This window comes from Hypomesus transpacificus, chromosome 16, assembly GCF_021917145.1.
Source record: "Hypomesus transpacificus isolate Combined female chromosome 16, fHypTra1, whole genome shotgun sequence".
Taxonomy (NCBI): domain Eukaryota; kingdom Metazoa; phylum Chordata; class Actinopteri; order Osmeriformes; family Osmeridae; genus Hypomesus; species Hypomesus transpacificus.
The window spans coordinates 2,988,745-3,127,651 of NC_061075.1; the positions used below are offsets into that span (position 1 = coordinate 2,988,745).

Genomic DNA, 138,907 nt, shown 5'->3' on the forward strand with positions numbered 1-138,907 from the left:
ATTTAGCTATGCTGCACTGTCCATACTCTGTTAGCTAGCTAGTTATGCTGTACTGTACAAGGTTAGCTAGTTGCAACTTTACACACAATGCCAAAGAATCAATGGCCATGAGGTCAAGGGGTAGACTGTTTTTAATTACTCCTGGTTCAGTATTGAATACTGTGCTGATTGAATGACTACAGGTCTTCAAGGGCGTGCTGAACTGCAGATGGGGTAGCATCTGCTGACAGCAGTGTTTTAACTCTTGAGTTAAGTCTATTGTTACACCTCACAGTCTGTGACAATGACAAAACTGGTGGGACTGGCAATACCTCTTTCTTTTATCTCTCTCCTCTCCTCTCTCTCTCTCTTTCTCTCTTACTCACACCTCCCTGTTCCACTCTCAACCTCTACACAGATAAGACCCCTCCCCACTCACTCACACACACACTCACCCCTGCACCATTCCTACTCCCTTCACAAGGTTAGGACCCCAGACACACACTCCACCTGGGCCAACCCCACCTCACCCAGACACATTCTGGTGTAAAGCCAGCCTCTCCTCCTTGCCTCTCCCTGGTTCAAGCCCTTAATCCTTGCCATAGATCACCCTGGTGCGTCCCACTGCTGGCACTGCTGTTTCATCAAGGGCTTTAACGCCCTGACAAGATGATTTAGGAACGTTGATTGTGTTGTTTTAAGTGGGCTTAAGTCTTGTTCGTTCGTACCCTTTAGTTTATCTGCCAGGAGTTCATGTGAATCTGCCAGGACTGTTCTGTTGCCAGCTCTAAGTAGAGCAATGAGCTTTGCCTCATCTGACTTCTTTGGATGACTTGGCTGGCTGGCTGGCTGACTGGTGTGCTGGCTAACTGGCATGCTGGCTGACTCGCTGTTGTACTTGACGGATTGCTTGGTTCATTGGCTGACTGACTGATTAATTTACTGACTTACTGATTGATTGAAGATTGATTGATTGGCTGACTGAATGTCTCTTCCACATATCTCGTCAGTCCTCTGGACAGGGGACCAGCCCCCAGCCCCCAGTCCCCAGTCCCCTTGTACCCTTATACCCTTTAATTCACAACCAGAACTAGGAATCTGTGCGCACATATCTTAGAGACATTGTTTTTTGGGTGTAAAATGTCCTTTTGTCCTTGCTTTTGCAACTTTCACTTAAATGTTTTCTTTTTTCAACTTAACTTCCTTTGTAGTCAGTCACCTTATTTTTTTTGTTTTTCGTCCAAGTTTTCCTACGGACGCTGCTGACTTGAGTTATGGTTCTGGATTCTTTATCGGCAACATCCTTCATGTGAATCCCACCCTGCATGAAAACTATTCTGACCACCCGGGCACTTCCTGTTCTGGTCCACTGTCTGGGCTATGATTGGCTTGAGGACAGGGACTGACAGACCAATAGGAGACATGCCTCTACCACTGTTTGTACTAGACTTCTTAATTGCTGACTAGTGGCAGACAAAGGGCTATTTTCAGGTGTTGTGGTCTGGGCGCCTTTGCTTAACCATGACAGAAGAGCAGTTGGTGTTTGTTATTGTGAAAGAGAAGACACTGCTGGTTGGTGCCTCCATTTTAGTGTCTGGTATGATTAGTGGGCACCCTAGTTTCCTGACTGACTGTCTGGTGTCTTTTGTCTATAAAGCCAAGTCCAAGGGGAACTGGCGAGGGGTGAGACAGGGTGGGGGACTGGTCGGAGGAGGGAGGAGGGAGGGGGGGTTTCATGGGGCCGTTGGGGGTTCCCTAGACGTGGTTGTCTGGGGGCTGTCTGGACCCAGATCTATCCCGAGCCTATCTACTCCTGCTGATGTTCTGCTGGAGTCTCTGGGACGAGGTGACACACAAAGGCGCTGTTGTCGACGGACACAAAGAGCACTCTCTCTCGCTTCCTCTGGCAACACTCCGGGTGATAGCGAACGATAACACACTGTACAAACATGCCGCACTGCAGAGCCAAGGAGGAGGAGGAGGAGGAGGAAGAGGAGGGGGAGGAGGAGGAGGGGAGAAGGTGTCTTCAGTTGCAGGTTCTGTTTGCACAACCCCCCTGCTTGCTCCAGCTCCCCAATCCTGGCAGCGCCACGTCTGTTTACCTTTGAAGTCGTTGTTGCAGTTAGATTTTATTAGGGGTGCCGTAAACTTACATGTGTAATGAGTTACTTGCGGGTGTATTTCCTTTGAAAGCAACTGTACAGCCCACAGCCTTTTTTATGGTTGTTGGGGTAGGCCATAAAGCAAGCCTGGTAGTCATGGGGACGTGTGTGAATGGACGCCATTGTTGCGGCGACCTGCTCACCTGATCTCTGAGGAGGGAACACAATGCAGGGCCCTGTTCAGGGCCTCCACAGGGAAGACCGGAGGACAGGAAATATCAGGTGTGGCACAGCCCTTCACTGGGCCAGTAGCACAGGAGGACAGAGAGGGGACATGGATCTAGGAGGAATTTTGCTTCTGACTCACTCGTGGGTGTGTGTGTGTGTGTGTGCACAAGGTTTGCATTTATCACTCGAAAGGTGAGCAGTCAGTGGAGCTGGTTGGTCCAGTTTCCGACACAAACACACACACATACATTCGGATCAGTCACTGGACGCTATTGTGTGACCAGCTTTCTCCTGAGAAGAGCAAACATGGTTTGTTGACTCACACAGAGAAGTTTCCCTGCACATACCTCAGCTGCTCTGCCTGGGTTCTGCAGGTCATTCACACACTCAGCTCTCGCACTCACCGCCTGTGTCATAAGAACAGTATATGTAGTATGCGTCAAAGTGTTAAGTAGCGTTATCGAAAGTGTAGAAAGTATATTTGTTCACGTGATACTTTTACTATAGGCCTTTTCAGTTCACAGCAGTCTCCTCATTCTCCTCATTCACCCTGGGAATTCACTCTCTTCAAGGTTGCTTGTGTGGGAGGCCTTTGTGGCCGTTGAAGCAGATAAAATTCCCCCCCTGGTAGGCCTTTCCAGAAGACAAGGCTGTACCTTGAGCCAAACACAGAGACTGCCAAAACAAACCTCCTCCTGGAAGTCAAGATGGAAAACACTTTGTTCCAAAGAATCTGTAATGTTTTCCCCCCTCCTGAGATAAAAATGAGTTGCTGTTGTGTCTTCTCTCTGGCCGTGCGTTTCTGTTAACGCTGCTCAGATCACTGGGCCTCCTGTAGGATCCCTCTCCTCGAACAGGGTCAGCTGGTCACGGCTCAGCACAACCCACCAACCACCACCAACAAAACCTGCGAGCAAACCGTCGACAATGTGACTTAACGCCTGTCTCGGGGGCGTGCCTGTCTCTTTAAGGAAACCACACTGGCTTCTTTGCCTCAGAAGAAGCCAAACAATAACGGTGACTTAGTCCCCGAGGACTGCAGCGTGTGAGTCTGTCCGCAGAGGAGTCGGGTCTTTCCAGGGGGGTCCGGACGGCTGAGCCGAGCTTCCAAAAGGCAAAGTGGGGCGTGAGTAACGGTCCCCCCCCCCCCCCATCCCCCTCCCAGTCCCGCTGGCTGGAGCTCCTTTCATCAGCAGAGACGACGGTGGCTCCCGGAGGCCGAGTCGCTCCCCAGGGGGGCCCTCTTGTTCAGGAGAGGTGCAGGGGGGCGGCGGGCGGGGTGGGGGTCCTGGCGTGGGGACTGAAACAGACCAGTCCCCTTCCAGCCTCACACAGCGGCCCGGCTAACATCCCCTCTGACAGACTCAGCCAAGACCACAGCCTGCCAAAACAACAGCACAACAGCAGGGGCGTGTGTCTGTGCGTGTCTTCAGTGGGTGAGGGATTCCCGCGTGTGTGTAGTATGTGTGCGTGTGTACTGTGTGTACACACGACCGGTATGTGTGTGTGAACAGCAGGTGTGTCTGTAGAGTGTTTGTGTGTGTGTGTGTGGGGGTTTCAGATGAAAGCCCCCCAGTCTCCTAACCCAAACTGGAACAGTCTGATGACATCATGGCTGCCTGCCAGCTCTCAGATCTCCAACAGCAGCAGCAGACACATAGCCTCTGGAGAGTCTCGCCTCTCGCTCTCCAGATTGTCTCCGAGCCGGGACACTCAGCACCTCCCAGGTGTGGCTGTCCGACGATCGGCCCCGTGATGTAAGGGATGGATCGGGTTCCCTGGAGCAGCGCTGTCCGCCACCCTCCTACGAACACTTACGGCTCATCCCCCTTTTCCTCTCTTCCCACCCTCCTTTCTCTTTCTCCCTCCCTCCTCTCTCTCTCTCTCTCTCTCTCTCTCTCTCTCTCTCTTTCTCTCTCTCTCTTTCTCTCTCTCTCTCTCTCTCTCTCTCTCTCTCTCTCTCTCTCTCTCTCTCTCTCTCTCTCTCTCTCTGTCACTCTCCCGCTTTGCCAAACTCCACCAAGGCTTGCCTCTGTTCCTCTGTGGGGTGTCTTCATTATTTTACACTTCCCTCTCTCCTCCCCGCCCTCTCCCCTCCCTGCCTTTCAATCATCCCGCTCGGCCCCCTGGGAGTCTCCGTAGGCAACCAATGAGAACAGGGGATTCTGCTGTCTCTCCTGCATCCGAGGAAGTATCAAAATGACCAGGAGTTTCTTGTGTGTGTGTGTGTGTGTGCGAGGCCTTCTCATCCACACCACACACCTCGTTAGTGTGTCTGCCCTGTTCTGCGTCTGAGCTGAGGAAGTCTGAGGCGGGCAGGATGACGCTCCCACCACGGAGACACGCAGCACACACACACTCCTCTGCTGCACACACACACACACTCTCCTCTGGAGCACACACACACACAGCTCTAATACAAACACACTCTCTGCTGCACACGCACACTCATCTTTGGTTCAGCCTGCTGTATTATTCATCTGGGTGTCAGTTCAGATCACAGTGTTTTAGCAGAGAAGATGTGCCTAGTGGCCCTGTCACTGTGCCTGGTAGCAGGTCTGCACTCTGATCATCATCCTCCTCCAAAATCTGGGGGGGCAGGGGGGAGGTGCATCTGCCGTGCTGCTGCTAGTCTTTGAACCTTTTTATGGGGGGGGGGGGGGGGAGGAAGATACGTGTGTGTGTGTGTGTGTGTGAGAGAGAAAGAGAGAGTGTGTGTAGGTGTGTGTGTGTGTGACAGAGAGAGAGAGAGAGAGAGAGAGAGAGAGAGAGAGAGAGAGAGAGAGAGAGAGAGAGAGAGAGTGAAAGAGAGAGTGAAAGAGAGAGTGAAAGAGAGAGATAGAGAGAGAGAGAGAGTGTGGGTGTGGGTGTGAGTGTGGTTGTGTGTGTGCGCTTGAGAGAGTGTGCGTCTGTATGGGAGTGTGTGTGTGCTTAGCTGTGTTCTCAGGCAAGACTGTAAAGCCTTCCCTCTGTGCCCTCGCCCCCTCCCCCCCCCCCCCCCCTCCAGTGGGAATATATTTCTGTTTTATTAATGAATCTGTGAGACTGGAAGGAAATGTCAATTCCAGAGCCTTCCCCATCCCGGAACAAAGGCCTTTGCAGCGGCGTTGCGACGGCCAATGGGAAGAGAGACATTCCATGCCACGCGAGTCCAAGTATGCCCGGCGTGTGAGGAATGTCCGCCAGGCGGGGTCTGCCTGCCGCGGCCCGACCTCCGTCTGACCTCAGGAGCCTTTGTCCCCATGGTCCTATGGCCCCAGGATGACTCTCCCCGACACGCCGCTGTCCCTCTCCAAACAGACCTGGCTGGACCCTCCTCAGGACCCTCTATAGAGGAGACGCCCAGCGCCAGGGAAGAGGGGGGGGGTCGCAAGATAAACACACGGACAGTGTGTGTGTGTGAAGATGTGTGTGTGTTGACAAATACAGACAGACTCTGGCCAAGGCCTGTGGTAACAATGAGGCTGTAGGAATGTGGGACTGGAGGCCAATAGCAGTAAAACAGCAAAGTGTGTGTGTGTGTGTGTGGAGAGCGCGTGTTGTGACAGTGATTAAGGTGAGAACGTTGCTTAGACAAGGTGTGGTGGGTGTGGGAAGAGGTTCACCCCGACTAAAGACTGTTTGTCTCTGGGACCACGCAAGCCTGTCACAACGTCCATCTGTCAGTACAGCTTTGCCTCACTATCAGCCTCCCAACCCTGTCCTCTGCCTCACTGCTGCCTCAAACCTCATCACAATGTCCATCGGTCAGCACAGCTCTGCCTCACTATCAGCCTCCCAACCCTGTCCTCTGCCTCACTGCTGCCTCAAACCTCATCACAACGTCCTTTGGTCAGCACAGCTCTGCCTCACTACTGCCTTTCAACCCTGTCCTTTGCCTCACTGCTGCCTCAAACCTCATCACAACGTCCATCGGTCAGCACAGCTCTGCCTCACTACTGCCTTTCAACCCTGTCCTCTGCCCCACTGCTGCCTCAGCCCCGTCACATCTGTCAGCAGACCAAGACACTGTAGCTGTTTGGGTGTGGATCCACAGACAGACAAATGAAGGTCTTCAATCCAACACCACCACAGCTGAAACCTTAACTACCACGTCTGGAGTCCACACATCCAGACACCTCAGCACCACCTGGGACACCAGCCCCAGGCCTCGGAGCAGGCCAGCAGCATGAGGTGGCTGTGGGCTAACCCATGTCATCCCCATCCTCGTCGCCATTGCCATCCATCATCTTCATCACCACCATCACCACTGTCAGCTTCTTCCAGACGGATTCGACTCCACACGACACTCTGCCCTCTCCAGCTTGGAGGGAGTTGAGCGTCCATCGATCCGCCTCCCTCCCCTCTCCTCCCCCCGTGGGGCTTCCAGGTCAGGCGTGCAGGGCCTTGACTCCCAGGGGACCTGAGGGCCAGTCTGGACTCTCCTGGAGCCTTTGTGTGGAGGGAGGCTTCACAGCTGGGGGGCGCAGGCCAGAGACACGCGCCAGCGTTTGGGAGAAGAGGTGGAAGACCCACCCCCCCCAGTTCCACCTCACTGGGCCTGTCCTCCTGGGTTAACAAGGGGCAGTTACTCCCTCCTGATGCACACGTACGTTCGAGCACGCACCCTGACTCGCTAACACACACACACACACACATACCAACTCACTAACATACACACTCACGGTTACTAACAGATACTAACACAGGCACATTTACTCACAAACACACACACACACACTCAATAACACACACGCTCACTCCTTGGTCCAGATTGGGTGACGGTTAGAGTAATCCTCACCCCCCCCCCCCCCCCCCCCCCCCCCTCTTTCTCTGCAACCAGTGAGTGAGTCTCTTTTGTCTCTGGGCCGACTCTCTCATGTCTAACTTTGTGCGGCGGTTTAATTGTGTCGTCAGCAGAATCTGTTTGAAACGTTCCTGTTTTGCATGACAATGGGCCATTGACCAAGCCTATCCGCTCGGCCAGCCCACACCAACACCGCCCTGGAGAGAGAGCGAGAGAGAGAGAGAGAGACGCTTCCTGTCTTTGATGTGTGGGTGCGTTGTGTCTGACCAGGTCCAGAGAGGAACACAGGCCCGTCTGGGTCCATGCACGACGAGACAGGAGATTATGTCATTTCCCCCTCTTTTTTTTTTATTTGCCCGTCCGTTGTTGACATGGAATAACAAAAGCTCCTTTGAAGTTTTTCCGTCGGCTTTGAAAAGAATTAATGATGATTCGATTATGTCGGCACGGTTCATGAGTGTTCGTTCTGTCTCAGTGCTCTGCTGTTGATGTCGACAACATTCGGGAGACAAAGTGTGCTTCAGAGCGTGTCTGTGTGTTTCAATGAGACATTAATAATACTGTGATTAATCCAGATATGGGTAAACAAGTTTGTTTTCCATAAATGTCCATGTATTATTTTCACATTTTCGTGTGAACATTTAAAAATCCCTCTCTCTCCCTCTCTTGCTGTCTGCCTTTCCTCCAGGGCCAAGGGCCCAGCTATTTTTTTTTTTTTTTTTTGGGGGGGAGGTCCCTATCTGGCAGCTCCTCCATGGGCCTCACCTCCCTGGTCACCCTCTCCTCCATCCCCATCACCAGGGAAGGAACGGAGGCCCACACCCCACCTCAGCCCACACTCCGGGGACCGGCCTCGCTGCCTGGGCAGAGTAGCCACTGTCTGCCCTGACCCAGAGCAGCCCCCTGGGGCTCCAGCCTCACTCCACCACAGTCAGTGGGAGAGGAAGGGAGAACGGAGAAAAACAAGAGAGGGGGAGACGAGGCTGAAATACAACAGATGTTGTTTTGGATGGGATCCTCCAGTTTAATCTATCCCGCCACAGAAGAATTCAGCTGGACAGACTTTCCAGTCTGACTTATGGTGCCCGGCTCCAGACTACGCGGGGGCGTTGAATCCTTCCCACAGGGTCACCCTGTCTTGCCGGGGCTTATCCTCCTCTCCTCCCGTCTGCCCTGGCTGTCAGCAGCGCCAACCGCAGTGCACCCACACTTCAGCCCCCGCCTCAAACACAAATCAAGATCTCACTCCCTCCAGTGGCATCACACGGAAAACCGCCTCCAAACCACCTTTCTCCTCTCTCCTCCTTTTCCCTGTGTTCATGCTCCTCTCTCTCTCTTTCACCTAAACCCTCATAGAAGACAAAAGGAAAAACTCCCAGGAAAACTGAAAACACCTTCAGGAGAAGCAGATCAGCCAGATTTCCCCTCCTCCAGAGACAGTGGGTGACGGAGAGGTGTAGACTCGAGCCTGAACACAGTCAGGCATCTAGAGGAGAGATTAAAAAGATAAGACAGACGGATGTTTAAACGCACATCCGGACTTCCAAACCAGTGCTCTTAGATGACTCCCCAGTCAGCGCTTTATAGACACAGCGGAAGGTCCCCAACGACAACAGAGGACGCATATCTGAACTTAAGTTTTGCACCCAGATGAGATTTATTGAAAAATGTACAATGTAATACGTTTCGTAACAAATGGCACATCAAAGTAGAAAAGCATCGTTTAGACATGTAACAGTTGGCAAGATAGGTCTAGTGGTCTGTATGACCGGTTCTAAATGGTTCTGTTTATTACTTACATCAAAAGAAATATAACTAAATTGTATAACTATAAAATAGGCAGAATTTAAATGTGTGCTACAAAAAGGCTATGCTTATCCACACAGCCTAGAACATTAGGACAGCAATACAAAATTAAGACAATCACTTTGTACAAATGTGCAAATCAAAGGCTTCTACAAAACAAACAAAATGTTATAATTACACTTAATGGCTGGACTTATTAGATGAAACAATAGACAGAGACCGAAGAGTAAAAAAATGTGACTGTACGTCTAAAATGACATATCTAAGATGTTTAGAGATGCGTACGTGTTATCATCAGTTAGGATCCAGGAACATTCCAGTCCTGGGAACAGTAATTTTTTGTATCCATTTTTGGCAACACTGATATGTTTCAGTGTACAGGTGCTGTGTGGTAATGGGCAACCTAATGGTTGGTGCGCTGTCATTTGGCAAAGCATCAGTTGGTTATGTAGAGATTGTGGTTGTGTCAGTAACACGTTTCAACGTCACCCTCCGCATGAATGAGCCATCAGAAACACTGGCCCAGCACATTTAGAAGATCAAGCTTAACATTTCAAAACATCTCTGAGGCCACAGGAGAGATGAACAGCGCAGACACCAAACGATCAACAGGAATTTCAGAACTCTACATAACTTAAATCCTGAGACACACATAAAAATAAACACACGGTACAAAAACAGACACAAACATATTTCGAGAAAGAGAAGAAAAAAAAATAGTCAAAATATGCATCTTCAAATCATGGTTCAGATTCTAAGCCGACCAAGTTAAGTTGAGGAAGAAGATACAAATTTAGTTGACCAAAATTGAAGGAAGTTGGAGTCCAAGTCTAAAAATACCAGGAAGATTGTTCTGTGCACTAAAATCATGCACTTCCCAGAATGAACTCTCCAGACTCCAAACCAGAGAAGACATTTCGAAGTTCCTCTCCAGCACCTGAGCAGCACAGCAATGACCCCACACAGGCAGGGCGTAGAACCATCCAACCACAGCCACGAGTCAGCCAACCAGACATAAACCAGCCAGCCAGGCACATGAACCAGCCTGTCAGGGGGCGGGCTCAATGACGGGTCCTTCCGGGGGTTGATAAAAGGAGTCATCTGCTGACTGGCTTCCTGGTTCTGGTGGCGGGGGTGGACAGGGCCGGAGAAGAACTTCCTGTGCTTGGGACAGTTGGACAAGAGACTGAGAGAAGGTTCCTCCGAGATAGCTGTCCAAGGCTGGCCAGACATTCCAGCCCCTCTCTCTCTCTCTCTCTGAGCAGTTAAGCCAGGCACGGTGGTGCGGCTCAGACCAGTCACTACATGGGGAAGTTACACAGGACACACCAGGAAGTGGTCAGACCAGGGCCAGCCCAAGGTGAGTCCACAGTCTTCCTCCTCCACCGTGAGTTATTGTTCAGGCACTCAGCTCCAGGACTCCTGTCCGTCCGTGAGGCCAGTTGGCGGAGACGACATATCTCTGCCCCCCTCCCCCCAACATTCTGCAGACTCAGAAGAGAGACGCGCGCCTGCATTCCAGACACCACCGCCGATCTGAGGAAGAGAGACAGAGGGAGAAGGAGAGAAACAAATAATGTTAGTTAGGCATGTCAAGAACTCTGAGCTGAACTCACTGCACTCTTCTCAGATCTGTGAAGAAGGGACCACATGACCAGAGATTTCTGTCGAAGAATGCAGTCATGAGCAGCTTATCTATGCCCATATTACCAGGCTTACGGACATACCATTAACAATGAATAATGACAGGGAACTATTCACATCAAATCCTCCCAACAATTTAGGATTAAGCCTGCTGGTTTATGAGCTTGAGACATTTCTACATTGAGAAATACATACATTGAAATGTATCAGTTACCATTCTTATATTGTTACATTATTAAGATCACATTTTCACATTGTTTTTTTTATATCTGCCTGACTGCCTCCATATGTTTTTTTGTACTGCAGTATATTTAAATTGTGAGATACTGGAGAGATTTTTGCTGCACGTATTCCTGTGTTTTGTGCCCTCAGGAGATATTCAAGATCTTTATTCAGATGGAATGTTCTGGAAGCTGTCAAGGGAGGGGGAACGTGAAATATGCCGAATTAGCATTTTGGAGATAATGCCACTGTGATTTAAGAGCTCTTCCTGCCAAAATTGTGTGTTTTCTGAGAGAGCGAGAGCGCGCGCGCATGTGTGAGTGCGTCTGGATGTGTGTGTGGCCTCTCTTTATAAAGCCCCTCAGAAATGTCAGTTAGACTCTGCTGGAGGCTGTTTGGGAAGCTTGGGGAAGAGTTCATTAGCATAGCTGCCTGCAGCAGATTATAGAAGAGTCTCTTCAGATCCACCTGCCACACACACCCACCAATAACTTAGGCTTCCCAAACAATACACTACACTATACAGTACGCTTGGGCAAGACACAGACAAAAGGATCTCCAAACACAGTCCGTTAGTTTACAATAGAACAACAACAATAGGCTCCAGACACAGTAACCTACAGCAGGGCCACTCAGGGGGGAACAGTAGGCCCAGAACATGAATTGGGCTCCACACACACACACACACACACACTAAGTATGTACTGTATGTGTGTGTCATGAGGCATGTTTGCTGCTGTTTTGAATCTCTCCCATGTCCCCAGCTGAAGTAGCTGACTACCATCGCTGCTGCTGGCTCCTGTCACAGTAACACTCCTGTTACTGCTCTCCATTACAGGAGCCTTCACGTTGCACAACACCAGACCTCACAGCCTGGCCTTACTGGGACAGACACACACACACACACACCAACTGTCCCATTTCAGATAGCAGTCACACCTTCAACCAGAATTGCTCATTAGAGACATGAAGGAAAAAATTATACCCACAACGCACCACACCTAGGCTAAGCTCCAGTCCCTTGTGTCCAACAAAACCCTACTAACTAGCACCCAGGGTTAATGACTGTACTGGCATTAATCACAGCACAGACAGGCCCTTTTCTCCAGCTTCTGAATGGACTTAAGAGGAAGCCATCTCTGACAGACCAACAGTCCACAGCCAATTATTGGGCGTCTCTCCGTCAGCTGTGGCCCCTTCCAACTCCTACAACAACAAGGTTCTTCAGAGCCCGATTGCGACACGCCGCGACACAAAGGCCGCTGCTGTGCCCGAACAAGTCCCCCCCTTCACTCCTCAGGGGCGCAAACTGACGCCATTCAGATGAATCGGCTGCGCGCCCGCGCCTGCTGAAAAGACCCCCGTCACGGTGGCTGATGTGCTTTTAAAAACAGTTAATCGAGTTATATTTTCCCGGTGATTATTCAACGGTTCATAAGAACTTTTTTCCGTTTTGCTCTTTTGTGTTGGCAACGCGAAGAAAAGAGCAATAAAAACTCTATTAGGTTTATGCTAATGCGGCTGCACTGAGGCCCAGAACAGGACAGATTGATTACTCTGGAGACTCGCGATGCACGTGCTCACCCCCTGTGTGTGTGTGTGTGCGTGTGTGCGTGGAGAGTACCCAGATGCTACTATAAAAGGCTCATTGAGTGTGTGTTCCTGGTGGTCTCGGAAGGAGGGCATTAATAAAACATTAGTATTGAGTGGCGAGCCTCTTTCGCCCGGTTCTCCTCCCCTCCCCCCCCCCCCCCCCCCCCCCACCCTTCACACAACCTGCCCCCTCCCTCCTCCGCCCTCGACGACCTCTACGTCTGACAGCAGTTGTCTGTGGAGACACACTGCCCAGGTGGGGCCCATCACAGAGGAAAGGTCAGGACAAGGTGGCGACAACAAGCCTGGCTCTTAAGACTAAAGACTCACCCTCTCTTTCTCTCACACCACGAAAGTCAGGTCGACCACAAATCACACATTTACAAATCATTACTAATGGAGGTCTATGACACACCCTCATTCCTCCTTAAATTAGAATGAGGATGGCTGGCTTTTTAAAGGAGTCATTCCAGCTATGCAACGCCTGGGTGTGCATGTTTGTGTGAGAGAGTGCGTGCGTGAGCCGAGCGTGTTTGAGGAAATGCTGCAAGAGAAAAACTGGGTGGTTTCACACCCAATACAAAACCTATAAAACAACACCACCAGCGGCTGACAGGGTTTCAGACGCGCTACCCCACGAGATAAGACACCCACCCACACAAGCTTTCCAGAGCGCTTGTTTCTCTGTGACCCAAGTTGAACGTTGACAGCCTTGGGAGCAGCAGAAATATTTTTAGTTGGCGCTCCTACGCTGCACCATACAGCCTGTACCTCTCTACTGCTCTCTCGCCCCCTCCCCCTCCCTCCCTCTTTCTGTCTCATTATAGGCCAACTTCGCGCGCGCGCTCTCTCTCTCTCTCTCTCTCTCTCTCTCTCTCTCTCTCTCTCTCTCTCTCTCTCCTGTTCTTGTATCCATCTCTCGCTTAATTTCTCTTTGTGTCTCTCGTTCTCACATCCCTCTCTCGACAGCCCTCCTCCTCCTCCTGTTCCCTGGCATGACCCAGGGACCCACAGAAAGGTCTGAGTGCTCCAGCGCCAAGCTGAGATCCACGCTGGTAGAGCAAGCTGCCAGTAACCCGAGTCTTTTTCCAGGATCCAGACTGTCATTAAAACGTAAAGGCCAGAAGAGAGAGTAGTAGCAAACTGAAGTCTGTGGGCTTTGGAAAGGCTTGGGTGACTAGAGGCATCAGCTCAGCCAGCCTCTCTGTCTCTCTCTGTCCGTCTCTCTCTGTCCGTCTTTCTCTGTCCGTCTCTCTCTGTCCGTCTCTCTCTGTCCGTCTCTCTCTGTCCGTCTCTCTCTGTCCGTCTCTCTCTGTCCGTCTCTCTCTGTCCGTCTCTCTCTGTCCGTCTCTCTCTGTCCGTCTCTCTCTAGCTCTCTCTCTGGCTCTCAACCAGCTGTTTTCTGCAGCCCAGACAGGCCTCACACAGTCTCTCCTACTCCCACAACAAACCAAGTTAGACAAAATGCTCTAAATGGTAAAGAGCTTCTCTTAAATCGGAACCTCCATTTCCCTGAGGGAGAGGCTGCGTGTCGAGGTGTATTAATCGAGCATGGTTGCGCTCCGGTGACAGGACAGGAGATGGATGCTGGTCCCAGATTGGAGGTTTGTTTGCACAGAGGAACGACTTGGCAGGTTGGGCACTTAAAACTCAAGCTTGACAACATCCATTTCCCCGGGAGGACACAGGGCCTTCTGTGAACACACAATCCATCTCCTCCTCCTCCGGGACTTGTTTAGTTATGTACGTTCCCATGTATGGGAATACAGAGAATTAGCAAAAACAGCGTCTCCCCAAAGGAAACGGAATGATCCGGCAGCAGATGCAGTTGACTCATCGTGAGAGTTCAGGGCTGTCAGCTGACAACACGCGCCGCAAATCATGTTTCTCAATCCAGCTCTCTGACAGTACAGACCCCCCACCCCAGAGAACCAAACAGGCCAACAGTCATGAAATATGAACTAGCTTCATGCTCAAGCCTGTGCAACATCCCCCTCTCTGCCCCCCCCCCCCTCCCCTCCCTCCAGCCCTGTCCTGGAGGAGACTGTGTCTCAGCACTTCTCAGCGTGAGGGTGACAGAGGTGTGAGATTAGACACCTGCTGATTCCTGGAGGTTTCCACCCCGAGGCCTGACAGCACAACTGGATCTGCTGCAGAAAAACCAGCCAGTCAGGCAGCCAGCCAGCAAGACCACCAGTCCAGCAAACTTGCCAGCCAGCTAACCCAGCCAAGCCAACTAAACAAGCTAGCCTGCCTTCCAACAAACCAGCCAGCCAGGTAATCAGCCGGCCAGCTGAGCTAAACTGCCCGCCTGTCCTGCAAGTACAGACCTGATCCCTGTCTTCCTGTTCGGGGGCAGCTCTGTAATTACCCCTCCGACATTCCTCAAGCTACGCTAGTCGGCCCGGAGCGCTCGCTCTGTTTATCCAACACCCGGCAGACGCCATAAGATCATGTGTAACCGTAACCGCTGGCAACCGTGACAACAGACAGGGGATTTTAGTGTCCAGGTCCAGCGAAGCATAACGGACCTCGGCGATTAAGGAGAGACAACCGAAACACTGACTTTGTACATAATATATTCATTTAGCTGATTATTTTATTCAAAGAGACATACAGTACCGGGAGAGATTTGAACCTCGAACCCGCGACTTCTTGATCTGCATTCAAATGCTCTAACCACTGAGCAATACCCTCTCTGTGAGCTGAGCTGTACCCTCCCCAAACAGCAGATGTAGACTCATTACAGTGTTTCTGTGTGGGTGGGTACTTAGAGAACATGAATCAGAGGAGAGATCTCAGTTGCCTGTCAACGGGTCTGCAGAACTCCCCTACGGTCTGCAGGGACGGACAGGGCTTTTGGCCAATAGTAGCTCCTACACTTTAATAGCCATACTCTGAGCTGGGCCTTTGTAGGGAATACAATGGAGCCAAAGCTGGACACCGGCTGCGTCTCCTGTCCGTGATTAATAACACTGCTGGGAGGATTCAGAAGAGACACATATGGTTCTCATTCTCCACTCGCCTTTCCGTTTCACTGCCTCCATGGCTCATGAGATATACATAAGGGTTGAGCTTCCGACTCAAATCAATAGAGGAATATATTAAACCCCACCTCAACAGACCCGATAGGACCAGAGGAGTCTTGACGGTACTCACCAGTGACCGCTACCAGCCCTCGTGACTCGCTAAGCCGAGAGGTACTTCCAGGTGCTGACGAAGGCGGTGGGGATGAGGGAGTAGGGGACGCTGGTCACGCTGTCCCAGGTGTCCGTCGAGGGGTCGTAACAGTCCAGGGTCTTACACCTCTGCGCCCCGAAGTAGCCCCCGACAACGTAGAGGCGGTTTCCAGAAGCTACCGCGTGGCAGCTGATCCTCTTGGCCGTCACGTCGCCGAACTTGGACCACTGGTACGTCTCGCTGTTGAAGCGGTAGGCCGAGCTGGCCGAGAACTCCGTGTCGCCGCCGATCACGACCACATGGTTCCCGACGACCGCCGCCGCCGTGTAGCGCCACAGCTGCGGGCACGACGCCGGCACAGTCCACCGGTTCTCGCCCGGGTCGTAGCACTGCACCTTGGGGAGCTTGTCTCTGTTGACGCTGGTGCCCCCGAAGGCAAACAGCTTGTTCTTGGCGCCGACCACCGCCGCGTTGCTAACGCCTTCTCGGAGAGGAGCGACCAGCGTCCACTTGTTGGTCTGCGGGTCGTACTGCTCCACCTGTTTGAGGGACACAGACGGCGACGCTGGGAAGGAGCCCGCCAGAGAGGTGTGGCCCCCCACCACGTACAGGACGTGGTCGAGTTCGGCGGCCCCGTGGCCGAAGCGGGCGACCAGCATGGGCGCGGCTTTGGACCACTCGTCGTGCAGCGTGTCGTACACCCACACGTCCTTGGAGGCGCCGTTCTCGGAGCCCCGCCCCCCCGTCACGTAGACCTTGCAGCCGATGGCGCAGGCGCTGCACTCCTTGCGCGGGCTGGGAATGTCCGTCTTGGGCGTGATCTCCTTGGTCTTGTGGTCGATCATGTACACCTTGTCGCACATGAAGGTCTGGCCGCCCAGGAGGAGCAGGGCCTGGTTCACCTTGCGAGGCCGGGCGCAGAAGCCCGTGACGATGCCGTCGTTCTGCAGGAGCCTCATCTTGCAGCGCACCGCGTCCTCCACGATCTCCCGGCCCACCTTGTGGCCCATGACCAGCTCCTCCGACGCCACGTTCTTCAGCAGGTAGCTCTCGGGCAACAGCGCCAGGCGCACGCAGCGCAGGAGCTCCGGGAGGTCGGCGCTCCGCCGCTCGCCGTCCGCCTTCACCCAGTCGATGACGGCCTCGTACGCCAGGCTCTCGTCCTCCACCTCCAGCTCCTCGCTGAAGATCAGCTCCTGGAGCTTGTCCTTGGGCAGGCTGAGGAAGTCCTCCGTGCCGTGGAGGGCGGCGAAGTTGGCCAGGCACATCCGCCAGGAGAGCTCGTAGAGCCGCTGGCACTGGTGGGCGTCCGACAGCAGCATCATGCCCAGGCAGTTGGACGGGTGCAGGTTCTTCTCCAGGAAGTCAGCCGAGGCGTCGCGGATGTCGTGGAACTGGAGCATGTCGCCGGCTTCCAGCAGCGACTCGGCGTTCTCCTCGTTGATGAGGACGCGGGCCGAGTAGGCGTAGTCCAGCAGGAGCTCCAGCACCTCCGGGTGGAGGGAGTCGTGGAAGTTGACCTCGGCGTCGCGGCTCTCCCTCAGGCCTCCGTTGAACATGGCCTCGAAGTAGCGGCTGCAGGAGGCCAGCACGGCGCGGTGGCAGGGGAAGGAGCGGTTGCCGGCGCGCAGCACCACGTCGGTGAAGACGCGGCGCTTGCGGAGCAGGTTGAGCTGCGTCAGCAGGCTGTCGGCGTGGGACGTCTTGTGGAAGAGGTGGATGTTCATGGAGCCAGAGCTGGAGCGGGACTTGCGGTTCTCGTGGTTGCTCACAGACATCCTGGGACCTTCGCAAAATACAAAAAACAACAATGAATAATTCATAGGAGCCGGGTAGATTTTAGCGGTTGGTACAATGGGTGGCTTGTGTGATGTAATGGGAATGGAAAAGCTGCAACAGTAGTTTGCTGCAGCTATTAAAGTCTAAGAAACACTCCACATAATAGGCTGTACTTCCGGTCAAAAGCCGTAAAATATGAACGTTAGTATTGGGTGAGATTTAAATTGTTGAGTCATGTGCCTGTGATCTGGAATTGGTTGAACATAGGCAACACAGCAGCTATAAACCCTGAATCTTATCAGAAGGCTCGGCGAAACAGGAAATGGACTTTGGACTCGGGCAGAGATGAAAGAAGTCCTGATAAGCGCTGTTCAGTAACAAGCGCTGATGGTATGTACACAGTCGCTTTGGCAGGTAATTTCTCAAATAAGATAGCACCTTAAAATCGAGTGCTGATTTCAAAACTCATAAGAGGTTCATTTGAGTGATTGATGGTGATGAGTAAAAGCACCTGGGTATGTACAGAACACCCCCTTCCTTGACCTTTATCCGCATTTCCAATTTATGAATCACACTGTCAAACTTTTGCTTGGCTAGCACTCGTTTGACGGTGCCTAAAGCAAAGCTTTGATGATCCTGTGTAAAATCTGACACCTCCCCGAACAAGTGCTTAAAGGCCAAATAATGTGCTGTAGGAATTGTGCAATATAGAAGAAAGTATGATATGCATTTGATTAACTTCACCCTGTGTAATCGAATTACAAATCTCACTCTGCTACATAACTTCAAACATATCGCTTTCTATAAAACCACTTTCTATAAAACCATTTTTAAGTACGTTTGAAAATGTGACTTGTACAAAAATAATGGACAAAATAAACTGAGACTACTAAAACATTTATGTATTTTTTAAGTATGATGCATTTATCAATTATAATTTACGGGTTTGGACAAGAAGACTGAAAGGTGAGACTTCCGAGAGGGGATCGGAATACTAAAAGGCGTGAAATCTAATTCGTTCGGTGCAGTAAATGTACACCGTGTCAAGCATGCTTGAGCTCAGTTTTCTTCCGAACTTAGCCAGGCAAACATCCACGACAACAATTGCAAGGGCTGGATCAAAGGATCGGATGTAAGCTTCAACTAGTAACATTTCGGAAGCATCAAAGAACGTATCTGAGCGATCGATAGCCTTCTAAATCATCATCTTCCTTACCTTAATCGTCTTCAACTAGCGTAGCAAAGCAGAAACCCAATAAGTCACCGATGGATGGAATTCAAACTTCTGCAGCAGTTGTTTTGTTCACACTGTCGCTAAAATGACTTTCATCTGAAGAAAACAAAATTCAAGCTGTTTTTTAAATCTTACCAAGTTTGAAAATTGGTGACCCATCTGTTTCGTTCGTGTTTGCGATCTGACAGTAAACGCGAATATTCGCTAAGCTCTTCGTAGACATTCAATTGCCAAGCACGTTCTTGGAGCGTGGTGGAACCGTGAATGTTGTGCGCGCTACTCCGTGCAGTCTTGCTCCAGCTCGCTCCTCCTACTCAGCTGTGTTCCCGTGCAGTTGTGTCCAATAGTGTCTTGGACAATTACCGAGGGGGGAAAACGGTTTATTTGAGCAATTAGTGTGATTCAGCTTGGGTCCATAGATCTTTTTTTTTTGTTTATGTATCGGGCATAGACAAAGACAAATCCCAGTGGGAATTTGAGTCTAAGTCAGCGCAGTATGTGTAGGCCTATCCTCTCTGAATCCTCCTACACCCACTATCCTATTGTTATATCGATACAATTCCCCGTAGGCTTCTAGCAGGTGGGCTAATTATGTTGTCGGAGATGGGTGGGTTTCGTTCAACGGTGTTGCTATAATGTACCAAACCCTATCAAACCCTTAACCCTAAGGCCTGTGGTCACACAGTAAGTCACAATAACCCAGCTGATGCAGAACAAGAAAAGAGCAACAGTTAAGGCGTCAACTCCCATACAAAATGATTGAGACCGTAAAAAAACGGATAATTTTGGAATGTGCGATGCTAGAGTCTCATGTACTCAAAATCGTGACGAAATAGATTGAACTCTCTTATTCCAGTCCCTCTTCATAAACGCACACAGACATAGTGCCATCTAGTGGTAAGAAGGGGACGTACATACGAAACTTTTCCAACACCAAGAACGGCGCATGAATTTGTTCTGAGACTTTTACTTTGAAAAAAACATGGAGACGGAAGTGCATTTTGTCATGGATGCCTGAGACCTGTGCAAAGGTGGCTGGACCATAAAATATCTGGACTTTAGACTTCTTTAAAAGACCTGTGCTGCGCATTGGGCGTTGCCCTTGCGGGAGTAGGGTTATATTCCAACAAGTTGCTTATTCAGTCGGCCAGTGACCATGGCGTTTCATCTTAAATCGGTCAGTGGTGGACCACTTGTTTTGGATGGAGGCCTGGCAACTGAGCTGGAAGCAACAGGTTTGAAATTGCAGGTAAGGTGTCTCAAAAAAAGATGATCTATATCTGACGTGATAATTTCGGATGTATTCGTTCTACCTTGGTTCAACTGGGAGTTAATGCAAGCAGGGCAATTTACATAATTCTGAATGTTGTTTTTGCACAGGGGGATCCTTTGTGGAGTGCAAGAATATTGCATACTAACCCACAGGCTGTAAAAGATGCTCATTCTAGGTAAGTTTAAGACAAAACCTTCGTCTTTACAGTTTGATTTTGCTTTGTTTCAAAGCATCTGCTCAATGAGATCTGCTGAACACGACATTACATATTTGACCTGAAGTGATACGCATGAACCACACATTCTTCTCATTCGTCTCGCATTCAGATTCCTCTGCAGTGGAGCAGACGTTATCACCACGGCCACTTACCAAGCTAGCATACAGGGATTTATCACTCACCTGGGCATGAACTCTGAACAGGCGGGGGAACTGCTCATGTCAGGAGTACGTCTGGCCAGAGAGGCGGTGCAACAGTTCACAACAGACAACCCTTCACCTGGTGAGGTTCACGGCACAGTTAATTCCTCACCATTGAAGAAGCCTAGCACTGTGCACTGCCAAAGTGGTCTGGGTTAGCCAGGCTGTAAAAACAGCAATTACTACAGTAGGCCACATGACGCAAGGGTGTCGGTTTGGTTTGAATATTGGTAGGGACAAGCATGTTCTATAGTCATATGCTAACTACCCATGCGCTGCGTTTAATTATTGGTAGGGGCATTTCTATGGCATGCTATGACTCTGCAGCTGCTAGTGCAGGAGAACAGCTGAAGGTCAAGGAGAGAATCTGGGTCGATGTCAGCCGAACGTTCTGGTTTGTCTTCCTCAGAGCGGCAGGTTCCTCTGGTGGCGGGCTCAGTCGGGCCGTACGGCGCTTATCTCCATGACGGTTCCGAGTACACAGGAGTTTACGCGGAGGAGATGAGTGTTGAGGTGAGCGGCTGGGAGACCGACAGTAACATATTGACGTAACGATAAGACGTTAATAACAAGACAGGAGAGAAGGAGAGTGAGAGTGAGAGTGAGAGAGAGAGAGGGAGGGAGGGGGAGAGGAGAGAGAAAGGGGGAGAGAGAGAGAGAGAGAGAGAGAGAGGGGGAGAGGGGAGAGAGGAGAGAGAGGGGGAGAGGGGGAGAGAGGGTGAAGAAAACACTTACCCAAAGGTGATGAAGGGGTAATTACACCTGAAAGCACATACCCTCTCCTGCCCTTACCTCCCCTCACCCCTAGGAGCTGAAAGCTTGGCATCGGCCTCAGATTCAGTGCCTGGTTACGGCGGGGGCCGACCTGGTCGCCATGGAAACCATCCCAAGCGTCAAAGAGGCCGAGGCTCTGGTGGAGCTTCTCCGAGAGTTTCCGAGCGCCGCGGCCTGGCTCTCGTTCTCCTGTAAGGTACTCGCCGCCGCTGTGGATAACGAGCTACAAGTTGCCATGACGAGGGACATGGCTGATTTGTATATCACAATCACATGTGTAACCGCTTCCCCTCAGGACGAGAGGTGTGTGTCCGACGGCAGACGGTTCACAGAGGCCGTCCAGGTGGCCAGCAGGTCCAAGCAGGTGGTGGGCGTGGGGGTGAACTGCTGCCCTCCTGGCCTGGTCACACCCCTGCTAGCCTCGGCTGTGACCCAGAAGACCCCAGACTTTGGCTGGGTGGCCTACCCCAACAGTGGGGAGGGGTGGGATGTGGAGTCTGGGTGAGGCTGACAGAAATAAAAGAATCTCCCATCACACCCAACCCACGTCTGGCAAGACTGGATATCAGCCCTTCTCAACCCTGGTCCTCGGGACCCCCTGGCCTACATGGTTTAGATGTTTCCCTCTTCCGACATACCTGGGTCCAATGAAAGCTCATGTTCAAGCTTAGCCGAAGCCTGATGAAGGCCCAATCATTTGAATCAACCATCTAAAACATGCAGGGCAGGGGGTCCCGAGGACCAGGATTGAGAAAGGCTACTGTAGATAGAACATTCATGTTCATCAGACCTTTTAACTGATTCTCATGTCAAGGTGGAGGCCTTCGGAAAACATTGTGCCCATAGCAGAGCTGTGTGTTGAGTGGATGACCCAGGGAGCGTCACTCATAGGTGAGCCATGCAGGGAGGGAACCACAGATCCATCGATGGATACACGCATCTTCTCTGGCAGAACTGAGCCGTGAGCGGGGGTGACAGGAGAAAGAAACACTATAGCCTTAGGAATCCGATAGTACATTTCCTTGTTCACTGACCGTGTCCTGTGATTGGTTCTTCCACAGGAGGGTGTTGTCGTATTCGCCCGGCCCAAATAGCAGAGCTGCGTCAACAGCTTTACAGAGGACTGGACACTCACAGGACAGCGCTGTGTGATTAAAATGATGTGGAATATAACAGGCTGTAAACTCCATGCAGACATGCACCAGCTATATTTGACAATATTAATACAAACTTCCAACAGGCTTTTAAGGAAATTATAGTAATATAAATGCATTTATATATTTTTTTGTCAATTTGTTGTCAATAAAGAATAACAATGATTCACAAATGTATAGAAATCTTAATTTATTTATAAAACAAAAAAGGAGGCTTGACTATGGTAGATTTACTGGAAAGACACATTTACAGCAAAGATTGGGCCAGTCAGCCCACCAGAGAGGTTTACAGTGGGGAGAGAAACCAACTACACACCAACTACAGAAGCAAGCATGCAATCCTCTCCTCCTGCATCCCGACAAGGTCGAATATACCAATACATAGAAATACATCATAATTGATCCTATCATCCTGACCTCTTACTTGACGTCCGTATACAAACGTAGCATTCTGGTTCTCTCTTTCAGTGTTCTAGAACAGATTGTCTTGGTATTGCACACCCCGGGGTTCACAAAGGGCCAACACTGAATGTCGGCCGCTCAGTCATTAGTTTAAAAGACCTTTATAAAAAAGTCACTGTACTGTATATTCGTCCCGTTTAAAAACACACGCCTTTGACTTATGTTTCCTAAACAGTAATGAATTAGGATAGTTCTTCCTTCGTTGTATATGCAACAATGTCAGACATTGAGATTAATAGTGGTTTTCTAAACACTACTAAACGATTAAAAGCAATACACTATAAGGACTTATGAAGTGCATGGCACTTTATCAGTATCATTCTATCCTGCCCCTATGTAGCGACCCACAAAATCCATGTGCAGATAAGTAAAGTCTTGAAGGCCCTAGGAATGTAACCCATGGTTACGATAAGACCTTCCCCTCTATTTTGGTTTACATCATGATGTGGTAGCGCGTTCAAAACCTCTTGATCTAGAAAGCGACTCAGCAGCGTGGAGAACTCGGCATCCATCCATGCCGGCCGTGACGCCCAGCCGGCATCAGTCAGTGACGTCTTCTTCCAGGTCGCTCTCTGGAGAGCTCCGGTGCCGGTACTCGGTAGTGTTGGACAGGCGTTTCCACGCCACCCCCTTCTGGTTCCCCGTGCTGTGGGAGCGACCCAGGCAAGACAGGTGCCTGGCCGAGGCCTTGTCCTCCGAGCCCTCTGCAGTGCTTCCCTGCGCCCTGTCGCCGCCCTGGTGGTGGAGGTCGTGACGCAGGTTCTCCAGGTTCAGAGCCCAGGGTCCTAGCTTCTGCCAGTTCACCCTCTGAAAGGCCATGAGGCAGTGCAGGTTCCCTCCAATCTGCCAGAAAGGGGCATGGTTCTATTGGCATGACAACACTCAACAACAAATGACAACCTCCAAGCCTGAGTTAATTTTCTGTTTTTAAACAACATGCAGTCCCTGAGTGTTTTTAGTGAACTTATACCTTCTTGGTTTTGCGACACTGTATGCCCCTCTCTGTGTGTCGGATGTCCAGGTAATCTGGGTTTTGTGTGTTGAGATCTGTGACAATATCAGCCCATCTAAAACAGGAAGAAGGTCAATGACACGGCAGTTAAATAAATCCCCTGGTGTCTAAAATGTTGAATTCAAGTGTCCGTTTGGTATCAAACCTACTTTTTACAGTGAATAGCTGGGTGCTTCCGGCTCGGTTCTCCAATCAGAATCCAGTGCTCCATTTCATTCATTGGCAGAGGCCCCCTGTGAAAAGACAATACATATTTAGCATTTTAAAACAATAAATATACTAGTATGTCTTCATTAGCAGGCCAAGAAACAACAAGAACTTGCTTGTACGCCTTGGCGGCTTTGAGTGGTGTAGCTTCAAAGCCGACTGGACAGAAGTAGTGGTTCTGGCAGTGGTAAATGTAAGCCATGGATTCATCCTTGAGCCCCTGGGTCAACTTTGACAGCGCTCCCTCGGCTTCAACAACAACACAGGGGTTAGTCACCTTTTCCCATCTCAGACAGAGCGAGCAAGGCTAGTTTGTGTGGCCCGCTCACCCGTTTCTCCAGCCGTCTTGTGCTTCCCGTGGGGTTTGTACAGAATGTAAGAACATCCACGGACTCGGAAGTTTTCATTGATCTGCCTGAACCATCTGTTTACAAAAATAAATAAATAAACATTCGGCTAATTGGGATCCAGTTTCCTGATCGGGAGTACATTTACATTTACATTTATTCATTTAGCAGACGCTTTTGTCCAAAGCGACTTCCAAGAGAGAGCTTCACAAAGTGCATAGTTCACTGATAATAACAACAAGATAGCCCCACAGCATTGCGGGTAGTCAAAGACAAGAAGTACATATTGTGAACAACCAAAAAATAGTGCTAAAGGGAAGAGACCATAAGAGCATGTAGTTAAACAAGTTAAAATTACACAACATTGATCTCTAAGTGCAGGTGTACCTGTAGGAAAGCAATAAAAATAGGATTAACTAAAAAAGAAGAATACAACAGTTTAAATCAGCTACCACTAACCAACAAGAGCAACAGTCTAAGCAAGAGTCATTGTGAACCTTGAGGAAACTAGCGTTGGATTCAGCAAACCATTCCTAAGTACCATTGTACTCCCGGAACAAGTGCGTCTTGAGCCTTCTCTTGAAGGTGGAGAGACAGTCCGTGTCTCTGATGGAGGTGGGGAGTTGATTCCACCACTGGGGTGCCAGGCAGGAGAAGAGCTTGTGCTGGGACCGGGCGGTCTTGAGAGGTGGGACCACCAGGCGGTTGTCTGAAGAAGACCGTAGGTGGCGGGTGGGGGTGTAAGGCTGCAGGAGAGACTTGATGTAGTCGGGCGCAGTTCCATTCACTGCTCGGAAGGTCAGTACCAGGGTCTTGAATCTGATGCGGGCCGTTATGGGTAGCCAGTGGAGGGAGATGAGGAGCGGGGTAACGTGGGAGCGTCTGGGTAGATTGTAGACCAGACGGGCCGCTGCGTTCTGAATTCTCTGAAGAGGGCGGGTTGCGCATGATGGGAGACCGGCGAGCAGCGAGTTGCAGTAGTCCAACTTGGAGAGGACAAGTGCTTGGACAAGCAGCTGGGTGGAGTGCTCAGACAGGTATCTCCTGATCTTCCGGATGTTGTAGAGGGTGAATCTACACGACCGGGAGACCGCAGCAATGTGGGCCGTGAGGGAGAGCTCGTCGTCCATGGTCACCCCAAGGTTCCTGGCAGAGGATGAGGGGGTCACCGTCGCAGATCCCAGGGTGATTGAGAAGTCATGGGAGATGGAGGGTTTGGCCGGGATGATGAGAAGTTCTGTTTTGGCAAGGTTCAGCTGGAGATGGTGCTCAGTCATCCAGGCGGAGATGTCTGCGAGGCAGGCCTCAATCCTAGCTGAGATCCCCGGATCGGTCGGAGGGAATGACAGATACAGCTGCGTGTCGTCAGCGTAGCAGTGGTAGGAGAAGCCATGGGAGGTGATGATTGGTCCAAGTGAGGTGGTGTACAGAGAGAAGAGGAGGGGACCAAGGACGGAGCCCTGTGGGACACCAGTGGAGAGCTGGCGTGGGCCTGACAGTTTGCCTCCCCAGGAGACCTGGTAGGATCTTCCCGACAGGTAGGATGAGATCCACTGGAGTGCAGTGCCAGTGACGCCCATCTCAGAAAGTGTGGAGAGCAGGATCTGGTGGTTAACCGGAGTAGATGACCTGGATAGAGTTTGAGAACATCTGGGTACCTCATCAGAGTGGCGTTTCCTGTGAAAGGGCCAAACTTGATCTCCTCAAAAGGTGGCTGGAATCCCAGAATCTCCAAGGCCTCATCTTGTGAGATGGGTGGCAAGCTGCAAAAGACAAAACAGGAACGATAATAGTCTGAAGCATTTCATACATTATTAAAGCCAAACAAAACAATGACGCAAGCAATTTATACACTGGGGAACAATAAAGGGGCTACTCTCTTTTATACCTCCTTGAGTGCTTTTGATACAGACACCAAAGGTTACTGACAGTATATCACTTGCTACAATCACAGTAGTGCTACCAACTCAGACACTACAGGTTACCCGACAGTATTACTACAATCACAGGCCATACCTCCCTGCTCCTAGAGTGCTGTACAGGAAGTTCCAACAGGATACCAGAGAAGAGATTCCACATGAGGTCTTGTACTGGGGGCGGCTGATGCAATACCTGGAGGAGAGACGGAGCGAAAAGCTCTGATTGCATTTCTATGATGACGCCAATGATTTGAGATTATTAATATTGGGGTACAATTCTTTAACAGTTACAGTGTTGTGTATTACCATTACATACCAGTTCCTTGACTCAGACAACTGTCTGAACAGATCCTTCTGCTGCACTTTCTACATACTATTTGTACATTGCTTTCTATAAAAGTGTCTGCCAAAGGACTAAACTGTTAAATGGAAAGGAACCGTTGTAACAAGCTCAGACTTACCATCTCCTGAGGTCGAGAACCTTCCTCTGCTTGATGTCGTCTGGGGAGGCGTGTGAAGGAACATCCTGCAGGTTTCGGCTGGGTCTGTCTTGCGACTTCATCTTCTTAGAACCGGACTTCTTTATGTTGCCTAGAAACAACATGTGACATGAGAGATGTTTCTTTTGTCGTCGTTTTATTTACATACCATCTCAGAATGTACCATCTCAGGTTTCAAAATAACGGCCAACATTAACATGTGTGTTTGTGTAGTCTGTTGTATTTGGATCTGTTCTGCCAAACCACTGTTTTGAATCTGACTGGGCCATTTCCTGATCTCTCCCTGCTTTCCTGTCTCTCAAACTGTCTTATCGATTAATAAAAAGCTGTAAAAAGGCCACAAAATGAAAAGGCAAAGTGCTGCTGGGTAACTGAACAGACAGTATCGTCCTGCATTGTTGCTCCACGTCTCTGTGCTCTGAACAGCTCTGCTGTCACTGGCAGAGTTAGAGTTACATCATCAATGACAGAGGTTCACAGGTCACCAGCTCTCATGTACCTGGCAGCTTTCGCTTTGCACAAGAGCAGGAAAGACAACAACAATACTGTTCATAATGGGCGTTCCTGCATTCAGTCAGGCTGTGTTATAAATTCAGCTCGAGCCACAGGGAATTGAAAAGCGAGTGCTGCTTAAAGACCTTGCTTACTTGTCCCGATTTTCCGGGTGAGCACCGCATCAAAGTCTGTCGTGTCGATTTCCCACGCCAAAATTCTTTTCACGTTGCCGTCTGAAGACACCTCTTCCATGTCACAGTCCCCATCCACACCCCCATCCTCACCACCAGCCTGGCCTTTGGAGTAGTCGTCCCCAGAGTTGGACATCCCAAAGGGGGCTCGGCCGTCCGGCTGACTGGGTGGCAGCGCTTCCCTGGAGCTCCCGGAGGGCCGGTACACGGAGGCTGCCTGGTTGAGGAGGGCGTAGTCGGAGCAGACGGTGTAGAACTTCTCCCGGGAGTGAGTGACGGGGCAGGTCCAGGGCAGCTGCAGCTCAGCACTGGAGGCCCGGCGGCCCCTCAGGGCCTCCTTGCCCAGGGGGCCCAACAGGCTGCGCTCATCCTCTCTGCTCGCGGAGTGCTGGGGCATTGTGCCCGTGTTGTCGGGCCCTGACTGGTTTGTTTTCTGGTCTTCTGCAGCGTTAGGCATTGAACGGAAAGCTAGGATGTTGAAAGAGAGAATTGCAGCCGAACATTTTAGGAACGTGTGTTTACTGGCCGTCAACTCTGCAGAAGAGATTTGTTGATCAAAACAACAAATTGTGGAATCAAAACCCTCCATCCTGTTATGGTATCAATAGGTGACTACACATCAACACGTTTAAAGGATGCAATTATTCAAGACAGCCTTGGTGGCAAACAACTTATAATAACGTAATCATTATTGTTATTAAAGTGCACAGTAGTTGTCTATTAATAGGAATGTAACGTAAAGCAATTTAAACCTCACATCAAGAAACGGTTTATGGGCGGTGCACCTTTGCGTCTTTTGAGGAAGGGACGATTCTAAAGCGTTGTCTAGACCACCACTCATTATTCTAAAGCTAACAGGCATGTAAACAAAAACCGGCTAGCTAAAAATTGTTACACAATTGGACTGTAATCATTTTTGCGACAACCATTACAAAATCTGACCTGTCAGCTCGATGAACACTGCTGGACTGTGGACAGCGATGGCTTGAGGTGTAATAATAACCATCAAACATTAATGCATGTCAAAAATCGAAGGTTTTGGTATGCATGTTACACATACCTTGCAACGGCCGCTGATATCACATCGATAAAAATGTATATGAAATCCTACACATTCAACAAATGTGTATCCAGAGCTCTTAATGGAGATGATGAGTTGAGTTCCTGACCGCTTGGATCTTCTTCCGCTGCACGGCATTGACTGGGCTGTACCATTCCGTAAAACAGGGGTGTACAAAAATGTTTTCTCAAATACTCGCTTCACGTAAAAGAGGAAAACGTAAAATAAATAACAAATGTAAATTGTATTCCAATTTTGAATATGCTACTGGATTTATCGTTTCATTCTATCTGATGTTATACAAATCTTAAACATGACTGTTGTGCCAGCTTAGTCAATCATTATAATGTCTAAACCAATCAGAGCGTGCCATTGTAGTTATGTACAGAGATATATATATATATATATATATATATATATATATATATAAAAAAACATTATTTATATATATCTATGGTTATGTAGAACAAGTTATGTGATCGCCGTCGTGTGCTCTCGATCTGGAGCAAAGCCACGGTCAAGTTCAGAAGCACAGTAGAATTTCTTCTGCTAGGTGAGAAAACAAACGTAAACTCATATTAAACACAATATTTTTCAGTTTATGAAAACATAACTGCTATTAAATCACAGTCACGTAAGAAGCCTAGGTTATTTATAAACGTTTCCGATTGAAGTGCAAAGTTTATCTTGATTTCCTGTCAGTGGTCAATGATTGATGTATGTGCACGATTTAACTTTTTCAAGTAACTTCGTAATCAACTGTAACTGGGCCACAACAGATCAGACACACGTCTACTGTCAAAGAGCTCCCTATCTTCGACCTCTTGGAGAGAAAAAAACTGAAGATGACGAAGAAATTGGTGGTGATTGACACAGATTGTGGCATAGATGACGCCCAGGCGATAATGATGGCTCTGGCTGCGCCCGACGTTCATGTTCTCGGCATCACCTGCTGCTTCGGGAATACAGATGTGGAGAACGTCTGCCAGAACGTGCTACGCGTGCTTTCTGTCTGTGAACGCTCTCAGGTAAATCCGTGTAAACTGTATATTAACGATTACATTTATTCTGCCAAAGGCACCCCATGGGTTGAAAATGTAACGTAACGTAATTTGATTTGCATTGTTTCATGTTATTACACTCGTTTTATTTGACCAAGTTCTGGTGCTGGACGTGTAATGGTATTCCCCCAGATTCCGGTGTACAAAGGTTCAACAGGTCCCTTGGTTGGGGCCACCAACGCCATAACGGACCACTTTGGTACAGATGGGCTTGGGGATGTGTTAGAAGTTAGAGATCCACTGTGGAAAGAGAAGATCCAGACTGAGAGCGCTGTCAACGCCTTGATCCGTCTTGTGTCTGATAACCAGAAGCAGGTAACATGAATGCCCTTCTGTGCCATTTACTCCTTCTAACCAGTTACTTAGTGTGTAGGCGCCCTCTTGTGGTCAAAATGATAATTGCACTACTTTCTTTGACTTGCCGTGTTTTAGGTCTCTCTGGTGGCCCTGGGACCACTCACAAATCTAGCTCTTGCAGTCAGACTGGATCCTACATTTCCTGCAAAGCTGAAGGATCTGTTTATAATGGGAGGGAACATGGAAGGTAATCATAAACTAAAATATGTTTTATCTGTTGGGGTATGGTTCTTGAACTTTAAAATACTTTGGAATGAAAGTGTTTGAAACCTGACCTACCAGAGTGTCCTTGAATCTAGTGATCACAAGTCATGTTGTCTACCTCCATCTCCTACGGAACATGCCTTTTGACAGTTTCATCTCGCAGGGAAAGGAAACGCGAGTCTGTGTGGAGAGTTTAACTTTGTGATGGACCCAGAATCTGCCTACGTAGTGCTGGAAGAGTATCTCTGCCCAACACACATTGCATCATGGGAATATTGCTTCAGAAATAAACTCACTTGGGTAAGATAAACTGACCAGCAAGGCAATACGTCAAATGATAACAGATTGTTCTTCTCGCTCTTCACTAACGAATGACCCAACAACGAAGCATGAAAAATGCCTAAAAAGACAATCTGTTCATGTTTGTTTGGAATCGAGCAGGAGTTTTTCGAGGAGCTGGTTGACCAGGACGCCCCTGCCACACGCTTCATGAAGAAGATCACGTCCAGCTGCCGGGCCTACTCCAGGGAGGCCCTGAGGATCAAGAGGGACGTCTTCTTCGGCTCCGGCTTCGTGTCTTACGACGCCTACGCCGTCGCGGCGTGCGTCGACAGCAGCGTGGTCACGGAGAGCGTCGAGTGCGCTGTCCGTGTGGAGCTGCAGGGGGCGCTGTGTCGGGGGATGATGGCGCTGGATCAGACCGACACGCTGAAGAAAAGCCATCGCGTGTCAGTGATGAAGACGTGCGATCTAGACAAGTTCAGAAAGCTACTCACGGCTTCCCTTAGACTGCCCTGTAGGAAGTAGTGATGGTTTTATAAGTGTTTCTATCCTCTAGGAAGTAGTGATGGTTATATAATTAGTACTACCCTGTAGGAAGCAGTGATGGTTATATAAATTGTTCTGGTCATATAAACTACAAATTGTTGTTGAAAGCATACAACTGTTTTTGTCTTTCTTTGGCATTACATTTAATTCTCTCCCTGTTCCAGTCAGATACCTTTTTATTTCAACAGGGTGACAAATGCAAGTGATGAACAGTACAAACATGAGTAACACTTGACCTGGAGTTGACATTGATTAGAACACACTAACTCCAGTGTCACAACATGATCCTCACACACGAGTCGCATGGTCTAACAGTTGAGCTGCATAGGTTATGATCCGAAACGAAACAAGTCTTTGTGGGGTGGACACTCAAAGGGGGTAAATGGTTGTTGGCATTGATCTTGTTTTAGAATAGAAAGGGTGGATGTTACACAACTTCCACCTCATTCTGCAGGGACCTGCCCTCCCCCTTATATAACTCATTATACTTGTAACTTAAAGACCATATCAAGATATGGATGTAACTTAACAATAACAAGGTATTTACTACTGATATTACTATGCAAAAACATACAATGTCAAGTCACAGTCAAGTGTTACCCCAAACGTAATCAAGTTCATTAATCCCTTTAACATGACCAACTTAATATCAATTCCAACAAAAAGCTTTTTTTATCTTTTTCTCTCACTTTCAGCGGAACCTAATTTAAAAATAAGTAACATCAACACAATGTCTTCCAGATTCGCGGCCAATCGGTGATCTTGACAAAAAAAACATCTGGGCTTTAAGCTCTCAGCTGTTAAACGATATCCTGATCATAAAATGGTATTTCTGGCGTAATGATCGCTGAAAAAAAGTTCCTGAATGTTCTTCTTTAACTTGCAAAATATACTGATGCCAGGACTATGTAAAAACTGGAACCAACCTATAAAACAGAGTGCGTGTGGATTTCCACCTGGGGGCCTTTTCAAACAGAGGCCTACAGAACCATGACATAAACCTCTCAAACATAAGTGCAGCATCATGGGGTACATGGAACAGCTTCGCATTGTCACCTTCCAACCTTCAAGAAGCTTCATACATATAAAAGGTTATTGCTAAAACAAATCCAAATATATATATATTTTTAAATTTATTTCCCGGCTTTGAATGCAAAGCACCTTTACTGAGGGGGAACGGAACGTGGATGTCGCCATCTTTAATCCGCCGTTTCCGACCGATGGCGATTCAAAAGAGGGCCCTACGTCCGAGTGAACGGAAGTACCGATTAACAAAGTAACCATGACAACAACATGTCCGTGTTCGTTGGGGTGGACGTTCCGACTGCTCTCTCATTGGTCAGAGTTGCTGGGCCAGGGCTCGGAGCCCCGCCTCCCCGGCGTGGGGCCCCACATGCTCCAGGGGTTAAAGGTGCGGCTGATCTCGGGGGGGCCGGGGGGGACCGGCGGGGCCGGGACGCTGCCCAGGTCGGGCAGGGCGGAGGGGGGGCCGGAGGGCGCGGAGAAGGAGTGCAGGGCTGGGTCTCGGCTGGTGGACCAGATGGAGCTGCTGTAGGGAGTGGTGGCGGACCAGGGGTTCCTCGTGTGGCCCAGGATGGACTAAACAAAACACACAACAGAGAGGAGTCTTTAAAGGGCGTCCATCATCATCATCATCATCCATTTATTTATATTTGAATGCATGTGGACTGTGGGAAGTGGCTGTCCAGGTGTGTGTGTGTGTGTGTGTGTGTGAGGGGGGGGTCCTACCGCGGTTGGCACCGTAGGGGAGCTGCTTGGCCAGGTGTGCATGGGTTCGCTGCTCGGGACGTCCCAGATGGAGGAGGAGACGGGGCTGAACTCTGACCAGCTCTGCTGAGTCTCAGGCGGCTTGGGGAACGACATGCCGCTGAAGACTAAACCAAGCGCACACAAGAGAGAACAGGCAGCGAGTAAACACACAGACCAGGTCAACGAGGACGTCAAATAAAGAGCGCTGTGGTGACTTTTCCTATTTGGAGTTAGGAGTCGCTGTGAGTTTGGGTTTGTTTATGTACAGGCCGGATTTGTGCACTGACAGTATTTGTTTGGGTATTTCAGACCCACACCCAGCCATGACAACACAGCAAGCGATTATATAATACAGGCTCCCTCCCAAGACTCCAGTTCCTCACCCCCTGTCAGGTTGAAGGAGTTGTTGGGTCCAAACGCCGAAAAGGAGTGGACAGAATTATAGCTTGGGCTGTTGGCACTCTCAATGGGGCTCCACAATCCAGAGCTGTGAAGAAAAAAAAAGATTTGTTGTAAACTTAAAACAGGCACGACACCATATTTGAATGATTATTCTGATGAGATGAAGCACAGGATGGTAGGTTACCTGTCAGAGCTGTCACTCTCCACGGACGTCATGTGACCCAGAGTCTTCACCTGGGGCTCAGGCTTACCAGGGCCAGAGCCACCTGACGAGCACACAAACAATAACACAAACGGGTCTCATACTCCAGTCTGTGTGCCACAGTTGCAGAGGCTATTCGACAGTGCTGCAGTCAAGGTGAGGTAAGAAATGGGATAGGTATGGCTCAGCGTTTGGAGCATTTCACTACAGATCAGGTGGTCACCAGTTCTAATCACCCCCTGCGTGTCCGCTTTGACTAAAAGCGTCTGCTAAATAAATACGTTGCTATTATTTGACATCTTATCGAGTGCCACGTAAGGCATGGTGAGGTCAGAGGTGATATCTGTAGATCACCTGGACTTCTGTCGTATCCAGCGGCAACGGCTGCAAACGTTGGGTTGCCGTCCTTCCCTGGGAGAGACGCAGGGTTAGTCATCTTGTTCCCGGGAGCCTTCTTCAAGTTGCTCTCACTGGAACAGAAACGCAGAGGGGACTTTGGTGAGGTGGGGATTGTGGCTGAAGCAAGGTGGGTATCCAAGATGACAACCACTCAGAAATCCATCTGGCCAAGCTCCTACATATCCGTTTGATGGGTCCAAACCAATGTGGTTCGGACCTAGTGTCCTATGACAACTATTGGTCAGCTAGTCCGTGATAGACGGATGGTTCATCCAATCACCTCCGAAGCATTTTTTTGTGTGACAAGACCGTCTGGCAAGCCAGGCCAGGGCGTGTGCGGAGGCCGGGCCTGATAGAGGATGGGAAGGAAGGAGGGTGGGGGCGGGGGGTCAGTACCTGTTGGCGTTGAGCACGCTGCTGTACGTTCCTCTGGGGACCAGGCTGGGGGAGGAGGGCGGGGGCGGGGAGCCCGTCCTGGCTGAGAGGGGTCTCTTGAGGAAGGAGTCTGCGTTCATGGTGCGGATGGAGATCTGCTGCAGACTGTCGGCCTCTGCTGAGCGAGAGAAGAGCAGCGCTGTGACTCATTCATACAGCCTGGGAAGTTCTGCATTCGACACACACAAACACTTGTTAAAGAGAGGCTCATAGGTTTATGGTTGTTTGACAGGCTGGTGGGTCTACAAATCTAGGTGGGCTGGTGGCCTACAAGCCGGGGGAACATTCATGTTTACCCTAAAGCCTGACCATGGAAGTATGGGACTAACCCTTCCTTTGCCTGCGGGGATATGGGGAGGGGATATGGGACTCACGATTGCAGGATTTGGGGAGTGGGACGTCCCATTCCGGAGCAGCAAACTCCTTCTCGCCCTCGGAGCTGCTGCTGTGGTGCAGCTCTGGGACGGAACCGGCAGACGGTAGCTTCACCAGCGGAGCCGGACGCCCGTCCTCCGCCTTCCCACAATGCACTGCGGCGCAGAGAACACCACAGCTTCAAAAGATGAAAAAGTAAACTTTTTTTTTTTGAGGAGTAGGGGAGATAGTAGGGGACTCACGGCGTTGTTTCTGCAGGGTCCTTGTTTTGGGCCCACTGGGTGGACCAGGGTGGACCAGGGCTTTGGAAGTGAAGGTCTTGCGTTGTTTGTTCTCCAGCGGCGTGACGTACGGTAGCTCCAGGGAACTAACAACAGCAAGAGGGTCACGGTGAGCAGAGGGCCATACGCAGCCACAAGAGCAAAATAAAAGACATTGAGGTTTTCAGAGGTAACAGGGAGGCTTGGCTCTCACTACAAGGGCAAACAAACCTGGACTTCTCGACTTGGGGCTCCTTCTTTGCATTCGCTTGTTTCTTGATTTGGGGTTTGGCGAGGAAGGACGAAATGTCCTCCTTTTGTTTCTCTGAGGTGACTGTTCGCCCTTTCTTTTTCACTGGTTCCTGAAAAAAGGGGAGGGAGGAGGGCAAGACCTCGTAACGCCAGTAAGACCAATTTGTGTGTGTGTTTACGTTGTGCCTGTGTGTGTGTCCCCAACCTCTTTGGTGCTGGTCTCTGTGTCGGGGTTGGAGGTCTCCGTGGTGGTGGAGGAGCTGTCGTCGTTGTCGGCCAGCGGGTCTTTGAGCTCGTCTCCCTGAGTCTTTCCCTTGGCCTTCCTCTCCTTCTCCTCCTTCTTCTTCTGGGCTTTAGTTTTACCCCGCAGTTTCCCTTTAAACTCTGGCACTGCGGGAAAACAAACACACACAAAGAACCATTGGTATCATTTACCTGGGATCTCTGCCTCAGACACAGAATCATTTCTTGATCAATTATGAATGGGAATTTCAACGGGAATTTATTTGAAGTTATTTTAGTCACACACACTCCCTCTCTCACCTCCTTCCTTCCAGCCCCATCTTTCCAGAGCCCACCTAGGCCACAGTTTCTGTGATCGAGGAGGAGGAGGTAGCAGCTCGATTGTAAGCTCACCTTTGTTCTGTGTTGGCTGAGAGGCCAATTCCTGCGAGGCCTCGGGCAGCGGAGTCTCTGGCCGCTCCATGTCGTTGTCCATGGCCCCCAGCAGGCTGGCGTAGTCGGGGTCGTCCGTGCAGAGAGCCCTGTGCTGGGGCAGCGGCGACCCCGTCGAGCCCTGAGCCTGGAGCTCCGTGACCCCCACAACCGGATGCTTGGAGCTGCGGGCCTTCCGGGCGGGTAGCTGGCTGGCCGCCGCCCCCCCGGCCCCCTCCTGGCCCGGGGGGTTCCCTCCTCTGGCAGGCTGGGAGGAGGAGGAGGAGGCTTGCATAGTGGAGCGGCCGAAGCCCATTCTGGTTCTCTGGCTGTCGGGGTCGGGGGGCCCCCGGTTGGTTCCCTGCCGGCCCCCTCCCCGCGAGGCCCCCCCTGCCCCATAGACGCCCCGCGAGGGGTTCTGCTGTGAGTCGTTGAAGTCATTCAAGCTGAAACACACGAGACACAGAGGGGGGTTCCTGTTTACACAACCACAAAACGGAAAAAAGCAGGTTTTTGTGTTGTCATCCTATTCCATTGATGCTCAGTACCACCACCAACTCAACTGACGGTTTCCTCTCAATTGCCGTTTCCCTCCTCTGCAATCTATATAGGGTGACGTTGTAAAATCACTCACTTTGTGTCGCTCTGAATGCGTGCGATTTCCCTGAGGTCGAAGGGGCGGCCTGTCTCCGAGGGAGGGTTGGACTCCAGAGACAGGCGTCTCCTGAAGGGCTCCCAGATGCCCTGGGCCTCCAGGTAGGCTGTGGCTATCACCAGCAGGAACATGGAACTGGGGAGACACAGGCCTGGGGTTACAAACAACCCACATACAGGACAGAGGATTATTCAATCAAAAGGCAGCGGTGGCCATTAACTCCTGTAGATGGTGTCAATTAATCCTGCTTGATGCCATTGACAGAAGTTAATGACAGCTGTGGTCTTGGATTAAATAATCAACCATGATCAACAACAAGGATTTCACATCTCGAGTTGCAAGCCTCTAGACCTGCTATGTAGCCTCTATGTAGCTGTTTAGCTAGGCGTGCTACGTAGCCTCTATATAGCCGCCAGGCAGACCGAACATGTGGCCGCCAGACCGACCATGTGGCCGCCAGGCAGACCATGTGGCCGCCAGGCAGACCATGTGGCCGCCAGGCTGAGCATGTGGCCGCCAGGCTGAGCATGTGGCCGCCAGGCTAGCTATGTGGCCGCCTGGCTAGCTATGTGGCTGCCGCGCTGACCTCATGACGAGGGACACGATGACGTAGAGCTCCAGCTCCCAGCTGGGCCTGGGGAGGCTCTCGGAGCACGCGGCCAGGATGTGGTACGGCAGCGAGGCGTTGAGCACAAACACAAACTCCGAGCCGCCCGCCGTCACCAGCTTCAGCTCCCGGATCACCCGGGAGGACGTGAAGTCAGGTGTAAACCTGGGACGGAGAGACGGGGGAGGAGGGAGAGAGAGGAGGAGAGAGAAGGGCGGGGGAATGAGAAGGAGGGGGGACAGACAGGACGAGAGAGAGAGAAGAGGTAGGGAGAGAGAGAGAAGGAAGGGGGAAGAGAGAAGGGCGAGGAGAGGGAGAGAATTTGACCAGGTTATTTAGTGGTGGCATGACCGGGTCTGTACACTCCGTTAGTGAATGTGAAAAAGAGACATGAGGAAGGGCTCGGACATCCTGCTTACACACTGAAACACTCATATCTCTGCAACACTGTCACGGAAATCACTTGTTACACGACACTTGTATGACCCGTGACCCTTAGCCCGACGGTAGCAGGAAATGGTGAGAACACGCGGGTGTTAATCACGGATGTCGCAAGCGGTCTTATCTCCTTCAGGGGTTTGAGAGCCAGGTCAGGACTATTTCAGGCAGATGCACCCTCGTTTATGAAATCACTGAAAACCCTGCCGACCGCCCCTTAAAGGGAAGTGCAGACATTAGCGGCTTTGCGCAAGGACACAGAGCCCGTTTTCTTCCTCCGTCTCAATCGCAGTTATTCATCCCCCCCCCCCTGGTCCACAGAGACCCAGGGCCCGGAGCAGCAGCAGCAGCAGGCTCCAGGCCTTCCAAGGTGCGTGTTTGGTGTTTAAAAAGGTTGAAGTGAAACGAGAGCTGAGAGCGTGTGGGGAGGGAGGAGGGGGGGGGAAACAGAGAGGCCATCTATCCTCTTGCTGCTGCTAAGGCCTCACACACGCAATTGTTGCGATACTTCCTTCCCTGCGCTGGCCTACTTCTGCAGTCCCAGCCAGCTGTGGGCATCACATTTACCCAGCATCCCCCCCCCTCCTCCCCCCAAAAAATGCCATTCTGCATTCACGCCCCACTTACAATATGACAAGGTCTTTCGAAGCGTTTGGCTTAAGTGCAAATTCTTGACAGTTGAGAACTTTGAATCCATAGCCTTCGCAGGCTTTCCCGTTGATCTGGGCGGACTGGATGTGGATGGGCAGCAGGCCGGTGTTCTCCACCCTGAAGGTCCTCCGCAGGGTGAAGTTGGGCTCCTTGGTCCTCGACTCTGAACGAGACCAAAGAGGAGACGTCAGCTCGGATGACAGCACAGGCACATCCTGAGGATCTCCCCCCCCCTGTCTGCGGACGGCCTGAGCAGGCCCCGTCCATGCAGTGGAAAGACTGAGAAAGGCACATGCAGTGGAAACAGTAGAACTCAGTAGAACGGTAAAACAATCGAGAATAAATACAAATAGTTAGTTTGGGTTCCTTCTAGTAGAGCAGAGGTCTTCAACCCTGGTCCTCAGGGACCACCGTGTCCTGCACGTTTTAGACGTTTCCTTGCTCCAGCACACCTGATTCTAATTAATGGGTCGTTATCTGCTTATGGAGAAGCCTGTTAACGACCATTCATTTGAATCAGGTGTGTTGGAGCAGGGAAACGTCTAAAACGTGCAGGACAGGGGGTCCCTGAGGACCATGGTTGAAGACCTCTGTAGTAGAGCTTATGTACAGTGTGTGATATACGATATATACTGTATCCATAGCTACATCTACAGTACCAGTAACAGCTGCTCCTTGTACTGCCCTATGCCTACAGCATTGGCGTGGAGCCCCACGCCTGTATTCTCCAAACTCCACAACCCGCCCCCAACCACCTTGCCCCCCCCCCCCCCCCCCCCCCCCCCCCCCCGGGTCTGGAACTAGGGGTCCTCAGTCGGGCTGAGGGAAAACTCACTGAGCAGAACATTTTTGTTTACATTAGGAGCTGGGGGGGGGGGGGGGGGGGGGGACACACTGTGTGCAGTCTGTGAGGAAGCTTCTGGTGCAGACTGAGGAAGCTGCTTTGGAGGAACCTACTCTGTGCAGTCTGTGAGGGAGCTGCTCTGGAGGAACCTACTCTCTGTGCAGTCTGAGGAAGCTGCTCTGGAGGAACCTACTCTGTGCAGTCTGTGAGGGAGCTGCTCTGGAGGAACCTACTCTCTGTGCAGTCTTTGAGGGAGCTGCTCTGGAGGAACCTACTCTCTGTGCAGTCTGTGAGGGAGCTGCTCTGGAGGAACCTACTCTCTGTGCAGTCTGAGGAAGCTGCTCTGGAGGAACCTACTCTCTGTGCAGTCTTTGAGGGAGCTGCTCTGGAGGAACCTACTCTGTGTGCAGTCTGTGAGGGAGCTGCTTTGGAGGAACCTACTCTGTGTGCAGTCTGTGAGGGAGCTGCTCGGGAGGAACATACTCTCTGTGCAGTCTGTGAGGGAGCTGCTCTGGAGGAACCTACTCTGTGTGCAGTCTGTGAGGGAGCTGCTCTAGAGGAACCTACTCTGTGCAGTCTGTGAGGGAGCTTCTCTGGAGGAACCTACTCTCTGTGCAGTCTGTGAGGGAGCTGCTCTGGAGGAACCTACTCTCTGTGCAGTCTGTGAGAGCGCTGCTCTGGAGGAACCTACTCTCTGTGCAGTCTGTAAGGCAACTGCTCTGGAGGAACCTACTCTCTGTGCAGTCTTTGAGGAGGCCCTCGGTCATCTTGAACCTCAGGGAGCTGCCTGGTCCTGGGGCCTTCCCTGCCACCTTCAGGGTCTCTGTGGCCCCCTGGCCCTGGACCATGATCATATCGATCACCGTCAAGTTGTTCCTGAAAGACAAATGCATTTGGATTGTTTTTGTTGTTGTTGCAAACTTACATTCTGAATGTGTGTGTGTGTGTGTCCCGTGGAGTTTTGCTACAGGTGCAAATTCACCACAAACGAACAGAACAGAGTTTAACACTGAGGTTAACTATCAGTACAGGTCAGGAGGTGTTTTTAGAAGAGATGGAGGTTGCACTGTGGATGGATGTTAAACTGTGTGTGTGTGTGTGAGAGAGAGAGACATACCTGACTATGAGCAGCGAGGAGACTGAGTGGTTGCTGACAGGCGTGAACCTCAGGTTGAAGGATCTGACCTCGCCGGGCAGCAGGACGAGGTTGTAGACGAAGGGTTTGGAGGACCCTTCCACGAAACCTGCGCTGCTCTTTAACACCGAGTTCTGACACACGCACACAGTAAAAATGGTGTTACCTGCAGAATCACTTTTAAAGAAGATATGACTTATGAGTTTTGTCAATGAACTACAGCTGAAACAGTGAGCCAGTAAGATGTTGAGGATCATTCCTACCATGTTCCTGTTGACCTGAAACTCCAGCGTGTTCGTGTCTATGTTGATATTGGACAGCTTCCCTAGTGGGAACCTAGCGGGGGGCACATGAGAGAGGTGTTACCAGGGGAGAGGGTGTGTCACCAGGTGGAACCAGGTTTGAGTGTGGACCAGTCCAGAGAAGAACTCAGGTGTTCTGTTGTTCCTACCTGTCAGCCAGCTTCCCTGTGAACACAGACGGGTTGGGGAACAGGGCGAGCGGCAGAACCTGGACGTAGACAGGAACATCTGCGGGGTTCTCCAGAACCACCTCCTCCTCCTGCACCACACACACACAAACACAAACACACATTACAGCTTGCATGCATGCAGGACAAATACACCCGTGCGCTTTATTCATCTCCAAACTCACAGAGGAACTGTTGGTGTTGGTCAGGGGGAAGGTGATCCGCTGGGAGGAGTTGACCAGCGACGGCCAGGTCAGCTGGGCGGTGACCCGGGCCTGGATGCTCTTCTGCAGGTCCGTGTTCACCTCAAACACGGCCTCGATCCTGCGTACAAAAAAACCCCCAAACCATCCCCCTGATGTGTGAGCGGAACAGCAGGCACTGTGTGAGCGGAACAGCAGGCACTGTGTGACGTGACGGTGTCATGTGACTCACTCGTGGCTGGAGCGCTCCTTCAGCTCCTTCCAGCGCCTCAGCAGCTTCTGGTGCAGGTCCACGTCGGCGTCCCAGATGTCCTCCTGCAGGGCCAGGCCGTGAGGACGGGCCTCCGCTGGGAACACACACACACCAACGACACCCTCCACGTCACCTCAAAAGGGTCGCCGACATCTTGGCCTTAGCGTTACCTAAATCCTAACCCTGACCCTCCGCAGCAGGCCAGCATGAACTCTCCTACATCCTCTTACTGCTAGCTGCACACTACACAGGTACAGGGGGCAGGCGAACGCCTGGCCCAAACCCAGGACAGACAAGCATCTCCAGGGTACTCACACTTCAAGACGAAGGGGAGACCCACGTAGCAGTGGTCGCCACACTGCAAGCTGGCATCAAAATAAATATTTGCTACCTGTGTGTGGAGGGAAGGGAAAGAGCCAATGCACACACACGATTAGACACGAAATGTAACCCGTCGACATTCTTAGTGAATATCAGGGCAGCAGGGCGCCGTTTGAGGATACACACACACACACACACACACACCTTGGACTTTCTCCTGGGCTCCAGCTCGTCCTTGTTGCTACGGAGACGTTTGTAGTAGAACCGGACGTCCTCTGTCAGAGAGCGGATCTGCTGTAAACGAACCCTCTGGGAGAAGGAGCTCTGGATGCCCAGACTCTGGTGGACTATCTTTCCCTGGAGGCAGAGGGGACACACACACACAGGTGCATTCACAATTAGGCCACGCCCACACAGGCAGGGAAACACAGGCGTTAGCAGCCCTCAGGTGGCTGCCATGCGGAACAATGAGCTGGTTGATTCAGTGAATATTTGTTTTCTTCCCGCCATGTCTGACATTGGAGCAGTCGCACACTGTTAGAGCTGGCTCAGTGGAACTGGACCCTCACAACTACACCTCCCTCCTCCTCCTCCTCCTCCTCATCCTCATCTCCCTCCCTCCACCACCTCTCCCTCACTCCTCCACATGTAATCCAGTCCGACAGGCCTCCAAAATCCTGAGGCGTCCTCATCGACTCAGCCACGCACGCAGTCAAGAGAACTCTCCACCAGCAAAACAAACCAAAACACAGGGGGCTGTTTGTTTGCCATGACAGGCCAGCGCCACCATCAGACCAGGCAGTTCCGACTCACTGGGAAGGAGGGCGGCAGGACCATGTGTTTGGGCGAGCTGTTCAGCGTTCCCACGGCGATGAGAGCCTTCACGGGGATGGTTAATATCTGGGACAGAAACAGGGAGACTTTGTCAAAAGGTGAACGGTAATGAGACTGCATTTATACAGAGCTTTAGTACCTTAGCGCTACTCAAAAGGGCTTTAAATTGTTGCCTCACACACACACGCTCTCTTCTCTCCCACATGGGCACACACATACTATAATAAGGAACAACTAGGGGCTCAGAGTCCTTGCTAAAGGACACTTCGTCCACAAGGACAGGAGTCGGGGATTCAACCCTGCAGCCGAGGTGGCCCGGGGTTAGGGCTGCAGAGAAGGGTGGCAGAGCAGGGCTGCAGGGCTGCAGAGCAGGGTTGCAGGGCCCAAGGGGGCCGGGAGGTGTGTGTACCTGGTAGTCTGTGGTGATGTGGACGGCCCCGTCGTAGACCCCCTCCAGGGCCCTGGCCACCAGGGTCACCCTAAACGCAGCGTAGTAGCCCGACGCCAGGATCGCCTGGACCGGAAGACAGCAGGAGGCTTTACAAAACGCTGCGCATCCATGCAGCCAGGATGGCAGACCCGACCCCCCCCCCCCCCGTTTGCATGCGTGCCCGTGCCCTCACCGTTTTGTGGTGCGCCGCGGAGCTGTTGTGCAGCTCTCGGAGGCGCCCCAGCGCCGCGGTCCGATTCCCCCTGTCCGTCTTGAGCAGCTCCATGGACAGGCTGTCCCCCGTCACCAGCCAGGACTTGATCTCCAGCTGGAGGGGGCAGGCGAGGAGAGGAGAGGGGAAACGGGAACAGATATTTCAGGAAAAAGAAGAAAAGAGGAAGGAAAGGACCCAGAGAAGGAGAGAGAGAAAGTTTCGAAAAGGGAGGCTGCTCTTCTTGAGGTGGATGGTCAGAATGAGTCCTCACCTCTATAGGGTTGCTGTTGATCACCACAAACACGATGCTGCTGGTGTCTGTGACGCTGCGGATGCCAAAGTCCAGCTGGTGTTCCTTCAGGCTGGGGGACAAGACCAGGGGCTGCTCACACACACAAACACACACACACACACACACACACACACACACACGCGCGAGGGGACAGAGAACCAGTCAGATACCACGGCCTTGGACGCACAGAACGAAGCCTTTTAACCCCCCAAATAGGCAAACATTTCAAAAGATCTCATTTGAATGGTTTCCAGTTCAAGGGAAAAAACAGCCCATTTGACCAGGAATGATGCTTTCAGTGCGTATGAAAGATGCCAGTGTACTTAGACCTCGAGTGTGTATTTAGTTTGTGAAATACGGAGTCAGAAGGCTAGTTTGCCAGATAGTTTGCCAAAGTCCGTGCGCCGCCCCCCCCCCCCCCAGCCCTCCTGTGTGGTCGGTAGGCGGAGCCTACCTCCAGGAAGCCGGTGTAGGCACGGACGGGCAGGTGGAACTTGGAGGCGTTGGTGACGAGCAGGATGTTGCTGTCGATGTGGACGGAGGGCCGCACGGGCCGGAAGAGGAGGGAGAAGATGTAGCGCGACTCCTGGGGGGGGATGAGGATGGGGGCGCTGAAGTTGTGCACCTGGAGGGGGGTGAGGGGGAGGGGGAGGAGAACATAGGGGAGGAGGAGGAGGAGAGCGGAGGGAGGAGAGACAGGTCACCAGAAGGTCTTCCAGGAAGGACTGTGTGGGTGTGGCCCCAGCAGAGCTGCTGCAGGGCTGCTGCAGTGCTCACCCTGAACATGGTCCTGGCCAGCTCCGGCAGGGACACGTTGTGGATGCGGATGGCGAAGTTGAAGGTGTTGGTGAGGAAGATGGGCCGGTCCACCGGGTCCACGGGGCTGTCCCTGATGTGGAACAGGGTGGCCGTGTGGTCGAAGCCCAGGTACCTACCCCAGACCCAGGAGCCACCATCAACCCTGGGCTTGCTTTTGAAATTCAATCATTCCCCCCCCCCGAAGGGCATTTAAATCATTGCCAAGACAGGACCAGTGCCTACCGTGACCCCAGCACTAGAGCTGTCCCCCTCCTTAAACGATGACATGACCCCCTGGTTCACAGCCCAGCCCAAACACTCACCCCTCCAGGACCTCTGCTTGATAGGGGATCTCTAGTTTAGAGTAGCTTTTCTCCTTCGCCTTCACTGTAATTTTACCAGTGAACTGATATGGTTTTCGTGCCCTGGAAGCTGGAACAGAAATTCAGTTCATCAGGGAAAGACTGCCACAGTGTTGACTCCAGAGCCGTGCAAAACGCAAGTCTCTCTCTCTCCTTAACGACCTTAGGACAATGTGTTTCGGACCCGTGACAACAGTTTAAAGATGCATATCTGATCATTTAATGTGATTTTCATACAGGGGTGCTCATGGAGGTTAGCAATTTGTAAATTAAATAACTTAATCTTTTCCTCTGGAGCCGGGCCAGGGTACAGGAAATGACTCTCTCTTCCTCAGCATGCCACGGTCAACATTCTGGTTTGGAGTATTCAAGTCCAGGACTTACCATCAAAACTGATACTTGCAACTTTGGTATATTTGTTCTCTCCCGCTTTCAGCGTGATGGCTTTAAAGTCTATCGAGACTGCTTCGTTTGACGGTGTGCTCCTGACACTCTGAGGAAGAAAACACAAGAGTCACCTTCCGGAAGGCACCGAGCCGCGTCATCGCTGCCTCGCCGACCGGAGCAGGAAGTGAACGACTTACTGTGATCGGGACGTCTTTTGTTCCCGAATTCAGCAGGTGTAAATTTAGCTGCTTTGGACGATCTGTAACCAAACGAGAGGAATAACAGAGAGTCGAGGAGAGAGAGAGACAGAGAAACAGAGAGTCGAGGACAGAGCGAGAAACAGAGTCGAGGAGAGAGAGACAGAAACAGGGTTGAGGAGAGAGGGAGACGGAGAGAAACAGAGAGTCAAGGAGAGAGAGAGACAGAGAGTCGAGGAGAGAGAAGAAAGGTAATAGAAGCGCATGGTCAGTGACATACGGCAAGGCGGTCCTGGATGAGGCGGTGTTTCGGGGCGTTTGTACGACCACGTACCTTGCGACCGTAGCGAACCAAAGTCCAGCATCTCTGTGGACGAGTATATACCAGGTGCTGGAAACACCAGGCGACGGAGGAGTTCAGGGAAGAGACACAACCAGGAAGAAAAGCAGCACAACAGTCTTTAGGTGTAACGTTGAAAGGTGCCAGTCAAGTGGATAAGCAAATACCAAATTCAAACTAATATGAAAATGGGGTATGTCTCCGTAACATACAAATTGGATGAAAAGAGATCGAAATACGAATGAAATTGAATCTTTATAAATGAATTGTCAATGTGTTGGTCAACTACACGGTCAAACTACCTCTTCACCACGGGTCCCCGGTCACACACAAAAAGATCAAAGGTCAGGGTTCAGGGGGGACCTCACCTGAGGTGACCTCCACCTCCACGGGGAGGATGATGAACTGCTCCTGGTTGGGCGCGTTCGTTTTGATCCGGATGAAGGCCGTGTGGTTGTCTGCGTCCCTCGACGAGAAGCTGGCCCGCATCACCCCCTTCGTCTCAAACGGGGGGATCTCCTGAAACGAGCGGGCGGCGCACGCAGGCGTGCACGGAGCGCGGGTTAGCCACCGGAACACGCCTCAGCAACGACCTCAACCTCTCGATACAAATGTTTCAAACGGCCGCATCCTCAGAAAAAAAAGCCGTCCCACCCACATTTGAAAACCAAGCCAGGCCCCTGATACATGACACACGGTTGGGCGGAGGGAACATGACTTGGTTCACAGGGTGGGGGGTCTCATGAGGGGCGCAGGAGAGCTGAAACTCACCCAGAGTTTTCTGGTGCCTCCCTGTTGGCCCGTTGGCAACTCTAGATGCAGGTCGCCACCACTGGAGTACATCTCCACCACCTGGAGGGGAGTCGAAACAAATGCACCCTCAGTAAACTCCATCCCACCGATGTTGAAGTCAGTCGGGTACTGAACCTCCATTGAACCGACAGAATACAGCACAGAGACAGGGTGCTCTGAGGGGGTCACCTGCAGCGGTTCACTGTGGGGGTTGTGGATGTTTATCAGCGGTGAGAAGCTGCTGTTCACTGGGACTCTGGCTCCTATGAAGGGCCTGAGTCTGTAGGGGTTGGGGATTCCAACACCGAAAACCTGCACGAGAGGGGATACCAAACCACCCAGTCCAATTAGCATCCCCTTCCAGAGGAAAAATGGGACACTGTTTGTGTTTACTGACTTCCGGTAGCTTACCTGGTATGTAAACACCCCGTGGTGTGATGTATTAATAAATAAAGTATTTTCTACGTTCCCTACGACCCGGGCGAGAAACACCACGTCGAAGGATGTGTTTCCCCCCGGAGGAATCACCTGAAACCGACACAGAAACACTCATCAGGGAGCTGGCCGAAACACCCCACGAAAGGAGACAGAAACAGCACGCTGTCGTCAGAGCAGTCATCTTGTTCCCAGACACGAGTCCTGTCCAGAACAGAGCCCAAACACACCACAACTTCCCAACGTTTCAGCTTGATTTACGATGTACACGGTCATCTTAAGGAAGACCTGTCTGATGACATTCTGGTGCATCTGTTGGCCAGCCTAACCCCTCCACACACACGAGCACCCTGAGGCTGCAATTTACGAGTGTGTCAGGAACAGGTGTGACACTAATAAATTACACCCATCACAAGCCCGGCTCTGGACTCCTTTAATTAGCTGTTCCTCAGGAGGTGACCACCCAGCCTCACCACTGAATAGGACACAACCTCTTCTTCTTCTTCTTCTGTTCCTAAACTGAAGGGGAGGAACACTTGTTTTTTTTAAAGGCCCTAATTAACTCTGAGATGACAAGTAAGTTTCACGCCCCATAACAACACTGTTCACACCCCAACACACAACACAACACAACCCAGGGGCTGTAAGAGTGCACTCTGCCAGCAGAGGAACCTTCCCTGCTTCCGACGACCAGGGAAAGGAAATGTATACGTGCAAATAAATAAAAAATAAAAAATGCTTACCCTATTTTGAAAAAAGGATGCGTGAAAATGTGCAGTTGTTGCTGATATTGATATCAAAATTATTTCTTCGGAGCTCGGATTATGTAAATAAACCTTTTCCATTTTTGGCATCCCCACAGGCCTAGAGGGAGAAAGGAGAGAGAGAGGATCAGGGTCCACAGGACTTTACACAATATGAGCAACATCAGTGAATGAAAGGGGCCGGGTAAATATCTTTAAAGATCGACAGACAAAACACAGAAGTCAAATCTGAGGTACAAAATTTAATAAAAATAAAAAAGGGCATCCAAATTGAACAAATTACATGTGAGGAATACAGCCCACTATCGGGGGGGGGGGGGGGGGGGGGGGGTTGCGCAGGGCTGGGATGGGGGGAGCCTGCCAAGGGGCCAGCCTGGGGCCTGCTAACCCTGACACATCACCAGAGAGCTGGTGCTAACAGACACCAGAGGGTCCTGTTGTTGTTGTTGTTGTTCGGACGTCAAGGGCTTGCTTTCATCATCCAACCAAAAGGTAACACCCCCTTAAAAAACACCCTAAAAAGCATCGAGATGAACTTCTGTAGACTCGGGGGGTCTTTCTCTGACCCGTCACAAGCGGTCAGGGGGGAGTTAGGTTTCGGATCAGGTGCAGACACCTAATCAGGGGATGGTCGGGGTCAGCGCTGGGCTCAGACGACCCCCTCCCCCCCCCCTCCCCCTCCCCCTCAAGCTGTTCAAAACACCAAACACCACCCCTCCTTGCTCCCTGCAGGAAGCAGGCCCTATCTGAGGGGAGATTAGCACCGTCATACTGATTCATGGTGGGGGAATCATTTACCCTGGTTTTTTTATTATTCACTTTATTACCGTGCTGCTGGTTGGAACTTGAGATATTCTCAAGGTTACACGCTGATTCCCTTACAAACAAGCACAGCTGATAAGGGGGTTGTTTATTGAGAAAGTCAGGGGGAAGGGAGGTGGGGGGCAAAGACAGCTGTGTGTGTGTGTGTGTGTGTGCGTGTGTGTGGAGGGAAGGGCTAAAAGTCCCCAACTTTGCGATCCCAGCTCGTTGCCCCCGACAGCGCAGGCTACAAGACTGACAGAGGCACCGCTTCCTCTGTTAACATCGGTGTGTGTGTGTTTGTGGAGGGGGGGGGGTTAATCTAGTCATGAACTTTTGATGTTGTCTAGACGTATGAATCGGTGTGCTCCAGTTGGGTCCCCTAGCAGCCACACCATGGGGCACGGCACAACCACATTCCACAGACGCGACTCACAAAAGAGAACACAGATGAAGGAACGCGTGGCGCAGGAGATGAGTCAGACCGTCCTGACAACAGATATGCTAACTGGGAAAGCACCAAACGCCAATTCCTTGTTCCTACTTGGCTATGAAACCACATCCTGATCACAAAAGAGAGGCGGAGGAGGAGGAGGGGGTGGTACTCACTGTTCGTGGAGGTCGAGCATGGGGGGCTCGAAGCGGATGGGCCGGCAGTTCCCTCTGTGTGGGGCCGAGCTGTGACAGAGAGCACAGAGGTTAGCCAGCAGCAGCAGCACCAACAGCAGCAGGCCGCCCAGCCTGGGGGCCATGCTGAGACCACCACCCTAGACACACACACACACACAGTGCCGGGGCAGCTCCGAGGATTCCCACCACAGTCTGTGGACCACAGCTAGTACATGGAGGAGTCATGAGGGTTCATAAACACGAGGCCATCGGCCAGACAAAGGATGGCTCTTGCAAAACCCCCCTTCTATAGTGTCTCTCTCACACACACACACACACACACACACACACACACACACACACACACACACACACACACACACACACACACACACACACACACACACACACACACACACACACACACACACACACACACACACACACACACACACACACACACACACACACACACAGGCCGGGAGACCCTAGCGTGTAGTGTTTCTCTCTCACATGGCAGAAACAACAGCAAGCATCAAGTTCACAGGTGTGGGCCTGGGACACTGACAGACAGAAACAGGTGAAGGGAGGGAGGGAGGGAGGAGGAGAGGGGAGGGAGATGATAGGGAGGGAGGGAGGAGGAGGAGAGGGGAGGGAGATGATAGGGAGGGAGGGAGGAGGAGAGGGGAGGGAGATGATAGGGAGGGAGGGAGGGAGGAGGAGAGGGGAGGGAGATGATAGGGAGGGAGGGAGGAGGAGAGGGGAGGGAGATGGGGAGATGATAGAGAGGGAGGGAGATGATAGAGAGGGAGGGAGATAGGGAGGGGGCGAAGAAAGGAAGAAGCTACCAAACACGCCTAACAGTGTTTGGTAGGTTGGCTCAGTGTGAATCGGCTGGAGGGCCTGGCTGAATGGGGAGGCGGAACGCACACCGTGAAGGTGTCTGGTGTCCCATTATGGAAATACGACATGCAAATAGAGCAGGGTAAGTGATGTGGGCTGGGAAACATGACTACGCCTCAGGCCACCGCATGGCAAACAGTGTTGGGAGATTTTACTCAGACGCTCGTTGTAGTCCGAGCAAATACAATCAGATCAGTGGACAGAAATCCGAAAATCTGCCAACAGAGAAAACCTGATTATCTACCTGTCACTAGTCCTCTCATCCCATTCCCCTCCACCCCCCTCATAACAGTAATCATGCGTCATATTTCAGGTGATAATGCGCTGGCGGCTCAGGTTAGCAGTCAAAACTAATGACTCCAACTTTACCCTGGGGTGTTATGACTTAGGTAGCTCAGATTCAGCGTTCCCAGTTTAGGGGGAAAAGTCTTGATGTAGCGGCGGGGCAAGTGATGATGGAGCCAGGCTGGTATGGGTTAGCGTCTCCTGGGTATGGTAGCCTGACTCACACAGCCACCCTCCACACCTGCCTGCCCTTCAGCACACGCTGGGCGTGCCGGCAACGGGCTCCTCATCGTGGATCAACAAACAGTTTCGGTTGCAAGCCTACTCCCCCCTTATAACATAAAAAAAAAAAAAACGAGTGTCCATCAAGTCTTAGTCTGGCCCAATTAAATTGCTTCGATGACGGGCCCTCGCGCCACAGAGCTGAATCTAAGAAGGCGCTAACTGCAGGGACGAGGCGGCTGCTGTCGTCAAATGGGCATCAGAGTCCAGACGGGCACGAGCGATGCGTCACCGCTCGGCAGCGGGGGCTCGTCTCGCCGGGAGACGGTGCCAGACGGCCACACAGGAGGACGACGGCCGGACAGGCAGAGGTGCTTCATTACAAAAGGAAGTGACCCGGAGCCGTTTCCTCCCTCTCCCCCTCCCCCCCTCCATGCTGTGGTTGAGTGACCAGCTCCAGTAGGAAGCCCAGGCCAGTGACCTACGGCAGCCACACCTGAACACGCCTCGCTCCTCGAGACACTGGGAGCCAACACCCAGTGACAGTGCTGGGGGAAAACGCTGTCACATCCACGACAATAGATTATGACGCGATATGACATAGGGTGAATGTATCGGGCCACACAACAAGCACTGTTGTTCACACACAGATAATCACCCCAAGCAAGGAAGCACCCCAACGGACTTTCCCCACGATAGCAGTGCAGACAAGAGAAAAGTAGGAAAGATCAAAAGACCTATTCCTCAACTGGGTAGGGGCTAAAGATAGTGACAGAGGCTGTGTTGAGTTTGAAAGACTTTCTGCTGACATGACAGCGGAAGTCTCTTCTTGAGGAGCGCTGCCTCGTTCGGGTGGGCGTGTCGTAAACACACAGCCAATCACAGCGAGGCAACTGGCAGGTGTGAAATGACAGCACACGCTCCAACGTGGTGGGAGGTTGTGATTGGTTGATGAATTTGAATGGGAAGCCTTTATATACGGTGGTTGTTAAAATAGCTTTAGGGAAATAAGGAGGAAGTTGAATCTCCACAGGCATGACACAGGAAAAGAACATTTAGTCCCATCTGTCTTTTTGTAAACTACACTAAAGGTGTTCTTAAAGGATTACATGGAGAGAGACAAGGAAAACCACATACATTATTTACATTTGAACATAAGTCTTTGAGATTATTGGTATTAGTATGACAAATAAACACATACCTTTTTTGATGATATAAACTAAGATCAATGTCGGACTCTGTCTGTGAAAGCAAAAAGGAAACAATGAACATCCTCAAATTGATACTGTCTATTCTGAATGTTCAGGATTAGGTGGGCTTGGTGGAAAATAGATATGGGTCCTTTTGGATCTAGCCATCACATTAGGCAGCAGAAATAGAGACTTTTAGAGAGATCTGTTAGAGGCAACTTTCTGGCATGTGACAGTATGGGTACAGTGTGTGTGTGTGTGTGTGTGTGTCGTATCATCTTGTGCAGAGAAATCCCTGTACTATCTACACCAGTGCCAAGTAAGCCACCCTCACCACAGACAAGCGTACAAGACATTCCCCTACCCCCCCCCCCTCCCCCCCCACTTCTACAGGGCTAAAATTAGCCAGGGTGGTGGTGCAGCACCGTACTGCTGGTGTATTTATAAGCATTCAACACTACACTACTACAATAACAAAATACACCCACCGTTTGCTCAACAGTTTGGTGTGGCAGTTGAAACCAGTAAAAAAAATAAAAAAAAATAAAAAAAAATAAAGAAAATGTGACCTCTCAATTGTCGCTCTTACCTGCAAGAGTTCTCCTTCACCGAAATGAAGCACTTCTAGAATTGTGTCCGACTGAATAAATGCTGTGAAGAAAAAGTATAAAGCAATTTTTTCAGGTTAGATTTGAACCAGACTACCCTGTTGGGCAGACAGAGATCTCGGGGCCATTTGGATATCAATAATTAGCTTCATGGACATGGATCTGAAAGAGTCATGATCGATTAGCCACTAAATCGATTGACTGCATGGTAATTGATCACCCACGGATCAAACCCACTGCAGAGAGGAGTATTGATGAGAATCGACTGTGTTTTTCCACATGGCTACGATCTGCTTGTTATTAATACTAGCCGTTTGCCTTTGATAAAGAGAAACAAGAAACTCAATATTGCCTGAGGGTGGTTTGCGAGTCATCTGGTTTGGAACTACCCCAGTAGGCAGCAAGATTACTGCTGCTTTGCATAGACAAACACAGTGCTTGTACTGTACCCTGCAGTCAGAAAAATATGTTATTAATATAAAATCAGACCCTACAGAGACATTAGGTACTTCAATCGAATTACTAAATTGTTGTTGAACTCAAATGTGCCCACGTGAGATGAATGATTATTTTGTTCAAAGTTAAATATAGACAATATTCAATTGTCAGCCTGATGACGATCCTGCTATGTGCTCCAACACCTGATTCTAAAGATGGGCCTTGTGCTGTTGAACTTCTGATCCTTGATCTTCTGCTATACTTTTTCCATGCACCACTTGGTACGCTACTTTGGATGAAAGCACCTGCGAATCAAACGCAACGTCAACATCAAATGTAAACGGTGTCCCTGCCCCCTGACCTTTGAGATTCCATTCTTTTCAAGAGTCTGGGAACTCGTTGCCCCTCCCAATATGCCTTCCAACAGTCCAACACTAATAATCACCTCCACATGCTGCTAATGGTTATCACATTTACACATTAACACTACAGCCAGACACACACTCTCACTCACACTTTCCAGCCTACAGAATTCAGCATGTTTAAAGTAAAACGCGAGTGAGAATGAACTTTGAATGTACTTTCTTTTGAATGTATGCTGTACAGGACAATCTTCTAATGAGTACGCTGTGTGACAGGGCTGCGTTGGTCAATACCATGGCAACGCTCCCACAACTTTCACCCCCTCACAACTAGGTGCAAACCTAAGTGAAACATCATTGCACCTTAAGGATTTAAAAAATAAAAAACACACATTTTTTTATGAACATATAATAAACAGATTGTGTGAAGGACATGCAACTCAAATCGTGTACGTTGTATTTGAACACACCACAGTTACATCAGGAAGTTGTGGCCTTGTCCGTCAGACATGGGTGTGAATCTAAACTCACTTGGGTTTTAGTGTGGCTGACTGTAGACCCACAACCTAAAGAACTAACAAAGGACTACAAATCTATAGGAATAGCATATCACAAGGTCATAATCATGATGTATGGTTGCCATATCGGACTACTCAATCTTTTAGATTCTTAAAATCTTACATGGCAGTAGAATAATGCTCTGGTCAGGCACTATCCTAATCCTGAAGTGGACCAAGATAGGCCTGCACTTCCACACAGGCTATGCTTAGAGGTAGCTACCTCTCCAGGAGGACATGAGTCACAGTCAGCCTAATCCTGCCCAGATTAAGCCATTCAGTGACAGTGGTGAGGGCAAGGATCACACCCAATTCTTGGTCCAAGATACAGTGCAGAGCACACAATGGATACGCCTGTAACTGTTTTACAAGACCAGCCACAGTTTTGAATAAAAAAATATATAGGTTGGAGAGAGAGAGAAAGAAGGGGGGTGGGGTGGGGTATAGTATATTCAAATGGTAGGTGTTAAGATTCACAGGATATGTAGCATTTAAATCCTACGCGTTGTAGTAGGCCAAATTACCATATCGCCATAAAGTTTCCCCTGGTGATAATGAACGTCAAAATCCCACTGCAACCTAGTACTATACACTCCATACAACAGGCGAAAGGAAGGTTCGGGGAGAAGAGCACAGAATACTAAAAAATTACAGTTGTAAACGAATATAACCAACACTTTTCTATACAACCGAAGATGCTTTAGCAGTTTTAGTCCATTTTTTTCCACTAGCTAGAGGGAGCTGCAATTCATTAGTTAACACGACACGACCACCGTTATCAACACTGATAGGCAGGCTGGTCCAACCTCACAAGCTACAATTGACTTCGCAATGGAGCTGGTTATCTAATTACTAAAGCACTGGTTTAGCTTTCTGTTATTTCGGCCTTTTTAGATCATTAAAGACAAGCTGTCAATTGAATGGCTGCGTCGGTATTCGGGTGATCCTGACGGTCAATCAAGATGTTAGCATGACTTTGAATGGTCCTGACAGCTAGTTAACTAGGCAACAACCAATGCCAGATTAACAGATTTGGAAATGTCCCTAACCAGCATAGCCTGTTTAATTATTAGAAACGTACATTTAACGAACTATCTAAAAAGGTTATGTACCCACTAGCTCAAGACAAAAACATCCACTGAACTACGAGCTAGCTAGTTAGCAGGCTAGTCATGTTGCTGAATACATTTCAGAACTAATTAACGCGTGTAATTGATTTGAAACACATGTTACCCTGAACCAGGTGTCATATTTTAGCCCGAGCTCTAACAACCCATAGAACAAAAATGTATAAAAGATATGTTATCGTTATACGCATAGTTTTGTCCGCGTTGGCAATGCAGTTCTTTAAAGACTACTAGCTCGCTAACTAGGGAGCTAGCTCAGCTGCCCATTGAAAGGCCGTACTCTGCTTAATGGCAGGCGAAATAGGTGATTTGCTGTCAAATATTAGAAGTCGGTTTTAAGTTAGAAGTTAACTAAACTGTCTGTTTAATTAAACAACTTGCTCGGCAGATAGGCAATTAGACATATCACACAGTGCAGCCTGAAACAGAAGACTAGTCATTGCACAGCTCGCTAGCAAGCCAGTTCGGTTGAGACTTTATTGCTATATAGCTAACTGTCTACACACGCCAGTACAGTGAAAATTATGCCAATTGAAAACGTACGAACCTTGTTTGTTAGCCTGCGCCGCGTGAACGAAGGCAATAAATAAAATCCGCACGATTCCAATACATACTGTTTTTGATCTTATTGATGACTGAAGTAAACTCTGTACTCCTTTCTGGCTATCCATACTCATGCTTCTGTTCGGTCGCTGGCTATCAGAATGCTGCTGCGGCTGATTGCATGCCGATATTATAAACACTGCTCAGTCCGATGACACGACAACTAGAGCTGTGGAAAGTCGCTTGTCGGTCGGATGTGCTGGCACTTCAGTACGCGATATTAATCCTCCTATCCTGTTTTGTCTCAAAATTGATGCAACTAGTTTTGCAAGTATAAAACAGGATTAGGCTACATCATTTATACCCCAAATCAGTATACAAACAAAAATGTTTGTGAAAGTTTCTTATTGACCTCTATTATAGCTCCTCAATGGGAATGCCATCTGAAATACTTAAGGCAAAAATAATAAATGTTTATTACTTTGAACATATTGCCTAAAGTTAATGTTGCTTTTGTGTGAGAATGTGTGTGTGTGTGTTTGTGTGTGAATGTGTGCGCGCGCGCGCGTGTGTGGGGCGGGGGGTGGGGGGTGCAGGGGGTGGTCAGAAGTAGAGTGAAAGGTGATTGGACAAAGCCTAGCAACTCCACTGTTTCTAGCGTCAACAACAGCCGGCTGCTTGCTTCTCTAGGAACTTTTGAGAAGCTTTCGTAGAAAATGGGCGAGTTTATGGAGGACGTGGAACAGATGAGTTCCTCGCCTGTGTGGTTGAAGACACACGGACTAAAGGAATGCAAACTCTGTCTTTCGCAGATCATCAAACAAATCAGCTTTAGACACAGCGAAGGTAGCAAACTACTTGTAGTCGTTACTCACATTAATCAAACTAAACATCATATGTCATATCATACATTAAACAAAAGGTTTATTGACATATCCCTCATTGTAATTCGTGTTGTTTCCCACCAGATTATGTCCAGTCTCTGAGGAAATCTGTGGCTTCTCAGTATGGCGAAGGTTTATTTCCCCAGTTCAACAAAGATGGAAGCTGTTACAACGTAAATTCATTTATAGCCTACTGTATCCTGAGTTGTAACTGATGTCCTCAGGACATGCTTAGTATCTTTTTTTCTTCTTCTGCTTAAGCTGACAGCCACTCCAGAGCGACTGCAGGAACTGTGCTTCTTGTTGGAGGAGAAAGCCCAGTTGTACCACTGCAGGAGGGCCTGGCTCACCACAGGCAGCAGACAGGTGTTTGGGGTGATCCAGGAAGAAGCTGTCAGCCTGGTTGTGGACCTTGGTGGTGGGATCGGGTCTCAGGACCAGCTGGGGAAGGATGCTGTGTGCAGGGTCCTCAAAGAGCAGGTGTCACGGGTCGCCAAGTTCAACCTGATCTGGTGAGGAACCTCTTCACCATGTCTGAGTTAGTGTGTCCCTACACCTGTTATCAACAGGGCCACTAAAAGGATTGTTGCATGAATCTGTAGACCTATAGAAAAACCTCACATCAAATAGGCTCGTTTTATTTTCTCTTTTCTTTTTTGTGTGTGTGTGTGATGTACTGGTAACTGAATCCTAGCCTAGCTGTCACACTGTTCGGGGGCTGTCCCACCCACATTTGAAAACAAACCTACGCCCCTGACGTTGTTTGTCGGCAGCTCTGGCATCTCTGTGAGGTCGTGGATGAGGAGAGCTGTGGCCGCCTCCGAGTACCACCTCCGGGCTGCCGAGAGGTGGCTGCGTGGCCTAGCCCCGGAGCCGTCCTGCCCGGCCTCCACCACTGCTGCCCTGCAGAGGGCCATGGAGGAGCCGACGGTGGGTGTGCGACCTGGGTCCCAGGGTGTCCCTGATGGTGGATGGGTTGATGGGAATAACAATAGCATGGTACCCCCCCTTTTGGAATGGTATAGTATAGCTTATGGCGGTTAAAGTATCTCCCTAGCCTTTCAACACCACCCCCTTAATTTGAGCACTGCTTTCAATTTGTTGCCACTTGTGTACCAGAGTTGAAAAACGTAACATAACATATAGCTATCCATTATTGTGTTTATTTTTTACGTTTCTTCAAACAGATTCAAGCAGTCTACTTGTTTGTTGTTGGAGATTTCAAAGGCAGTGTCACAGACGTGCTGCGGTACAGACCTCCAGGGAACATGAAACCAGTTCACACAGTGTTGTTCCGGTCCAAAGACGAAGAAACCGTTGCTGCTTTGAGAGAGTTATCACAGCTCACTGCTGGGAGGTAAAGACCTGAACCTCCACTCGAGGTGAAATCATCCATAATAACCCTTTTTATTTATGCAATGTCATGATTCATGCAACATAGTTTTCGGTTATGTATTTGTACCCAGTTTGTACTGTCCTGTTCTTGAGTCTTGTCTAATGCATTCGGTCGAAGTGCATTGCTAATAACCCGGCAACTCAATAAAGTAAGTTCCTCAAGTTTCCACCAATCAATACTGAAGAAAAGGTTAGCCAATCAGATTACTGGACATGTCATGTCCTGTTGTTTATGCTGAGTGGTCCAGCTATGAGGACAAGAGCACCAAACTCATTAATCAAACCTGAAAGGATCTTTACCGTTGTCTTTGAATGTTGACGGAAGGTCACTCAGCTGAATCCCTACGGGGGATCCTCACCATCGACCTTGCCTCTGTCCTTTCCTGGAGGTTTCATGCTTACACAGGGATGAGAGGGGGCGAAGGCGAGCCATTAGTCTCTGCAGAGAGGCGGAGAAGCAGTGAGCCAGCACCCCAGCCTGCAGGCCATCCCCCAGGTACGGTACCTCTGCCGCTGAATGACCCTCTTCGTTAAGGTCGTTATCAATCAAGTTCAAATACATTTAGTTTCATATTATGGAATGCCATGAGTGTGTTGAAAACACGTGTGTGTGTGTGTGTGTGTGTGAGGAGGTGGGATCAGAGAGGATGTTTATCTGGTGTGGTGGGAGAGACAGGAGGCTATAAGAGCCAGGGACGTTGTTCTGGACATCCAGAGACAAGCCTTCGCAGATCAGACACACCCTGGTGAGATCTCTGCCTAGCTTCACGAGTGGTCTAGCAAGCAAATGGAACTGGCCCACATACAATACATTGCAAAAGTCTTAGGCACGGACAAAATGTCTCTTTGTTCCACTTTTATACTGCCGCACAGATACGAAAGACCCCCCAACAACGTCAACAATATTCATGTGAATAAATCTTGGGAGCCTTACTTTTACACAGTACTGAACCTAACCTCAATATGAACAGACTCCATGTGTCCAGATGTGTGTTCACCAGTTGAGAGCCTCAGCTCCAGGGAGTGGCTGTCGAGGTTTGGATTGATCCCTCAGAAACTAGACGTCTTTGGGGCTCTGGGGGACTGTGCCTTCCGCCACTCTGACGGTGTCGTTGACGTCAAATGCCAACTGACAAATGAGACCACCCAATCAGATGCTGTGAGTGAACTGATGGTTTGTTATACATAAATAAAGTTTTCTTTCTGTCAAATGAAATAGCTTGTCATTATTATAGTTCGATCACCCGTCATCCTTTCCTCCACTCTGATACATTTTCTCAAAAAGGGAAGGAGAAAGATGCTGGTGAACGCTAAATACTGTGAAGGTTTCGCTCACATGAAGTGGCGTGACGACTCTCTCGTTCACGTCTACGTCCCGGCGGAGAAGCTCCGGTGGTATGAAGAGAGGATGGCCGCGTTCCTTCAAAACGTCGGGAGGAGGTAGAGTATGAAGCATCACGAGGTCCCATCTGCCGTTGGTCAACAAGGGGTTTTCTGAAGGAAAGATGTTTGGTCTCTGTTCAGATTAACGTGGCTAAGAAATGGAAGCAGAGACTTGTTTGGGACTGTTCTGGAAGATCACCTCTACCTCCTCATCGATACCTCCGAGTCAATGAGAGACCAACTGCCTCTGCTTAAAGACAAGATCCAGCAACTAATAAAAGTTACTCTCCAATTTTTTTTTTAATGGTACAGTTACACCCACATTGTTTCAGAGTTCATAACGATGTGGATTTCATCCTTGCAGGAACAACTTTGTCATAAATCAAAGATTAACGTTGTGGCCTTCGGGTCACGGGTAGCGTGTTGGAGGAGCAGGCTGACAGACGTGAACTCTCACAGCCTGGACAGTGTTTGTTGGTGGGTCAAAGGGCTGCAGGTGAGCTGGGTCCGACTCTAAAAACAGCTGCTGTAGACCTGCTAAAGCTTGGTGCTCATCCACAAAGATAACAGGAAGTTAACAGTTGCTTTGGATTTCCCAGTGTGGAGGATGAGAAGAGGTAGCCTATTTCTAACCGACACCAGTAAAACAGGCTTTACATCGACACAAATACAGACTTTATCAGATGAGTGAGCATTTTCCAATGAGCCTGTGTTTACTTCCATTTCGGTATTGTATGGAAATATGCAAACTGAGTTATCTCCTCAGGGTGGATTCCATTACAAAGGGGAAATTCAGTTAGATAATGATATAACTGTAAAGCATTCAACTACATTACATTAGCTAATTTTATTCATTGATCTTACGTGTTTACTATTATGGCTTAAAGAAAATCTTGTTTTTAGGCTGCAGGTTCAACCAATACTTTGGAAGCGTTAGGTCAGGCCTTCACTGACCGGGACCTGCAAGCTGTTTACCTGCTGACGGATGGAAGGCCTGACCAGGTATGGCCTTACCATCTCAGTGGCAGGAGATCACAGTTTGTCAGGCTTATCTTACTGCAAGGTCAAAGGTCAAAACAACCCCTTGTCACTGTTAGCCTGTGATTCTTTTCATGGAGCAGATCACTGCCCCGACACAAAGAGCCGACAGCCTTTCCAAGTTAGTTTGACCTCAGCCCGTTGAGCATAACGTTTTTTTACGAACACCTCTCAGCCAATCGGGAGCATCTTGGAGCAGGTTCGTCGCTGGGGCCCTACCAGTATACCAGTCCACACCATCTCCTTTAACTGTGATGACCAGGAGGCCAACGACTTCCTGCTTCATCTGGCCAGGGAGACACAGGGCAGGTTCCACTGTTATCACCCTGCCACTCAGGGCTCCCCCCTCCCCCAGCACAATGAGGTGAGCCAGCACAGAGACACGTCGTTCTGATGTCACATCCTTATCTAAACCTCTGAGCGGCGTATGCTTTGTGTTTACCACGCTGTACAACAAGCAAGCTGAAGTTGTCAGTGTTTAAAATCATCACCAGACAGTGACACTCTGATATACAGCTTATTCGAGCAACGACATGGTCCCATAGCCCCCTAGATCAGTTTGAGGGCAAACAAACGTTGAAAAAATGTTCAAAATGGTCAACAAATAGTCTGTTGTCATATGTTTCCCATGAAGAGTGAGGACATCCACCTTTTGAAGCGGGAGATGAAGAGAGGGGAAGCAGGCCTCCGTCGGGTCCGGAGTCTCCGTGCAGAATGCGTGATGTTGGACGCCTTCCACCATGAGAGCAGGAGAGAAATCAATCGGTGAGATCGTTATTTGTCGACATCATTGTTTGACCCCAGACACTGATTTTAGGGAACAGCTTAGACCAGGGGTGTCGAACTCCGGTCCTCGAGGGCCGCTGTCCTGCATGTTTTAGATTTTTCCCTGCTCCAACACACCTGATTCAATTAAATGGTTTGTTATAACGACCCTTCATTCAAATCAGGTGAGCTGGATCAGGGAAACATCTAAAACATGCAGGACAGCGGCCCTCGAGGACCGGAGTTCGACACCCCTGGCTTAGACAATCTCCCAGCTGTTTCTACAGTGGAAGATCACGTCAGAAGGGTAACAGCGCCCCCACCTGGCAGAAGAGCACACAGCACCAGAAAGAGGAACCTCTCAGAAGTGCCGTCGAACGACCACATTCGGAGAGGTGCCAGCCCAAACCAGAGGAACATGAAGGTTATTATAAAACCAACCATCACTCACCCCAACAAAGTGCAACAAAACAAATGTACCTAACAAGCAGATCTCAGAATTCCATAAATAGTGTTTATTTAACCTGCCAAGGACAAACTGGCGCGGGCATGCTGGGGCTTGTGAGCAGTGGTCTGGGTAGGAGTGACCAGGACCCCACCCTCACCGACAGGCCCCCCAGCCCCACGCAGGACTGGATGCTGTCCGAGACCCAGCTCCTCCTCCAGAGGAACGCTGAAAAGCAGGAGCAAGTGCTCCAGAGTGAGTCAGCACGCCGCTACAATAACAAGGCTTACCTGGGGATGGACTCCCCCCCCCACCCCCCAATTAAATGACTTTCCTGGAAGCCATTTTTGTGTTTCCATTTTCGAGCAAAGCTAGACAGTGAGGAGGAGAGGCACAGAGAGGAGTCTAATCAGACTCATGAGCAGGGTCGTTTATAACTGCCAATCATGTACTGCGGTTTCCAGGAGACCCACGATTGGCTGTAATTCCTCCAACATCATTTGGACTGTAATAGTCGATAATTCAAAATAAAAGTTTCCCCCCGAGGCTCCTTTGAAATGTAATGAGCAGTAATTTCAGGTGAGTGCAGCGTTGGAGAGCAGTTTTGTTGATTAGCTGAACTGTTCCTTCCTGACAGAACTGAGGTTGGGGTCCTCGGATGGGGAAACAACCAATCAGGAAAGGATCAAACCTAGGCAGTGAGTATTATGGTGTCAAGCTGATTCATTTGGGGTTTTGGATTGCCCTTTTGACTGGTCTAGTCTGGTGCCTTTTGGTCTGTTATATTCTACATTCTCTCTGCATCCTAGTTACTTATTCTAAAACCAAAAGCGATAGGACTTATAAAGGGTCAAGCGAGGGGCTTGATTTTGCATGAAGCGTCATGGTCGGTTCACAAGTTGGCTGGAGGGCGGAGGGATGGGTAACACCAAAAAGAAAGGAACCCCTTTGGTTCAACATCTTTTTCGAGGGGTTTCTCCAAACGGTAATGGGGGGGGGGGGGGGGGGGGTCCGCTCACATCAAACCTGCACGTGTGTCCCAGGTCCCTGGATGTGCCGTCTGCTGAGTGGCTGAAGAGCAACAGTCTGGAGGCCAGGAGACTCACCTTTACAGAGGCCGTGACTCCGTACTCCATCCTCCACACCCCCAAACACCTCCCCCTGCTGGACAAACAGGTCTACTCCAAAGTTTTCGATGAGGTATGCACGTCATTGGCCAGTGTGCCACCTACCACCAAGTCAGTGGATCTTAACAGCCTGGTCATGATTGGTTCACTGTCGGTAACCTGGCCAACAGCTATTCCGTTTCTATGTCTGTGTTTCCTTTGAGATCCTGTAGGGGGCAGAGTTGTGATTGAAATAGGTCCGGTTGCCACAGATGATTCAGTGTTTCAGAGTGGGAGGATGAGTAGAAGTTGGAACAAATCAAGGCAAACACTCATCAAGGCCGTAATCAGCCATTATATAAATATGTATGTTTTATTCGACCAAGAAATCCATGCAATAAACCACAAAGGCCTCACCACAGGGTCCCGGGTTTGATTCCAGCCCGGGCAATTACATGTCCTCCCCTCTCTCACCCTTACATTTCCTGTCATTCTACACGGTTTCTATCCCAATAAAACAGAAACGCTACAAGATACATCTTTACATAAATACAAACAACTAAGTTAGCTCTTAACACTCAGTGTTTGCTGTTTCCTGACGTCTATGCCGAGCCTAATTGTGTGTCCAGCCCTAAGCACACGTGTTCAGTGTGGATGCAGCCCGTGTGTGCTACTCATCACTCTGGTGTTTTTTTTGTGCAGCTGCGCGGCTCCCATTGTCCACGCTCGGCTATTGTCCTCCACTGGGAGAGTAGAAGGAGCACCTGAAGTACGCAGCATTCCTCGCGTTTGTTTTTTTTCCATTTCTATTCAAATGAGCCCCAATAACTGTCGAAAGCCTCCTATTCATTCCGAGCAGAAACAATTGGCTGCAAACAAGCGCCTGTGTCTGCCTGCCCTCTGGAAGCAGCGCACAAGTATGTAGCGAGATGATGATGATGGCGGTGTGGGGTTCACGTGGATGACACTCTTAAGGCTCAATGGCCTAGAAGGACGACAAACCACGCTGCCATGGCAACGGCGCCGCGATGAGCAGACTGGAGACAATGTGTAGTGTAGTGTTGATGGACTCGGAATTGTACAATCATTTCTCGTCTTAGTGAGACACACACACACACACACCATTCCGTTTGCATGTTCACCACTGCCTGGGATGGTGTGTGTGTGTGTGAGCTGTTTCTTTTCTCTCCACTTCAGGCTTGTCCTCTCCTGCACATCAGCCTTGGCAGCGAGCAGCACCTGGCTGTGATCAACCCTCTGGCCCTGAACCTGGAGGGCTACAAGATCAAGCTCCAGAAGGTTCTGAGTGCATATGAAAGGTCCTGAGAGCCCAGCCCTTCTGTGTGGACCTCACACAAACACCACGTCCTGTATTGTGACTGACGACAGCGTCGTTGGTTTGTTCATCCTCAAAGAATAAACGTCTGCTGTTCTTCATTCCTTTATCAGGCGTTTGAACAGGACAGTGTGGAGATGTTTGACTCAAGAGGAGAAAGATCAGTGAGTACACTATTTATGAGTGGATTAACCTAATCTTGACTTTCCTACGGGATCAATAAAGTGAATTGACTGTATGAAGACAGTATTTACACTGGGGTTTTTGTATTGGTGGTTGATGAACAGCTAGAATAAGAACTAGCTAATCAGAGTCTCATTCCAACCTGGCCGGGTGACGTGACCCGAAAGGTTTGGTGGCGTCGAGCCGGTCTCCTTCAGGGTCCACCGGTCCCCCCTGCTGGAGGCCCTGGAGCGGCTGGGCTGGCCCCTGGCCCTAGAGGACGTCACTCTCCTGGAGGAGGAGATCCACATGGGCGTCTCCTTCCTCCAGCAGGCCTCAGACCTGCAGCGGGCCGCCCAGGAGAGGAGGAGCCATCACGCCGTGAGTCACGCCCTTCTAGAACTCTCAAGACGGACTCTAGGGTCACTTCCCGTTTTCCATCTGTGGAATCTGAAACCTTCCCGTGAGATTCGAGTTGTTTCCGCTCGACTCTTCCTCTGTGGTTCTGAGGCCGGGTGACGACGACAAGGTGACAGCTGTCAGAGACTGAGGATTACTCTGCTCACCTTGTCTGACATTGAAGTCACACAAGCAGTTCAAGAGGGGGGGTTATAAATCCAATCATTCTTCAGCTGTGCAATCAAAAGCAAACAGTGCATCAGTTAAGCCTCTGGTATAGGTTTGCACACAAACATCTACACGCGCACACAAGCACACACTTGCGCACGGACAAGACACAATCTCTCTTGTAATCAACTGGTGATTGAAGTGCAATGGGAAATTAGACCTGCTTCAGGATGCTTTAAACCTCACAGTAATTTAGTCATTTCTGTTTGTTCCAAATGTCCTGACATCAGTCTAGTTGCATGTTGTTTTATTTATTTGTTTACAAATCCTGCGAGGAGGAAGTAGCATGGTTTGTTCTCCAGAAAGTTCTCTCACGGTTCCTCTGTTTACATAGAACGCAAGACGCGACACTAACAGTTCATCGAACACCCCAGTCAGGAAGGCATCCCAGAGACCACCGGACCCTCTCAGAGGTCAAAGGGTAATCGCCAGGTCAGAGATCGATGGGTACTACTACTCTGGTAAGCGCCCCCGACCAACATGTTCCTCGAAACAATCCGGGACACACCCTGAATACTCCTTGACTGTGCTTCCTCTCTGGCTCCTGTGATGTCCCTCCGTGCTTGCCGTAGGTATGGTGAAAGCGTGCGTGAGGAGGCGGGCGGTGGTGCAGTTCACCAGCGGAGGTTCTGAGATCGTACCTCTCGAGTTCCTCTTCCTGGTTGGGGGGGCCCAGCCGTGTCCTCGTCTTACAGTGAGACAGACACAGATGCTTTTTATAAATACCTGAAAAATGTGTGTTTATATATAAATATAATTTTAAAAGAATGAGAATGAAATACATATAGAAAACAAAATCCCGACATCCAGAACTTCCTGTCCACCCCCGTGTCTCCTCAGATGGGGGACTTTGTCCTGGTGGCGGACAAACACTCAGGCGGACGCTTCCTCCCCGGTGTCGTCATAGCAACCCCTTGTCGACTGGAGCGGGCGGACAGATTTTTTTCCGTCCTCCAGCCCGACGGGGAGAAGGTGCGTGGAGGGGCTTCTGGCCGGGGGCCCTCTGATGAGCTGGGCTGGGGGGGCTCAGGAGGACGAGAGGCAGGCTGGCGGATCCAGCACCACTTACCACCCCTCCCTCAGCTGGGACCCAGTCCAGCGCCTCCCATCCAGGGCCCCCTCACGCTGCCACTCTCCCTGATGAGGCGAAGCCAACACGCTTGCTATGCACGCGCTGGAAAATCAACCCAAGGGGTTCACATGTGACAGGGTTGTCTCCGCTTCCATTTTGTATTGAAAGGGTGTTTTCTCATCCCTGTATGTCTGGTCCAGGTTCACTGTCAGAGGATCAGAATGGTGAAGATCAGCCAGAGGAGGTACCTGCAGACCTGCATGGACCTGCAGCAGCACGTCCTGTCAGCCCAGTCCAGGTCTCACTCAGAGCCACCATCCAGCCAGAGGCCCTCCAATACCAGCTCCTCTGCAGGTCAGTACTGCAGACCCTATAGACTCACAGCAGGTCAGTACTGCAGACCCTATAGACTCACAGCAGGTCAGTACTGCAGACCCTATAGACTCACAGCAGGTCAATACTGCAGACCCTATAGACTCACAGCAGGTCAGTACAGCAGACCCTATAGACTCACAGCAGGTCAATACTGCAGACCTTATAGACTCACAGCAGGTCAGTACTGCAGACCCTATAGACTCACAGCAGGTCAGTACTGCAGACCCTATAGACTCACAGCAGGTCAAGTCTGCCGTTTAAGCTCAGTAACACAGCACTGGCTGAGGTGTATCAGATAACACTCCTCACTGTCACTTGCCAATCACTCCCAAATAGGTGATCTATCCTGGGCCGCCATTAGGATGAGCTATCCTTGGCCAAACCCAGCAACCATTAAGGAGAGCTCAGGGGGATTAGGACCCTGGAGGGGTGGCTCTCTGAAGGACTGGAGGGTTGGGGCGGAGGGTTGGGGTGGGTCTCTGAAGGACTGGAGGGTTGGGGCGGAGGGTTGGGGTGGGTCTCTGAAGGACCGGAGGGTTGGGGCGGAGGGTTGGGGTGGGTCTCTGAAGGACCGGAGGGTTGGGGCGGAGGGTTGGGGGGACTCTGTGTTGACAGCACAGTCACCATGGCTAAGGGTGTAATGTGATAAGTAGAGCATTACCTCCGCTGGGGTGTGTGTGTGTGTGTGTGTATACACTGTACGAGTTGTGTATGCTAATTTGTGTCATGGATCAGATGGTTATTCTGTGACTTACAATAGGGACATTCCCCCCGAGGCGAGTAGGGTGAAGTGCCTTGCCCAAGGACACAACGTCATTTGGCATTGTCAGGAATCGAATCCCTAACCACTCAGCCATCTGATCCCCAATCATAAATCCAGCATGCCTCTCCCCTCCAGCATACAGTGAAAGCTGCCCACCCAAACCTGACCTGAGGTGATCACACACTGCCAGATCATTAAAGACCATTGGATTAAAGGCCAATATGAAGTTCCAGCGACCAAACCCAATACAATCTATATTCTATATGATTCATTGTCTCGCTCTGGATAAGAGCGTCTGCTAAATGACTAAATGTTTCCCTCCTCACTAATCATTTTAGGACACTGTGTCATTCGTGACCTCACTGTTGACAGTTTAAAATGGATGTTTTTGGATCAGTGATACCAGCGTGTCTGTGAGCAGCCTGCTGTGTCTCTGGTAGATCTGGGCCAGACGTCCACAGCTGCAGGTGTGCGTCCTCTGACCCACATGGACAGAAAGCACGAGAGGCTTTAGTCACACCTCAGTGGCATCTCTGTTTCAGCATCTTAGTCTCTCTCTCTCTCTCTCTCTCTCTCTCTCTCTCTCCCTCTGTCTCTCTCTCTCTCTCTCTCTGTTCCCATCTCACACTGGAGTAGACAACGTCACTTTTTTAAGGAGGGATGGTGGTAGGGATGGAGGGAGAGAGAGTGAGAGAGAGAGAGAGAGAGAGAGAGAGAGAGGCTGTACTCTGATAGGAGTTGCTCATGATAAATGATACACATCAGTAAGCCTAGGTTTTGAATAAAGTAATTACCATTGGCCTGCTTTCTGTCTGCGTAAAGAGGCTTTCAATAGATCTCAATGCACCTGGACATTGTCCTAAACTAACCAACACTGGTTGTAGAGGAGGGTGTGTGTGTGTATGGCTCAATTCAGTATTCTTCCCCATGGCAACATGCAATGAATCCAACCTCCATATTCTATACCTATTAAGCTGTAATAATGGACTTTGATTGGTGGCCTTTTGGACTTCTGATTTGAACAGTTAAGGTAGAACCAGGTGCGTACTGCTACCCATTGTCCAGCCACAGTTGCTGGGCCATGCTCATTTACTGTCCAGATGACATCGAGAGATTAACAGCAATCTAATTGCTGATGATTATCTCTCTCCCCCCCCCCCTGAGCTAGCTAAGGGAAGCAATAAACTTTGTGTTTTCAACACAAAGTGATCATACACTTCTACCTGTGTTCAAATACAGGTACGGGTGGGGTTCATGCTGACAGCTGATGGCACACACACTCTGGGGAAATGCCCTCCTCATGACAGATGGCCTTGGGGTTAAGGGGCTTATAGCTCAGAAGGGAACATTTCGCTTGAATTCGGGGAGATCCTGGTCTGCTGTGTCTATTTACTGTCTTCATGAGGGTGTTTGTTTGGTATGCTGGATTCAGACCCAAAGGATATCATTATAAGGCTATAATGTAGTTCTTCTCCTCCTTTAGTCCTCTTTCTTTCTCCCTCCCTTCCTTTTACTCTCTCCCTTCTATTTTCTCTCTCTCCGTCTCTCTCTCTCTCTCTCTGTCTGTCTGTCTGTCTGTCTGTCTGTCTGTCTGTCTGTCTGTCTGTCTGTCTGTCTGTCTGTCTGTCTGTCTGTCTGTCTGTCTGTCTGTCTCTGTCTGCCTGCCTGCCTGCCTGCCTGCCTGCCTGTCTGTCTGTCTGTCTGTCTGTCTGTCTGTCTGTCTGTCTCTGTCTCTGTCTGCCTGTCTGTCTGTCTGTCTCTTTCTCTCTCCCTCCCCAGTTAGTCAGAGGAAAGCAAATCTGTTCCCTGGCCAACAGACTCTCTATTCTTACTCCAGCTGAGCCCTTTTCCTCCAGCCAGAGAGACGATCCCAGGCTTTATTACCGGCACCAATGTTTACGTTCCTCCTCCACCGCAAGCCTGTCCATCCCATCCTGACTGTGGTGATGTGGTCCAAGGGGCTGTGCTTCCCCAAGGCGACAGACCTGTGTGCTGGCAGAGGAGGTGGGGGAGGGGGGGGGGGGGGAGGGTGTTAGCAGGCTCAGATAGGCGATCAGGTCTAAAATGGGATTAGAAGCGCAAGCTCAGAAGATTGCCAAGGGGATTGCTCAGGTCTCTCTGGGATGACAAAAGGTTGCTGTGTTAAAGCCCGAACAGGTGATACTTTGTGAAACCAGCCTGGAGACAAATGGTGCTTTTCTCCTCAGCCCCAGATAGCTGTTTCATCACTACTCGACAGGCAATGCTAATGACCTAGCAGCTAGGTTAGTTAGCTAATTATAAACAACCCGGTATTTTACAAAAAGAACCTGTGATGTTTAGGAAGATTGGTCATTTCAGTCTTGCGGGAAATACACGTTGACTGATTAGGAAAGAAGTTAACCCTTTCACAGATCTCTCGATGGTGTGTGTCTTTTGTCAGTCCGCTGGTGTGTCTGTAGCCCTGTACCAACGCATGCCCCAGGATTAAGGTTAGAGTCACCAGCTGTAGGGGAGTGAGCTGGCCATAACAACAGCAGCCACAGTAAGCAGGCTGCACTGAACAGTTGACAGTCTAAATATGGGCATTGCATTACAATCACATCCAGAGAGCTGATGGTGTAGGTTGGTCACAGGTGTTTATCTGTAGGTATATGTGAAGCCCTCTGTGACATTGCTTGTAGGAAAAAAAAGTTATATGCATGTAAAATGTTTTTATTTTTATTTTCAAGACCTATGGAAACGTGATTCACGTAGAAAACTTGCGATTTATCATAACCCCTCTGAAGATGAAGTCCCAAGGGGTCTTTCTTAGACTTCTGAGATGCCAAAATCTGTCATCTTATTTCTTGGCTGTAACACCTAAAGTAGTTCTACATTTACCTATTTTCTCACACCCAAGGATGCTTTACAGAGAAATGAACAAAATAAATAATTAAATATATATAAAAAATTCATACAAACAAACAACCAGATGTTGTTTACATATGTATATCAAGGCTTCAGGTGATTCGTCCACGATTATGATCCCTGAGGACAGACGGATGACATAGTACTATCTTCTGAACTGGTTATGATTGACAGCTGTGTCTGTGCCCTGATAGACTCCGTGGCCGCTGAGGGTGGGAACGTCAGCTGCATGAAGACTCAGAGGAAGGCAAGGAAACAGGAAAACACACCCGAAGAAGAGGGCTCCAAACAGGAAGTTCATGGCCTCTGTTCAGATCCTGCCTTCCAGAAAGCAGCGGAGGGGAGAAACTAAGGCGAAGGAAAAGAGGAAGATGAAGGCGATAGGTGAAAGGGAGGATGAAGAGGAGGAGGACATAGATGAGGAAATGGAGTCGGCAGATGTTAATACCAACTCATCTGAGTTGAGCCACTAAGTCATAAAAACTAGACAAGTTAGTGTTAATACTATTTGTGACTATGGTTCAGCTCCATAACAAGTTATTCTTATGATTTAGATGTTATAAAAATTATACCTTTAGTGTATTTTCATGGGTCTGTGATTCAAAATATTGTGATGTGGTAGTGATAAGGACTGTTTATGATTACATTTTTGTGTATTCAGAAATAAATCATGTTCTGAATGTTAATATAGCAATGCGATATTATAAATCAATCAAGTGTGGACGTTCCTTGATTCACTTATCTACTGTAGTATCAAGTGTGTAAATTAAGCGAATATACATCGATCATGTACAAAATGTAGTTAATAATCCAGTCTGGACTTGAAAGGCCTACAGCTGCTCCGTGGCCCCTTAAAATGATAGGGATAAGACGGGAAAGTTCTCACTAATGAATATTCAACAGCAGAGGCCCATGATTGCATTGGACTCCTCCCACTTTTTGAGAACACGTTGAGCTGTCCGGTGTCCACGGTGCTGAGGTTTTCCGGCGAGCTTACACCGAAAGTCACGTACAAATTATACGACTATGGCAATGGAAAAGTAGCGTCTTTAACAACAGACAATAAGGAAATACGGATCAGAAATTCACAGGATTACAAGTGTATTCAGAATGGAATTATTCAACTGTAGTTTGGGAGGAATGACTTGTACCATCGATATGCGCAAAACAGCGTAAGAAGGCTACATTCAGGTGAGGCTAAGGCTTCAGACTCCGATGAAAGAAAGTTTGTATTGTTTTTCTTTCAGATCCGTTGTTTCACCTAAAATGTTCGAAAGTACCCTGACAATAAATGTACACCGAGACAATCGCATTATAGTTAATTTTGTCAGTGTTGGTATTTTAATTTTCCTACAGTAATTTTTCTTTTTGTGAGAAGTAATTGTTTGGTGTTAAATCAGGGGCAAGGACACCATGCAATTACAAATATTATATATGAGCATGAATATGAACTATTCTCGCAAGATCTTATTTAGGCGGCCTTAACTCCACAGTATTAGTGCTAATCTGCAGCTGCACGTGTTACAACCGTGATCTGTTACACCATAAATCAAACAGCAGAACCTGTAAGTAAATAGACATCCTCGCCATGGTGACGTGTCATAGAAAGGCACATCAACAAGACTTTAATCAAGGAAAGGGTGTTTGTGATTATATCAAATGTGTCAGTAATATCGCTCCCTGTGGAGTGCTGCTTGTTCTCTCTCCTTCCCTCTCTGGTGCAGGTGTAGGGTATGACACATCATAAACCATGTTGCATTTTGGTGTGAATTTAGACTTTATTCACCCACACAACTTCATGAACTGAAAAATGTACCTATTAGAAGTTGGATTTAGTGCCAGTAAAAAATAAAATGCATATATTGTCCTTGCTTCGTTGTAGTGGCTACTTCAGGGTTTAAAATCCATCAACATTATTACTGAAATTATTTAAATAACAATGCATTTCTGACTATCGAATGAGAACAATAACTAGTTAGGCCCCTCTTGATTTCATGCATTTATTCATGCACACATATCAATCAGACAGTGTTGGCTACATTACAAAGTTTGCTTGCCAATATTAATTAGCCTAATCCCAAGCCACAACAGCACCTAACATGGTTTGCAAGTACATCCCAGGTAAACACAGGTATACATAACCCACCCACAAACGAAGAAACACACTCGAAAACATTGTTTCTTTCTTTCCATACTGCTGAAAAGCTGAACCAAGATTATTCATGGCATGGGGTGCAGGTTTGTTCTCAAATGAGGGTGGGGCTGCTTTTTTATAACTGAGGATGTGACCGTTAAATATAACTTTCTTAATAAAAAGTGTGTGTGGGGGGGGGGACAGATTTGTCGTTTTCAAAAAGTGGGCGGGACAACCCATGTGTAATGAAAGGTACACCTCTGAATAATCTACATATTCACGTCCAACAATGTGCATCATGTCAGATTTACAAGTCGTTACCTAGCACATAACCTAAAGAGAGGGTTAACACATGCTGTAGGCCGTAGTGTACTTATTCTAAAGCTGAGGTGATCTTTGTGAGTGACAGGGCACTGATCTTGTTTAGTGTTTAGGACATAATCGGGATGTATTTTTAGGAGCGGGACCTAAAAATACATCCTGATTATTTATAGTCTCTCAGATAGCTACATTGTGAAAATAGGTTTCAGCCAGCACATCAAGTACATGTCTGACAGTGTCCAATCTGACACATAGGCTTACAGCTATTCCCATGTGTCGTTGGCACTTACAACCATGATCAAATGCAACGTTGGGACAATGTGACGCTGGGTTTTGTGACAGTGCTGACCCCAGACCTGTGACTGGTGTCATCTACAGTGTTGTACAAGGCTGGATGTCCCTGGGCCACAGAGCCTGAGGAGAGACCATGGCCAAGATCTGCACAGAGCAGTCTTACCCCACACGCCATCGACCATCCATCCGCACGCCGGATGCTGAGCTGGAAGACGTGGAGAACGGGACCTACAGGTCAGACTTCACCACGGGCGCTGCCACAGCAGTCGAATCAAATACGCCCAGTCATTTCACACTCATTTGTGGTTTGTGGGAGGTGTAAGAAAAAAGGAGGATTGCCTCATTGAGACGGTCAGGAACGTTAACGTGTGTGTATAACGGTTCCGTCTGTAGACGGTGGCTAGACTGTCGTATTTCCTTGTTGTTGTCTCTCCTCCAGGGGGCGCTCTCTGTGCGAGGACAACTCCTCAGAGATGCAGGGGGTCGTGTCTGTGGCCACCAGCAGACTGCCAGAATCTCGCAGAAGTTCCTTTGCGGGGGCGGGCGCCATGGCCAGGTATTCAGCAAGATGCCCGATTCCACCAGCAGTGTTGTTTGATTTTAGGCTGCTTTGTTGAGGCCACCTCCAACCAGGGCCATAGGTTTGTTTTCAAATGTGGGAGGGACGGAAGTTTTGTAATACCCGATGATGCGGCCATTGTATGACTTTCTTAATGAAACATGGGGGGGGGGGGGGGAGGACAGATTTGCCTATAAAAAAAAGGGTAAAATGAAACCTACGCCCCTGCCTCAAACGCCAACCACCAGTCCAGAGACACTCATATCAGAGACCACAACATTTGTTACCGCGTACCTTCTTTACCTCCTGCTGATCTCCTAGGCTCTCTCACTTCCTGTTCATGCTGCGCAACTGGGCGTCGCACAGAATGCACGGCGAAGTCGAGCGACCCGATTCGTTCCTGGAGCGCTTCAGGGGCCCCGAGCTCAAAGAAGCCTCCAGTCGAGAGAGCAACGCCCAGTCTCTGGGCCACCCCGATCGTCTGCGGAAGAGAAAGTACGTCTGTCTTCAACTGTTTGTGTTCCCATAACTGCCCATAACACTGTTCAGAGAGAGATTATAGAGTTGGTCATGTTCAAAATGGTGAAATGACTAGTGCCTCAAAGTAAACCTTCCTCCCTGGACGTGGAATAGAGATCTCATGATCCGCTGCACCTCTCATGAGTCATGACCCGCCGTGTAACCTTGTTTAGAGCACCACAGAGCACAAACAGACTAGGGGGTGACGATGCCTATCCTATTCAGATGTCTCACTCATCTGTGACACAGTGTTCTCTAAACAAAACTCTCTTCAATCTTTCTCCAAGTGCTGTCGGTCACTGGCCACTGGCCACTTACAATATGAACAACTGCAACAACACAGACGAGTAAGTCTCCCATACTGGGTCAGCAACTAGGAGACCAAACGTAGTGGGCCTGGAGTCATTCTAGAACCCATAGACCTTTCTAGAAGGCATGTAGCCTTCCAAAAATCGGTACTGTTCTAGAAGCTATAGACCGTGTTCTAGAAGCCATATCATGTTCTGGAAGTTGTGTAGTCGTTCTAAATGCCATATAGTTCCAGAAGCTGTGAAGTTTAATGTGTGCTTGGAAAGTACCAAGAAAGAGCTAGCTATGAACCATAATAGAGAATACTAGTATTATAGTACAGTATTGTCACAACACCTATCAAATGACATGGTAAGATGTTGCTTGATAGGTTTACCATACCTTATTGTCTAATGATGGACATTTTTGACTTGGTTTCCATTATAAGTACATTGTTGGTGCTGGTTATACTGTAAAGCCACCATAGTATAAACAAGAAAAAAAAGCCATGTTTTCGTAGGTGGCATACTCAGTTGGTGTCATGTTGCCATCTAGTGGCCATATGTGTGGCCAGCACCCTAACAGCTCTAACAATGTCTGAGCTAAAACCAAACCTAACTTGATTAGACATATCCAGCGTCCACCATATCCTCTATATCCTGACTAGTTACAGCTCTGTAGCATGGTCCCGTAGTTCAACCACTGTAGTCCATTACAACGCCTCGTAGGTCCCCTCTCTCGTCAACAAGATGAAAAGCAAAACGTGTTATCCGTAGCAAAAAAGAAGACAAGAAAGAAGAAATTAAAAAAGATGAGAAAAAGGACGAGAAGAAAGAGGACGAGAAGAAAGAGGACGAGAAGAAAGAGGACGAGAAGAAAGAGGGGGATAAGAAAGAGGAGGAGAAGAAAGATGAAAAGAAAGATGAGAAGAAGGATGAGAAGAAGGATGAGAAGAAGGATGATAAGAAAGATGAGAAAAAGAAAGTGGAGCCGCCGTAAGTATCTCCCCGCCGTATCCAAACCATAGCTTAGAGCTCGAAACTAGGACTGCAAAACACCTGTAAAGGGTAGGATTTCCAAATTCCAGTGTGGATAATTTAAAAGTGACATCTGTGACAGCAAATAACCCCTTAAAGATGTTTGGATTTGCACTGTAAATCTGACCAAAACATCGATTTTAGGAAAGAAATTTGGATCATGGACCCCTCTCATGATCACTACTACAGATGGCTGACCATCATCGCTGCTCCAGCATTCTACAATCTGATGATGCTTGTGACAAGGTATCATTTTCCTCTCCTCTTTTCAGCTCTTCATCTCTCCATCTATCAGGTTTCCATAGTGACCCCAATGGGATTGTCTTTTTCCCTCTTTTCCAGGGCTTGTTTTAATGAACTTCAGAACTCTTACACGACTCTATGGATGTCTTTGGACCTCATCTCAGACATCATCTACTACATGGACACGTTTGTGAGGTCAAGAACAGGTCCGCTCCTCTTCCGTGCTGCCCCTCTAAGATCAACCGAGCCTAAACTGAGGTGCATTTGATATCACAGTTTTCACCATTTTGTTTCCTTTACCTCTGATAGGTTTTCTGGAACAAGGCCTGATTGTGAAAGATGCCAAGAAACTGAGGGCAAAATACCGACAAACGCCTCAGTTCAAATACGACATGATGTCAATGATCCCTACAGACATCCTGATGTTAAAGTTCGGCTACAATAACCCTGAGCTACGATTCAACCGCCTTTTCAAAATGTCCCGACTGTTTGAGTTCTTCGACCGCACTGAGACCAGGACCAGTTTCCCCAACGTCTTCCGTATCAGCAATCTCGTACTGTACATCCTGATCATCATCCACTGGAACGCGTGCATCTTCTTCGCCATCTCCAAAACGATTGGTTTCGGCACAGACACTTGGGTGTACCCCAACATCAGTCACCCAGAGCACGGAAGACTGATCAGGAAATACATCTACTGTCTTTACTGGTCCACCCTGACCCTGACCACCATCGGGGAGACACCGCCCCCGGTCAGAGACATCGAGTACCTGTTCGTCGTCGCCGACTTCCTCATCGGCGTGCTGATTTTCGCCTCCATCGTCGGTAACGTCGGCGCCATGATTTCCAACATGAACAAGTCGCGCGCCGACTTCCAGGCCAAGATCGACTCCATCAAGCAGTACATGCAATTCCGTAAGGTCACCAAGGACCTGGAGGCCCGGGTCATCAAGTGGTTCGACTACCTGTGGACGGAGAAGAAGACCTGCGACGAGAAGGAGGTGCTGAAGAACCTCCCGGACAAGCTGAAGGCCGAGATCGCCATCAACGTCCATTTGGACACCCTGAAGAAAGTGCGCATCTTCCAGGACTGCGAAGCCGGTCTTCTGATCGAGCTGGTGCTCAAACTGCAGCCTCAGGTGTTCAGCCCCGGGGACTACATCTGCAAGAAGGGCGACATCGGACGCGAGATGTACATCATCAAGGAGGGGAAGCTGGCGGTCGTCGCGGACGACGGGGTCACTCAGTTCGTGGTGCTTAGCGACGGAGCCTACTTTGGGGAGATCAGCATCCTGGGAATCAAAGGCAGTAAGGCGGGCAACAGGAGAACCGCCAACATCCGAAGTGTGGGCTACTCTGACCTGTTTGCGCTGTCGAAGGACGACCTGGTGGAGGCTCTGACTGAGTACCCGGACGCCAAGAAGGCCCTGGAGGAGAAGGGGAAGGCCATCCTGATGAAGGACAACCTGATCGACGAGGCGGTGGCAAACGCCGGGGCCGACCCCAAAGACCTGGAGGAGAAGATCGACCGTCTGGAGAGCAACCTAGACGCCATACAGTACAAGTTCGCCAAGCTCCTGGCCGAGTTCTCCGCCAGCCAGATGAAGGTCAAGCACAGGATCACCCAAATGGAGGCCACGGTGAAGTCAGTCTGCCCCGAGGATCTGTCTGAAGTGGTCCCGGACAAAAAGACCTAGTCAGTTCACAGCAGTTTACCCAGAGACTTAACAGTATAAAAAAAGGAAGATTTTCGTTTTTTTAAGATACCTATAAATAGGTAGTTTGATACTTTTCAACCCATTTATATCCATTTATACATTAAAACCGTGTATGTATATTATCATTCATGCAATATGTACTCTTTGTGTGAAAAAAAGAATGTGTCAAAACTTTGCTGTACCATGTATGCAGTGCATATACATTGCGGTATGCCGTGATTAAGATGTACCAAGCACCCTGAACCACACCGCGAAGATGTTACCTGCACAGACGGCGGATACCTTTTGAGGAGCAGAGTACCCACACTTCGTCAAGGACAAATCCATCAAACAACCATGAGTGGTTATGGGAATGTACAGTTTTCCTGTCTTGTGAGTTTAGTTCTATGAATGAAATGTTTCACAACTGATTGATTTCCTGTATGTGTCAATGCGTTTCGTGTGACGTGTTTGAAACCAGTGTGTTCACGGTGGTTCGTTACCCTCTCACAATAGTCAGACTCTGTGGGCTGATCTGTTCACTGGAGGAAAGGTCAAACGATGTGAAGGAACAACACAATAGATACGAGAGGCTCCCAATTCATGTATGCATGTCACCACATTGTGTGCTTGTACAGTACTTATGAATTTCAGTTACACTGTCATCAAAGCACTCCAATGTCTCATAAACGACACAAGTATGAAATCCAATTTTGTCTTTTAGCAATGTTCGTCTAACAAAATATTGAATAAACGACTTAAAAACTGCATTGTTTGTTGTGGTGGGTTCTTTGCTCAGTGAAGGGCTGCATTTGCCATGTTCCCTGATAAGTAATCACTACCTTGTGTGGAGAGTTACTGTAAATACAGAATGAGTATGAATAGAGAAAGGAGCCTATTCAATCTTGTTGTCACGATACGGGCCAGCTCCTTCCCCAGCAACAGAGTACAGATCATGTTTTGGTTTCGAGGTTGTCAACACAGCTCAAGGCAGAGCCTGCGCGGCGTCGAACGACCCAGCGGTTTTGTCTGTGAAGACGCGGCGTAGAGCCATGCCTGTCGGGTGGAGAACCTCCACGTCTGAGCTGTCTCACCGAGTTACCTTGTTCCACTGGAGAGAGGCGGCTCTGCTGGAGAAACAGCTGCGCTCTCTGGAGATCCTGAAGAGGCAGACGGAGGCTTCCTTCCGCGCGGAGCAGCGCGCCGTCTGCCTCCGCTTCCTCACCAAGCTGCGCGGGACGCGGCGGAGACACGGCGGCGGGGTGAGCGGGAGCCGGCAGGTGGAGACCTCCTCCACCCTGGCCTCCGCCAGCAGCGGCCTCCAGCCCAGGGGGAGAGCCTGCGCGTCAGCGCCGTCGAAGGTCGGCCTCACGCCGACGGCCTCCTCCTCCGTCGCGAGGCTTGGTTCTTGCGCGAGGAGGACCGCTAGCCCACAGGCATGGACCGGGCCAGGGTCAAAGCTCCAGAGAACACACAAACACAGTCGCCCACGGGCCCCAGACCACCCCTTCACAGCAGGATCGGGGATATCGACAGCAGCTGTGGGAAGCCTCCCTCAGCCCCTCCGTGAGATCCCTCCGCTAAAGCGAAGGTCACATGCTGAAGGTGGCAACCTTCTAAGCCGCACTGACAAACGCCCGGCCGTCCACGGACGCGTCCACCCAGGGCCGTGCGAGGACGGCGGAGCAGCAAAATACCTGAGTGAGAGGGTGAGGCTCTTCATAGGGCAGGTGAGCGTCCTGGGGCAGCAGAACCGCCAGCAGGGGGCGGTCCTGGATGACTACTACGCTCGGCGGCTGCGGGCTGAGGCCAGGCCGAGAAGAGAGGAAGCCCAGGACATTGAGGAAGAGCTGGGCCGGTGGGGGCCGGTGGGCAGGGGGGAGGCCTCCAGGAGTCTTACCCTGAGGAGGGTGGATGAGTCGGCCTCTGGGGAGTACCTGGCCCTGGAGCACTACAGAACCCAGCAGACCAGGGAGAACCTGGTGGAGAGAAATACCTCCAACTGAAGCCCTGGGCCTCGCCGTCGTCCTCTCTGAATACAGTGTGGTGGTTGTAGGTAGGTTGGAAAGTTGATGTGACACTGGACGACTTCAAAAGTCGACTCAATGATGTCATGTTTTCCTCCTGCATACATGCAGTGCTGTGCTTGTTCTTGAGTTCTCGGAGTGTTTTAGAATGTATGGAGGGAGGGTGTCACTCATTCTCTCACTTGTATGACATCAGTCAAAGAATGTAGTCACTTTTAATCCGTTTTGCAGCATTTATACACACAGGTGATTTATGATGATTTAAATACACATTCTTGTCTCTCCTGAGATAGGCTTTGACCGAATAAAACAGTTTACCAACTGTACATCTCCATTCTGTGACCAATACACACACACTGTCTTTTTGTGGAGGGCGAGGAGGCTTCAATGTGTGCAGCATAACACATAATAAATCAATCAATCACAAAAACATATCTAAAAACAATACGAACCAATATGAAGAAACAAAACGTTTTCATTTTCCAAGCATAAGAAGCAGTCTCTTGAGTTCAGCTGTGAAGTGGTAGCAAGCACTGCAAAGCCACTTAGGTGAGATGGCAAAGACAGTTGCTACAGTACGTCAGTATATGTAAAGTGAAGTGTGGTAACTAAACAGCATAGTCATTCTGTCATGGCATGAAACAGGATACAAAAAAAAAATGAACACTGGCCAGGATTGATGGCGGTGTTAAACAAATACCTCACGCACACACACACAAAATAGGTTTGAATCCGACTCTAATCACCTCAGGGAGCCAGTTACGACAGTAAGATGTAGGACTCCAGCCAAGACTAGTAGCTTGGTTTGCTAAAGTCACATTACCGGCGTAGCAGCACCATAAACAACCCTTGGGACAGTGGGTCTGTGTCCTGATTACAGCAGTCCTACGCCTCAGACCACACTTATGGCAAGAGAAAGGGGAAGACTTCAGGTCCATCTACAGGAGAACATGTTCCTAGAAAGACAGACAGTATATATATATGTATATATGCTGTACACTGTACCGTTCACTGACCTGCTAGTTAAGTGCACTTTCACAGTTTCACGACAATCAGATACGGTTCAAAACTGCTTGAAATTTTGCTCAAATGGTATTACACGGCAAAAATCTAAAACTCCATCGAAAAGGGGGGGGAGCGAAAGAAAAAAATAACTGTCTTTGGAAAACATCGAAGCAGTAACAGGGTTGGGTGTAGGGTGAATGGGTGGGGGGGTTGGGGTCACAGTCATCCAAGACCTGGCACAGAACCCCCAGTTTGAGCAATGAGCAAACCCCTCAACGACAACAACAAACCGCAACGGGGGGGGCGAGGAGGCAAGCAGCCGACCCAAAAATGTATCCGACATATCAGCGATAGCATTTGCTGCTTTACGGTTTTGCATTGCTAACAAAACCAGCTGAACGCTGGGTAAAAATATATACATTTTGAATCTTAAACTTCTCAATCTTTTTTTCCTAGGAGGTTTGCTCATTGTTCTCCCTTTTCAAATAATCGCAATCATACTATATAGTGTAGGTTGCCGAAGTGTCCGCGCGCGTGTGTGTGTAGTGACAGTGAGGGGTATTCAGGCACAGGATCACTGCAGTTCTTCCATTTCAAACCACGGTACTTCCTATCGTTGACTTTTCCCTCTTCTGAAGATAGCAAACTGCACCCAGGAAGTGTTCACAAGCTCGTCTGTCCAATCACAGCATCCCGAATCCTTTGGCATAGGTGATGGCTTTGAGGAGCCTCTCTTTCAGTTTCTCCTTGGTGGAATACTCCGGAAGCAGCAGTGCGTTGAAGCAGGTATGAGAGGTGGGTAACCTGGAGGAGGAGGTGGTGAGAGAGAGGGGGTGAGAGAGAGAGATTAGGGGACAAGGGAGAAAAGAGAGAAAGATGGGAGTGAGGGAGTGAATCAGAGAGAGAGATGGTGTGGGGAGGGTGAAAGAAGATCGAGGCAGGGGGGCGAGGGAGAGAGGGAGAGCGAGCGAGTGAGAGAGAGGGAGAGTGAGAGAGATAGACAGACCGAGAAAGAGAGTAAATGAATGAGTGAGGGACAGAGTGAGAGACGGAGAGGAGGAAGATAGAGGAGGGGGTGGAAGAAGAAAAGAGGCAGACGTAGACGGAGACGACCAACCCATAAGCCCACGTCAACAAGGGACCGGAGCTGACCTGTCTGTGTCCGGGCCGTTCTTAGCGATGATCATCTTCAGCTTGCCCAGGCCTCCCACGGGCGCCCTGTCTGTGCCTGTGGTGAACTGGAGAAACAGCCTCTTCTGCTCCACACCGAACACGTGCACCGTTTCCCAGAAGTCTCTGCAAGCAAGCGAAATCCAAAATTCAATCAAAAACGTTTTTCCATACTTGCTGGTCAAAGCAAAAACCAAGCAATGTTACGGTGTCATGACAGGAAATGCATAATAATAACATGTCTGTTTACTTGATGATTTGGCAATCTTTGCTGTAGCCGCCGTCATACTCTGTGGTCTCTTCAAGGGCCTCGAAGTCAAGATTCTAGGAAGTCAGGGGAGTCGCAGTTAGCGAATGCTAACAAGAGATAGCGTTGGAGAAAAAAAACAAGACCAAAAGTGCTTTCTCTGAGATGACTCTCCCTACCCTGCTTCCACAAATGAGCAGCTCCACTTCTTCCGGCCGGAACAAGCACTTGAGCGGAGACTCGTTGGTCACCATGTGGAAGCCTCTCTTGAAGGCTCTGAATTGCCTCTCCACGCTGGTGTTGAGGGTGTACTCTGCATACAGACACACAAACTCCTGGCGGTTGAACACAGACAGAAACAAATCAGCGATACAACAACACAATGTCATGTCAACACAATGTCATCACTGGGAGTCAGGTGGCTGAGCGGTTAGGGGATCGGGCTACTAATCAGAAGGTTGCCGGTTGGATTCCTAGCCGTGCGAAATGATGCAAGGCACCTCACCCTACTTGTCTCGGGGGAATGTCCCTGTACTTACTGTAAGTTGCTCTGGATAAAGCGTCTGCTAAATTACAAAAAATCACAAAGATGGCTGACTACTTTTTTCCCCCCGAAAACACAACAGCTGCCTGACGGTGTGAAGACACCTGAAGAAGCCAGGCTGACAAGACGCTTTTTGTGTTTCCCCGTCACCCAGGCCTCTACGCACCTTTCTGTTCTCGTTCGTCACCGGAATCTTCTCCCCGTCCTCCCTCAGGTCGTACGTGGTGGGCTCCCCGAACAGGTCGGTCTGGGAGATCTGGAAGGTGAGCATCATGTCTTCCTCCACGTTCCCGTCGTACTCCAGCAGCTGCGTCAGACTCTGGTAGAGAAGCTGCCGGAAGGCACGACACAACTTATCAGAGCCGCGCCTCTTCGGGGCCACTCGTCATCTGAGCACCTTCACACGCACGCGCGCACGTACACGCGTACACACTGACACACACAGCTAATCACCTCCTCTGCCAACAGTGTACGTGAAGTGCGTGTGTGTGAAGATAGGAATATCAATCGATCAGACTCGGAAGATTCCAGCATGCTACCGTACTGGATGCGAGTCAGCCAGGTCCAGATGGGTCCCCTTCTTGCCCATGAGCTTCCTGTAGACCACCATGGGGAAATGGACGTCCAGGATGCAGTTGTTGTAAATGGCCAGTCCTAGAACGATCCCGATCAGTGTGTACTGGGCCTCGTTCTCCAGCGAGGAGGGGTTGAACCAGAAGAGCTTGGTGTCGTCGTCGTACGTGAACATCCCTGCGGGGCGACCGCGACGGACAACACGGAGGAAGGAGTTCAGAAAAAAGGGAGGTTCGAACCCGGAAACGGAGAAAGTGAAATGTTTGTCCGATGCGTGATGTCTGTCAAGATGCAATTCTCACCAATATCAATGTTGAAGATTTCCTCCAAAACCAACTGAAAGAACTCTTTGGAAACGCCTCCCTCATCCACTCCTTGCTCCCCCTCGAACTCCACAAACAGCTGCTTCTTCAGGTCTGAAGGGTTCTCCATGGAAATCATTTCCAGCTGAAACGCACGCGACAACACAGGCAACACGGTTAGAGGCACATTGGCAGGTTCAAATCCCGCCTGTACCATATTTTTGCTGCAAAGAAAAGGGCCTACAGGTAGACTATAATAATAATGATTAGATTATTCTTAAATGAAATAATAATAATGTATATAATATTAAGGGCTAATAAGACATGATTATCACCCCGGCGTTGTTACTCTGTGAGGCATTCCGAGGCTTACCCGGACCAGGGCGTCATCGATAATGTGGTCTCTCCTCACTTTGAGCCTGAGGTAAGGGTTGTGCTGCTGGCCCTGCACCATGCTGTAGAGCGCCGTGATCCTCCGCTCGCTGTACATGCGGATGCGGTTGTCGTAGTACAGGCCCTGGTTCTTGGTGACGGCGTTGAGGATGAACGGGCAGCTCTGGAAGGAGAACTTGCTCTCCGAGTCCACCTTAAAGAAGGTGAAGTCCTTGTCCATCTCCACCACCTCGTTCAGCGGCTCGTTGACAAAGTCCTCGAAGGGGACCAGGGGCGTCCGGCAGTCCAGGGTCCGCACGCCCAGCTCCTGCTCCAGCAGGTCCACCCGGGGGCCCTTCCGGTGGGTGCGCTCCTCCCCCAGGAGCTCCTGCAGGGTCAGCTCGCTGGACTCGAGCTCCTCGTCCTCCTCCTCGTTGTGCCCCACGTCCAGGTCGCCGGCCAGCACGTTGGCGTAGAAGACCAGCTTCAGACACTTGACGGCGGCCACCACCGCCTCGTCGTCGTTCACCAGGTTGTCGCTGTCGTACTCGTTGCTGATGACGGTGAAGGTGATGAGCTGCTGGAAAGTCTCCATCATGCGGCGGATCTGCGCACCGGTATACCGGGACCACAGGCGCGTCAGCCGGGCGAGCCCAGGCAGGGGGAGCTTGCTCATGGCCTTGCAGAACACCGGCATGGCCACCTCCAAGTACTCGGGGCTGTGGAGGTTCCGGTTCTCCATCACGATGATGAAGATGTTCAGATAGTTGGGGTCGGTGTCGTACACGTCCAGATAGGTCAGGTCCAGCTCCAGATTGGGAGTCAGGTACACCAGCGCGTTGAGAAAGGCCGCCTCGGTCAGCTCGTTGGACAGCAGCTTGTCGTAGACCCTCCTCACCGCGTCGATGTCCACGGACACGTCGAAGGGGCCGAACCTCGAAGGGACGCTGTCCTCCCTGGAGGGCTCCGCCTCTGCCGCCGCAAAGGCCCCTGACCCCCCCTCCTCCGCCGCCGTCAACCTCTTCTCATCCTCGCCGGCTTGCGTTGCCTCGTCCGCGGAGAGGCGGGATCCTCGTCGGTCCTTGCCGAAGACCCGGCCCTTCCGGAAGCTGTGCACCAGGGCGTCCGCGTTGGAGAAGATCCTGCCAATCACCCGGATCATGGGAGAGAAGTCGCCCGTCGCCTCGCAGGCGTCCATGATGTTGTACACCGTGTGTTCGGTCAGGTAATGCACCTCTGAGGACAGATCCAGCAGAGTCAGTGAGTAAACAGACAGGAAGGACAGGAAACTGTTTTAAGATAGGTCATGCAGTAAGTGAAAAAGAGAACATTTAGCTATATTTGCTGTTATTACTGAAATGTTCTTTAGTGTATTGGAATCTTTTGTAGGACCTGGAGTGGGTAAATAGGGGTGAGAGGTTAAAATAATGTTTAAAAAGAAGACCTCATTCATTTTACCTGCTAAACGAATATATACATATATATATATATTTGTGAAAGAAGACACATGCAGGGCGTTTGGTTCATCTGAGGCTACCTTTGTAGTCTTCTCTGGCGCTCATCTCGCTGTCGCTTCTGGTTAAAGCCGGGTGGATCCCGTTGGCTCCGTCGTCCGGATGGGCCCCGTCGTTCTCTTTGTCAGAGGGGTGGCGATCACAGAGTTTGGCGTTAATCTTACATAGCTCCAGTGCCCTGACAGCGGCTGTGTTGCTATCCACGGGTTGAAAATCAAGACACGACGCACAGAATGTATTCGTGCAGTCCCCATTTCCACAGCCCTCGGTTAACTGGCGAAAGTAGCGCTCGATTAGATGCTTTGCAGTCGCTTTCTTCCTGCACAAAACGTTCAAACAGGAAGTGAGAAGGTTTAATTCATACTAGCTCTCCTCATACATCCAAATGAGCCATTAAAACAAATCAAGGATGTTTAAAATGCCTTTTACTGGCCCATGTTGCCATCTAACGACAGACACTTGTCAGACTGTCACTGATGGTCCGGGCCAGTGTCCTAGACCAAGCACATCAAGACAATGGTACAGTATGAAACCATGGCAACACTGGAATTAGTAGTGGCATGCCAACTGAGACCACTTACATTCGGCTTGATTCAGAGTCTCTTGTGATATTTGATGGTGCTCTGAAATCACAAGAAAGCAATCGTAAGAGGTATTTCCCGATGTTTAGTACTAGGCCTACATGTTAACCCATGCCATAACCATTGCCATACATATAGATGCTAGTGCCAGTAGACCAATTGGACGATGGTAGAATGCAAAACGTTTGAACAGCTTCAATTTATCTAGCCCTCTTACGAGGTCATAGCCCTTCAACACAACGGTCTAAAAACTTAATTCTCGACTTGTTGACACAATTCCCCCCTCGTTGTCACATTCGTTATTGCTTGGCTACACTGTCGCCTTGGCTTATGCTGCTTGAACATCATGTTGCAACAATGTTTACGGTTATTGGTTCACATCGCACATGCACAGTTTTGTCAACATGGAAAAGAGGGGAGGGGAAAGGGGCAAGGACATTTTTAGCCTCTTATGGCTAATTCTAGCGATGTCCTCTAAGTCAAATCTCTCTATTTATGAGACAAAAAACAACACGAGGGCATAAATGAATCCAGTATTTACAGCGGGTTGTGAACTAATGTCCTAAATAAGTTTCTAACACAAAAGTAGAGAAGTAACGAAAGGTTGTATGCTTATATTTTTCTACCGACCTGTCAAAGTACAGTAGCTTCGTTTACTGGGGACTGATTTTTCTACAGCGGTGCGTAAGTCCTCTCCTTGACAGTCCTCCACAAATTAATTCACCTTGAGAACCAGTGTCCTTTCGATGTGGATTTCTGTTTCTCTTTATTTCTGATAATACTGGTATTTTCTTTTAATCTAAGATACAGTACTTTTGTTTTGGGGCCTGAACTGTCAAGTCACGAAATGTTCACTGCCATTTGAGTAAACACTGAGATATCCCAGCGTGCAATGCGCGACTTGTCAAAAAAACGTCCAATCAGAAATCATCTCATGACGACACGATAGATGGGGGGCCTAGGATAGTTTTGTGATATTAATGCCAACATTGGATTAAAGATTGATAATTAATTAGTAAACAGTTATTATATGTAAAAATGATTGCACACGTTACATTTCAATCGCAAGAGTGAAATATGTGTGTGTGTGTTGGGGGGGAGGTGTTGAAAAATATGACTGGATTTATCCTTTTCCAAAAATAGATACAAATGCATATCATACAGTCCTTCAAAAATTGTTCTTGATCGCAACCTGTAATACTAAATATAATCAGAAGATGGCAGTGGTTAGTAATGACCGTAATCAAAGCCAGGCATGTAACGCAATTACAATTTATGGTTATTTCTCCCTTGTGCTGTGAACGTGTTTCTAAGGGAGTGAACTGTCTCCATAACAACTTGAGCAGATTGATCAGAACAAAATGTGAAGATATTTAAAACACACTCGGGAAAACCTGTCTACTCCTTTAAACCTTTTATAACCTTTCCCTCCTTTTACACAATTGTAGTTTAAATATATTACCGTCGACCTTTTAAGCAAAGGGGATAGAGAGTTATGTTTTTATATTTTGAACGACCTTTTCAAGGGGGATGTGATACAATGATGTGAACATCACAGACATAGCTGGAGATGTGAAAAGCCAAAAAATCGTTTTCGTTTCTGTGTGTGTGTATGCGTGTGTATGATCATTTGTTTACAGAACTTAAAGCACTCACCGTGCTCGAGTCCTATATCGATCGGGTAGAAAACGAGTCGACGGCACACGTGGTCTGGACCCCTTTAAGATTGTCCGAGCCAGTGGAGCATGCGTTCTCCAGACAACTCATTCCTCTAGGCTTTCCTCTCCATCAGTTTTAGGATCTAGTTAAATGGCACTGACGAACAACCTTTCATGAATCAAATAACCCACGGCCTTGACACCCACAGTCCAATTCATTTACATCCTGGGAGCCAGCCATCGACGCTGTATCCCAATCCTAATGGTGGGGATGAAGTTTGTGGAGAGAAAACATAAACACCATCTGTATAGATCTTTTCTAATACAATGCTGAGCCTACTATCCCAACACATCACCAACACACACACACACTCACAAAAGCGCACACGCACACATTTTCAGCATTGGTGAAGTCGACGGCGCTGCTTGTGTCATTATTTACATACAGAGAGCATATTCTATCGGTACAAGGACCTTATTTCCATCTGATGTAAGGCTGGAGGTGAGGTGTACATGATTCTTGAGGAGCGGATGCATATTTAGGCCTACACAAGGGATATAATACCCAGACTATGATTGATCCTTCTGGTATTCTTTTTCTTTTCTTTTTCACACTCATGCATTGCAGACGTTATGAATTCAATGGTACATCAATTAATTAACTCGGTTTTCCTCTTTAGGTCTGCTGAGACCCGCATGGTGATAGTCAACACACACACCTTAAGCCCCCTGTGAGCTTTATGGGATAGGATTACCGGCTGAGTATTTTTAAGGGTCTTATGACGGGTTTACAATACCTGAACACCACCGCGGTCGTTTACCTTGCTCCTTGCTAGCGGGAAGCAATGCAATCAGAATCATAACCTTTCATAAATCAACACTGGCATGCGTCACTGGTACTCCAAACCCATGGCACCTCATTCTGAAATAGTGCCTTGTAAATTATGCATTATTTAATCCATGTGCACAGCCCCCATGGTGCTGGGGACTGCTTGTCATTCTGTGCTTGCGCGTGCCAGCTTGAGATGGAGTTTTGCATTGGCTGTGACATTTTGTTTGAGCAGTTATCAGTCCTCCGTGTCACAGGGAGAAGGTTTGGTCGTTTAATCATGTGCCAGCCGTACGGGGGAGGTCGCCAGGGGTCGAAGCAGCTGCTAAACATGCCTTTTAATGCACGTGGCATTTCATGTGACAAACTGACTAACATAGAGACAGAATCCTGGGGTAATTGGGGCACAATTAGATTAGAGGTGAAGGCAGGGAAGTGTCTCATTCTCATGACTTTAAGTCAACAGCTAATTTTCGAAACAGGACCCCAACAGCTTGTCAATTACGGCACTGTGAGGGAGGGATGCCCCTATGACTCAGTCGGAACACAATACAAAGGTAACAAATGACAACAAAGGGAATCCATGTCTGCTTTGTTTAACACTGAGCTGTACATTTGGGGACTGCATGCAGTTACCCACTCCAACACTGGGAGTCTCTACAACTTCATGACAGACCGGCTTCAAGCACACTGGCAGCCTTCGCCGGAGAGCATCAGTTTGTACCCTAAGATTGATGGTGGAGATAACATTTTTGCTATGCCATGCATATCTCGTAAACAATTAATCACTATAGCTATTTGTTCCGTAGAGAGGTGTCTAAATGGATGTCAATATTGAATACAGAATGTGAACATACACACACACACATATGCTGTGACACGCTTATGGGTTATGTTACAGTTTGTGTGCGTGTGTTGTTGTGTTTGCATGCCCGTTTGAACAAAGTTATCTCTATCTATAATCTCTTTGAAGGGGTAAACAAGTCAACAAAACAAAACCTCTGGAGTGTTTTGTTTGTCAGTGTCAACACCAACATGGGCAGATGCTGTCATCATGCTATGACACTCTGACACATCTAACATATGATATGCTTTCCATCTGGTTCCAGGGCTCCGTGAAGCCCTGAGGGTCGTCTCAGGACACCTAAAACAGATGTGCCACCCCAGGAGACAAGAGCCTCAAATAATAATAACGAAGCAAACTGGATTTCTTTTCCCATCGCATCCACAGTAATACTCTGTGATTTACCTCCCTCACGTCCAGACCATAAAGACTGGAAGGTTGGGGTCGGGAGGGAGAGGGGGAGTGGGGGGAGGGGTGGGGGGGGCGTACTTAATGATACCTCATGAATTCTGTGCGGCTTTGAAACAGAGACAGGCACAGTAACAGTGTGACGGATAGGAGACCTTGCATTCAGCAGTAACGGCACAATCTGGGGGGAGAGACGTGGATCAGCCCAGGACGCTGGGATTAATGCATGTTCTCAGGGATTACGAGAATGATTTAGAATGGCTCCTGTCGTCCCAAATGCCCTCCTCCTCTCCCTTCTCCCTCTGTTGAGGAGACGGTGAGTCAACCTCTTCAGCTAAACAAATGTGAATCAGTGTCATTTTCACATCTTTAGATTTTGCTGATAACAGCATCTTCAATGATTCGAGAAATTGCCCTTTGATAATACCATGAAGCGTGGACTGCGTAGCAATCCCAGTCCTTCAGAACCGCAAGCTGCTGAGAGCTACAGACCACAGAGGGAGAGAGAGAGCTACGGAGAGGGAGAGAGGGAGAGAGATCGGGAATACAAATGAGAGAAAGGGAAACAAACAAAAACAAGATAGTGAAAGATAGAGAGGTGAGAAAGAGAGGTAGAAAGAGAAAGTGGAAACTAACCCTAACCCTGAGAACTGCGACAGAGAGAAAGAAAAGAGACAGAAAGATAGAAATAGAGAGAAATAGAGAGGCATAGAGAGAGAGAGAGGGAGAGAGAGAGACGGAGGGAGGGAGGGAGAGAGACGGAGGGAGGGAGACGGAGGGAGAGAGAATAAGAGAGAGAGAGAGAGAGAGAGAGAGAGAGAGAGAGAGAGAGAGAGAGAGAAAGAGAGAAGCTGCCCCATCGATATCTGTAGCCAACCAAAGCTTTACAGTCGACAGCTCCGACACAAGGGCCTGCTGTACCATTTCCATTTTACAACACAAGCGCTGTTCCTAACTAACCTCTCTGCTCAGGTCATGTACCTTCTCAATTATTCAACGCCGCAAAATCAGGGATTTGAACAGACTGCCCGTCGGACAGACCAGCGCTCAGCAAAACCTGCTCTGCACTGTATAAGCCCTGCTCCCCCACGAGAAGGGCAAACACGTTTGGTCATCCCAGCCGTTATGATCCCAGTCAGCCTTTGGACGAGATGAGAGGGTAACACGACAGAAAGAAGCTTCACAGTGAAGCCGAAGCCCCCCCCCCCCACCACAGTTCAGCACGGACCGCGGCATCGCCCTCACAAGGCACACTGTACCACGGGAACACATCAGTCTGACCCTGCGGATGCATCGTTGACGTGAAATATGTGCGGGCGACGGCGGGGTACTTTCAGCCGTGTTCACGCAGCCAGCCAGACCGAGGCCTGGTGAAGGTTGTTCCTAGGACAGAGGAGAGGGGGCAGAATATAGGAATGTTTCCTCATCATCGTTAAGTGATTCCTGGAAATGTGCCACGGGACCAGCAGAGAGAAATAAAGAGACAGAGACAGAGAGAGAGAGAGAGACACAGAGAGAGAGACAGGGAGAAAGAGAGAGACATTGAGAGAGACACGCACACAGAGATAGACAGAGAGAGACAGAGCGAGACAGAGAGAGAGAGACACACAGAGAGAGAGAGAGACAGAGCGAGACAGAGAGAGAGAGACACACAGAGAGAGAGAGAGACAGAAACAGAGAGACACAGAGAGAGAGAGAGAGAGAGAGAGAGAGAGAGAGAGAGAGAGAGAGAGAGAGAGAGAGAGAGAGAGAGAGAGAGAACGACGGTTAGTGAGGCCATTAAAAGAGAATCCAAGTGCTCCGTGATTCCCACAGGCTACAGCATGGTCTCTGGGCCGTGTCTATGACCAGCATAATTAACACTTCCTACCTCTCTCTCCTGACTTGCACCGCTGGCTCTCATTATCCTGTCCCCCCAAAATCTGACTCTCCTCAGTACAGATAGACTACAGTACCAGGTACCTCACAGCACATCCAGGCAGTATGCAAAGGTGCAGGTTTGTTTTCAAATGTGGGTGGGCCATTTTGGGGGGGGATAACTGAGGATGTGGTCGTTAAATATAATATTCTTAATAAAGAGTGTGTGTGTGTGGTGGTAAGGGGTGGGGGAGTGAACACTGAAGAGGTGTGGGAGGTTTGGACCGACCGTGTCACTCTGGGAGGACAGAGCCACTCGATGTCTTCTGGGTATGGAGGCAGATGGCCCTGGCCAACCCCGCTCTTTCATTTGCAAATTGGAGCCTAAAGTGACTTGACGCCTGACGCACGTCTTCTGCACGGGTGTGAATCAGAGGCCAGTATTACTCTCCGGTCTCCCCCACACCCTCTGTTGAGTTGGGGACGGCCCAACACATAAACTAGTCGGTAGGAGGCTGTAACACGTCCCGGTGGCAGTCACGTGGCAGTCACATCGAAGCAGACACTTTTATGAGGTGGCTCAGGAGATTGGAAAAGTTCTGATTTGCACCTATTAAAACTATGAACAGTGAAGAGGGTCGTGGTGGTTCTCAATGCGAGCCCACCGGCCTCACACGCAGGAAACCATGCAAATAACCTCCACAACTGCAGCTGCGCGAGTCTCATCTCTGCCCGCGGGCGCAGGTAATCAAAAAAAGTTATCAGGACGATGAAAGGAGAGAGGAGCGGATCCATTTATCCGCACAGAAGAATGTCGTCCAATCACATTAGTCACCTGCTACATATCATCGTGGACAGAGATAGGACAAGCTTGTGACGGCAATTAATTCCATACCCTATTCCTGGTCATATCATTCTAGAGAGCAGGAACGAACCCCAAAAGACTTCAGAGAGAGAGAGAGAGACAAAGAGAGAGGAGAGACAAAGAGAAAGAGAGCACTACAAAGTCGCAAAAGATGCACATATTATGCAGAAAAAACAGCTGATCAATCTGTCTGCGTATACGACCTCGGCGGCAGGGCGCTGAAAGAGATAGAGAGAGCATCGCACAAGGGCGGACTAGTCATCATTATCTCTGTGTTAAGATGAGGAACTTGCTTTTGAAAAGTGCAGTGACGGTCAGTAATTTGCCGATCCCAGGGTAAGGGCGGAGTAACGGCGGCATCAGCACTGCCGCCTCCGTCCCATCTCCCTCGCTGCGCCTTAAAATAAATTCATTAATAACAGCTTCACCTGGCGAGGGACCACAGATGCTGCGCTCACACAGCTAAAGCAAACCTCTGCAACAACAGGCCAAAGATCATTCATCTTGTAAAGGCCCATCGCCTCCTCCCCGCCCGCCAGGTCTCAGAGGACAGACGTGCCGAGGCAAGGGAAGAGAGACGGGGGAGAGGGATGGAGAGGAGAGCACAATCAGGCTAGGGACTCCTTCAGTAAACATGTGATGATAAAGCGTTTCACCATGAGTGGCCAGCACGTCAAATATTGAGCACTCGATTGACCAACGCCACATATACGCTAACAATGTTACTGTGATGTTGGTGTAATTACCTGGATTTTTTTCCGTTCTTTTTCCGTTGAATGAAAACCCCGCAGTTTTTCAAGCAAGCACACAAGACAGACAGTTGCCAACTCAGCCACAAACTTTGAACCTATGGCAGGGACTCCCAGTCTGCAGGGACACAGCAGTGCCTTCTGTGCTTATGGGACAACATCAAGCCTTGTCTGACCGCTGGAGTTGAACAGAGGTGACAAGGGAGGGGGCAGCAAGACCCCTCCAGAGACCTGGGTTGTGTGTATGGGCAAACACAGAGATACACACGCAGTCCTCCTGCCACCAGGACTCCACTGGGACAGGGATGGCCATATGCCCCCTCAGTTCAGATGCACAGCAACATCCGTCTCCCGGGGTTACACTCCCAGCTGCTCCTCCATAGGTCAGCACGGAAGGGTTTGGTTCCTCAATACTTTGGTAGCAATGTCGTTCAAACATGCAAGTAGCGATTTATCAAATTACTTTTATTCAGCTCAGGGTTTCAGTTTTGATTTGCACAGAAAATGATTAGACACAGGTGTTCTCTTTTTCCCAATCAGTTTAAATTTATTAAATATTTCAGATGCATCAGAACTAAAAACGGCATTAAGTAGGCATTGCCCGAACACCACATACGACAGAGAGAACAGCTGGAGAAGTCCTTGAATCAGCAACGGCACCGTAAACAGTACATCCCATAATAACAAAACACCGCAACAACGTTGTTGGTGGTAAAAACAAAAACAACGGGAAACCCTCAAACAAATGGTGTGACAGTTCAAACTAACATAACTATGACAACCACCATGTGAAAGGAACGAAGCAACAAACCAGGAAGTGTCCCAGGGTCAGGTACTGAGAGAGGGTGACGGGGTGTCAGAGAGGAGGGCTCACAACTCTGAAAGCTCCGTGGAAGGCAGCAGGAATTGAGGCCTGGTTTGGTTCCAGAGTTCTAGAGTGTTCTGTATGTTCAACAGCAAAGAGAAGAGAGGAGACAGCAGCCGATAACAGCAACACATCCATCAAAACATGGATGTTATACTGGAGACTTACACTGTGAAACAGGTGACCATTTAAAAATAAAACACAAAAAAAGAGATGGATTAAAAATCTTTATGGATGTGCAGCTAAATTATCTTAGCGTTATCTTGGTCATGGTAAGTATCAAAGTCTTTAATGAGGAATACCTTTTCCAGTGTTGAGGAACATTACTGTTTAGGGAAATACACCCTGATGGACTGGATAACAGTTGGTCCATCGAACACTTCAAGAGATGATACTGTCAGAACCGATTTGGACATATCATTATATAGCATCATAACATAGCATCATAACAAGCAGCTAAAAGGCTTTACAGGCACTGCTTGGTACAACCCTGAATTTTTTGGAAAAAGCACTTTTTTAATTATTTTTCCCTGGGTAACTGTAAGCATCATGGTATGGCTGAACATGGTTTCATTTACCTTAACTAAACAACACCAATGTGAGTGCATAGTTAGAAACAATTACTTTTGTAACTGAACATGATAAAAAAAAAAAAAAAAAATAAATAAAAAAAAAACAGTATACATTTTGAGATAGGATATATATCAAGAATCTTTGGTAGGAAAGAGAAGAATACGTAACAAACTTGGCTGCTTAAATTCAGAGTAAGTACACACTGGAAACAGAGAACTTGCATTGATATTTTAGACATGATCCTTTTGAAGCCATCTGCTCAAGGTACTTGGAATGCTCTTCCATAAAATGTTGCTCATGGTACTCATGGTCAGGCCGGGTTTTCATTGGCTGCCAAATCGCCAGAAAATTCCGTAGTGCAACTTTGGATTCTATCTGGGAAGGAGCAGTGGGTAGCAGAAAAACAACAAAATTAACAATCATAAGTCAAAGGTCACACCCTCTAGGTCCTTTGGAATGCTGGATTTGGGACAACAGTTAACTGTGTGTATTGGTTGAGATGTGTGTAAAAAAATAAACTATAAACTTATTATTACAACTTACAGTTCTACTGCAGTGTGTGAACCTCCAGCTGACCCTCAACACACACATACACGCACTCAAACACACGTGCACCCCCACGCACACTGTGTAAAGGAGTGAAGACTTGGAACACAGAAGTGACCTCGCTGTGCTCAGGACAGTAACTCAGAGGCATCTTAGGGTCTCTCACAAGGGCAACATCACTTGGCTTTGTAAAGGACTACATGTCTCCATAGAAACAGCACAGGAGGAGATTGAGGAGAACCAGATGAGAAGAACTATGTTTTGTACTGCTGCAAAATTACTGCTTCTACCGTTAAGACTGTAGCTTATATAAATACTTCATGGAATGCACTTAAGGTCAGCGGAGCCATAAAGAGGTGAAAACTGACAAATTCAAGGAACTGAGTGACATTCACACGGTTATATAAAACAAAAGGGCCTGTGTCGAGACCTAGATGTGCTTTGAAGCGAAGCCCCTCAACACAGCACGCGTGTGATACAGTTTCAAGTAATGGCAAAAGCCTCGATAAGTCCTGCTCCGACGCCGTCCTCCAAAAACTACAACCAAGGTGGGTTGAACACGGAACAAAACGGACCCCCTTTCTCTCACCAGAACCACAGGGAAGCTTCCAGTAACAGTTGGTGGGAAATAAAAGGCACGTGGAATCTTCCGAACGGACGCACCACAGCGTCGAGGCTAATCTGGGTTGGAGCATAAAAGGCACATTGAAAAGGATAGTTCGGAGAGCAAGGCCACTGTGAATCTGGACATAGATGAATGGATTCACTCCCAGACCTGGCTCAAGGAATAAACATTGTGCAGCTGAAACACAGATTCCTTCTCCCATCAAAGACACATGGAAATAACTGTACTCTCTCTATAAGAGAGAGAAAGAGAGATATACAAAAAGAGAGAGAGAGACTTCAAAATATATCTATACAAGCTGGAAATGGAATGCCTTTGGTATGCTTTAGTTGAAAGCAGAAATCCTCTGCAATTTGCAAGACATCTTTCCAATACCCCTGCAGAGTTCCAACTCCCAAAAAGCGACCGTCCAGTTTGATAATCTCCCCAGTCAGAGCGACTAACTCTGCTTCACTTTATACATCTAAAATACAAACGTCGAGTACCTACAAATCTTTTATAACTTTATAAAATATCTCCAAAAAATATAAAAATTCAATAAAGCTATCGTGCAAATCAGATGGTTAGTGTAACGTAGTACAGATGGTGAGCCATCATAGTAAGCTGGTTTGGAGCAAGTCCCTGGGGCCGCGTGAGGCCTGTGGCCCTGGCTCCAGCACCGCGTGGTCGGCCCCCGGCCTCTCCTCACAGTCCCTCCTGTAGGTGGCGCTCTGCTTCCCCCCAGCAGGGGGCACTGTGAGCTGGACGCTCTCTGCCGGGCTGAGCAGAGGCGTGGAGGTGATCCAGCCGGACAGACTGAGGCGGGAGAGGTCCAGACTGGCGTCCACGTCGCTGGCCGCGTGCTTAGCCGGGGAATGGTGGCGCTCGGCGGGCCTGGGGGCCTCCTTGGTGTACGGGAGCGTGTCGGTCTCTGTGGAGGCCAGGGTGAAGGGATCGGTGAGGCTGAGGTCGTTGTCTCTGAGCCCCGCCAGGCCGCTGGTGGCCTTCCCTTGCGGCCTCGCCGGCCTCTCCTCCAGGGGGCTCTTGGAACAGCCGAGGCCGCCCCGGCCTCCGAGGCCGCAGTCTTTCGGGAAGGAGTCGCCGGGGAAGGGGAAGAGGGAGGGTCGGAGGGCGTAGCGGGCGCCCACGGCTAAGCCGCTCAGGCTGAGAATGTTCCGGCGGGTCTCGGCTGGGAGGCGGTCCAGCTGCCGGCCAACCTGGACCTGGCTGGGGAACAGCGAGCCCTGACACGCCCTGTAGAAGTATCTGGAAGATAATGTGGGAGTGAGACATCAGGACATACCTTCCTGGCAGCTCTATCTCTATCTGTGAATACCACTTCACTGGAATAAACATAAAAGCATCTGGTAATGAAAACAGAAATAACCCAGGACTCTTATGACAACATAACCCTGCTATGAGAATGCTGTAGCACACACGGTCACACACACAGAAAGACTTGCACTCACTCCAAGACCGACAAACACAAACACACACACAGTATACACACATGCAGAGGTAAACAGACACTCAGACAAACACACACACACACACTTCACCTGGGCAGCAGAGCGGCCACAGGAGTAACGATACACAGCAGGTAGAAGAGGGGTTCTCCCAGCAGCCTCTGCATGGTCCAGTAGGGGTTGGACGGGGAGTAGCAGGAGGGGCAGGAGGCGTTGTAGCACAGCGACACGGCAAAGAACAGGGCCACGCTGAAGCCGATGGACAGCCAGTTCATCCACGTCTGCAGGGAGAGAGAGGCACGGTGACTCACCGCCATCTGACTCTGCTGACTCACTGCACCGCTGGTGGTCACGGAACGAAAACATTCACAACGCGGAGAGACGTCCATCGGTGTATCACCAATTGAAGGGAGGTGGGGGGGGGGGGGGGGGGGGGGGGGGGGGGGGACTGAGTGGTCTCCCTCTCTCTCCCTCCCTGTCTTTCTCTCTCTTTCTGGTGGGGGGGGGGGCAGGTGGTCTGTTTCTCTGAAGGGGGGGGGGGGGGGATACAGAATGTTCCCTCACACCCCCTCCCTACCTCACATACCTTTTGAATGACTTTCACAATCCTGTCCCAGTCAACAGACTTATTTTCCTGGCCAGGCAGGCAGGCGGCACTGGAACTGCCAGCTGAACATTTGCTCTCAAGCGTTGCTACGGCTAACTGGGACTGTGGGCTTCCTCCCTGCCCTGCACAAAAGGCCATCGTGTCTGCAAGGCAGCGCTCGGCGAAAAGGACATTTTTCATGTACGAAAGCTGTCAGGTAAACCAAATTTACAGCCTTCCAGCGTAATGGAAAAGGCTTTAATCCAGTCCAGGGTCATCCGTTTAAAAAACGGCAGGCGAGCCACCTATCTCGGACGCTAGGGGAGGCACACACCTGAGAACCGACTCGTGGGACACCCAACTAAATAACGCCTTATTTTGGCGGCTGTGCGTTGCGCTGCCTCGCAGGGGAACGCAGCGTCGACAGGTTGAGCACAGACGGGGCTAGTTGCCGCGGTGATAGATAGCCTCGGGGTGCCGCAGTGTCTTCTGGTTTGATCTACTCAGCTAGACCCACGCGGAAACACCTACTGCCCTGTCAAGCCTCGGGCTGGTGCAGACACTCACCCAGGGGGCTGGTCTGAGGGCTGCAGGAGAGGGGAATTCTGGGATAGGGAGTTTCTCTACTGCCAGGGCCCAGGCTGAGGAAAAGGATTATTTTTAATCCCCCCCAAAAAAGCTGCAGCAACTAAACCTCACAAGCTTTGGTTCAGTTACCGCAAATTCCCCCTTTTTCCTTTGTAGCTAAAACGTTTCCCCGCTTAAGTCGGGGAGCCCCTGCTGAACCAGGGCCTCATGCAGCCGCCAGCTTCTCTATCGGATTTCTCAACTCGATTGATTCCGGAACTCGAGCGCACAGTCAATTAGTACTGAATGAGCGTGTGTGGGCTGGTGGAGTCCTCACCCAGGTCTTGGTCTCCACGCCCAGGTGCAGCAGGATGGTGAGCAGGGCCAGCGTGGTGATGGGGGTCCCCCACGTCAGCAGGTCCACCTCGGAGTCAGCGTAGGCCTGGAGGAGGAGGGGAAGGAGGGAGGGAGGGAGGGAGAAGGGGGTCAACAGGGAAAAGAATGGGGAATGGCGGGGAAAGGGGGAGGAGAGAGAGAGAGGGACAAGAGAAGGAGAGAAGGGAGAGGGAGAGACAGAGAGGGAAAAACACAGGGTGACCAAACAACGCCAGAGACACAAAAGTGAGACGGAGAGTGAAAACGCCGTCTCAGAGAGACCACAATCAGGGTCAATAAGGAAAACAAATCCAACGGAAAATATCCCAAAATACAATCGAAACCAAGAAAACACTCACAAAGTAAGGGATGAAGAAACAGATGAGGCTTTGGTAGAAGGCATCGATCATGTTCATCCAGAACATGTATGGCTTGTATTCCTGAAACACAGATCCAACCAAAGCCTTAGCTTTGAGCATCACAAACCACTGCTCCCCTGTGTCTGTACCAGAAACAGTCCACCGGTCAGGACGTCCTCATAATGGACCTATATGAAGTTATGGTCCGTGAACAATAATCATAAATGTCCTCTGAAGAGTCGCAGAGGGCCCAGATCAGCCCTAACTGTTAATTGTTCCGTGTAGGGTGATTCGGCTGAGCGGCTGATTGGGTTTTAGAAACCAGAGGCATGCCTTCCTCGGATGTCAAACTCCCTGTAGGATCAGCCGCTACATAGGCTACAGCTGGGACAGCCTCTCCGGAACCTTCTCTCCCCGCGCTGCGTGCTCTACACACGACCTCCCCTCCGTGAAACCCCAATATGCTTTCATACCTCTTGGGCTGAGGGCACGTGTGTGTGTGTGTGTGTGTGTGTGTGTGTGTGTGTGTGTGTGTGTGTGTGTGTGTGTGTGTGTGTGGACGTGCACCTCTGAGTTCTGTCCGTTCATGTAGAGCTGAGGTAGTTCCTGGAGCGTCTGGGAGGAGACGTCTTTGTCCAGCGTGCCCGTGACCAGCTGGGGGAACGCCGAGAACATCAGGTTGAAGAAGATGAGATACCACTGGTCGATCATGGCCGAGCCGGAGAAGCCACAGTAGAACTGATACCAGAAGACCAGGGCCACGAACATCTGTGAGGAGAGGGGGAGAGAGAGAGAGCGGGGGAGGGAGAAGGAGAGAGGGGGAGAGAGAGGGGGAGAGAGAGAGGGAGAGAGAGAGGGAGGGGGAGAGAGAGAGGGAAAGAGGGAGATAGAAGACAGAGGCAGAAAAGGTGAAAGGCGGAGAGAGAGGAATGAGAGAAAGCGGAAGAGGGAAGGACAGGAGGGGAGGCAGAGAGATAGAGAACGAGCCAAGTGAGCATCTGCAGCTGTTCTCAGGTAAACAAACGCGGGAGAATCTCATAGCCCCAGGCCACACAGGCTGGCCGACAGACCAGACAGCAGCTCCCAGACTGTACACAGGCACGCTTTCATCTAACACATTCCATCATGGGACACACAAACAGGGGGCCACACTGGCCACTTAGTACAGAGCTCTGATGGGGGACATTGAAAATATTTACGGAAAACATTAGCGCAGATCAAAGCCGGAAAAAAAGACCTCTTCCTATTTGTGGGTTTGTTTTTTTGGAGTGACCTCCGTGTTGGACTACATTTAGTCATTTAGCAGACGCTCTTGATGAGGTAAAATGAGGTTTAGCCTACATGTAACCCCTCAGGTTATCCTTTAACCATCATCATCTAGCACAATGACTCCCCAGTCTCCCGCCACAGTCCCGTTCCAGACCGGGCCCCTGGAAGGAGACACTCACTGCATTCTTGTAGAAGAAGTAGAGGATCATGTTGGCCAGCCGGGAGTAGCACCAATGTCCGTGGACCAGCAGCAGCTTCTGCAGGTACTGGAAACGCGGGAGGGAGAAGTCGCTGGCCATGACAGCCTGGCAGAGGAGGAGGGGAAGGAGGAAGTGTCGGGTGAAAAAACATGTTTAATCAGCACACACACACACACACACACGTTACTAGGCACACAGCCCTTCACCACCCTAACTCCTGTTGTGGGAGCATGACAAACCAGCTGCTTCTTCTAGACCAAAACGCTTCCTGAAATGATCTAAACATCCCCTGAAAGACTCCCTCTCCTCAGAGGCGCGCGAGGCAAGCTGAGGAGCATCGTCGAAAATACAAACACGACCAGAAGAAGTCAGAAAGACACAGACCCCCCCCCCCCCCCCCCCACACACACACACACACAGATCCCTGGGACACCAGGAACCTTCTGGAAGGCCTCACGACTGTCAAAATAACAGCAGCTGCCTCATTGTACAGTAATTTAATTTCTGCTGCGCCCCTAATAACCGAGCTTAAACAACCACACGGGGAAAGCGGGGGTACCGACTATAGAGAAGGCCAGTTAATCACAGCGCCTCGTTCACCGCGAGGAGGGGGAAAGGGGGGGAGGGGGGAGCACGAGCGGAGAAAAGCCCACCTCAGCAAACCGCGGGCTCTAGAGGAGCGACTGTCTTCTCATTAAGACCAAATTTTATTAACAATGATTAATCTGGCGGGCGGCGCAGAGACAGGATATCGAGTCTTTAAACAGATGCGAGGTGCTGCGTGCCGCCCGCAGAGCCCTGCCTGCAGGTTAATTGGACGGCTCCCTCCGTTGCTATGTCGTTGCTATGCGCGGTCACCTTCCCGCAACGCGGTGCACAGTTGCACTGTAAGTTCATGCACATCTCTCACACACACACACACAGTCAAACTCACACACGTACCCAGACACACATGACACACACACACACACACACACACATGGCAGACAGTTCCTCAGAGCCCAAAGGACAGTACCTGGTGTGGTTAATGAGTGGGGATGTGGAGTGTATTACAGGAAACCACCCAGTTAACCCAGCCATTTACCATTACCCTTCCTCTGACTGGATCTCCCTCACTTCCCCAGGCCTATTACTGTACATTCCATCCTCCATCCTCCCTCCCTCCCTCCCTCCATACTTCCTCCTCTGTCCTCAACCCCCTGTAGGCCCTCAACTCCCTGTAGGCCCTCACCCCCCCCCCCCCCCCCCCCCCCATCCACTCAGTTACTCTTTTATATCTTTTATAGTCCTCTCTAAATCACCCCAACCCTGCTCCCCCACCACCCCGGCACCCTCCATCTCTCTATCCATCCACCCGTCACCTCCCTCCCACCCATGTTTCTCCTTACCTGCATGCCCTCCTGTCCCGAGATGCCCACGCCCACATCCGCCACCTGGATCATGCTGACATCATTAGCCCCATCACCTGAGATTAATGTGGGGAGAGGAGAGAGAGAGAGGTACAGACAGAGTAATAAGAGAGAGAAGGAGGGAGAGGTGGAGAGAGAGAAGTAGAGAGAGGGAGAGAGGTGGAGAGAGAGAAGTAGAGAGAGGGATAGAGAGATGAGAGAGGGAGAGAGGGGGGTGGGAAGAAGAGGTCTCAAGAGAGAGAGAGAGAGAGAGAGAGAGAGAGAGAGAGAGAGAGAGAGAGAGAGAGAGAGAGAGAGAGAGAGAGAGAAACAGGGAAGCAGAGTGGGAATGAAAAGAGAGAGAGAGAGATTCAGTAAAGGGTGTAAAGCTCCCCATCCCTCACCACTAAGTCACTCCACCCAACTGCTAACACAGCAGAGACGGAAAAGCGCTCGGCAGGCAGAAAACGTGAGCTAGCCGAGCGCAGCGGCAAAACAACACACACAGTAAACAGACAAGACCACAGTGAGTCGTAGCGGTCCCTGCAGAACATCACAGCACCTTCATCCTGACGGCACACTCTTCCCCGAAACACACCTCTGTGTAAACAGAAAGTCCTCTCTGTCAGAGGGAGGGGGGGGGGGGCACATACACAGCATATATATATATATATCTGGGTGTTTTATTATCGTTGTTGTGGGTAGGTCCGATGGTGGACCCCCCCCCTAAAAAGCGAATAGTTTTGGCACCAGTGGAAACTGCTGTCGTGCCGGGGGCGGGGGGAGGGGGGGGTTATGGATGGAGGTCTTGTGATGGGGAGCTGCTGGAGTGCGGGAGCAGTCCGTCAGAAGGTCTCTGCCTGCTATTGGCTGCCAAGGCGCTCCACGCCAGCATATTTCACAGCCATGAAGCCCCGCTCCTGCGGGGGGGATAAGTGAGGAGTGATGTGGGGAAGGGGGGGGGGGGGGGGGGAGGACGGGGGGGGGACGCTACGCTTCGGGGTTTGAGCCGCTTTCGAGGCATTCCATCCATCAGTTGGGTTGTTTTCCGGGAATCACCTGCCACAGTGTTTTAGGAGGTGAGGAGCTGGGGTTTTCTCAAAGAAAACTGCAGCCATCACTTCCAGCTGCCCCGCTCTCCCCACATGACGAGCCAATCACCTGCTGACGGGGCTAATCGACCAATCGCCTGTTGATGTGACAAATCGACCAATCCCCCTGCTGATGTGACGAATCGACCTAGCGCATGCCCAGCCAGTCACCTGCTGGTGGGACTAATTCCCCAATCACATTCTTATGGGCTTCAACGAAAACCATCTCGCCGAGATGGGTGTGAGAGAGGCCACGACAACAAACCTGATCGATTGAAAAGCCATTCGGGCAGTCACAGACAAGGGCGTCGCTTCACCCACCTATGGCCAGGGTCATGACCTTCAGCTTGTTCCGAACCAGCTGGACCACCATGCTCTTCTGCAGGGGCGTGGAGCGACAACACAGCACCGAGCGACAGCTTCGGGCCACGGCCAGGAACTTGTCCTCCAGGCTGCGGTCCAGGGCGTAGGCCAGCGTGCGCCCGTCGATCACCAGCCCCAGGCGGTGCACCAGGACGGGCGCGGCCTGGGAGGAGGCAGAGGAGGAGGGGGGAGGGGAGAGGTCGAAGAGGGGGAAGTCGTGCTGGAAGGCCCCGGCCGCCTCCCCCGGGGAGGGGCACAGGAACTTGGCCTGGATGTAGTGGAGGCTCTCCTCGAGCAGCGCAGCACAGGCCTCCTGAAGGAGGGAGACAGAGACAGAGAGACAGAGAGACAGAGAGAGAGAAAGAGGAGGGGGTTAGGGGGGGGTGAGAGAGGGGGGGTGAGGGTGAGAGGGAGAGAGAGAGAGAATTGGAGAGGAGGAGAAGGAGAGACGGGTGAAGAGGAGAGGAAGAGAGACAGGGAAAAATAGAGAGACAGAATTGGAGAGGAGGGAGATGGAGAGAAAAAGAGAGAGGTGAAGAGGAGAGAGAGCACGAGGAGGAAAGAGGGAAAATAAGGAAATAGTCAGGGAAAGAAAAAGACAGAGAGAGAGAGGGTCAGGCTGAGGACACAGTTTCTATCTAACTTTCACACAAGGCGCATGATTTACAGACACACAGTCAGTGGGGGGGGGGGGAGCGAGGGGGGCAGGGCCGGAGGAGAGGACACTGTCAGTATCCAGCACCGGTCTATCCCTCAACACATCTGGCAGCCAGACCCTGGTACCAGACCAAGCCAGAACTCCCTGCCACGCCTGACCCAATCACATAACTTTCTCCTCCGCGAGCCAAAAATAATTAGCCAGGAGAGAGCGTTAGCTGAGGTGTTGAACAGCATCCAAATACCTTCTCTTTCACAGAGAAAAGGCCCAGAAACCATCCATCAATCGTTCTCAGCACTCCCTCTATCCATCTCTCTGCACGGGGGCCAGTAGAGGGCAGCGGACTAGGGCGAGCCAGCCAGAACCGCCCACGGGGGCTCACCTGGGAGTCGGCGTTCAGAGTGATGATCTCCTCCTCGGGTTCCAGCAGCTTGCAGGCGTAGGCAATGTTGATGGCCGTCTCCTGTTTGTCCCCCGTCAGCACCCAGATTTGGAGTCCGGCCTTGCGCAGGGAGGCGATGGTCTCCGGAACGCCGTCCTGAAGACGGTCCTCGATACCCGTCGCACCTGCATCGTCACACGCACACAACCGCTTTCTTTACTTCCCACATGACCCTCACAGGGACCCTTACACGTTTCCCTCCCCCCCCCCCCAAAAAAAACAAAAACAAACGCATTCTAAATTCTCTTTAAACCCCCAAAATAAACACGTGTTCTGAATTATAGACAAAACATCTGGATTTGTTCTAAATTCCGAAATAAGAAAGAACGTGTTGTCGCTGCTGGTGCCAGGGCGGTGTCGAGGTGTGCGTTTACCCAGGAGATGGAGGTTAGTCTCCAGGCGCAGAGCCGAGTCAAACAGCAGCTCTTCTCGGCCCTGGAGGGCCGTCTCGGCCTCTAGGTGGCGCCGCAACCAGGCGGCATACTCCTCCTTGGTTAGAGTCTGACGCGAACACACACACAAACATACAACAACACAGAGGGTAAAATCCCATATTGAGTCTTCTTACGTATTTTTTTTTTATCTTGATGTGAACTCTGAACTCAAAAACAAGGCTTTTGCCTCCTTAGTGGGCAATGGGAGGTAAACAAACCAGTGGCGGGTGGGAGCGAGCGAGACCTTGAGGAAGGGTTTCATCACTAGGACATGCCGTACACGAGGGAACGATCTCACGAGTTAACGGGCTGGGGAAAACGGCCCGGCCTTCGACTGAGTCACAGACAATGTCAATCTGAGAGACGGAATCACGCCGAGGTCTGTGCCGCGCCACCCCGCAGTCTGCCAGAACACGGCTCTCTGGAAAGTTTTCCCCCGCGGCCGGCTCGGTGACACGTCACGGTCGACTTTCAGGTTTGGAAACGGATGGTGCTGGATGGCAATGTGCTGCGTGTGTGTGTGTGGGGGGGGGGCGTGGGAGTGTTGCCGTTTCCTCTGGTAAGTGTTACCTTTTTTGCGATGCACAGCGTGCGTAGCCCGTCGGCCGCGTAGAGGTTCAGGTAGTTCTGGGTCTTGTAGAGAATCTTTCTTTGGCGCTTTCCTTTGGAATCATCTGGAAACACACAAAAAACATGGGGAGTAAAACTATTGGAAAAAAAAAAGGGAGGATTCCATGTTGTTCTGGGAGGCCATGTTCTAATCCTGAATGATTTAGCAGCTCTTTCTCTGTCAGTTCTCGCACGAGGCACATGAGAGCCATCTGTCCTTCACACCAAAAACCAACCCACAGGCTGGTGTCTTAGCGCAGCGCTGCCATGTTAGTCATCCCACACAGAGCATTCAGCTCGAACAAACTAAGAGATTTCAGCAGAAAGTTTCAACAAGCGTGAAAGTCCTCCTCCGATACAAGTCCTCGTCCTCGGTCGCACTCGAGGACCGATTGGCAACCTTGAGGATGGGTGTCGCTCGGTGGTAGAGCATTTGACTGCAGACCTGCAGGTCACAGGTTTAAATCCCCCTTGGATGATGACATCAAATTGCTCTTTACATTTCACATTTCACATTTTGTCATTTAGCAGACGCTCTTATCCAGAGAGCGACTTACAGTAAGTACAGGGACATTCCCCCGAGGCAAGTAGGGTGAAGTGCCACCTGACTCCTCTTTAAAGAAGGCCCTGGCCTGGGGCTGAAGTTACATTGTGACAAATAGGTAGTTTGTCACCTGGGTGTCTTGTGGCCTCCTCCCCTCCACACGCAGTGTTATTAGAGTGACGCGGTGTGCCCTACCACCTGGCTGCCTGAAAGGAGCCATTGTAGCGAGGGGGGCTCCACCAGACCCACCCATCCTGCAGGGAGGGCTGGTCCTGGACAGAGGACACAGCACTGAAAGCCTGGAATTATGAAACATTTGGGGCTGGGTTTGGGGCTGGGTTTGGGGCTGGGTTTGGGGCTGGGGTCGGGGCTGGGGTTGGGGTCAATGTCCCAAAATAGCTCTAACCTCCCACTCTCTCACTCTCCATTCAAGTAAGAGATGACACTGCAAGTTTTATATTTTGGTAAAGTTTAGTCATTTCGTAAGTCTAAATCCTAACGTCCTGCGGCCCTGTTTTAGACAGCCCTGTGCAGAGGACACTTAAGATGATGAACATTCAGCCGCGTACCAAAACGCAGGAACGCGCTGCCGAGTTCCAGTAATGGAAAAATCCATATTGTAAATCACATTTTAATTCAGAATTATTTCACTGGGGTCCGACTGCTCTCAGACGTCAAAACAACCTGGTCGAGTTTTTTCTTCTGATATACGCTTTAAGAAAAATGACTGTTCGAGGAGAGAGAGGTTCAAGTCTTTTAGGGTTGTATTTCTTTGAGACTAAGATGAACTCGGGTCTCCATAATGAAGTTCGAAAAGAACATATTCAATCAACACACCTCAAACCCGACTGCAGGAGGAAGTACATAATCCACACAACGTGACGCCACGTTTGAATCCGCAAACGGCCCCGTTTCCTTTCAGCTGCGCGCCACCACACCATCAAGCTGCTGAGAGCTACAATCTGAACCTCGTCATGGAACGTAGCGGAGAGTGATGTTGAACGCGTCCTTCAGCGCGAACCAGCACCTCTCCCCAGGGGGTTCTGAACCCGCTGCTTTCCTGTTGGACGCCCCTCTCTCCACTGCACTTCTAAAAACCACCTCGTTTCACGACACGGCCATGAAATAAAACCCTTTGTAACCCCCCCCCTACAACTCTACTGGATGTGCTCCAAAAAAATGGAGGGAAGGTGATTTCCATGACCGAGTAGTTTTTGGTCGTTGCCGCAGCCGTCCTTCACCCAGCGGGGCAGCGAGGTGTCCAGGCTGGGCTCTGCTGGCCAGGCCACGGGGGCCCTCATACACAGCAGTACTGATACACAGCAGTACAGCAGAGTGCCTCCATGGGTCTTTGCAGGCCTGGAAAACCAACATCCCGTCGCGCGGCCTCCGCTCCCAGCTCTGCTCTGCTGACAGAGTGAGGGAGGAGTCAACGCACCCTTTCCAAACTGTGGGGTTTCAGCGTGACGTGCAAGTTCAGCAATTATGACAGAGAGCGACGTAGTTAAGAGTTGGACCTAAAAATACAGGTGGTCAGGTAAGGTCTGGATCCGTGTCCCCCCCCTGACCTTCGCAGGCTACACACATGGGCTGGAGGAACTTCTACTGGGCTGACTGGTGTTCCAATCCTCAGAACACAGATCAGACGAGGTAAGTACCATCCACACACACACACACACACACACACAGGGGGGTTATCATCACGATGGGACAACAGCCTTTCTTCCGCAATAACGGACCTATCCACAATTGAAAGCAATTAATCACGGCAGATTGACCAGTGCTGCTGAAAATCTCCTCCATTTGTTAGGGTGTTCGCTCCCTGGCCGAGCCTGGATTACAGCCAGTGATTTGTAGCCTTTCTGGTCCTGTGCCAAGATTCATCAATCCTACAGGAGGATTAAGTCGGAAGACAGCAGACTGGCCCACACACAGTCTGGACTCAGGACACACAGACACACACACAGCCCTGTTAACAGCATGTTCGTAGTGGGGTCTTACTCTTCTGGGACTAAGATGTTAAATCACCTCTCGCCTGAAAATACCCCCCATCATCCATGAACCCAACCTACACCACTGTCTAACTCTACATCCATCCCAGCTCAGCAGGTATGATGCTCAGGCTCATAACCGACATCCGAGTTTCATTTACATTTACATTTAGTCATTTAGCAGACGCTCTTATCCAGAGCGACTTACAGTAAGTACAGGGACATTCCCCCCGAAGCAAGTAGGGTGAAGTGCCTTGCCCAAGGACACAACATCATGTGGCACAGCGGGGAATCGATCCGGCAACCTTCTGATTACTAACCTGACTCCCTCACCGTTTAGCCACCTGACTCCCAATGACACATCCAACCACATTTTAATATCTGGAGCGGGGGGCAATACTCCAATAATTGTGTGTTATTTGTTTATGAAAAAGATGTAGGTCTGAACCTTGGGAACCTCATTTGGCCGTGTATGTATATGTGTGTGTGTGTGTGTGTTTCTGTGTGTCTTTCTCTCACCCCCTGGCCTACCTGTAGACGGAGGCCTGATCAGGTCCATGATGACTGAGTCGGCTCCCTTGGTGTAGACGGTGATCTGATTGGTCAGCGGGTGGCGCACCACCACCGACATGCGCTTCCTGGTGGCGTCGAAGCCCAGCGTGTGCAGCAGCTCAAAGCTCAGCTTCCCCAGGTGAGGCAGCTCCACGGTCACCTGATCCGGCAGACGGCCCACCAGGGAGCACTTGTAGGCCCTCGCCGCGTACACCAGCGCCGCCTCATCTGGGGACTCCGCCTCGTAGCGAAGCTCGCCCTCCTCGACGGGCGCCGGCTTGGCGTCGTAGGTGGGGGGGGCGGGGCTGAAGGCGTTGGCGTCCGTTCCTTCGCCGCCGACGCCGCCGCCCTCCCCCCCCTCCCCCTCGTCCAGCTTGGTGAGCGTGCTCTCGGAGGACGGCGAGGGCATGGCGCCGGACGCGCCCCGGCGGGCGGAGCGCTCGGCCAGCAGGCTGGAGGAGCTGCTGCTGTTGGAGGAGGTGAGCCGGCTGGGGGTGAAGCGCTTGATGAAGTCCTCGATGGTCTTCACCGGACTCTTCAGCTCGAACCGCATCCTCACCTACGGGGGGGGGGAGGGAGAGAGAGGGTTCAAATCCAACTTTCCGGAACCACGTCAGACAACACAGGGAACGTCGACACCAGGGGTTTGTCGGCCGTACTGCCCATGATCTGCGGAGGGAGAGAAACGCCGCCCGCCACATCCCGCCCACAAGGTCGTTCATCATCTCCGCATCAAACCGCGATAGAACCTGACATGCGAACACCGTTAGCGTTCATCTACTCTTCTCCCAGTGCCCTCCCCTCACGTGAGACTCCTCTGTCACACCTAGGAGGTGGTTCCTGCTCTGGGTTTCCAGCCCAGGTGTTCCTCCTGGGCTCCAGACCAGACAGCACACCTCCTGGCTGGAGACCCCTAAACTCTTTACTCCGAGGTGGGTCTTTACTCTGGAGCTCTCCCGGAGGACCCCGGCAGCAGAACTCAAGATATTAATCATTCAGCTGGCTTACGCACAAGGGCACACGACAAAAATAATAAAACACAAGCAATTACAAAAAGGAACTGTGGGGAAAAGCTAGAAAAAGGTGAGGAGAGTCAGAGTGCCAAGGTACGGCATCTAAGCCAGCTGCATTAAACAGAACCTGTTTACACTCACTCAAGTGTTTCCTTATTTTTGAAATGCTTTGTGACTTCCTCAGCACCCCCGAGAGCCTTCTTGCGAGTAAAAAGGTCATTGTTGAGTGGACGCGCGCGTAAGAAAGTTCAGGAAACAGGAAAACTTGGAAACTCCACACAGAAACCCATCAGTGACGCAGTAGAGATCTAAAAGGTGTTCGATGGGAAGGGAGTTGGCACGGAGATGGGACAGGAGCTGGGCTGCACAGCTGGGCAGGATGTGATCCAACCCCGACAGTAGGACCACACCTAGGCTTCCATTAGCCAACACTTCCACACACAAACACACACACCCCCCCAACCAAACAGACGAACACACACTGAAAAGACACACACCACCTTCATCCAGATTTATGAACCCCAGAAATCACAGCAAATCAGCAAAACTTGCCATTTTTTTCCCCCACCAACTGACGCAATATCGTCATATGTCTTATATGGTCACCCCATCTGGATCGATACCCCTAAACAACTCATTACACCTCACTCTGCTCTGCCCATGCAACCAACACATCTGCTGGCTGCACGGAGCGACGGGCTGCCAGTTTGGACCCTCTGTGTGTCTCTCCCAGGAGAGTCATGGCAGTGGGTAGGGGGCCGAGGAGGGTTAGGGGCTGAAAGGGAAGGGAACATCGAGGGTGTGGAGGAATGGAGTGAGAAGGGGGGGTGGGGCGGAAGGGGGTTGAGGGATGGAGGGGGAGAGGGGCGGAGGGATGGAGGACCAGATTGGAAGGGGTGAAAAATGGAGGTGGGGAGGAGTGGTGGAGGAGAGGAGGAATGGGGGGCAGGATCGGAGGGGGTGAGGGATGGAGACAGGGAGGCGTGTAGGAGAGGAGAGATGGGTGGATGAGGAGAGGGGGGGGGGGGGGGGGCAGGGAAAGCGAGCACGTGTAGAGGGCTTCACCTTCTGCCTGGGCTGGTTGGGGGACGACACCACCACTGTGTTGCAGATGGTGAGAGCGATGAAGAAGTCGTTGATGTCGCAGAGGTCAGAGGGCAGCTGGGAGAGAGGCTGGCTGTGGAAACGCATGAAGTCCATCTGGCTGCTGCCTTCGTTGACCTTGTCCAGCAGCTGAGGGTCAGGGGTGATGTCCTTCTCCTGCAGGACACAGAGCACACAAGTCAGACCCTGGGACAGACAGACAAATCGACAGAGAGAGACAGACAAAAATAGACAGACAAAAATAGACGCAGGTAGAGGAAAAGATAAACACTACCCACTACCCAAGTACCCAAGATAAACACCCAGCCGAACAAACAGGCAAAATAACCAGGCAGACAGATAAACAGCTAACCAGACAGACAGACAGACAGACAGACAGACAGACAGACAGACAGACAGACAGACAGACAGACAGACAGACAGACAGACAGGTAAACAGACACACAGGTAAACAGCTAGCCAGAGAGACAGGTAAACAGACAGGTAAACAGCTAGCCAGACAGACAGATAGGTAAACAGCCAGACAGGTAAACAGCCGACAGGTAGACAGCCAGACAGACAGGTAAACAGCCAGACAGGTAAACAGACAGACAGGACCCCCAGCAGACAGCAGGGTGTGCTGGTGCCGGGGCCGACAGGCAGGGACCGACCATGGGGCTGCTGAAGGCCGTGTGCTTGGACAGGATGCTGGCCCGCTTGGCTTCAGCCCGGCTGCCCGTCCGGCGATGGGACTTTGTGCTCTGGGAGCGCAGCACCACCTTGGCGCTCTGGTGGCTGGTGACGCTGTCGCGTCTGGGCAGGGTGCCACCGTGGGACACACACTCCTCCTCCTCAGAGTCCAGCTCCTGGTACATGGCTAGTCTCCGAGCTGGGAGGGGAGGGGGTCACACACATGCGCACATACACACGTGCACGTACACACACACAAAGAAAAATATAAACTTGTGATGCGCGTGCACACACAACACTTCCCATCCCAAACGGTCATGTATAAACAGAGATTCTACATTAAAATTCCGTAGTATAAACAGATGAAAACATCGCTAAACAGAGCACCGCCCGACGTGTCCCACCCTTTGCCCTCAGGCCGCTCTCAAAAGCAACGTCCCTTTATCTTCATCCGAAGCTGGCTGCACGTGGCTTTGTACCTGCGACCTGTCGACCGACGGCCCAGTGCTCTAACCCCCTGAGCTATCCCCCCGGCCCCTTTTTACCGTTGGCGTCGTGGGAGTACTCCACCCCGGCCACCGTGCAGCGGCGGAACACCATCTTGTTCTCCGTCAGCGTGCCGGTCTTGTCTGAGAAGATGTACTGCATCTGGCCCAGGTCCTCAGTGATGTTCAGGGCCCGGCACTGCAGCTGCGAGTCGGTCTCCTCGTCGTACAGGTCCACGTCCTGGTGGATGAAGAACACCTGGCAGATCTTCACGATCTCGATGGACACGAACAGCGAGATGGGGATCAGCACCTGGAGAGCGGAGGGGAGGCAGATGGTAAACAAGACTGCGAGGTGGGAGATACACAGGAAATGTGGTTGCACATCCTGTGAGGTTTTGGTATCAAGGGCCTGCTGTCCTGGCTTATAGAGCAGGAGTCCTAACCAGATCAATTGTAATAAATAATAGTGTCTGTGAAGGTCATACATGATTATATTTGTATATGTTTTGGTTGTTTTTTTTGGCGAGAAGCATCTTCACGTCATTGGTTCTTGGTAATCTGGGACCCGGGCGTTCCATACCTGAAATACGATGATCATGGTGAGGAAGAGATAGATGGCCGACAGGGCGGGCGATAAGTCGGTTCCCTCAGGACTGAGAACGTCAAACACGGGCCTCTTATCTCCGTACTGAAACATCCACAACCCGTGACCTGGAAAAGCAGCAGAACAAGGTCATTCTACCCTCACTGTTGATAAGTAGAAGCTTTAAACAGTGGTACAGCACCAAGTTGCTAGAAGACATTCAGAAGCTCTCCCGTCTACAATAACCAAAGCATCAGTATGAATGGGTGAATGAGAGGCAAACATTGTAAAGCGCTTTGAGTATCGCTAAGGTAGAAAAGCGCTAAATAAATGCAGTCCATTCGATTCCAAATAAATAGCTTGAATTTTTTAAAAAAGTATTATTAAAATTCAATGAAATTCTATTGGGAATACAACTGTGATGTTGCTGTTTTCAAAGCCTACTACCCAGCGGTAAAGCTCAGCGTTCAAATCTCTAAGCAAAAAGACAGTTCTCAGCTCTCAAATCGACTAACCTATATCCAAGCATCCCAAATAAAGACGCAAAGATTTTTGACATATCACTTCAATGACATTTCCTTGGGAATAAACCCCCCCGTTTAGACAATCACATGCTTGGGAATGTTTTGACACAAATGAGTTCAGTCCAGTTTCCAGAGGCCCTCCCGACCTGTGGACACACTTACCTATGGCCGCAAGGAGGCACATGATCAGCAGGATGATGACACACCAGAACACGTCCACGTTCATCTGCCTCTCCAGCTTGCTGCGCTTGTAGCGCGGTCCGTTGTTGTTCAGCATGGCTTTGGTCTCGTGACCTGGGAGGAACCCACAGTTAGGAGACCTTCACAGAGGCTGGGGGGGGGGGGGGGTGTGGTAGTGGAGGTCGTCTGTGGTGGTGTCATGGCGGCGGTTACCTGCGTATATCACGATCCCCACGGCCTCCTCGGTGTTGCGGACGGTGCAGCCTCGCAGCAACAGGTTGTCCTTGTACAGCCCATCCCTTCTCCCATTGCGATGTCCACTGTCCCAGACAGCCCAGAAATAACAGCATTACTGGTGCTGGTCAGGCCACCGCAGCACTTAGGCAGCAGTATTTGAACAGACCAAGGAGTCCTATCCTAGTCCTGTCTACGGCTATTTCACATCAGCTGCCCTCGGTCACGGTAAAAGCTGTGAATCGGAAGATTCCGAGGTCAATCTGAAGGAGGGCACACTCGTCGTTCTACTCGGTGTGACTCGTCCAATGACAGACGAGCCTCAGGAGGGATACCGTATCTCGACACGCTCCCCGGGTATCGCGACGTAGAGTTGAGGAGATTCCCTAGGGTCTCCATTACGGTAGGGGCAGCTACCTCTGGAGGAGGGACGGGAGCCAACCTGGCAACCCTCCATCCCCCAACCCCATCATCTCACCTCAACATCCCAGAGTTTAAAGCATACAAATCAGGACGCTTGATAGAAAGCATCAGACGCGACCAGAATCCCACATCAGTCCTAACGACCCGTCGGACCTGCGGGCTGGTTCAAACAGCTCTGAGAGTAAGCTTCCTGGATAAGAAGTCAAATGCAAATGGGGGAGATTTAAGCGCGAGCCAAAACATTCGACGCCTCTGGTGCACGGAGGCTAAGCTTTTAACGTCAGCCCTAATCCCATTACTAAATCGAGGATTACATCTGTGTTAGTTAAATAGCCCACAAGTGTTAGTTTGGAGCGCCGTTTAATCGCCTGCCCCTTCCCAGTGGGTCTTCTGGGGAGGAAGCTCTGTCAGCATGTTGAGCTACATTAGAGGGGGGGGGGGGGGGGCTGCCCGACGGCAGCCAGTCTAACATAGAGGCCATCAGGGATCGATAAGCATGTCCCTGGGCTCTCTGGAGGCATCACAGCCAGGGGCCCAGTCACCAAATGGATCACAGTTCGGACCCCTCGGATTCTCCGCTTTTTCTCCCAGCAACGTTGTGAGATTAGGCCGTGATGCCAGTGGCCTGTGATCGTTACCCAGGAAGTGTACCGTTGCACAAACACACCACACACACACACGCGCGCAGCATGGCAACGGAAGGATGGCAGCATCTGGTCCCCATCAACGCTGGGAATAAATGTCATAATCATGGGGCGACCAGGTCAGCAGCCTGGCTGGCCTGAGCCCTCCATAGCCCCGCAGCAACACTGGGGATTCTCTTCGGCATCCTACTGCTGGAGACCAGGAACACCCTGACACCAGGCTAGGAGAGAGCCTGGAGGTAGCTCACTGAATCACATTTACATTTAGTCATTTAGCAGACGCTCTTATCCAGAGCGACTTACAGTAAGTACAGGGACATTCCCCCGAGGCAAGTAGGGTGAAGTGCCTTGCCCAAGGACACAACGTCATTTGGTGTGGCCGGGAATCGAACTGGCGACCTTCAGATTACTAGCCCGATTCCATAACCGCTCAGCCACCTGCACGTACCACGCAGGCTAAGGCCTTACTGCGGAGGCCTGGGTTTAGAATCCGACCTTGGCCCTTCGCTGCACGTCTTTCTCTCCCTGCAATTCCCAGTCACACGTCCCTTGAAACTGTCATAAAGCATGAAAAATGCCCCAAAATACATATGTATATAAATAAGAATAGAGACAGTTGAGAGAGAGAACACCATGTACAGTCCACACAGCGCTGTATGCATCCCACACCAAGAGCGGATCTCCTCAAGCTCCCTGCACTACCGCGACCTCTGACCTTCTCAGACAGGGAGACCCCGGTTGCTTACGATTTGCCCCTCCTCGACACGAGGAGGAGGAAGGGAAGACCTGATCGCTTCTGGAAATGTGCCGGCAAAGAGTTACTTGGGTAATTATGCGCTATAATAGAGTGGGGGAGCCATCTGAATAATGCTTGTGCAAGTGAAATGCAAAGCACAGCCCTGTGAGGACATTATTAAACTTTGGTTTGTGGGTCAAAAATACCCATTCATCCAGGAGATTTTACTGGTTAATGAGCTTTTAACCAAGATGGGCTCTACGGGCCTGAGACATTTGAAAGTATTACCCCCATCTAGGAGTTATTGCGATGAAAAAAATGTATCCCAATGACCAAAAGCACAATTAACCCTGATAACAAACGATTATAGCTGAATCAAGCTGTTTTGTGCAATTAACAGGCACCAGTGTGTGGATGACAAATTACACTGCATGGAAAATTTAATTATACTCACATGTAGCCACGGAAACGGTTCAGGTCGTTGTTTGGTTTCTCACATTCAATTACGCTGTTGTACTTCGAAGGGTCAAAGTCACAATCCTGCAAGAACAAACTTAGTTTAGTGACTCAAGTCCTCAAGAAGAACAGACACATCAACTGAAGAGAGCATTCATGCATCAACATTCTCTAGAGTAGGTGACAAAATTAATAAAAATGGAGAAATGACCCACTAAGTAGGCCAATGGATTCTTGCCACCGGTGTGTGAATGGCAAAACAAACTTTTTAAAGTCGGTTTCAGAACACTGACAGAGCTGCTAAAAGTGCTTTCGTTTGTGGAGTGCGGGGTAAACAAGGAGACTAGCTCAAAAAGCCCATTAGCCTTCGTCCACATCCCATGGGGGTTTAGGTTCAAGGTCAAAGGTATAAAATGCAGTCGGAGCAGTTAGGATTTTGCATCCAGGAACCGTGCTCTTCTGCAGCTTGTGTTTTGGGAAACAGGCCAGGGATGAGAGCGACGGCTTCACACCTGGGTGTTGTGTCTAGGCTTTGGCAGACTGCTGGAACTGGCCAATCAGACCACCAGCTGAACACACCGACCCCAAAAACAAACAACTCTCCATTCCACAAAACACACAAGCTTAAAAAAAAGGAAGGAAGGAATAATCACTACTCCCCATTTCCCCTCCTCCTCCCTACCACCACCCTCCCCTCTAGTAGAGTTTAAACTGCTTATCGAGACGAGCGTTGCCATTTTTGTTTGTCAACAAGTAAGTCTGAGTGTTTCTCGACATGAATAGGTGTTTCGGAATAGAAATTGGGTGCTACTGGCACAGCAATATGATGTTTACCGTAGTAGCTCACACCACTTTTATTTTATTTTTTACGCATAAAAAAACATCACAGACTCCAAGGATATATATACCGTATCCTATCCACATACGCCTGCCTGGGTTTGGAGGAAGTCAGATGGCTGAGCGGTGAGGGAGTTGGGCTAGTAATCAGAAGGTTACCGGATCGATTCCCCGCCATGCCAAATGACGTTGTACCCTACTTCACCCTACTTGCCTTGGGGGGAATGTCCCTTTACTTACTATAAGTCGCTCTGGATAAGAGCGTCTGCTAAATGACTAAATGTAATGTAATTTAATTTTAAGTCAGGAGCCAAGGTTCTCACCAGGTCGATGAAGCTGCGGACGACCTGCCTCTGCTTGAGGTTGGTCTCGCCGTCCAGGGTGGCCGTCTCGATGTGGCACAGCCTGTCCGGGTCGCTGGAGCTGAGGAGCAGGACGTCGGCAGGAAGGATCTCATTACAGCGCAGCCTGATGAAGTCTCCCACGCGCACCTCCTTCCAGAACTTCTCCACGTACCGCCTCTCTGGTCTGCCGCAGGAAACGGAACATAACAACAACGTTAAGAGATAGAAATCAATTGGTTACACTTGTGGGTTTTATCATGGGGAACAATAGGAGAATGGAATGCCTTTTTCTTTTGTTTTGATTTCTGTTGCCATATGATATTCTGATGGAAGGGTAACCACGACGATACGAACGACTGAATGACTACCACAGCCTACGTAGGCAACTTCTTAACCCTAGCTCTCTAATTGCTCATTTCTAATTTTTTTTTTAAGACCAAGCTTGGAGAGCTAAAAGTGATGTAATTTTAAACCGGGTCTTACAGGGTTAAATCCCACGAGCCAGATGCTCACTAGGCTCCAGTCGACCATCTTAGAGCTTGTGCCTCAGTGTCTCTGAGGTGATGTAGGGACGTCTGTTCCAGGTGTAAAGACTAACAGGAAAAACCCGGAGGGCAAACTGCTGCTTGCGGTGGTTCTTTCTTTCCCGGTCCCTGGAAAACCTTCTGCGTTACCCAAGACCAAAAAGGAAACTTGACCACCAGTTAACCTGCTCTCCCAGGCCAGCCAGCAGCAACCTGGGATTATTCCACTGGAGTGATAACAACAGACTGGTTGAACGTGGACGACGACCGTCTACGGGGTCAGAGATAGTAGGAGGATGCTACCCTTTAACAGGAAGTCTCCCACCCACATGACACCATACATTGTCTTTCACACAAGGAGAAGCTTGTTGGAGGGAATCATTTCCCCTCAACCAAGGCTAGCTATATATAGAAGCAGTCTGGGTTGCACAGCAGAATAAGTGGACTCTCCAAACCAGTACGATGTCTGTTTCACCACCAAGTTTGTTTACCCTCAAAAACAGATGTCTCAATACAGTTCTCTAAATAGGAGATAACTGCAGCCTGTGTCTCAATCCACCATTATAAACAGGCTGCAAACAAACTGATAAGAACGCTCCGAAAGATATTTAATTATATACTGGAGGGATACATTTCTAAACGTTTCAAATATTCCTGATAGCGAGATTGCTAAATAATGCATTCCCCTACAGATATGGTAGCAGCCCAAAACCAGCCCACAAGAGCTGAACGCATGGAGAACCTTCAGAATTAGTTATGTATTAATTCACACAGCTCTCTCTGCATTAAAAGCTCCCACGTTCAGCCATCAGTTGTGTTTCGGCTTCCCCCACTTCCTCTTGAAGTGTCTGTGAACATGAAGAGGCTTCCAAAAGGGTATATGAAGTATCTGCCTAAATGGATCTCAATGTGTATGAGAACTGTGGTAAACAATAGTGTCGCTTACATAACCCCATCTCCCAGACTTCTGCTCCAGATATGCTCTATTTCAAACTGAGCCTGAAGATCTTTCACATCAGCATTCAGTTACAGGACAAACACCACAAAAACATCTTTACGCACAGCCAACAGAACGCCTAGAAAGAACATTAACAATATAATAAGACGATAACAAGGCCACATGATTTGAGCCAAGTTTGGTACATTGCACAAGATATTTACTTCCTCAGAAACAATGTGTTTCTCTCCCCCCCCCCCCCCCCCCCCCCCCCCCCCCCCCAACGAAGATATCAGTCCATATTTCTGATCAAATTAGTAATTTATTCCAAAAACGCAAAACCACGTCTTTCAGCGCTAAAGTGCTTAACCTACTCCAGTAGCCAACAGGCCCAAGACTTCCCTTAGCAATGTTGTGAGGGACTTGAACCATTTCATGTACCCCTATGCTGTTCTATTCTCCTCCATTCTATGTTTTTTGTTAGGTTTTGAAGCCATATCATTAATGGACTCTGTACTGTGAGCAGGAAGTGTCAACAAACCTCTGTGCAGAGAAAATTCCCTGCATTCTTTTTTCTCCATCTTACAGCCAAGGAACCAAGGCTGAATATTTAAAACACCTCCAGAAACAGATTTTTAAATCATAAACCTGGGAACAGGAGCTGAAATACTGATACTAATTCAGACCAACGCTTCAGACAACTCCCAACCTCATGCGAGCACTTTAAAAACTTTAATTTGCAGGAAACACAGGAAATGTTAGGTGGGGGACAGTTTTTGTTATGCCCAATGTGAAAATTCTATTGTTTAACCACTTTGGAGTTCTGGCAATCACCTCTTCCAACAGTAGGCTGCAGCCTGGGAAACAAAGCAGTTTGTCACTCCCTGTTGCCTGAGAGACAAATAAAAGCGATACAACCGTGAAATAGTACAACCGGGAAGTACAAACCATGAAACAGACAACCAAATTACAGCAAAGATAAAAAGGAATCTCACAAAAACAACAACAACAACTTGTATAACAACTTGTCATGTGCTGCGCAGAAACATACTTAGGAATATTTGCTGATATCCGAGCACCTACGACCTTCATATATTGCATTCCTCGTAGCTTGAGAGGAGGATAGTCACTCTGACCTTTGAGACGGTGACAAAAACAACAAATAGCATGTGAGTCTCTTCGTGTACTAGGTAAACATCTAGCCAAAGCCTGATGCAAGTGTTCCAGGCCCGCTGGCCCATGACCCCAATGAAGAGAGGAGATAGTGAACCTCCCGTGTTGAGAGGTGAAAAACCTTGAGCTGATGAAACACAGGCCGGTTTAGCATCTGCCCCCCCCCCCCCCCCCCCCCCCGCTTTAGCATGTTTGATAAGGCTGGATTGATAGAACTGTGCCACACAGGTATGTAAACCCCCCCCCCCCCCTCCAGCTGTTGTTATGGGGTGACAACCGCACAGAATAATTTGTATTGTTTTCTGCCTGTATCAGCTGAGATCTATGATACAACAAATGTTCATTAAAAGAAAAACTCTGGGAAAATGACTGCCACTCAGGCCACCTGGGAGGAAAGAGAAAACGGGGCTGCTTGTTGAAATTTCAAAAAGATAAGTCATCTTAATTGCACAATTGTTGCCGCATAGCCTAGTTGTTGCCTGGTCTGGGGTTGTTTTGCTACGTATTGCCCACAGCACAAGTAACAGAAGAAAATTCAATCATGTCCAACCCCAAGAACAGCTCTGGCCAGAAGTTACCTAAAAACTGTATAGTCACAAAAACACTGAACCTTTCTCCAACCATGAATCATGGACTGTGCATGGCTGACAGTGCTGCTTTTCATTAGGGGCAGTACGCTCTCAGCACAGGGACTCCAGAAAATAAATAAGTACAAACTTTCTCAGCGAACAGAGAGCAGCTCTGGATCCCTTCAGGGGAAGCAGAGGTCGAAGAAGTCACTTCCAGGAGAATGTTTGGAGACAAATAATTACAGTTCAAACACCAGACGGCCTGGCTTCTACAGCCACACAAAGAACACTTCGTTTGCTGTTCCAAGTGTCACCTGTAAACACTGTGGGCCAAAAACAAAAAAAAAGTGTCGCTCCTTTCAAGCATGCCTAATTTGCCTTGCCCGAAACACAGTATTCTGCTAAATGAGTACCAGCATGTCAAGGTACTTTCCAAATCTTTCTCGGCCCTGAATTTTGAAAAGATATGCACAGCAAAAACACAACGAAGACCTGAACTCAAGTTTCTCCTGTTCAGGGATTTGTCAACGTGAAGCATGGGTTCTCTACAGCAGGGCTGATATCTGAACACTTCTTACAGTCACAATAACAGCAACAGCAAAGAGAATGGACAGAGATCCTACAGACCACATGAACCCAGAGCAGGATCAGGTCCATTTTAATTCAATGAATTCGGGCAGTTGGAAGCTGGTCTTCTGCCCACCACAGTGATACTGAGGATGTTGTTTACAAATAAGAATAAACAGATGGGTTAGGCCCATGGTAACAGAGGAAAACATCACTAAAATGTAAAAAAAAACAAAAATAAATACCCTGGCAGAAGGAACAATAGACACCATTTATAGTTGTAGTTTTTTACGTGTCAAAATCCAAATTCCAATGTCCAGGTTTCTCTGCATGAGCGACCCAGAGGCCTGGAATCATCCGCCATATCAATCACAGACTCAATAATCCGACTGCTAGCTGTTTGCAGAATTGTAACCAATTCTAATCCAACATTATGGATGTGATTGCGATGGGATATTTCAAACGGAAGTAACAACCTGGAAAGATAATCTAGGGTGATGTTTTACCAACGATATGGCAAATTGACAGAAACGGAGACTAACTGTTGCAAAGGACAGCCTGTAGGGTGCTTAGCAAAACGACGATTATCTTGACAATAATGTTCGTAAAATACCAGATGGTGATCTACAAACAGTAACAAAGTATCTTTGAAACAGATACTTGTTGACACAGAATGTTCGCTCAAAGATTATGGCTAATCGGGTCAAATGCATCGATCCGTAGGCTACATTACCTGCTGTATACCAGACAATCCATGTGATTTATTTCTTTATCAGATCGGTGTCTTCTGTAATCTTCCCATAGATCTTTGATAGCGGTGACAGATAAAATGAAGACCACAGGGGCCAATGCCAGTTCTGGTTGAAATGCATTGACAACGGGAACAAAGTTTAACAATGCGATGAAAACAAAATACACGTTCGCAAACCTGTGGAACTGTTCGAACAGATTCTTCGGTAAAAACGAAAGAAATGTGTATTTGGTCGTTTTAATCTTATTGTTTGCATAGTGTCTGTTTGGATTGTCCTCTCCTTTCGCGTTATCATACAATATATTTGAGTGAACAGTTCTGGCTTTGTTTTCCTTCTTGTTTTTCTTCTTTCTCTGCTTTTTAACTTTTGAACCTTTGGTTGCTTCAGCTTCTCCAACATCTAGCGCCATACTTTGCCTCAAACTTCCAAACTTTTCTTGTCCGTTGTCTGAAAGTAGCCTACGTTATCATGCTGTTTTGTTTCCGCAGAATTGCATCGTTCCTTTTAAGCAGGTTTATCCTTTTTACTCACATCCTCGACTTTTTCCATTCCCTCTACGGTTTAAGCAGAAGAAACTTTTATTGTCTTTTTCCTGTTGCGAGTGAAGATGCTTTGAAAGCGAGTAGCGAGGCACAGAAACACGCTCACCTCAATCGACGATCTGTAACCTGCAGGGATTTACTTTATTTACAAACCAAAGACGTATGATGCGTGAAGATCAGCTCATTTGTGCAGGTTACGCGCAAACAGTTGTCCGTGAAGGAAGGGAGTAGGCTGGTCATCTCTGACGAAATACGACCGAAAGCCCCTCTCAACCACGCTGCGTTTTTTTCCCCTGGATGGAAGTGCCACGCGGTATTATTTGAGTTCATGCAGTTCTGCCGGGAAGTCAGACAACTTTCTCTGTTTTGTCTGTTTTGACTATTGATTCCCATGCGGCACGCTCGAGGGATACCGGTAGGCTGTATTGAGTGTCAGTTGAGGATTTGAGGTTTTTGTAAAGAGAAACCATTGCGAAAAAATAAACGGTATCTTATACATGGTTTTGGAATAGTTTTTTCAGTAGTTAAGTGGGAGAGCGTTTGACTACGTATCAATAGGCCTATAGGTCGCAGGTTCAAGTCCCCTAAGTAAGCCTACGTCATTTTGGATTACACCATCTGCTAAATGATCATTAATTTACAATGAAAGTTCATTTGTAATCAGCCAGCTTCCAGCAGGACCATCACTCCAGTGACCAAAGGAATTAAACACAGTACGCAGGGCCTGTATGTTGAAAAAAGTTTAACCACAGCTCTCTGAGCCATGGAAGAAACGAGCTGCCATATTTTAAGTCGTCTGGTCGCCGTGGAGACCAACGTGACTCAGTACTGTCGCTGGTCGCTTCTGAGGTCAGGTTCAGCCCCAGTTGTCTCGGCTCCAGTTCTCTCTGGCCATCCATCACAGGGAAATTGAATTGTTCCCCGTGCCAAAATGCCACAGAGTCCAATCAACCATTACTTTTTAGCCCAACAGCTGGATGGTCATATTGCAAATCACAGCGGACGGCCCTGAGATAGGCCTCTGATTTATCTCCTACAGGGCCACGGCTGGCTAAGTGGCCAGCCTGTCTTTCAGAGGCTGAAATACAAGGGGATTCTGCTACCATTTTCTCCAGGAAAATACTCCTGTGGCTCCATACATATGGGCGCCCATGCGATTTCTATACAATGGTGTTAGATGTCTGGGTGTGACAATCTGTAATTTAACTATTTTAATGTGTTCATATTTATTGGTTACATTCTGTCTGGTTCCGTTAAAATGGGGCTCTAACTATAATACTTTTAAGTATACAATCATTTGGCATGTACAACAATAGGAAAAGGGGGGGGCACCATTTGGTGTCCAGCACAAGCTTCAGGTTTTGCCCTGAAAAACACGCCCCCTTGTGGTATAGCGAGGAGGTTTTTGATCTCACCCTTCAGAGAGAAGTTATTTTCTGACTTGTATAGGCAAAGGCCTCACCGTAGTGGCCTGGATTTGAACAGGCCCTTTGTTACACATCAACTCTCTCTCTCTCTCTCTCTCTCTCTCTCTCTCTCTCTCTCTGTCTCTCTCTCTCTCTCTCTCTCTCTCTCTCTCTCTCTCTCTCTCTCTCTCTCTCTCTCTCTCTCTCTCTCTCTGACCCTTCTTTTCCCATCCTCTGATACAGTAATGATCATAACAAGGTATTCATTTAACAGACACGTTTGTCCACACCGAGGGAAAGCACGGGGGGGTTCTTGAACCTTCAACCTCTTGATCTCGAGTGCTCTAACCACTGAGCTCCCTCTATAAGGCACTATAAAAACAATAAAGGCAGCAAACCCCCCCTGATTAGTTGTCCTCCTCCGACCCCCACACGTCCCGGTCAGGGTTGCAGCTCTGGGCCCAGAGCCAGCCCAGGGTGGAATACAGATTCAGGTACCGCAGGACAATGGGAAGCCTTCAGCAGCATCTTCTCGCATGAAAGGTTGTCATGGTAATTGCAACACGCCAGATTGATGCATCGTTTGAACACGCGGAACCTCGTAGCCCTTGTGGAGGTTTAGTTCACAATCTTATTGTGGATGGAAAATGTGAAACATAGACAATGTGGCAGGTTTGCATTTTGTGCCTGCAACACAGCAGTGAAAATTCGAACAATTAAGACGCTACAACACCATTGCAGTGCCTGGCGACAGAAAATATTAAGATATAATAAAACAATTTGACGGCCTCCAAATGTAAAATATGAGAAAATATTCTTTAAGAGGATAAGAATTCTGAATATTACAGTAATATCAAGTCAAGGATGAATAGGAACAATGGAAGCTACCCCTGGAAAACTTTAAACCTCTGATTACATATTGCCTATATCTAGGCTATGATATTTCGTTTTTTTGTCAGATAAACATGCACCCAGACTGCAGCACCAATTGTGGTTACGGCACTGCACAGCTGCACTCTTTAAGAAGGGAGAGGTTTGGAATCTCTGAGGCTGAGAGAAGCCGCCCTGGCAGCCTTCCAGAGACCAGGGTGTATGGAAGCAGGTAGACAGTACTCTGCCACACCTGTCTGAGCATGTATCAAGTCTCACTAAACAGAGAGAGAGAGAGTACGCCCTCGAAGGAAAAGCCTGACTCCAACTGTAAAAGGGTAATTGCCCCCCCCCTCCCCCGCCCGCAACCGAGGACAAATCCAATAGGTTAAAAGGGTGATATATCATGACATAGAAATGAAACCATTTGTTTTTGTTGTATTGTGGGTATCAGGGTAATATGAAAAGTTGCTTTTTTTATTTGACATGACTGCACTGGAGGGTCCGATTTCTCTGTAGCTCACTGTTAGACGGGAGCTTAGTGCGTGCTCTCACCCCATGCCTCACATGCACGACACGTTTGTCTGACGGCCCTTCCGGGTGATTCTGAACACGTCTCATCCGATAGCCAGATAGTGGCCCGCCAGAAGAGGGCATGAGACTCCAAACAGTGTGCGCCAAGCGTTCCGCTGTTCCCATAGCAATGTGTCCTTGTGCGCGAGCGTGCATGCGGGCGAACGCCATTCCACTTGTTCTATTATTGCTTTTCACTTCCACACTGTGTCAATGCTGAATAGACTCAATCAGTTGTTTGCAAAGAGTTTCTGACTGATAGTCTACAGTGTCAGTGAGTTCTCCAGATTGAATGCTGAGACCGTGCGTAGGTGTGTTCGAGCCATGACAGTATTCAAGCCTTGGTATTCCCACCCACCAGCAAATCTGTTTTGGCGTTTGGCTCCACTGAGGATTTCAGCGCACTGGCAATTTACAGCTTTTTGTTCTAAGAAATTTGGCATTGTTAAATGAAGAGGTTTGGGGGTTTGAATCGCACCGCAACCTTCATACATCTGTGAAGAGGAGCCCGACACCTGACAATGACATGATCTTGTTGCCTTGGAGACTGTTCTGCGTTTGGCAAAATTCTGGATCTAATTCAATCTTATGGTTCCAGACAGTTCACAGAAAACCATCCCCAGAAGAGATCCATTGCAACAGAACAAAACATGTTCTGTTATTTTTTTGTAAATATTTTTAGTTCAGTTCAGGATCAGTACACCATTGGTGCCACAGTGTGCCAAACCAAGCAGGGAGGAAGCAGGATGGTTGCTCACAGCTGCGTCCATTGGACTGCAGTATTCAGCTCTCTCCAGCATTGTGCACCAGGGCTGAGAGTCAGTCTCACACTGTCCTCATGTGCTGCTTTTCACGGGAATCCATTTACTGATCATAAAAGGGCCAGGGGTGAGGCGGGTCTGGTCGATGGAAATGATCTCGTTCCCCTTCCGTGTCAGTGATGGAAGATTGCTGACATCATCGTCAAAGGAATAATATCTTGAAATCTCTATCCCTGAGTAACCTCAGACAAATATGAGGTTTCAGACTGCGCAGGATGCAGACGTAGGCCAGGGGGAGGACCGACAGACAGACATAACCACCCCCAGTCACAGAGACAGATAAACAGACTGACAGACAGACAGGCAGGCAGACAGACAGACTCCTGGGGGGACTAAGGCTGAATTAGCAGCCCTCATGTTCACTGTAGTTCCCCTGACTCCCGGCCGGCTTGTAATGAATCCATGGGATGCATATTACCTTTGTCACATGGATAAGCAATGCCTGCTTGGCTTCCCAGTTTGGTGGGAGAGCCAGCCGCAAAGCTGCTGATTCTGTTGAAGTTGCAGATCAATCTGCTGGAATGATTTACAAGGGCTTGCAAGCAGTATTGCAGAAGCTGGAGGAGATCTCCAATCACTTATTGCAGATGGCATTCATGACCCGGACATAACATACCTCCTTCAGCGAGGAAACACAGTTGATGCAACAGACTGAGAGAGGTTTACAATGATATATCCATGGAAGTATGGATGCAAATGAAAACGGCTCTGACTTCAGAAGGTGATTTCACACAAACTGTACACAGGTTTGACATCCGTACCTAACGCACCTAGTATAATCTGTCCTTACAAATTTCAAATGATTTCAAGTTTCCAAAATCTTTATTGTCTATTACATAATGATTGGAAATTGCCTTGGGTTGGTTAGGGGCTCACGAACAGCGTGAAACAGACACCCATAAAGGACATAAAATACCACTAAAAAACACGAACAATCCATAAAATTAACAAAAAATCCATTCAATAAATGAAATAAGGAAGAGCGGATGTGCAAAGCTGCATTCAAAAGTAGCGAGAGTCAGTTTGGCCTTGTTTGAAATGAACATTGCAGTGGGAATGAAGTAAGTTGAGTAAGTTCTGTGTTTTGGGGTGAAATAAAAAACCTTGCCTGTCCAGCACCCTGGTCCCTCTAATCCTGCTATTGGACCTCTGGGCCGCGCCAAGGTAGTCACAGGCAGAGGAATGGAAGATATGTTCCTACTTGGTGGGAGATGGCTGGGTTTAACCAGAATTGGAGCGGAGAACTGTTATCGCCGTCCATGTCTGTGACAACTTTCCCTGTGTTGGAGATGAAGCATGAACCAGCAGATAGCCAGCTTCTCTGCTTGTCAGCTAGGGAAGGGCAGACATTCAATATAAAAGCAACAAAATGATGAAAGTGAGACTGACAAAGAGAGTGACTGACAGACGGAAGAGAGAGAGAGAGAAACGGAGAGATGAAAAGGAAGAGCGGGAAAAAGAAAGGGAGAAACTGAGCAAAACGAGACAGGGAAAGAGAGAGAACGAGAAGAGGTAGAGAGAGACGGAAATAAGTACACGCAGCCTGAAGTTGGACAACACCTGATTACCACGAAGCTCTCGGCGTTTATGTTAATCAGAGCACCTAGTATTATGTGTGCACACACTAGTTCCTTGCAAGAAAACAGTAATTAATCAGAGCACAGCTCTGGAGCAAAGTGTGGGCAACCGCACTGGGCTGCCAATGAGCGGCATATCTAGGTCATGGATGTTGTTTGTAGCCCCCTCTCTGGTCTGGGGGGGGGGGGGGGGGGGGGGGGGGTTGGAGGGGAGGGGGTGGCAAAACAACAGAGGGGGCAAAAACAACAGAGTGAGTCAGAAACACCACGCTGTCCTCCCAGGCATTTTCTTACCGACCTGGTGCTGCTGTTGCAGGACTGTCTGAGCGTGTGAGTGTGGCTGTGGAGAGAGAGAGAGAGAGAGAGAGAGAGAGAGAGAGAGCAAGAGAGAGAGAGAAAGAGAGAGAGAGAGATGGTTACTGGGTCTTCCACGTGTTATGTACGCTATGTTATATGTCCTTCAGAGGAGAAGAGATGAGAGAGACAAAGCACAGGAGTGAGAAACAGAGTGACACTGCGAGAAAGGAACAAGAGAGAGGGGAGAGAGGGAAGGGGGACAAGAGAGGGAGAGACGGGTGAGAGAGGGAGGGAGGGAGGAGACAGAAAGAGTGAAAAGGCAAGGGGGGGAGGGAGGGAGGGAGGGAGGGGGAGGGAGATGGAGAGAGGGAAAAGCGAGAGAGAGTGAGAAAGAGAGAGCTACAGTACGTGTGAGGGGGACAGATTGTGAGCCTTCTTCTCTGGCCTTGAGACAACACACCCACTTGAAGCAATCAGAAAATAATCATTATTTGGTTATGCAAAAAGCACCAGCGTGTTGATTGCTGCCTCGTGTGTTAATGTTACGCAGAGAGACAACAGTGGTTTTCCACTCGTTGCTTCCAGCGTCTTGTACGTTAGAAAACGGTGTTATCCACATGAGACAATTAAACAGCTTATTTTTAGAGGTTTCAAGTTCTGGTTTGAGCATTTGACAACAAACAGTGAACCAAAGCATCTTTACATTCTCAGAGAAAGGATTACGTCAGAAGATAACCTATGGTATGGCATGTCTTTTTGTGAAACTTTTCTCCTGAGATGACTGTTGGAGAGCATAAGAAAGACTGGAATGAATGTAACTGAATACAGTACAGCACATACCCTCTAGAAAACAGAGCTATACAAAGAGCTAGTGTACTCCATCGCTGCCCAACCAATCTGTGGGCTGTCTAGACATATCAGGCCAATCAACCCATAAGCATCAGAGGAAGTATCGGCCACATCTGCTAAAAGCAATATTAAATCAAGACAATAGGGGAAGAGAAATACAAGTGGCCGAAAGGAGAAAATCAATAGTGTGGAATTCATTTTAAGGGCAGGCAAATGAGACGGCCCCGCCTGCCTTCTAGAAGCTTCCCCACCGCCCAACCGTCTGGACGTCGTTCAGGAGGACTCTTTCCCGCTTTCCTAAATGGTGTGAGATGAAGGGAATCGGGCGTCAGTCGCCTCGCTAGGAGAAGGAACACGCAAGGGCACCTCCGAGGCCAGGTGAGAGGAGAGTGTCCCAGTCGAAGCCATGTTAATCTAGATTGATTGGTTTTTGATTTATGGCTGGTATTTATCAAACCCACCGTGAAGGAAAATCGATGCCACTCCAGTAAAGACACCTTTTAGATTATACAACATCGCCCGCGACAGTGATCCGCGGAGCTTAGGGCAACATGGCAACCAGCGGTCCAATCACTCTCCTAGATCCACAGGAAAACAGTCGCTCAAGAGAAGAACCGAGATGAAGTAGAACCCCCCTCCTATGAAGCTGTAGTGACCAACCAAGGTCAGACTTCAGCCCTCAAGCTGCTGACGGGTCTCCGGCGTCGAAAGAGAAACCCCCAGTGATCTCACACTTCGCACCGGTTTGTTTTTGGAACGCAGCAGGTGAGAAGTCAGTCGTTTGCTGGTAGCCTCACACAAACAGCCCGAGCAGGCTGATTGGAGCTTGGCCGGGGCGTCACGGTAACGACGGCACCTTAGAGAGCACACGGCCAGGTGGAAGCAGATTCAGAGCAGAGGGCCACCGGCAGCTTTGATTGCAAGGAAAAAGCAGGCTGCAGGAGAGAGAGAGAGAGAGAGAGAGAGAGAGAGAGAGAGAGAGAGAGAAAGAAAGAGAGAGAGAGAGAGAGAGAGAGAGAGAGAGAGAGAGGGAGAGAGAGAGGGAGAGAGAGAGAGACAGAGTGTGTGAGTGAGTGAGAAAGAGGGGGAGAGGGGGAGAGGGGGAGAGGGGGAGAGGGGGAGAGGGGGAGAGGGGGAGAGAGAGGGAGAGAGGGAGAGAGAGAGGGAGAGAGGGTTCTAGCTTTGGCTCCGGAGCAGGAACAGAAAAAAAAGAGAGTTCTTCAGTCCAGCACTTGAAAGCTTTGTCTCGGCGACCGGAACCAGAGGGTGGGCTCGCTCCTGGCCCGTTGGCACCGTGTCAGGCTTCAGAGCTGGGCCGTAAATGAAGCCACAGACAGGGCCGTGATGAAATTGCCAAGCAGACAGACTGATTTATGGAAGAGGATGTCAGGGAGGCGGGGCTGATTAATGGAGTGGCATTGACTTGATGGAAGCACCAACTTCTCTCTGAGGGGAGAGAGGGGGCATTGACACCACTGAACACAAGCAACAACGCTGCCTCAAAGGTCACAGTCAGGAGCTTTCTCTCATGGAAACTGGCTAACATCTCCCATGTAGTCCATCGACCAATTAAACAATCCTCTCGCGTAGGGTTCCTCCCTAACAAACATTCCCGCTCTCGTTCCCCGTGAGGGACGTGTCTAATGAGGAAACACATTGATTGAGTGCTCCTCCCCAGAGTTTATGAAGTAGCCAGTGGGCCGCTTAATTAAAGAGCCATCTACCCATTAGGAGATGGCTTGTGAAATAGAAAAAGCATCGCTCTTTGACGGCTGAGGAGTCTTGTTTTTCGAGATTTCGAAGAGAGGAGGGTACAGGTGAGGAGAGTACAGGAGAATAAGATAAGCTGGGACCGGAGACAAGAGGAGCCACGACAAAACAGACGGACGATGAAATCCTTTTCATTTGCCCGTGCGTTTAACAGAACAATGAGGAACGAGGCGCACACAAGGCGATGTCGGGGCCGTGTAAATATGAGTTGTCGCACCCTTGTCTTTACAACTCATGTACAGCTTAATTATTCACGTGCTTTTGTTTAGTCTGGGCTGTTGATCCGTATCGTTCAAACACCAGTCAGCCTGTGATGAATGCATGATCTGCTTGAAAGATTGAGCTGCCTGCTACCTCGATGAATAATGAACTCAGACATTCTCTGAGCAGAAACCCAAATAAATCAAAGTAATTAACTCAATAATTGATTGGATTCATTCTCCCTTCAAAATGGATACGTTTCTGCTCAATCTGCAAAAATAGGAACCTGGGAGGGCCCAGAGGCAGCGCTGGATCCTGCATAAACAACTGGCACATACTGCCAGAGGATAAGTCACTTTTTAATTACACTGTGCCACACCATGACCCCTCCAATCAATGATTCAACAGAAGCTACTTGCCAGGCTGATGTGTCAAAATAGGAATTCAGACACAAGACACTCTCTCTATAAATTATTCTCAGTTCCCATGGCTTGGTCAAATGTATAGAAAGAAATAGAGAGTGTGTGTGTGTGTGTGTGTGTGTGAGAGAGAGAGAGATGGTTACTGTGTCTTCCACGTGTTATGTACGCTGTGTTATATGTCCTTCAGAGGAGGAGAGATGAGAGAGACAAAGCACAGGAGTGAGAAACAGAGTGACAGAGCGAGAAAGGAACAAGAGAGAGGGGAGAGAGGGATAGAGGGGAGAGAAAGACAAGAAAGAGAGAACTATTTCTTGCATGATGCATGACTGTAAAATAGCCTGGTTTTGTTGTATGGTCTTTCAAAACTTGCGAGTGACTATATTGTTCAGTAAAAGGTTGAAACTCAACAAAAATTTGTTTTGAAAATTGATTACATTAATTTTATGAAGTAAATAAATATTTAATACTAAATGAACTTGTGGCTGGGCAGTTATTGATTTGAGGGAGGCAGAGTTATTGCAAGGTAATCGTTAAAAAAACGATTTAGGTCAGTTCTAGTGCAGGTGGCCAGTGGTGGTTTCAGATCGATGGGCTGTGGTTGACTGTGCTTCTCTGCCTGGTTGATGTTAGACTCAGACAAGAACAATTCATTCCCATCATCTGGAGCAAACCTGTCAGACCCCAGGGGATTCTGGGTGGGAAGGTGTGCTGGTAGCTCCACTCCCAGGTCCCAGGTCTGAGATGAATAATGGATATATGTTGTGTCAACCAACACTGACTACGTCAATCTTTCTGTTATTGACCAGTGAATCATGAATATTTTAGAGACCCCCCCCCTAGAGGTTTGGTTTGTGCTTGACTGAAAATCGTTGCAGGACGTTGCAGGTTCCAATCCCCCCTGAACTGAATGTTGCTTTGGATAAAATGAACACATTATTATTATTATTTGAAGATCACTGTAGTGAGCTTGTCCCTGTCTTCTCAGCTGGCAGACGAAGATCTTTTTAGGCTGGTGAGTTTCTCAGAAGCGGTGCGATGGCAGGACCCTCTGTAGTCAGGTCACATGTCAGACCTCTCAGATTAACCTCCTAATCCCGGTGTGAAAGCGACATGGCTAAAGATGTACTGCAGCATTCTGCTAACGTTTCTAACATGGCAGCATCACATAGCGGGGCAGTGAGCCATTAGGATGACAGCCGGCTAACATAACTTCCTGTCGGAAATGTGTTCTCATTCAAATGCGAACTGTGACCATGGTCTAGCCAAATGTTGAACATGAAATAAATGTAAAGCAATGGCGGCATCAGGTCATTTGAGCGAGTTTCACCTCTGACCAACCTGCCTGGTGCGGTTAATTAGTCCAGCTCAATGGTTATCCTGCGTTGTCTGGCTTTCCCCAGAGAGACCGTATGATATAGAGAGAGACCATCCATTGCCTGTGGCTGGGTGCCTAATGAGAGGAGAAATACATGTCCCCAGACAATGTCAGCAAACTGATACTAAGGACTGACAAAGGGGATTCATCAAGGGGGTATCATGTAATTACCAGATTAATGGTGCGTGGTTCCGGTCTTGGGTGGCCCCAAGCAGTTTGAGGCGTTTCTGCGTGTCTGGAATTCCTTAGCGCTTGGTGGCTAATGGTCGAGGTTACTGTGTCTGGACTTCCTTAACATGGTGGCTAATGGGCGAGGTCACCGCATCTATTACGCCCCCGGGTCAGAGTGGCATGGCCGATTACAGACAGAGCACTCTAGTCCGGTCATCACCACAGGGCTGTCTAGCACTTTCACTATGAAGAGCACCTGCTTTTAACTGGATGCGAAGGATATGTATATCGATCGATCCCTCACAGTAAGGTGCTGAGATTGCTTTGAAAAAATGAATCGAGGAATCAAATGAATCAAAGAAAATCTATCGTCCAAACAGTGATTAGAAAGCCACACAGGAGAGTGTTCTCCGTGTCGCCGTGGGCGCAAGGGATTAGAGCGTGAACCTGGTGTTCATGTCCTGTGATGTGATGGATGATGGCTGAGCGGCGAGGGCAGAGCTGCAGGGACGAGGATACAAAGGATGAAGTCCTGCTCAGAGGAGAGTGTCGACCCCCCCCCCCCCCCCAGCATGTCACAGGCTCGCCCGACGGCGAGGAGAGGATTCATCCGCGCTCGCGTGACACGGCCGGAGGGGGGGGCGGGATGGGATTTCCACGGGCCGCCGAGCGTTCTCTCCCACGTGCGTTCGGACGAGAGCCGGCTATCTCCTCAACCCAGGTGGCCGGCGGACCGCTTGCTTTTCAGAGCCACGTAATCCCCCCCCCCCCGCCCCCGCCCCCCGGTCGTGATGCAAGGCCACCTTTCTGAGGCGGCGGATGGGGGAACTGCAGTGGCAGAATGGGCAGGGGGGTGCAGTCGTTCAGGCTCCAGTGGAAGTTAGATCTCTGTTGACGTTTTGCCTCACCAGGGGGGAAACAGAGGCCGGGCAGATGCCCGGGGGAATTCAGCTTTGTTCTGCAAGTCCTTCATGTGAAGCGCATGAGTCATAGAGCCAGCGAACCAGCAGCCTAGCCAAACACCTGTCCCCCCCCCCCACATTCCCTAGTCCCCATCCCGCCACCCCTCCCCTTCCCTCCCCATCCCACCACCCCCCACCATCCCATTCTGTCCCATCCCATCCCTACACGCTCCCCTTCTCATCCTATCCTATTCCATCCCCTCCCCTCCCCCCACCCTCCACCACCCCCCGTCCCCACCCTAACCCATCACACCAGAGGTGTTTGCCTTGCCGGGGAAAACAGCATGCTGAGCATGTTTCCCTGCAGAGCGTTGTATTCTTCATGCCGTTGGTGACAAACTAAACATTCTTCAAAGGTACACCTGCTTTGTGTGTGCCAGAACACAATGGTCTCTCCTTCACCTGTGCCTTTGTGGGTTCTCAACACGGCCAACAAACATGTCCCCCATATACCTCTCTTCCTCTCATCATGAGGGTCCCCTGGTTCGGAAACTCGAGCCTCAAAACTGGTTGTTGACTTTTTAGAGGCCTCTCGAAGCTCATCTATTGTTCCAGTGTAGGCTGCCTCACTCCATGTTTAGCTTCTCTTACTAAACAACCAAACACCAATTCTGTTTGCTTTTTCCATTTTGGCTGAGCTTACCAGTTAGCTTGAATCGTGAGGCAAGAGAATGAATCCTGTTCCAATGTAGGCAGAGTCGGTTCACGAGAATATGTGTGTGTGCATGTGTGTACGCGTATATGTGAGAGTTAACTCATTATTCTAAAGGGTTTCTGGGAACGATGCCAGGACCAGTTTGATATGCCAAGGCACCAAAGCATTTTGGAGCTCCTATTATTGAGAGCTAGTGAAGCGGCCCGGTTTATTACATGGGGTTAAGGGACGAATGTTGTTCGAGGATGACTTTGCCTACGCAGGCCCCTGTCTGTGTGATGCCAGCTTCCCACTCCGCGAATGTCCCATGTATTGGAGCATTTTCCGTCACAAAATCGAATATGGAGGGCATCAGGGCACAGCTGTGGTCCCGAAGCTCAATGAGACCAAGTTGCATTGAGGCGGGCTATTACAGGAGATGGCTCAATAATGTAAGACTACATTGAGGTACTCCGCGACAGGAGAAAGCTCAATGATATATTACATTGAGGCAGGCTGTTTCAGGAGATAGCTCAATAATACAATTGTACATTTGGGTAGTCTGTTACAGAAAAATAGCTCATTGATAGATTACATTTAGGTAGCCTTACAGAAGATAGCTCAATGATACAATGTTACATTTAGGCAGTCTGCTACAGGAGATGGCTCAATTATACAATATTACATATTCAGGCCATCTGTGAGAGGAGATGGCTTAAACTTCAACTGTAACTTTCGCATTCGTCCGTGGTGAGCTCACTATTCCATAGAGGCCGTGTTTGTGTGCGTGCGAGTACGTGTGCGTATGAGGTGGAGACTTCTGGATTTAACATTCTGAAGTCACACTCCAGTGTCCTAAACCGTCTCAGGTGCGGGCTTCAATGTGTGCGCCCTCTCGGGAGTTGAACCAGACTCCAGGTCTCATTGGCCTCAAGTCTGAGGAAAACACAGCAGAAGAGAGATGGGCTTCACCGAGGAAAAGGGACACACTTTTTGGGGATGATGTTTGGCCTTTTTCCAGCTTTATTTATTGACATGACAGTTGAAAAGACACAGGAAAACACATGCAGGAAATGACCTCAGTCAGATTTGAACCAAGGCTTTTAACTCAGTGATCAACCCCAAAAAAGAAAAGCCTTTTAACCACCACCCCCCTGTGCCCACACTATTTGTATGTCACTTTCGATCAAAAGCACGTGCTAAAAATGAACTGTTATGAAGTGTTATGAACCCCTGTGATGAACCTCTCCCTTCAGCCTGTGTATCACATGAAGCCAGAGGGAGCTGTGTGTGGAACACCTTCACAGAGACACAGTAGCTGTACATCACAGACCCATCTGTTACCAAAGGCTTGCTTAGAGAGTTTTATTGCTTCATAGTTGTAGCGTGATCTGCGTTCAGCCCACTCTCCCGGAGAAGGTTCTTGCAAGGCTCCCGGTGTGATTAATTGGACTCCCGTGGGTGTGGGGATAGTGTGCGCTCCTATCCACACAATTTGTTTTTTTTGGAGACGCTCGGCTAATCGCATTCACTTACCTCCTGCGACATCATGCCATGCTCACATGCGCGCGCACGCACGCACACACATACAATACTGAAGACAGATACACACATACAAATCAACTCCTCCTTTCTCTGTGTCTCCCTCTTTGCTCTGTCTCTACACGCACTTAATCAGACACACCCACACACGCTCGTATGAAGAAACACTCACGCGCACATGCTGCGCCTGGCCAAAAAGGTCCTTCACTCCAGGACATCCCAGCATTAGTGCTGATTGTGATAATGATTGTATCATTAAGAGAGGCTGAAGAACAGGAGGGATGTAATGGAGGCCGGGAGACGCTGAGGCGCTGTGCGCGCTCGGAATGCATAATAAGCTCTTCGAAGGCTCCACTGAGGAAGTGAAGACACCCAATCAATTATGGAGAAAGGGGGGAGAGAAAGAAATATATGCATCACAGCAGGAGAAGTAGCGTATCTGGTTTAAAGATCGTGAGTCCAGACAATAACTTGATCCTAACCGCCGATACCTCTTCTTCTTCTTTGTTTATGTACTAGAACGTGAGCGGTGCGTTCGGCGAACAGGGAGAGCATGAGTGATAGCGCGCTTGCGACCTGTAAATCTTTGTTTCCAGAGGAAAAAATAAAAAAATAAAACAAATTACATGTAAAACATTCAAAAAGTTCGAATGCATGGACCAGTCATTGGTCTCAAACCCATGGGTAGCATTTCTAAGTGCTTAGCAAGCCCTTTCTAAACTGAGATTTTAGAAGTGCATGGAAACTTGAATGTGCACTGGAACTGCCACGGCCTTGTGCACTGAGTGCTTACAAACTTAAACTCTGCAGGAACAGATTGCTGCGCTGCACATTTACTAATCATTCCACACCATCTCCTTCAGTTCTGTTTTCAGGGTGATAAGCATGTTTTCCAGAACATGCTGATATAAGAGAGAGAGAGAGTCTGATGGAGAGAAAGAAAAAATGCACTATAAAAGTACAATACATCTGTGGGAAAATACAGTCTAATATACTATTTATTTATGTAAATATTAAGCACTTAAAGGACACAGGTTGAACTGTAAACGGTTTCCCACTTCCTGAGACTGTCCTGATTTAAATGCAAACTGAATCACTTGCTGTCACCTTGACAAAAGTGTAGAAAAAAATATATGTTTCATGCTGACAAGCAGATAACAGGCGATTAAATTGACGAGATAGCATAAAGAGACAGGTTAACAATTCACATAATTAAAACAATACTCGCTAACAATAACAGGTTTAATATGTTTAGTACATGCATGGTTACAATGAAGTGTATACTGTACACTGAAGTTTATGTGGAACGAAAATATGCATGACGAGAGCTGAATAATTCACCCAGGACGATCTTAGCCAATCACCCAGGACGATCTTAGCCAATCACCCAGGACGATCTTAGCCAATGTATACACTCACCCAGTGCTTCCCACTCCACCATCATCAGAAGGTGAATCACCCACAAAGGAGACATATTCTACACTGATTTGTAGACGCGGGCTGCAATGCAATTGGCACAGCCCATTCCCTTAAAGAACGGCCTTGTTTCAGAAAGTCTTATCTCTTTCACTCCCCTGCTCCAACCATAGGTACAGTAATGTTGTGTTTCTCCTTCATGAAAAATCAATGCTTTTTGCTTGGTGTGGGCTCTCCATAAATCACCTACTGCAGTGGGGTAAATGAGGTTAACTCAATGAGACCTTCCAGGTCCTGTATATTGAACAAAGGCTCACTTGATTTGAATGCCTGGGCCAGCCCTCCAAGCTGAAGAGGTTTGCTTACCACGAGGTTAAGTGTTGTCGACAAACACAAAGGTGTTGTTTGGTGACGGGGAAAGCAACTGTTCCAAGGTCTCCACAGAGGAATGCTGCCAGTATCCATAGTGACGCTGCTATGCTGATGATGACAAGAATGCTGTACTTGCACAACAAATAAAAACACATATAAAAAAGATATAAAACAGAAAGGAGAAGTCATCAGGGAGTCTGGAGGAGGGATGAGGGAAGCTGGCCTGTCCCTGACTGTCCCTGCCTCAGACTCCCAAGGTCCTGGAGCCTCTAACAGCTGTCACTCCATCATCCTGGAGGATATGCACAAATCATTGGAACTAGCAGGCGGAATGGGGGAAGGAACAGCCAGTGGAAGATGGATTCTAGGTTCTTGTCACTCCTTGCTGTTGTGAGAGTCCAGAAAACGCCCTTTCGACCTCATCGTGCCCAAGGGAGGAGCCTATCTGTCATGTGATCATCACATCTGAACTCAAAGTGGAGCCAAACGATGATGAGAGAAATAAATTTGACACCATCTCACATGATCCTTCTCTTCCACCTGACATTGACAAACTACTAAGTTTAGATATATAACTCAAACTACGCTTGCATTTCTATAAAAGAAGAAAGTTCAAATTCAAAGGGATCAGACCCCACCAACTCCTCTGGGAGCGTAGTTATGGATAGTTTTCTTTTCCCATGTCCATTTCTGATATAATGTTGATAATGGGTCTTCAGAAACGCTATTTACTTCCCCCTTATGCACACCTTGCCCCACTTCAGGGAGAGACAACACACCAAACTGTTGCAGTGTGGCCTATATTTTGGAGAGTTCGAACATCATAATTGTTGTTCGGGCGTAAAAACAGAAAGTGGGGCAGCTATTTCGAGGGAAAGGTTAGATCTATCTGCGTTATCGAGGAGGAGACAAGGTGAGGAGCCCTATAGCTTAAATAAGAAAGGAGCCAGTCTAAACTGAGGAGATGTTTCTGTTTGGCAGATTTGCATGTGATATTATCTCAACTGTACCTCAATGGAAATGAGAGGCCACGGGGGAGGGGGTGGGGGGGCTGGGCCTTCTGATGGGGGTTGGGGGGGGGGGGGGGGTTAAGGCAGGGACAGAGTTGAGGATCGGGCCCTCAAAGATCAAAAAGCATTACGTTGATTAGGATCCAAGCCGTGTGTGTCAGCGGGACCAGGAGCGTGGCCCGGAGGGAGGGTGGTGAACACCCAGGCCCTCCTGTGATGAGGCAAGCTTTGCTTTTCATCCCTGGGCAACCAGAGCGCTGCTCGCTGGCCCCTTCCCACGGTGAGATCCTCTGGCCGTGCACCACATGTGATCCCACCCCCCCAGTTCTAATATGGCTCATTTAGATTGATCACGCTGTGTCAACATGCAAATATTTACACAGACCGTGTCTTATTACACCCAGGAAAATACATTATTGCCTCTCTGTAATTATCTCCCTCAAAAGCTCATTTAAAAAGAGGAGGCCAATCAAGTATTAGTCGTGTTATTGTTTCTCATGTGTTTCATTGTCCCATGTGATACACAGGAGTCCTGAGGCAAGCCATACAGCATGAGGCATGATTGCGATAGTGCAGACTGGCTGAGCTTCCAAGGCGCTATTAAAGGTACTGTTGTATTTTTTTTTCCGGTCCGGGTGGAGATACTGACACTGAGATAGAGGGATGGAGCAGTAAGTCATCTTTTTATTTCAGACAAACCAGGAAATTACCCTCTTGCCCTTGAGTGCGTACAGATAAAGATAGAGGGTGTACCGTGTACGTTGGGACGAATAGCGCCGGGTCTGGTCGAATCATGTGATATGGGTCGAATAAATCACAGCTTTATCTAGATGTCAGTGTTTATACTGGTGAATCATGGGAAGGATGATTGTGTATTGCTACAAGACACTTGGTTGGTTTAAATCTGTATTGGTTATTTTTCGACCCTCATGATGATAGAGTTTTACGACAATTACAGAACTAATGTTTTCCGTGTTGTGAGAAATCGTTGCATGAAAAGCTATCAGCGACACTCATATAACCACTCATCTGTTGTTTCGCCACCAAGTAACCTAATTATAGACCGGAACCTTTACAGTCATGTTATGAATGGGTTTCCATGTGGCTTTTTGTTCATTAATGAACAGTAATTAATCATGGTTTTCATGACATGTGGTAATTCCTTTCTAACGGCTAAAGTATGGATGCCTACTAGTATGGATGTAATGTGCACATGCTAGGTTTGTTGTCCTCACACAAAATAAAACTGACAATTTACAGAGGTTATCTTTTATTGATGCAATGAACCTCCATTAGCTTTTTCTTTTCTTTGTTTTGCTCGTTTTAACTCGTCATGGACACCTGGTTAGTCATTTTGACTGCTAACAAGATTCTTGCTCATCCGTGAAACCTATTAAGTCGAAGAGGGTTTGAACTATGAATGAGAGTGGTGATTTTATTCTTGTTTAGAACCACATTAGGTCGCTGTATTCCAGCTTTCAGAATGTCAGTTCCAAGTTGAAAAAAGCTCTGTGAAATTAGGAGAAATTTAAATTCATGAACTTTAAATCCAAACCCATTGATTAGCCTATTCATGTAACACAAATTCAGAAATTAAAATCAAGTAGGAAAATAAATAATACTAATACAATAGCAGGCCTATGTATAAGGAACGAATCAGAAGAAAGGGGGAAAGTGACAGAGAACAGAGAGAGAGAGAGACAGGGAGAAAGAGAGAGAGAGAAATGGTATTTTCTCAGATCTTGTTTGCTTACATCACACGGTGGAGATACGAAGCAGAGTGTCGCTGCTGTTCATTAATCTCATCTTCATAATGATTATAAATCTGATGTAATTTGGGAATTGAATTATAGTGGCAGTTGCAGCTCCCTTATATTACACAACACAACCGAATCTCATAACCATCAATCTCCAGCCACACTCTCCCAGTCCCAAAACTAACTGGAGCAAGGGAATAAGATATTACCCAGCATTATAGTGGCATATATTAGAATGACTGATGCATTTGCTGAAAAATATAACTGAGGGAAGACAAAAAACAAGCACCAAGAAAACAAATGTAGAAGGTGAGTGATGATTCACGGCTGGGCAAGGTCAGGATCGCAACCAGGGCATCTGGGTGAGGGTGTTGAACCAACACTGGCCGGCTACCAGGCCAAGCGAGGCAGAGTGAGGCAGAGGCAGGAGAAACACAGGAGAGACACTATGGATCACACCCCGAGTGGAAAGAGCATCCTTAAATCAAATTAATATATATTAAATGAGAGCTTACTGAAAAAACGTTTTTTATTTTTTGTTGCATGTTTTTTTATTACATGTATTTTTCAACACGATTGGAAGTGTAGTTAATAT

At 49.3% G+C, this 138,907-nt stretch overlaps 9 protein-coding genes across 15 annotated transcripts; 4 read left to right on the forward strand and 5 right to left on the reverse strand.

The window, feature by feature from the left end:
• Positions 1-8,728: 8,728 nt before the first annotated feature.
• Positions 8,729-18,837, reverse strand: LOC124478671 (ectoderm-neural cortex protein 1-like). 2 transcript variants are annotated; one of them, XM_047037023.1, is made up of 3 exons: positions 18,689-18,837; positions 15,520-17,326; positions 8,729-10,437 (listed from the first exon to the last, which is right to left on the reverse strand). In XM_047037023.1, the coding sequence occupies exons 1-2, from the start codon at positions 18,774-18,776 to the stop codon at positions 15,549-15,551; spliced, it is 1,866 nt and encodes a 621-aa protein (XP_046892979.1). In that variant the 5' UTR covers positions 18,777-18,837; the 3' UTR covers positions 8,729-10,437; positions 15,520-15,548. The 2 variants fall into 2 exon arrangements, with proteins under 2 accessions (XP_046892979.1, XP_046892981.1); XM_047037025.1 differs by having other exon boundaries at positions 18,536-18,837.
• A 678-nt stretch (positions 18,838-19,515) lies between these two features.
• On the forward strand, positions 19,516-22,303 carry zgc:172121 (uncharacterized protein LOC337599 homolog). Of its 2 annotated transcripts, XM_047037140.1 has the most exons (8): positions 19,516-19,802; positions 19,934-20,001; positions 20,153-20,325; positions 20,653-20,756; positions 21,052-21,213; positions 21,313-21,518; positions 21,832-21,908; positions 22,079-22,303. In XM_047037140.1, the coding sequence occupies exons 1-8, from the start codon at positions 19,710-19,712 to the stop codon at positions 22,171-22,173; spliced, it is 978 nt and encodes a 325-aa protein (XP_046893096.1). In that variant the 5' UTR covers positions 19,516-19,709; the 3' UTR covers positions 22,174-22,303. The 2 variants fall into 2 exon arrangements, with proteins under 2 accessions (XP_046893096.1, XP_046893095.1); XM_047037139.1 differs by having other exon boundaries at positions 21,052-21,518.
• Positions 22,304-22,344: 41 nt separating this feature from the next.
• Positions 22,345-28,508, reverse strand: LOC124478733 (basic immunoglobulin-like variable motif-containing protein). Of its 2 annotated transcripts, none has more exons than XM_047037138.1 (10): positions 28,365-28,508; positions 27,266-27,772; positions 26,580-26,709; positions 26,216-26,311; positions 25,858-25,962; positions 24,182-24,276; positions 23,969-24,101; positions 23,795-23,878; positions 23,604-23,700; positions 22,345-23,476 (listed from the first exon to the last, which is right to left on the reverse strand). In XM_047037138.1, exons 2-10 carry the CDS (start codon positions 27,759-27,761, stop codon positions 23,174-23,176), a joined length of 1,539 nt encoding a protein of 512 aa, XP_046893094.1. In that variant the 5' UTR covers positions 27,762-27,772; positions 28,365-28,508; the 3' UTR covers positions 22,345-23,173. The 2 variants fall into 2 exon arrangements, with proteins under 2 accessions (XP_046893094.1, XP_046893092.1); XM_047037136.1 differs by having other exon boundaries at positions 27,257-27,772.
• A 317-nt stretch (positions 28,509-28,825) lies between these two features.
• On the forward strand, positions 28,826-30,923 carry si:ch211-201h21.5 (uncharacterized protein LOC555526 homolog). Its single transcript, XM_047036936.1, has 6 exons — positions 28,826-28,917; positions 29,144-29,392; positions 29,558-29,740; positions 29,858-29,969; positions 30,150-30,286; positions 30,428-30,923. Exons 2-6 carry the CDS (start codon positions 29,210-29,212, stop codon positions 30,791-30,793), a joined length of 981 nt encoding a protein of 326 aa, XP_046892892.1. The 5' UTR covers positions 28,826-28,917; positions 29,144-29,209; the 3' UTR covers positions 30,794-30,923.
• Positions 30,924-30,972: 49 nt separating this feature from the next.
• Positions 30,973-55,070, reverse strand: tmem131 (transmembrane protein 131). 2 transcript variants are annotated; one of them, XM_047036937.1, is made up of 41 exons: positions 54,634-55,070; positions 51,584-51,645; positions 51,006-51,046; positions 48,395-48,463; positions 46,964-47,084; positions 46,197-46,313; positions 45,975-46,097; positions 45,765-45,845; positions 45,362-45,512; positions 44,988-45,044; positions 44,654-44,715; positions 44,454-44,562; positions 44,031-44,139; positions 43,687-43,840; positions 43,364-43,534; positions 42,889-42,999; positions 42,597-42,731; positions 42,383-42,487; positions 41,953-42,039; positions 41,344-41,496; positions 41,134-41,209; positions 40,798-40,912; positions 40,548-40,686; positions 40,345-40,454; positions 40,157-40,229; positions 39,876-40,027; positions 39,492-39,634; positions 37,891-38,077; positions 36,805-36,990; positions 36,198-36,353; positions 35,546-36,009; positions 35,115-35,299; positions 34,889-35,019; positions 34,640-34,764; positions 34,397-34,552; positions 33,984-34,140; positions 33,543-33,658; positions 33,171-33,252; positions 32,968-33,071; positions 32,564-32,709; positions 30,973-32,413 (listed from the first exon to the last, which is right to left on the reverse strand). In XM_047036937.1, the coding sequence occupies exons 1-41, from the start codon at positions 54,761-54,763 to the stop codon at positions 32,147-32,149; spliced, it is 5,418 nt and encodes a 1,805-aa protein (XP_046892893.1). In that variant the 5' UTR covers positions 54,764-55,070; the 3' UTR covers positions 30,973-32,146. The 2 variants fall into 2 exon arrangements, with proteins under 2 accessions (XP_046892893.1, XP_046892894.1); XM_047036938.1 differs by having other exon boundaries at positions 33,984-34,137; positions 54,634-55,069.
• Positions 55,071-55,299: 229 nt separating this feature from the next.
• Positions 55,300-69,608, forward strand: LOC124478781 (von Willebrand factor A domain-containing protein 3B-like). 3 transcript variants are annotated; one of them, XM_047037218.1, is made up of 26 exons: positions 55,300-55,475; positions 55,598-55,686; positions 55,775-56,025; positions 56,287-56,443; positions 56,701-56,870; positions 57,298-57,404; positions 57,538-57,654; positions 57,880-58,067; positions 58,194-58,348; positions 58,433-58,571; positions 58,656-58,787; positions 59,195-59,293; positions 59,505-59,693; positions 59,964-60,094; positions 60,382-60,518; positions 60,627-60,794; positions 61,177-61,237; positions 61,583-61,739; positions 62,843-62,964; positions 63,095-63,145; positions 63,332-63,524; positions 64,105-64,231; positions 64,343-64,464; positions 64,611-64,742; positions 65,043-65,196; positions 69,064-69,608. In XM_047037218.1, the coding sequence occupies exons 1-26, from the start codon at positions 55,346-55,348 to the stop codon at positions 69,219-69,221; spliced, it is 3,636 nt and encodes a 1,211-aa protein (XP_046893174.1). In that variant the 5' UTR covers positions 55,300-55,345; the 3' UTR covers positions 69,222-69,608. The 3 variants fall into 3 exon arrangements, with proteins under 3 accessions (XP_046893174.1, XP_046893175.1, XP_046893176.1); XM_047037219.1 differs by having other exon boundaries at positions 57,541-57,654; XM_047037220.1 differs by lacking the exons at positions 65,043-65,196; positions 69,064-69,608 and having other exon boundaries at positions 64,343-64,505; positions 64,611-64,701.
• A 64-nt stretch (positions 69,609-69,672) lies between these two features.
• cnga3a (cyclic nucleotide gated channel subunit alpha 3a) lies at positions 69,673-76,746 on the forward strand. The gene is made up of 9 exons (XM_047037221.1): positions 69,673-70,060; positions 71,703-71,852; positions 72,058-72,174; positions 72,499-72,672; positions 72,984-73,043; positions 73,761-73,979; positions 74,166-74,267; positions 74,364-74,470; positions 74,574-76,746. The coding sequence occupies exons 2-9, from the start codon at positions 71,752-71,754 to the stop codon at positions 75,959-75,961; spliced, it is 2,268 nt and encodes a 755-aa protein (XP_046893177.1). The 5' UTR covers positions 69,673-70,060; positions 71,703-71,751; the 3' UTR covers positions 75,962-76,746.
• A 1,699-nt stretch (positions 76,747-78,445) lies between these two features.
• Positions 78,446-85,175, reverse strand: LOC124478701 (ubiquitin-protein ligase E3A-like). The gene is made up of 11 exons (XM_047037085.1): positions 84,927-85,175; positions 84,297-84,338; positions 83,739-84,034; positions 82,203-83,437; positions 81,830-81,974; positions 81,499-81,704; positions 81,121-81,285; positions 80,590-80,745; positions 80,414-80,487; positions 80,146-80,289; positions 78,446-79,797 (listed from the first exon to the last, which is right to left on the reverse strand). Coding segments are annotated over exons 2-11 (2,544 nt in total). The 5' UTR covers positions 84,299-84,338; positions 84,927-85,175; the 3' UTR covers positions 78,446-79,676.
• A 6,857-nt stretch (positions 85,176-92,032) lies between these two features.
• Positions 92,033-120,429, reverse strand: atp10a (ATPase phospholipid transporting 10A). Its single transcript, XM_047036784.1, has 21 exons — positions 119,727-120,429; positions 115,203-115,407; positions 114,041-114,126; positions 111,763-111,869; positions 111,532-111,663; positions 110,843-110,973; positions 110,320-110,572; positions 109,756-109,973; positions 109,067-109,261; positions 106,968-107,547; positions 103,863-103,966; positions 103,233-103,359; positions 102,799-102,983; positions 101,717-102,071; positions 100,305-100,381; positions 98,896-99,021; positions 98,015-98,215; positions 97,448-97,528; positions 97,051-97,155; positions 95,654-95,841; positions 92,033-95,360 (listed from the first exon to the last, which is right to left on the reverse strand). Exons 1-21 carry the CDS (start codon positions 120,152-120,154, stop codon positions 94,709-94,711), a joined length of 4,536 nt encoding a protein of 1,511 aa, XP_046892740.1. The 5' UTR covers positions 120,155-120,429; the 3' UTR covers positions 92,033-94,708.
• Between the last annotated feature and the right edge of the window lie 18,478 nt (positions 120,430-138,907).

Excerpts from the sequence above, each read along its gene's own strand:
- LOC124478671 (XM_047037023.1), bottom strand. The coding sequence starts at position 18,776 with ATGTCTACGAAGAGCTTAGCGAATATTCGCGTTTACTGTCAGATCGCA. Across the intron at positions 17,327-18,688 it reads GTCACCAATTTTCAAACTTG|GTCCCAGGATGTCTGTGAGC; the intron begins GTAAGATTTAAA and ends TATTTTGCGAAG.
- zgc:172121 (XM_047037139.1), top strand. The coding sequence starts at position 19,710 with ATGGCGTTTCATCTTAAATCGGTCAGTGGTGGACCACTTGTTTTGGAT. Across the intron at positions 20,326-20,652 it reads AACAGACAACCCTTCACCTG|AGCGGCAGGTTCCTCTGGTG; the intron begins GTGAGGTTCACG and ends TGTCTTCCTCAG. Across the intron at positions 20,757-21,051 it reads CGGAGGAGATGAGTGTTGAG|GAGCTGAAAGCTTGGCATCG; the intron begins GTGAGCGGCTGG and ends CCTCACCCCTAG.
- LOC124478733 (XM_047037136.1), bottom strand. The coding sequence starts at position 27,761 with ATGCCTAACGCTGCAGAAGACCAGAAAACAAACCAGTCAGGGCCCGAC. Across the intron at positions 26,312-26,579 it reads GTTCTCGACCTCAGGAGATG|GTATTGCATCAGCCGCCCCC; the intron begins GTAAGTCTGAGC and ends TCTCTCCTCCAG. Across the intron at positions 23,701-23,794 it reads CCAGCTATTCACTGTAAAAA|ATGGGCTGATATTGTCACAG; the intron begins GTAGGTTTGATA and ends TTCCTGTTTTAG.
- si:ch211-201h21.5 (XM_047036936.1), top strand. The coding sequence starts at position 29,210 with ATGACGAAGAAATTGGTGGTGATTGACACAGATTGTGGCATAGATGAC. Across the intron at positions 29,393-29,557 it reads CTGTCTGTGAACGCTCTCAG|ATTCCGGTGTACAAAGGTTC; the intron begins GTAAATCCGTGT and ends GTATTCCCCCAG. Across the intron at positions 30,287-30,427 it reads TCAGAAATAAACTCACTTGG|GAGTTTTTCGAGGAGCTGGT; the intron begins GTAAGATAAACT and ends GGAATCGAGCAG.
- tmem131 (XM_047036937.1), bottom strand. The coding sequence starts at position 54,763 with ATGAGTATGGATAGCCAGAAAGGAGTACAGAGTTTACTTCAGTCATCA. Across the intron at positions 42,040-42,382 it reads ACATCACCACAGACTACCAG|ATATTAACCATCCCCGTGAA; the intron begins GTACACACACCT and ends TTTCTGTCCCAG. Across the intron at positions 32,710-32,967 it reads CTCCTTCAACCTGACAGGGG|TCTTCAGCGGCATGTCGTTC; the intron begins GTGAGGAACTGG and ends CGCTTGGTTTAG.
- LOC124478781 (XM_047037218.1), top strand. The coding sequence starts at position 55,346 with ATGGGCGAGTTTATGGAGGACGTGGAACAGATGAGTTCCTCGCCTGTG. Across the intron at positions 55,476-55,597 it reads CAGCTTTAGACACAGCGAAG|ATTATGTCCAGTCTCTGAGG; the intron begins GTAGCAAACTAC and ends GTTTCCCACCAG. Across the intron at positions 56,871-57,297 it reads TCACAGCTCACTGCTGGGAG|GTTTCATGCTTACACAGGGA; the intron begins GTAAAGACCTGA and ends CCTTTCCTGGAG.
- cnga3a (XM_047037221.1), top strand. The coding sequence starts at position 71,752 with ATGGCCAAGATCTGCACAGAGCAGTCTTACCCCACACGCCATCGACCA. Across the intron at positions 71,853-72,057 it reads GTGGAGAACGGGACCTACAG|GGGGCGCTCTCTGTGCGAGG; the intron begins GTCAGACTTCAC and ends TCTCTCCTCCAG. Across the intron at positions 74,268-74,363 it reads CTGATGATGCTTGTGACAAG|GGCTTGTTTTAATGAACTTC; the intron begins GTATCATTTTCC and ends CCTCTTTTCCAG.
- LOC124478701 (XM_047037085.1), bottom strand. Across the intron at positions 80,746-81,120 it reads TGACGAACGAGAACAGAAAG|GAGTTTGTGTGTCTGTATGC; the intron begins GTGCGTAGAGGC and ends TTCAACCGCCAG. Across the intron at positions 80,488-80,589 it reads TGCTCATTTGTGGAAGCAGG|AATCTTGACTTCGAGGCCCT; the intron begins GTAGGGAGAGTC and ends CTGACTTCCTAG.
- atp10a (XM_047036784.1), bottom strand. The coding sequence starts at position 120,154 with ATGGCGCTAGATGTTGGAGAAGCTGAAGCAACCAAAGGTTCAAAAGTT. Across the intron at positions 102,072-102,798 it reads CTCTGAACGCCGACTCCCAG|GAGGCCTGTGCTGCGCTGCT; the intron begins GTGAGCCCCCGT and ends TCCCTCCTTCAG. Across the intron at positions 100,382-101,716 it reads GGTCATGACCCTGGCCATAG|GTGATGGGGCTAATGATGTC; the intron begins GTGGGTGAAGCG and ends CATTAATCTCAG.